Source organism: Oncorhynchus nerka, linkage group LG9a (genome assembly GCF_034236695.1).
Source record: "Oncorhynchus nerka isolate Pitt River linkage group LG9a, Oner_Uvic_2.0, whole genome shotgun sequence".
Lineage (NCBI taxonomy): Eukaryota > Metazoa > Chordata > Actinopteri > Salmoniformes > Salmonidae > Oncorhynchus > Oncorhynchus nerka.
The window spans coordinates 45425027-45528421 of record NC_088404.1 but is presented as its reverse complement, the minus strand read 5'-3'; the positions used below and the strand labels follow the sequence as shown (position 1 = coordinate 45528421).

Here is a 103395-nt window from a genome sequence, read left to right as displayed (position 1 = left end):
TGTTAGGAGTAATTATTTTGAGATTAATACAATACGTGAAATCTAATATCTGAGAAAATAGGGTAGAATAGTGCTTATATAAACAGTTTATCCCCTTTCCATTGCTGGCACAGATACAATCTACACTACATGACCAAAAGTATGTGGACACCTGCTCGTCAAACATCTCATTCCAAATTCATGGTCATTAATAGGGAGTTGGCCCCCCCTTTGCAGCTATAACAGCCTCCACTCTTCTGGGAAGGCTTTCCACAAGATGTTGGAACATTGCTGCGGGGACTTGCCACGAGAGCATTTGTGAGGTCGTGCACGGATGTTGGGCGATTAGGCTTGGCTCGCAGTTGGCGTTCCAATTCTTCCCAAAGGTGTTCAATGGGGTTGAGGTTAGGGCTCTGTGCAGTCCAGTCAAGTTCTTCTATGACGATCTCGCTTTGTGCACTGGGGCATTTTTTTATGCTGAAACAGGAAAGGGACTTCCCCAAGCTGTTGCCACGAAGATAGAAGCAATCGTCTAGAATGTCATCCATTGTATGCTGTAGCATTAAGATTTTCCTTCACTGGAAACTAAGGGGCCTAGCCTGAACCATGAAAAACAGCCCCAGACCATTATTCCTCCACCCAACTTTACAGTCGGCACTATGCATTCGGGCAGGTAAGTGTTCTCCTGGAATCCACCAAACTCAGATTCGTCTGTCGAACTGCCAGATGGTAAAGCGTGATTCATCACTCCAAGGAATGCGTTTCCACTGCTCCAGAGTCCAATGGCGGGGAGCTTTACACCACTCCAGCCAACGCTTGGCATTGCGTATCTTAGGCTTGTGTGCAGCTGCTTGCCTGTGGAAACCCATTTAATGAAGCTCCAGACGAACAGTTATTGTGCTGACGTTGCTTCTAGAGGCAGCATGAACTCAGTAGTGAGTGTTGCAACTGAGGACAGATGATTTCTGTGCTTCAGCGGTCCTGTTCTATGAGCTTGTGTGGCCAACCACTTCATGGGTGAGCCGTTTTCGCCCCTAGACATTTCCACTTCACATTAACAGCACTTACAGTTGACTGGGGCAGCTCTAGCAGGGTAGAAATTCGACGAACTGACTTGTTGGGAAGGTGGCATCCTATGACGGCGCCACGTTGAAAGTCACAGCTCTTCAGTAAGGCCATTCTACTGCCAATGTTTGTGTATGGAGATTACATGGCTGTGACCATTTTATACAACTGTCAGCCTCCGGTATGGCTGAAATAGCCAAATCCACTCATTTGAAGGGTTGTCCACGTGTGTGTGTGTGTATATATACAGTACCAGTCCATTTTGGACACACCTACTTATTCCAGGGTTTTTCTTTAGTTTTACTATATTGTAGAATAATAGTGAAGACGATCAATATTATGAAATAACACATGGAATCATGTAGTAACTAAAATTGTTAAACAAATCAAAATAAATGTTATATTTGAGATTCTTCAAAGTGGCCACCCTTTGCCTTGATGACAGCTTTGCACTCTTGGCATTCTCTAAACCAGCTTCATGAGGAAGTCACATGGAATGCATTTCAATTAACAGGTGTGCATTGTTAAAAGTTAATTTCCTTAATACATTTGAGACAATCAGTTGTGTTGTGACAAGGTAGGGGTGGTATACAGAAAATAGTCCTATTTGGTAAAATACCCATATTATGGAAAGAACAGCTCAAAAAAGCAAAGAGAAATGACAGTCCATCATTAAGGCAATAATGAACATTTCACGAACTTTGAATGTTTCTTCAAGTGGTCGCAAAAACCATCAAGTGCTATGATGAAATTGGCTTTCATGAGGATCGCCATAGGAAATGAAGACCCAAAGTTACCTCTGCTGCAGAGGATACATTCATTAGAGTTACCAGCCTCAGAAATTGCAGCCCAAATAAATGCTTCACGGAGTTCAAGAAAGAGACGCATGTCAACATCAACTGTTCAGAGGAGACTGCGTGAATATGGTCTTCATGTTAGAATTGTTGCAAGAAACCACTATTAAAGGACACCAATACGAAGAAGAGACTTGCTTGGGCCAAGAAACACGAGCAATTGACATCAGACCGGTGGAAGTCCTTTGGTCTGATGAGTCAAAATTTGAGATTTTTGGTTCCAACCGCCGTGTCTTTGTGAGACGCAGAGTAGGTGAACGAGGGATCTCTGCATGTGTGGTTCCCACCCTGAAGCATGGAGGAGGTGGTGTGATGGTGACAACGTCTGTGATTTATTTAGAATTCAAGGCACACTTAACCAGCATGGCTACTACAGCATTCTGCAGCGATACACAATCCCAGCTGGTTTGCGCTTAGTGGGACTATCATTTGTTTTTCAACGGGACAATGACCCAACACACCTCCATGTTGTGAAAGGGCAATTTGACCAAGAAGCGTGATGGAGGGCTGCATCAGATGACCTGGCCTCCACAATCACCCGACCTCAACCCAATTGAGACGGTTTGGGATGAGTTGACCCACAGAGTGAAGCTAAAGTAGCCAACATGTGCTCAGCATATGTGGGAACTCCTTCAAGACTGTTGGAAAAGTATTCCAGGTGAAGTTGGTTGAGAGAATGCCAAGTGTGCAAAGGGTGTCAACTTTGAAGAATTAAAAATACATTTTGATTTGTTGAACACTGACACAATACCTCATGACAAAGTGAACACTGCTTTTTCAAAATATTTGCAAATATTAAACTGAAATACCTTATTTATATATTCAGACCCTTTGCTATGAGACTCGAAATTGAGCACATATGCATCCTGTTTCCATCGATGATCCTTGTGATGTTTCTACAACTTGGAGTTCACCTGTGGTAAATTCAATTGATTGAATAGGATTTGGAAAGGCACACACTTGTATATAGAAGGTCCCATAGTTGACAGTGCATGTCAGAACAAAAGCCATGAGGTCGAAGGAATTGTCTGTAGAGCTCCAAGACAGGATTGTGTCGAGGCACAGAGCAGGATAAGGGTGCCAAAAAAATCTTTGCAGCATTGAAGGTCCCCAAGAACACAGTGGCCTCCATCATTCTTAAATGGAAGAAGTTTGGAACCACCAAGACTCTTCCTAGAGCTGGCCGCCCAGCCAAACTGAGTAATTGGGGGAGAAGGGCCTTGGTCAGGGAGGTGACCAAGAACCAGATGGTCACTCCGACAGAGCTCTGGAGTTCCTCTGTGGAGATGGGAGGACCTTCCAGAAGAACAACCATCTCTGCAGCACCACCAATCAGGTCCTTATGGTAGAGTAGTCAAACGGAAGCCACTCCTCAGTAAAAGGCACATGACAGCCTGCTTGGAATTTGCAAACAGGCACCTAAAGACTCTCAGACCATGAGAAAACAAGATCATCTGGTCTGGTGAAACCAAGATTGAACAATTTGGCCTGAATGCCAAGCGTCATGTCTGAAGGAAACCTGGCACCATCCCTGCGGTGAAGCATGGTGGTGGTAGCATCATGCTGTGGGGATGTTTTTCAGAAGCAGGGACTGGGAGACTAGTCAGGATCTAGGGAAATATTAACAGAGCAAAGTACAGTCGTGGCCAAAAGTTGAGAATGACACTAATTTTCACAATGTCTGCTGCCTCAGTTTGTATGATGCCAATTTGCATATACTCCAGAATGTTATGAAGAGTGAACAGATGAATTGCAATTAATTCATGCAAATGAACTGAATCCCCCCAAAAAACATTTCCACTGCATTTCAGCCCTGCCACAAAAGAACCAGCTGACATATCAGTGATTCTCTCTTGTTGACGAGGACAAGGCTGGAGATCACTCTGTCATGCTGATTGAGTTCGAATAACAGACTGGAAGCTTCAAGGAGGGTGGTGCTTGGAATCATTGTTCCTCTGTCAACTACGGTTACCTGCAAGGAAACACATGCCGTCATCATTGCTTTGCACAAAATGGGCTTCACAGGAAAGGATATTGCTACCAGTATGATTGCACCAAAATCAAACATTTATCGGATCATCAAGAACTTCAAGGAGAGCTGTTCAATTGTTGTGAAGGCTTCTGGGCGCCCAAGAAAGTCCAGCAAATGCCAGGACCGTCTCCTAAATTTGATTCAGCTGCAGGATCGGGGCACCACCAGTACAGAGCTTGCTCAGGAATGGCAGCAGGCAGGTGAGTGGATCTGCATGCACAGTGAGGCCAAGACTTTTGGAAGATGTCCTGGTGTCAAGAAGGGCAGCAAAGAAGCCACTTCTCATCAGGGACAGCCTGATATTCTGCAAAAGGTACAGGGATCGGACTGCCGAGGACTGGGGTAAAGTCATTTTCTCTGATGAATCCCCTTTCCGATTGTTTGGGGTATCCGGAAAAAAGCTTGTCCGGAGAAGTCAAGGTGAGCACTACCATCAGTCCTGTGTCATGCCAACAGTAAAGCATCCTGAGACCATTCATGTGTGGGGTTGCTTCTCAGCCAAGGGAGTGGGCTCACTCACAATTTTGCCTAAGAACACAGCCATGAGTAAAGAATGGTACCAACACATCTTCCAAGAGCAGCTTCTCCCAACCATCCAGGAACAGTTTGGTGACGAACAATGCCTTTTCCAGCATGATGGAGCACCTTGCCATAAGGCCAAAGTGATAACTAAGTGGCTCAGGGAACAGAACATTGATATTTTGGGTCCATCGACAGGAAACTCCCCAGACCTTAATCCCATTGAGAACTTGCGGTCAATCTTCAAGTGGCAGGTAGACAAACAAAACCCCACAAATTCTGACATACTCCAAGCATTGATAATGCAAGAATGGGCTGCCATCAGTCAGGATGTGGCCCAGAAGTTAATTGACAGCATGCCAGGTCAGATTGCAGATGTCTTGAAAAAGAAGGGTCAACACTGCAAATATTGACTCTTTGCATCAACTTCATGTACTTGTTAATAAAAGCCTTTGACACTTGTGAAATGCTTGTAATTATACTTCAGTATTCCATAGTAACATCTGACAAAAAATATCTAAAGACATTGAAGCAGCAAGCTTTGTGAAAATTAATGTGTGTCATTCAAAACTTTTGGCCACAACTGTACAGAGAGAGATCCTTGATGAAAACCTGCTCCAGAGCACTCAGGAACTCAGACTGGGGCAAAGGTTCACCGTCCAACAGGACAACGACCCTAAGCACACAGCTAAGAAAACATAGGAGTGGCTTCGGAAAAAGTTGGGACTTCAACCCGATCGAACGTCTCTGGAGACCTGAAAATGTGCAGCGATGCTCCCCATCCAACCTGACAAAGCTCGAGAGGATCTGCAGAGAAGAATGGGAGAAACTCCCCAAATACAGGTGTGCCCAGCTTGTAGTGTCATACCCATGAAGACTGAAGGCTGTAATCACTGCCAAAGGTGCTTCCAAGTACTGAGTAAAATGGTCTGAATACTTTCCAAATGCACTGTATGAAAATAATCAATGGTTGATGCATGACTGAAGCAATACCAAGAATATTCATTACACACGCATCATTTTGCAGTTAGAATGTTTGACTTGAGTGGTACTGTAACAGTTGTAAAATGGAACCCATTTACCACAAGACTTCAGACAGTTAACACTCACTAGATACGTGCAACTGGAAACCATTTTCTACAGGTTTTCACCTTGGGTTTGTACAGTTTAATGTTGTCAAGGGGGAGAAAACATGTGTATGGCACTAACAGAACATTATCTACCTTAATAAATTAAGTTAAAAACTATACCAAAGGTTTTCAAATCTTGCTCATGTTGAAAGTATACAAGAAACATTTACAAATAATAGCTGTGGCAAAATAATCCTTTGAATATTTAAAATTATTTTGATTCCTACCAAACAAGCATACTGATAAACATACCAACATGGGTTGCCGATTAGCATTGCATGGTAGCTGGAAATAAAATTATCGGATTTTGTGCAGAAGGAAAACCCTATCAAAATCACACCAAGTTTTCCAATTGGTATATTTCAGTTATCGTCTGTTTCTGTATACATTTTCTTTTTATAAAATATTTTATTCATACAATCATTTTAACTATAGCAACATTACTATTTAACTTGGAGTGGCAAAATATCAGACGGATCACCTCATAACAATAGTATATAAACAAATGCAAAAAAATAATAACTGTATCCATTAGAGTATCTCTTCATTCAGTTCCAACTTCCTGTTCAACTGTCTGTAATAGCCTAATATTAATATTGCTGGTCCTGATCTGGTGAAGTTAGTGCAGCAGCAGCTCTGACTCTGGACTTGCACTGCCCTCTACTGGTGGCCCAGGGAGAGAGCTGTGCGTGGCAGGAACAGGCTGGCAGGAACCACACATCACCCTGGGCCGTTCACAGCTGCCGCCGGTGAGGCCACGCTCTGCTCTGTTCTGTAGGCGGGCAGACAGAGGACACAGTGTAACATACTGGATGACACACACACTTCACAAGTGATAAGACATGCCAGACTGGAACCCCACAGCACAACCTCATTCTAGCTGACACTTACTTGGCTTCGTCCATTGCTGTTCCTTCTAGGGGACCATTAACAGAGTCACTGGGGACTTTTGATTTCTCATCTGAATGGTGTGCACTGTGGAAGGGAAGAAATAAAGATAGGACATCATGAGACAGAACCGGTACAACAGCATGTCTGAAAATAGCTCACTAGTAGGAGACAGTTCCAGTGAAGGTATAAGTTGACAACATGGAGCCAGACCCTGGTTTGGAACAGTTGCTGACAGGCTGGACAGATGCAGGGACCCTCTTCTCTGGTGTTCCACTCTCCCTCACCACGTACTTTGCAGATGCGTCCTCTGAGGTAGACAACTTCACATCCTCACTGCAGAGAAAAAGGGAACATTTACAGAGCTCTTGCCATTTCAAACATTCAAAATGACAATAGACAGAAACCCACCACTGTTTATAGACACAGAACGGAAAAGACTAGCGCATGCAGAATGGGAGAGACAGACAACATCAAAGCATTGGGCAAACGAGTGTGTCGAAATGCGTATGGCGGTTAAAAATGGATGCAAGGAACAAAATGGACAGCAAATGGACAGAAGCAGCAAGAGTCCATTTAGATTTTCTGACCATCCACTTACAGCAGTTTCCTCTTTTTAAGAGTGAGCTTGTTTCGAAGAGCAGAACACGAGGAGATGACAGTTTTGAAACTCACCGAAATGATTCAAAGTTCAGCCATTGGTCTTGATTTTTGTCATTAAAACCACCACGACTATGTCGTCATAATTACTAGGCAAAACTAACGCACTCCATGATATTTGGGTATTTTTACAGGTCTTATTCATTTTCTGTTTGAGGCGGCGGTTATGAGCGATTTATTTAACCTTTAAGCAGGCAAGTCAATTTAGAACACATTCTTATTTAAAATGACCTGGTAAAGTGAACTACATTTACAACTACCTAGATGGCATTTTGAAAGTCTGTTGGACTTGAGATTCAAGCTTAAAAACAAAGCTCACTGCTAGTAGAGCTGAATCTTGCGTGACAACAGGACTACTGCTAGTAGAGCTGAATCTTGCGTGACAACAGGACTACTGCTAGTAGAGCTGAGTTTTGCGTGAAAACAGGACTACTGCTAGGCTAAGATTCATCTCTCTCCAGTTTATTCCAGCCACCTCACAATGCCATGAGCTACAAACCAAAGCCAATGAGACACCAGCACAAGGAGGTGGTGGATACATTTTGAAGACTGCCTCCACCAATCCACACCCCCACCTGGACATCGACAGAAAGGAGAACAAGGCCAACTCAAATCCTGGGAGTGGCTAATCCCGAGGGCTGATGGCCAATTCACGACGAGCGACGACCAAATCAATACATCTGAGATATACATGCAAATGGAGATGGCAAAATAATTAATAAAAAAAACTCAGTGGCTGACATGAAAACAAGACACGGCAGATGTCTGCCCCCCGACTGGCTGTACATACCGATAAGATTTCAACACTCTGAAGCCACACGCACGCCAGAGAGAAAGAGGAAGCTCATGTTGTAAGTGTTGCAGTTAAAGTGAAGGACAGTTTCTCAAACAACACAGACAGCAATGTAGGTTTGGCAGGTTTGGTGATACATAAATGGTATATAGATATTTATACAAGTCTACTGGAGTGTCCCTGCCTTGCATGGATTTAAGTCACTCAGTGCAGGAGGGGGAAAACGTGGCAAGACACAGAGGTCAATTCCACATGCTCTGAGGTGAATGGCTGTGTTGTAAAGGAAGGATTGGTGACCAGAGGAACAGGGTATGGTGAGTCATCAAAAGCCTTACCTCTTGAAAATGGCAGTTTCAGTTTTGGCATCTACAGTAAGGCTAACTGTTTCCTTCATGGATCCATTGGTGACCGTCTCAGTGGTGACGGACTCCTCTGCATCCGAGCATCCGGCTTTCCCTCCAGGGGAGCTGGCTGGCTGGGCTGCCTCATCCCCTGGCCACTGGTCAGAATCTGCGACGTCACACAGGGACAGCATCATAACAGTGACCACAGAGTTAGCCTTAACACACTTATTCCTGAAAAGCTCAGTGGCAAACCTCACCTTCATGCTGCATTGGTGCGTTGACACCCAAGGGGTCTCCTGTCTCTATACAGGTCTCCATTGCTACTGGGGAATTGCTCCTCAAAGGATCTTTGGGTCTGGAAGAAAAGGTCTTGAATTTGTCCTCTTAAAATAGCCAATCTCAAATATTAGACATGGGAAGCCAGGGGAATGAACAGAACACCTGTCACCCACATCCTTATTCATACTACATGGAAGGATAACGCAATATGGAAATGTGTGGCAATAGTGTCACCTAAGGCCTTGGGAATGAGGGTGGTGTGATGATGAACCCTTACCTAACTGGTGAGAAGTTGCTAGAAAAGTCTGCCCAGCCCATGGCTTTGCCAGGGGAGGCGTTGGGGGAGCTCCAGCCAGCAGACTCTGGTATAACCGCAGGGGAGGAGGGGGAGGCTGGGGCAGCGGAGGCTGGGGCAGATTCACCCATCGCCGTAGAACTCCCGGTGTCCATGGGTATGTCGTCAAAGTTAGCTGTCCACAGAGGCCCTGAAACAACAGGGCAGCCGTCACAAAAAAGCAAGGCATCATCTCGAAAAGATCATACCAGACCCACCTACCCAACGAACCACTAACCCAACCCCGGTGCGCAAACCCGGAACAATCACTCACCAGTGTCCACCTCCATTCTGTCATCAGAGCTGGCGTTGTTGGGGTCAAAGGGATCACGTTTAACATCCTCCTCCTCAGAGTCTGTGCTCTCCTCACTATCTGTGCTGCCAGAGCTCCTAATGGGAGGCACAGAATGGACAAAAGTCAAGAAAATGTATCAAAATCACCCAAACTGGTGCTTTGAACCAGCCTCAGAAGATATGTTAGTCATTTAAAACATGTAATTTACATATCCGCCAAGAGGCGCTGCCGTACCGAGGACGTCTCTGAGCGTCTGGTGCGAAAGTAACATCTTTCTCGTCCCAGATGTCCTCCTCATCAGAGCCTGCATCTTCAAACTGCTGGATTTTCTCCTTACAGCAGGCCTCAAACAGAGCTATATTCGCCTGGAAGACAACACCAGTACCAGGGTAAAGCACATGATACACAAAAAGATATGCTGTGATGCCTCCATTTCCTCATTACTGTAAATGGAAAAGGGAAGAAAATATGTATGTGCATCATTTTCATAGGTAACAGAACTTCAGACGTCTAGAGTGCAGCATTAGCTAATATGTACCAATCCTTTTCAGGATGGTAAAACGTTTTCAGTGTAAACTTAAAAACGACTAAAACCAGATAAAGATTTCTGAAAAGATAATGGAGCAACTTTATATATATATTTTTTTATTATAAATCTGATTATCTTTGAGAACTAACAATTACCAAAATAAAAACTAGTCTGGGAGAATCTGAAATTCCAAAAATGTCATGTGTTTGAATCACTTAGACAGCATAAGAACAAGAAATAAGCCATAGCAAAATGTGTAGGCTTGCAGGAAATTAGCTTCAAAACAGACGTTCTGTCTGAGGCTGAAAAAAAATCCCAGGGTAAAGACTAACAGCATTATAAAAATTGTAAACTTTAAAACTTTGGGAGATAATTTTCCTCAAACTGCTACTTTATTATCTTACTCATTTCCACTAGAATTGAACAGATCTCCAGTACAAATGGAAGACAACATCGCATTCATTTTAACATCCTTTCACTACCTTTGAAATGCATTAAATTATATTAAAATACTTACACTTTCATTTGTATTCAAGGAAAAATTGATGTCTGATATTCTATCAAAGGGAATACTGAAATGTTAAAGAAAAGAGTTTAGTTTAGTTATATTAATTAGACAATGACTACAAACAATGACTAAACACAATGGCTTCAGGACGCCTACCTACAGAGGCCCATTAACAGGAAGAAGAATGTTATTGACATGAAAGCAGCTTTATGCAGAAACTCCAGCCAGCCATTCCCACCTGGTCATTCTACTCAGGGGCAGATCACTCACATAACAAGAGCCAGAGGCACAGAACAGGGTTGAAGTGCACTACTTATTCCAAACTAACTGAATTATGCAGGGTTTTTACTCTGCATAGAAAAGTCTTGGGCGGGTCGCCTAAGTGTTTTTCCTCGGGCCGCCCCAAAAAAAAATACATAGAAAGACGTTTCAGTGTAAACAAAATACTAAAACCAGATAAAGTATGTAGGAAAGATAACGGACCTATATATTTTTAAATTAGATTTTTGAAAACGATCAACCCCCTAAGTAAAAGCTAAACAGTCAGGGAGAATCAAAAATTCCCAAAATGATGATTGGTGATTTTAGAATATTCTGCTGCTTTCACACAGATATGGTATTTAAAATATATATGTTTTTTTATTTAACTAGACAAGTAATTGTATCCTAAACAATATTCAAAACAGATTTTTAAAAGTTGATTGATTTACCAAGATGAGTCCCCACACTTGTCTCAAAGCAGAGCGATTGTGCAGTCCCAATCAAAACAGTGCTGAAATTAGAATCGAGTAGGCTTTTGCTTCAAATTTATTACAAGAATTGGATGACTTTGGGACATTTCAGTAAGCAACAACTTGATACATGCCTTCAATTGCACGTACTTTAATCCAATAGTTTCATCATTCAGTGATATTTATTCCCACAGTAATTCTTCATGTATCCATCCGGTTATGTTTAAGAAAACAGTGTGTGTGGTGGGCTATGAGAAGATGTATAGTATAACTGGCTGTCTAGCAACCATCAAGAGTTTAAGAGTGTAGTGCGTGCCAAAGCCGCCTCAGCATTACGGCTACGTTTCATACTATGCCGTAGGCAGAACTTTACTGAAATGATTAGTAGATCGTTTGGCAGAAACATTTTTGGGCTTTGATACCGGCAATACCTTTCAGATATAAAGAAGAGGGGGTAAAAGTTGGCAGGATAAGGTTGGCGGAAAAACATCTTGGTAGAAAAGGGATATTTGACTCAGATAGCGTAAGGGATAGCAAAATGTGTAGAATTGCAGGAAGTGAGCTTTAAAACAGCTACATTGTCAATGTGGCCAACAGGTGGGCCTCTAAAATGTTTGGTCAAAGGCCACCACGCCCATACCAACCACAAGCCCCATTTTGAGCAAGAAAAAATAAAAATAAACTGTTTTGCAATTACCAATTACAATCTGGACTCTGGTCCAAGCAAAGCATCAGTCTTGATTGACAGTGACACAGGCAATCTACTTTAAATGGTAGAACTGTATAATATGAGCAACTTAAATGTAATAAGAATATTTGACATTCATGGGTTGCTGAATTCAGACTGGCATCCAATTAACCTACCACTTACTTTCCCCAGACTAGAGATATCATTATCCAGACAGTGGTATTTTATTTTCATATGTAAATGTTAATTGCAAACATGTATGTAACCTAAACCTTTGTACAGAGAAAGAAACTGATTCCCAGTCCTTTGTTAAGGAAGCAAAGAATGTATTAACAGAACACCAGTCTAGTCACCCCACACCCTTATTGGAATCCCCAAACCAGTAGAATAGCAGGTTATGAAGAAAACATGCAGGATCAGTACTCACTCCACGACATCATCCTGATCGGCAAACTCTTCGTCATTGAAGCCAAACTGCTCAATAAAATTGGACGTCATTTGTTGCATCTGATAATCAGAAAAGGCCTGGCAAACCCAGGACCAACGATAATGATATAGTCTTGGCACTACAAAAAACTTCAAATACTTCAATTCAAAACAATTGACTAATACTGTAGCTATAGGTTCATTGTTTAAAGATTAAGAGCACAAGCATACTTACAATTGGAAGACACATTTAATATTCACAAAATCAGTACTACTATTACTAGACAAGTATAATAATGTTAACAATTATTTTTTTTAAAGTATCAATATGGAGATTTTGCAGCATTTATATAGTCTCATCCAGTTACAGACTTACTTGTTGTAAAGAGGAATCCTGGTGGAATCCGCTGTCCTTGAAGTCTACCTCGTCATCACTGGATGAGTGAATATGGTGTGTGTTCACCTAGTGCACAGTGCAACCAACCTTATTACTAAGAGGACAACCACGAGACATCCTTCAAACAGCTTCGGCATTACTGGCACTTCACCTTTCAGTACGTCAGTTTAAATACTGTGTAACAGTGTACTCTGAAAACATATTTTGGCATTAAGTAACTGAGGTGTCTGTATCAGACTTACTAGGTCTACAGTGTTTCTCTTGTTTGTGTCAGCTAGCTGACCAGAAATGAAGGTCTCCCATCTCTCTCTGTCTTCTTCTGTGAGCTCTGAAATAACAAGATGAGTCTATTCCACCTCATTTCAGGATATAGAAAGGATTGTTTTTTTGCTCCAACAACCTCATTCCTTATGGGTGTGAAAGCCCACTCACCTGAGATGAGCTGCTGTATCTGTGCACCATTGGGGCCCTTGTCGCTGTTGTGCACTATTGAGTTGGCTATTCTGGTCAAGTGGCCCATGTAGCCCTGTCTACGTCCACCCTCAGCCCTGCAACAGGAAACACTTACTGAAGCCTACCGGCACATTGTGGTGACTTTTATGTGTGCCGTCGCAAGGGGAAAAACCAAAGAGCTCACAAGAGATTTAAAAACCCCAAATCTGCAGTGGTCTAGTAACAACTAGACACATATATCATTAATAATAACAGTACTTACTGCGCTTTCTCATTGGAGCTCCATGCATCAAGAATTCTCTGTATAAACTGGCACTTCTGAAACAGCTAAAACACAGCGCACAAAAAGAGTTGATTGACTTGTCTGACATGAGTACCATTCTAGATGTAAAGAAAAGGGTGATGAAGTCTCACATGATTGATGAGGTGGCTTTCTCTGACAGGCTCCTGATCACTGTTGATTTTGAGGTTTTCACTTTGGGCTGGGGGCATCGCTAGGATCATTGCAGTGCATATTTCAACTTGTAAATGCAGGAAGTTATTCCATATATATTTGAAGTACATGTCCTGAGAATAAACAGATTGTTTTTTTAAAAGCATACATTTATTTAATAAGAAAATGTTCCAAACCAAGTTGTTGAAGTGAGCATCATCCCTGTTGACCTTAGTTATGAGAAGGGGGTAGTAAAGGAACTAGTGTCATGAAAGACAGAAATCCCGGTGCATAGCAGTCTAAATCCAGATGCTGATTAAGACATGAACAACTAGTACTAAACACCATGTGTAAAATATAAAAGACAGGCAACTTACAAGTATGACACCTAGAGTGTTGAGGTTAATCAGCTCCATGTTGATGATATGAGTGTTGGTCTGCAGGAGGCTGGCCACTAGACGGACCACATTCAGCCGGGTGTTGCCCACTGGGGGGTCTAGCACTCCCCATGTGGTTTTCATGATATTCTTCTGCAAATATGGGGATGAAAGGAACAATCAGGCTCTCATTCAGTTGGTAACTCAAACACAACCGCCATTGGAGTGAACTTGTAAAGTCAATTTAGAGGAAAGACCACCCACTCTGAAGATAAAATGACTCAAAGTTAAACCAAGATTAAGATAGCAGTATCACAACAAAAACAGATAAATGTAGTAATAGTTTATTTAAAATATTGTGGTTGTCATATTTATTTCAAGTTAATAACAAAGAGAAAAACCTATACTTAGCTCACTGAAATATCTGCAATGTTTAGTGTGTGTGTAAGACGATAGGTACACTACATGACCAAAGGTATGTAGACATCTGCTCGATGAACTTCTCATTCCAAAATCATGAGAAATATGGAGTTGGTCCCCCCCCCTTTGCTGCTACAACATCCTCAACTCTTCTGGGAAGGCTTTCCACTAGATGTTGGAACATTGCTGCGGGGATTCCCCTCAGCCACAAGAGAATTTGTGAAGTCGGACACTTATCTTGGGCGATTAGGCCTGGCTAGCAGTCGGCGTTCCAATTCACCCCAAAGGTGTTTGATGAGGTTGAGGTCAGGGCTCTGTCCAGACCTGTCAAGTCCTTCCACACCAATCGACAAACAATGTCTGCATTAACCTTGCTTTGTGCACTGGGGTATTGTCGTGCTGAAACAGGAAAGGGCCTTCCCCAAAAGGTTGTCACAAAGTTGGAAGCACAGAATCGTCTAGAATGTCGTTGTAAACTGGAACTAAGGGGACTAGCCCGAACCATGAAAAACAGCCCCAGACGATTATTCTTCCTCCACCAAACTTTACAGTTGGCACTGTGCAGTCGGGCAGGTAGCATTCTCCTGGAATCCACCAAACCCAGATTCGTCCGTCAGACTGCCAGATGGTGAAGTGTGATTCGTCACTCCAGAGTCCAATGGCGGTGAGCTTCACACCACTCCAGCCGACGCTTAGCAGTGCGCATGGTGATATTAGGCTTGTGTGTGGATGCTCGGCCATCGAAACCCATTTCTTGAAGCTCCCGTCTAATAGTTATTGTGCTGACATTGACTCGGTAGTGAGTGTTGAAAATGAGGACAGACGAGTTTTACACGCTACGAGCTTCGGCACTTGGCGATCCCGTCCTGTGAGCTTGTGTGACCTACCACTTCGCGGCTAAGCCGTTGTTGCTCCTAGACGTTTCCACATATAGTTAATCGGGGCAGCTATAGCAGGGCATAAAAATGACTTGTTGGAAAGGTGGCATCCTATGACAGTGCCACGTTGAAAGTCAGAACTCTTCAGTAAGGCCATTCTGCTGCCAATGTTTGTCTGTGGAGATTCCATGGCGGTGTGCTCGATTTTACACACCTTTTAGCAACAGGTGTGGCTGCAACAGCCAAATCCACTAACTCGAAGGGATGTCCGCATACTTTTGTATATATAGTATATGTAAAGTACTGTATTACCTTTGGGGGTTCCAGCAGCAGTTGATGGAAGTCTTTGAGCCTAGGTCTGACAGCCTCCAGAATGCTCTGATTGACTGAGAAGGACGGGTGGCTCATACCAGGAGGACAGATTTCCAAATTGCCTTCGAACCTGCAAACGACAGAACCGTACATCAGAAAAAGTCTCCCAAAACAAATAAAACTTTCAAATGGGATATCGTTAACTTACGCTGGTCTTCGTGTCTCAAAGAGTGTCAGGAGAATCTGAATTACACTGACTATTGCAGAGTCATTTTTCTCTTTGTCAAATATGTTGGACAGCAACTGCTCCACAGTCTCTTGTCTGAGAGAAAGGAAGGGACATGTACAGTACCAATCAGAAGTTTGGACACACCTACTCATTCAAGGGTTTATCTTTATTTTGACTATTTTCTACATTGTAGAATAATAATGAAGACATCAAAACTATGAATCATGTAGTAAGCAAAAAGTGTTAAAACCAAATATATTTTTAAAGTAGCCACCCTTTGCTTTGACCGCTTTAAACTCTTGGCATTCTCTCAACCTGCGTCACCTGGAATGCTTTTCCAACAGTCTTGAAGGAGTTCTCACATATGCTGAGCACTCGTTGGCTGCTTTTCCTTCACTCTGCGGTCCAACTCATTACAAACCATCTCAATTTGGTTGAGGTCAGGTGATTGTGGAGGCCAGGTCATCTGATCCAGCACTCCACTCTCCTTAGTCAAATAGCCCTTACACAGCCTGGAGGTGTGTTGGGTCATTGTCCTGTTGAAAAACAAATGATAGTCCCACTAAGCGCAACCAGATGGGATTGTGTATCGCTGCAGAATGCTGTGTTATCCATGCTGGTTAAGTGTGCCTTGAATTCTAAATAAATCAGACAGTGTCACTAGCAAAGCACCCACCTCCTCCATGCTTCATGGTGGGACCACACATGCAGAGATCATCTGTTCACCTACTCCGCATCTCACAAAGACACGGTGGTTGCAACCAAAAAGCTTGAATTTGGACTTATCAGACCAAAGCACAGATTTACACCAGTCTAATATGTCCATTGATCGCGTTTCTTGGCCCAAGCAAGTCTCTTCTTCTTATTGGTGTCCTTTAGTAGTGGTATCTTTACAGAAATTCGACCACGAAGACCTGATTCTGAGTCTCCTCTGAACATTTGATGTTGAGATGTCTCTTACTTGAACACTGAAGCATTTCTTTGGGCTGCAATCTGAGGTATAGTTAACTCTAATGAACTTATCCTCTACAGCAGAGGTAACTCCGGGTCTTCCTTTCCTGTGCCGGTCTCCATGAGAGCCAGTTTCATCATAGCGCTTGATGGTTTTTGCGACTGCTCTTGAAGAAACTTTGAAAGTTTGTACATTTTCCAGATTGAGTGACCTTCAGGTCTTAAATTAATGATGGATTGTCATTTCTCTTTGCTTATTTTAGCTGTTCTTGCCATAATATGGACTTGGTCTTTTACCAAATAGGGCTATCCTTCTGTATTCCACCCCTACCATGTCACAACACAACCGATTGGCTCAAACGCATTAAGGAAAGAAATTACACAGATTAACTTAAGGCACACCTGTTAATTGAAATACATTCCAGGTGACTACCTCGTGAAGCTGGTTGAGAGAATGCCAAGAGTGTGCAAAGTTCTCATCAAGGTAAAGGGTGGCTACTTTGAAGAATATCAAATATATATTGATTTGTTTAACACTTTTTTTGGTTACTACATGATTCCATGCGTGTTATTTCATGGTTTTGATGTCTTCACTATTATTCTACAATGAAGAAAATAGTAAGAAATAAAGGAAAACCCTTGAATGAGTAGGTGTAAGTTAGTAATGACTTTGGCACAACAATAAAAGATGACAGTAAAATATGATGACAGTAATAATGAGTATTCCTCCTTGAAAAAACAAACAAACAGGTTGTAGAGACTTACTTTTCTAGTGTGGCCAGTAATGGGTCAGGCTCTGAGCAGCCCTGCACTTGGAACATCTGATCTCTGCTGAGGCGGATGATTTCACACAGAGACTGGGATGCGTTGGAGTGCCTCTAGATGATGAACAGAGAGACTTTAAGACACTGTAAGAGAGCAACAGAACACCAAACAAACTGCTGATGAAATGTGACTTACATCCTCATCCTGAGAAGGCTGGACCATATCAACAAGCCTCTGGATCACCTTCTCCTCGTTCAGCCACTGTGGGAGGAGAAGATAGAGGTCGGTAATTTAACACACAAAAAAAAGACCAAAATGCTCAAACGCGAAGTAAACCACATAACACTGACATTTAAGACATCTTGTCTGAGCTGCTGTGGTTCAACGCAGGTCAGCATTCTGAGCAGCAAGTCCATGATGGCGGAGGTCCCTATGTGTTTAATCATTAAGTCCACAAAGTCTTCCCTCTTCCGCAGAAACTCCACAATCTGCAAAAGATAGTTGAAGTTTAAGGATGTGTCAAAGGACAATCTTTTCTCCCAGAGCATTCATGAAACCCTGCAGGTCATACACTTTTTAAAACCCGTGTGGTTTATACAAGCGTTTTGCATTGATCTCACCTGTTCCGGTTTCCTACCGATGAGGATGCTCAGGACCTTGCTGAAGAAACTGGCCAGTAAAGGGTTGAGTGGAGATTCATTTTGCAAGAAGCCATAAAGTTTCATTAGTAAACGTTCATCTTCTCCCAGTTTGTCATTGATCTGTCCAACATCCGAGGTAAGGAGTTCACACGATATGTTGGGGTACCTTAAAATAGCATAGAAGTCCAACATTTAATGATCAATTAATACAGTACCACTACCACACAAAAGAGCACATCAAAGGTCCTATATAATTGAATGTCTAGCAAGTCATGTTTGCCCCCTTGAATTAAACAAATGCAAGGGAAACTGAAAGAAAACAAGAAATCTTTCTCAAAATTGGCATATATCCGTAAGTATATCCTGGCCTAGTGTGTGTGAATCCCACTTACTTGTACTTGATCGTCTCCTCCACATCATCACTTGGCTCCTGCGTGATGTAAGTTACCAGGTCCTCCATGTACTGAGGCCGTACCAGGAAGTCCACCAGCTTGTGGTTCTGGGCCTTGCACTCCTGCAGGACATCCTCCTCGTCCATCACCTCTGTCAGAGTCACATCTTCCTTCTCCAGGAGGGTGTCGATGTGGGACGTCGTGTGTAAATCAAACTTCCAAAACATGATGCTTCTACAAGGAAGGAAAACATTCATAAGACAATGGGAAAGCACTCACAGTGACACAAAGTACACAATGTGGGTTGAGATGAGGTGGTCAAACAGAAAGCAGGTGGTGGTCAAACAGACAGCTTCACAAATGTACCTGACTGGGATAGAGTCCAGAAGTTAAAAATAAAATAATGATAGTGCTCTTTGGGAGCTCTGGCCCATTACAGGCTCCACAGGCAGCAGTGACAAGACAGGCTTTTGACACATGCAGCAGAACGACCACCTCAACAGATCAACGCACACCTGAAACAAGCAAAAGATAAATTAGCATATTAATCATTGTAATGGAACAACATTTTCTTACTAACAGTAACATTTCTTACGTGAAGGTCACATGCTACTGAAACAAGTAGTAATATAAGTGTTGTTTTTTTGTCACATTACCTTCTAAATAATAAGTGTTAACCAGGTGAAAACAAATACTTAGTCTAGGTCATGAGACAAACTTTAAATATCTGGCAAAGAGCCGGTAAACCATAGCTTTTCCATCATAGGAAAATAGTTCACTTCCTTGTTGACATGTCAGCATCCCAACAACTCTCCCCAAAATCAGTCTAAACTTCAAAGCATTAAGACAAGCACTACTGGGCTAACCGCTCCACACTCAAATACTGGCAAGATCATTGCTAGTTCAGAACACTGTGCTTAGTCAAATCACCTTGTGCCACATCTTAAGTGGCAATATAGAACACTGTGTCAACAACTCACTCACCGTAGGAACAAAGCAGTGAAACATGTTCAGTGCACACACTAGGCATATGCCTCAAAAGATAAACAGAATTTCCCACTGTGTACACCTGGCCCTCAGGTAAAAGTCTAAGTATTTGCTAGGAATTCCCATCTTGTGGGGAAGCCTGGGAGAAATAGGGTTAAAGGTTACAGTGAAGTCATCTTGGCTTATGCTAAACCAGCACCTCAGACAAGTGAATGGCTGAGAAAAGAAAGTGTATTAATAGACTGAGCATCGGGGCTGTGCTGAGGGACCATTGACATTGGTCCCTGTCCAGGCACATTCTTTGATGAAAGTGTGCAACTCATTCATTGCTCTATAAAATACTACAATAAATTGAAGATGTCAAAATGAATGTCATGGAAAAACATTTAATTGTTGTCTGGCATTAAATTGTCTACCACAGGTGACCAAATAACAACAGGAAAAACTGTTTTATCACCACCCAAGAGCGCAACATTGGCCTGAACAAAGTCCCGTGTCACTAACAAAAAATAAGCACTTTCAGCTGCTGGTTTACATTGGTTATATGGTTATTTATATGGTTATGGCCTGGTGCTGAAGTGTTTGCTCTACCAGCTATGAGAAAGCTTATGAACACTTAATTCCATGATTTAAGGAATAGCCCCACCTGTCTCAATTGACAAAAATTTGACAAATGCTGAATAGCCAATCTCCAGTGGGTGAAGACAAAAACAATTTGTCAACTAAATCACAACCATACAACACAGTAATGCATGGTTGGTTACTCAAATATACACGTATGACTATTCCAATGACAGTGTAAAACTGAAACCCAGGGGTTGCCCAAGGTAACATTCTGTTTCATGTAAACTAAACCAGAATGTGTCATAACTTGATGTATTTTTGTATAGGCCTACCTTCTTTTAGTACACTATTGTTTGTCAAATGTAATGCACTGCCTTGGGAGCAAAGGGTTACATTGCCGTTTAGCCCCATTTACTGTTCAGTGTTGTTCTTACTGTATTAGCTAGCTAGACTACATACTTTTGTACGTTATCTAGCTAACGTAAGCTAAGTAACCAACAGTCATGTCTCAGGACAGACTGGGACTAACTAGCTAGCCAAGTTAGTTGTGGTTATAGGGGTCAGAAATCAAACTACCTAGCTAAATTCAACACTTAGCCTGACCCGGAGAATCCTGAAACTATACCAAAAAAACAAACAGCACCTTTTTCAGGACTCGGTCTTTCAAAGATAATTTGTAAAAATCCAAATAACTCCACAGGTCTTAATTGTAAAGGGTTTAAACACTTTTTCACATGCTTATTCAATTAACCATAAAAAAATGAATGAACATGTACCTGTGGAACGGTCATTAAGACACTAACAGCTTACAGAGGGTAGGCAATTAAGGTCACAGTTATGAAAACTTAGGACACTAAAGAGGCCTTTCTACCAACTCTGGAAAAACATCAAAAGAACAGTGTCCCAGGGTCCCTGCTCATCTGCGTGAACGTGCCTTAGGCATGAGGACTGCAGATGTGGCCAGGGCAATAAATTGCTATGTCTGTCCTGAGAAATGCCTAAGACAGAACTATACAGGGATACAGGATGGACAGCTGATCATCCTATCATCCTCGAAGTGGCAGACCACGTGTAACACCTGCACAGGATCAGTACATCCGAATATCACACCTGCGGGACAGGTACAGGATGGCAACAACAACTGCCCGAGTTACACCAGGAACGCACAATCCCTCCATCAGTGCTCAGACTGTCCGCAATAGGCTGAGAGGGGCTGGACTGAAGGCTTGTAGGCCTGTTGTAAGGCAGGTCCTCACCAGACATCACCGGCAACAAATTCGCCTATGGACACAAACCCACCGTCGCTGGATCAAACAGGATTGGCAAAAAGTGCTCTTCTCTGACGAGTTGCGGTTTTGTCTTGTGTTACACTGAGGCCTGTACTCTGGAGCGGGAATGATTTGGAGGTGGAGGGCCCGTCATGGTCAGGGGCGGTGTGTCACAGCATCATCGGACTGAGCTTGTTGTCATTGCAAGCAATCTCAACGCTATGCATTACAGGGAAGACATCCTCCTCCCTCATGTGGTACCCATCCTGCAGGCTTATCCTGACATGACAATGCCACCAGCCATATTGCTTGTCATGTGCATGATTTCCTGCAAGACAGGAATGTCAGTGTTCTACCATGGCCAACGATGAGCCCGGATCTCAATCCCATTGAGCATGTCTGGGACCTGTTGGAACGGAGGGTGAGGGCTAGTGCCATTCCCCCCAAAATGTCCGGGAACTTGCAGGTGCGTTGGTGGAAGAGTGGGGTAACATCTCACAGCAAGAACGGGTAAATATGGTGCAGTCCATGAGGAGGAGATGCACTTCAGTACTTAATGCAGCTGGTGGCCACACCAGATACTGTCTTACTTTTGATTTTGACCCCCCTTTGTTCAGGGACACATTATTCCATTTCTGTTCTTCACATGTCTGTGGAACTTGTTCAGTTTATGTCTCAGTTGTTGAATCTTATGTTTATACTAATATTGACACGTTAAGTTTGCTGAAAATAAACGCAGTTGACAGTGAGAGGACGTTTTTTTCTTTGCCGAGTTTAGCTAACTAACACAATAGACAGCTGCTTGATAGCTAGCTAGCTTCGCTGTGGATAACTAACTTAACGTTCGTTTACCAGATAGTTATCGAAGTAACGTAGTTACAGCTGACGTGGTTTTCACAAACTACTAACATTAACTATCTACTTTGACGTTACCCAAAATGCTAACGCTTCCTAGGTAGTCAACTAACGTTAGCGAACACAAAAATATTTGACTAACGTTAGCTAGTTCCCGTCAACAACTTGATGCCTCTAGATGGCTATCTGACGTTAACTGGCAAAAAAATACCGAAGCCAACATCTAACCGTATAACGTTAACATCAATATCCAAACGGTGGGCGCATGCTGGATAACGTCAGTTAGCATTTTCCAGTTAACCAACGCAGACAGGCCAAACCGTGTAGACAACACTAGTCTGAAATACGGCTAACTAACGTTATCTAGCAAGCAACATAGTGCATTTCAATGGACCCCAGTGCGGTGGCTTTTCACACACAATAAGACTAACGTATCGCAGCTATCTATCGAGTACAATATAACAAGACGATTCGTACTTATAAATACATCGGTGTAGCTAAGTTACCGGTAGCTAAAGATAAATGGGTAGTTAATGTTGCTCTAGCTAGCTAGCTCAGTAGCTGTTCCTGTCTCCTGAACTGCATGCACCAGCTAGCAAGTACGTACCAACAAACAACGGTAAATGGTGAGTCCCCGGCATGTAGCTTATTGGGCCATTAGCCTAAAGTGTCAACAACAACAACAAAAAAGCCACGAATCCTAAAAAGAAAAAAAAGTGTTTCCAACGGATTCTGACAGGCGAGAAAATGTAGCTAGACTGTCAGATGGCACTTTTCAAGATGGCGGCACCATCAATTCCAACGACCCTTCCCCCACCACCATAACCAGGCAGATAAGCAGGTTACCAGGTCTTCTGGTCGTCACTAGTTACCACAGCCGCAGAGACTTCATCACGGCTAAACCACGCCCGCTTCTACAATTGGTCTTCTTAAAATCTGATTTTAAATCTAACCTTAAGCATAGCCTTAACCACACGACTGACCTTAAATTAAGACCAAAAAGCAAATTTTTGTTTTAATTGGTGTGGCTGTGCTAGTGACAACAGTATTTTTGCCACAACTAAACTACCAGTCAATCAAACCAGACCGATTGAGCTCTATTGGCTAATTAATCACGCCAATCAGACTTCTTGCGAGCGCAGTCTTGTGATTTGGTACTGTACAAGTCATTAAATGGTCGGTGCTTGGGATGTCCCTATCCCATTGAACTTGAGAAGTAAAATGGTTCGGGTTTAGGGTAGGGACGTCCCATTGATTCCGGGTAGCACTGACCGTCATTAAACTGCGTCCACTCCACTCCATTGCGTAAAACGTAAAAAAACGTCGCGTCGAGAAACTCCCATTTTCCGCAGATAGAACAGGGTCAGTTACCATCGGTCTAAAATCCCTCCTCATGTCCATCACTGCGGCAGTCAGAGGACTGGTGGCATCAAATGCATGCCCTGAAAACATACTTTTCTATACATTTATGAGTTTAGGCAAATATGCGTTAGGGCAGCATGTGCACATCCATTCTTTTTTACTTTTATTTAACCAAGCAAGTCAGTTAAGAACAAATTCTTACTTTCAATGAGTGGGTTAACTGCCTTGTCCGGGGGCACAAGGACAGATTTTTACCTTGTCAGCTCTGGGATTTGATTTTACAACCTTTCGGTTACATGTCCAACGCTTTAACCACTAGGCTACCTGCCGCCCTAACTTTTGGAAAAATATGTTTTGTGTGAACTTAAGTATGTTCCCTCTAATTCTCCCATCTCTCTTTCTCCCCTCCCGGAGGACCTGAGCTCTAGGACAATGCCTCAAGACTACCTGGCCTGATGACTCCTTGCTGTCCCCATCCCCAGTCCACCTGGTCGTGCCGCTGATCCAGTTTTGCCTGTGGCTATGGTACCCTGACCTGTTCACCAGACGTGCTACCTTGTCCCGGACCTGCTATTTTCGACCCTCTCTTTCCCTCTCCCGCCCTCCCACCCCCTTTCTCTCTCTCTCTCTCTCTCTCTCTCTGTCTCTCTGTCTTGACCTCTGAATGCTCGGCTATGAAAAGCCAACTTACATAACTTCTGAGGTGCAAAGATGTTGCACTCTACAACCCTGTGATTATTATTTGACCATTCTGGTCATGAATGTTTGAACATCTTGAAGAACAATCTGGCCTTAATGGACATGTCCTCTTATAATCTCCACTGTGCACAGCCAGAAGAGGACTGGCCACCCCTCAGAGCCTGGGTCCCCTCTAGGTTTCTTCCTAGGTTCTGGCCTTTCTAGGGAGTTTTCCTAGCCACCGTGCTTTTACATCTGCATTGCTTGTTGTTTGGGGTTTTAGGCTGGGTTTCTGTATAAGCACTTTGTGACATCTGCTGATGTGAAAAGGGATTTATAAATACATTTGATTTGATGTTGTCCCCGTGGTTAAAGTGTGTGTGTCATGAGTATTCTGTTTTTTTGTTCTCTGAAATGTTTTTCTCTTATTGTGACATACCGACCTGTAACCTTAGGGACTGAAAATGGAAATGACCTTAATCTGGTGATGTATTGCAGGCCTTCAGTATGTTATGTTACAAATGCAGAGGGAGACATGAACAGAGTGCAGAGTAACGACTACCTATAGGTGTGATCATGTTTAAATCCTGCAGACACTGTGGACCTCCTTGGCCACCCGTCTCTTGCTGTTACTCCCTAAAACAGTGATTGGGTTATCATTGGTAACATCAGGGATAATGTAAAGGAGAAGTATACCTTTGTCATCATTGAGCAGAGATGGAAGACATCCAAATGAGCAAAACAAACAGTTTAGACCTGTCATTACATGCTTGTACTTGAGTAACTTCACCTGGAGACTTTAGCAGTTTCCCAATGTGCCCCTACCATTCACTGTTAGTAACGTCGAATGCCAGGCACCAAATGCTAAAGTCTTACATAGTTGTTTCTTCTCCTCAACCAACCTACTCAAAAGTTTCCCAGGAATCTTTCATGTATGCACAATTATTTCTGCAATGTAGAGCAAAATGAGAACGAACATAAAATATATTAAATAGCAACTTGTTTCCTCATATGAAGTTTCCTTCAGTTTTACATACCCAAGGGATGCGAGTTGAAGTTTTAAGGAGTTGTCCATATTCAAAATAACAGTCTATAATCCTTGTTAATATAGGGTCACAGAGTAGTTTACACAGGTTGTTATTGTGTTTATGAGGGTGACATAGCACACTGGCTCAGCAATGGAACACAGATATGGACATACTGTTATCTTATTTGAACTGCAGACTGATGTGTTATGCTGAAGAACTTTGTATGCAGCAGCAATTGCTCCACAGATGTGTTTCTTGGACAGTCAATAGAGTACACCTGCTGCATATTCTTCTTTCAGCCCTCACTCAAAATACTGTGCCATACCTATTCTTTAATTAGGGTAGATTAATATGATTTTTGGACACTGATGTTCACTTGTGAAAATGAGACAAATTAAGCATTTATTTACATGTAAAAAGGTTCTCCATATGGTGGCAGCATTTAGCTACAAGTCATTCAAATGTATTTTTTTTAAAGCCCTTTTTACATCATTAATTATCACAAAATAGCCATACAGATACCCAGCCTAAAACCCTAAAGAGCAAGCAATGCAGAAGCACAGCAGCTAGGAAAACCGCCCCAGGAAGGCAGGAACCTAGGAAGAAACCTAGAGGAACCAGGCTGACAGGTGGCCAGTCCTCTTCTGGCTGTGCTGAATAACCAATTCAGTAGCATCTCAACAGTAATGTGAACTCCATTTGGCTCACCAACATGGAAATTAATATCACATTTCATGTGACTATATAAAACAATGACACCACTAATTTAATAGATTAGGCACACAAGTATTCCTTAAAATATAACCTTTATTATATAAAAATGCTTTGGATACAAAAATGATCACAAGTGTAAATTACGCAAGGCATTAAAAACACAAAACAGAGTTTGTTCGGGGAGCATCTATATACTGGCACAATGAAATAGAGCTGAAGTTTTCCCTATCCAGCAACATGGCTTAAAATGGACAGGGCAGCATGTGGTGGTCTGGGGAACCTATACAACCTCTCTGGTAGAAGCCAGAGGTGTTCAACATAAAGATGGAGGCCTGACACTATATCATAGCACTAATGTTGAACATGATTTAATTTAACTTCTTATGTCAGCGCCATTGTTAATTGCTTATACACAAATATCCAAATGACAGAAAAAGCTTGGAAAGAAGCTTCAAAAGAGGTATGAATTTAATATACATTTCCCTCTGCACGTCCCACAGTCATTTTACATTCACATTTCATAACTGGTTGGATAGTTCATTTTTAAGTAAGTGCTCAATTTGGCAACTGACAGCTTGCTGAGCGTACACATAAACCTTCAAAACAGGACAATATAATAGAGCCATGATTTTACAGGTGCATGATATTCACCACTGATGAACATCAATCTATAGAATTCAATTGAATTAATTAAATGGTATGTGAGGATAGTAAAATTGTTTAGAGAAGAGGATGGAACAGCTTTTTTTTAAACTAAAAACTCAATTGACAAAAGCTGAAATACCAACCTTATTGGCATCTATTGTTTTATATATATATATATATATATATATTTTTTTAAAGGAATAGTCAGTCTAATATGTCATATGTAATTAGGGCACACTGACATGGCATATCAGTTTAATGATAAAGTGAAGAGATTCACGAGAGAGTTAAAAGGTTGTGTCTAGCCTTGTCATTTCTGGGTGACAACTGCATCAATGATGAAGCCGTTCTTATTTATTCTTATTTCATACAGACTCCTTCAAAACAATGAACACAATTTCACAAATGCACATGTGAATACTGTTCTACACACAAAAAAAATAATTTCAATGTTCCTAGACAAATAATTAAAAGTCAAATAGCTTCATGATCTATTGTCAGTCTTAATATTGTAATTGTTTGGTTGGGCGCTCTTTTAAAAAACATTTTTAAGTGTTTTTATAACTCAGTATATATGTACAGTAGCAGCAAACACACTTTTGGTATATTGTAAAATAAACATATGCTTGGGACAATTTCAAATCACAAATAAAATCATTAATAAGAACATATGGCTGTTATTATTTACTTAATTACAAATATTTACAATATAATTATTTATTAAATTTTTTATTTTGGCTGGCCACATTACCAGCTTAATATTTTTGAATAGAGTACTTCCTCAAACCAATATTGGTGTCCGCTTGTTAAAAATGTCACCGTAAATAGGTATCTGTTTGAGGTATTTAGCTGAAAAATCAAAGGCCAATAGAATGGAGTCAAATTGAAGGTATTCTCTAAATTAGGACGACACTCCATCTGAAACGAGGGTGGGAAACATGAAAGATAAAGTGATACATTTCACACTATACAACAATTTCACACTTGATCTGGCCCTATTCCATTCCATCCCCACTTTAACCCATGGCAATCAGTGGAAATGAATAAAATAGAATTCTCATTTGCTCATATTTAAAATTATTTACAGACATGGCTATTTCCCCGGGTGTCATGAAGAGTCAGTGCAGGGTGAGGGGGGCGGAGGACAGAGGTGAAAGTAACTGCGCTCTGTGGATGGAGAAGGGGGGCAGCTCTCCTCTGCTGATAGGTACTGGCTCCTGGGGGTGGGGGGAGGAGGGTAGGGGTCAGAGTCTGAGTTAAGGTCCATGTAGTACTTGTTGCTCTTCCAGCGACTTGTGGTGTAGTCGCTGTCACAGACGTCAGTGCTGCAGGGGGTGGTGGGGGGTGCCACGCCTCGCATAAGATAAGGCCTTTCAGGAGCAAGCATGGAGGAGAGAAGACAACATTGTTTTATTTTACAACAGGTGCCAATTTACAAAATTGACTGTAGCATAATGCAAAGAGAGAAACTGATCTCTTACCTGTACGACCTGGTGGTGGAGGGACTGTTAGAGGAGTAGAAGACATCTGCGTTATACAGGGAGCGATCCGTGGCTGGAGAGGGAGGAGGGTTGAGCATCTGCAAATACAGAGGATAAAATGCATATCTTTAGCCATTCTCCATTTGTAATTTAACGTTTACTTTTCTTCAGTATGGGAATTATGTATGAGAGCCAACTCTGAGAGGACAGATGAGGTGGGTCCCCTACGTGCAGGTAAAAGAGGGTGGAGAAGGTGGGTCCCCTACGTGCAGGTAAAAGAGGGTGGAGAAGGTGGGTCCCCTACGTGCAGGTAAAAGAGGGTGGAGAAGGTGGGTCCCCTACGTGCAGGTAAAAGAGGGTGGAGAAGGTGGGTCCCCTACGTGCAGGTAAAAGAGGGTGGAGAAGGTGGGTCCCCTACGTGCAGGTAAAAGAGGGTGGAGAAGGTGGGTACATACCTGTGGATAGAAGGCTCCCTTGGCGCTGGATGAGCTGCTGGAGGAGGCCCCTGTCACATGGTTCCTGTCGTAGAGCGGAGTTCCACTACTGCTGCTCCCCATCAGACTGACAGAACTCATGATAGACTTCCCACACGAGATACCTAAGAGAAACAACAAAACACAGTCTGTCAGAACAACTACCTGCTTCAGCACGTTAAAAACAACCCCGTCACAGTACAGGCGATCTCTATACACTCATTCAATTGACCTGCAATTTTCAGTGTTGTGTAATAGCTGACCTTCTTTACCGGTGAAGGTTCCATTCTGTGAGCTGCTAGGGGCGATGAAGTTGAGGGGTACGTGGGGAGTGCCACTGATGTACTCGTGGGGAAAGGCTCCGTTGGGACCTTTGTAACGGCGGCACACGACCCGCTGGCACAAAAAGTACATCCCTCCCATCACAAACACTGACAGGATGATGCCAATGACAGGGCCTATGGTGCTGGTGTGAGATGAGTGAATGTCGTTTGACGAGGGGGTGAGGAATTCTACAACAAACAGGCAAAGACATTACTATACATTTAACGGACCGCTGTCAATTCTGAGCAAAATTACACAAAATACAGGTATGTGTAAATTCTGAACGGACAATTCTAAACTCCCTTGATTTTCGCAACAGCGACAGTGAGTGAAGTTAAACGCACCACAGAAGAGCTCGTCAGAGTTGTCAGCACAGTCGCTGTAGGAGTCACACTGCTGTTTCTTCAGGATGCACTGGTTGTTGTTACAGCGGAACTGGTTGGGCAGGCAGATAGCTGAGGAGAGGAGAGCAGAGCAAAGTCCTCGTTTCAAGGTTTATCGTCACAATCCACACAAGGTCGCTGTTGCTCCCAGTCTAAATCCCAACCCCATTAGTCCATGTTCACTAAACTGGCCCAGTGTCAATATGTAGTACACAAAGTCTGAGTTGAGTGAGCGTACTGTCACAGTCCTGTTCATCGGAGTTGTCTGTGCAGTCTGCCTCTCCGTTACAGCGTAGCTGAGCATCCACACACTGGCCCTTGTCACACTGGAACTGGAAGGCCGAGCACACTGGGCACCTCTCCTCGTCACTGTTATCGTCACACTCGGCGAAGCCGTCACAGCGCCACGCCATGGGGATGCAGTCGATGTCGCCTGTGGCACAGGTGAACTGCTCTGTGGAACAGGTGGGCGGCTCTGAGGTGGTAGAGGAGCAGAGGACGTTTAGATTCACAGCAAAACGCCTGGTGGGGGAATAATGCACCTGATATGGTTCACTCAAAGCCTTATTGGATTTGTTAAAGCAGCAGCTGTGCTGTACCTCCACAGACGAGCAGGTTGGGCAGCAGGACCAGGTGCATGGGACAGGAGCAGCGAGGCGTCCCGTCTCCTTTGGCGATGCAGATGTGTGAGCAGCCTCCGTTGTCACGGGAACAGGGATGAGAAGCTTTGGAGGAGAGAAAGGAGAAGACTTGGACGGTTAGCTTTGGCCACTGGAGAGTGTAAACCGAACTCTGCTGTACAACATACAGCACTACATATGCAAAGGTACTGTTATAAACTGTGGCAATGGAAGTGACTAAACAAAGCCCTGTTGCCTTACCAAACTCGGCAGGGTCCATGTCTTCCACAGCGTGGATGCTGGTGAGGTAGGAGATGCGACCCTGGATGCGGGTCCTCTTCTCCCCCGTGAGCTTGTCCACACGCTCGATCATCTGCTGCTGTCTGTCGATCCAGTACAGGTGCTCTCCCAGCACCGTCAGACCCATGGGCTGCAGGATGTTAGAGTCCTGGAGGACGATCCGATTGGCTCCTGGGAGGAGGAAAAGAAATGACCTCATCAGAAGCAGGGTCGTATACACTATCCTAATCATCAAAGACTGTGCATTCTCTCAAACGTATTTACTTTCCAGACCCTTAGGTCTTACTCTAGAAGCTCTAACCTTTATCATACCAAATATAGGTAACTTCAGACGCCATCACTAAAACAAGTTTGTTTGAATAATATTCAATATCTCTGACCAAACATGGTCTGCCAAAGTAAAGATACACTCTTATATAACTCAACAGTCTTCGATGGTGCATAAATGGCCTGGATAAATCAGTCTGGGTGCCTGTTCCTATCCATTCCAGACTTCAGAGGCCAGGCAGAGGGAGTGAAGCTAAACATGTATGTGCACAGTCAGATAAAGGTGAGCTCATCAGCCAGACATCAAACCTTTCTCTCTGCACCAGGACCGGAAAGGATCACAAGGCCTTGGCTAGCAGCTGTCTGACAATGATAGAGCTTAACCAGACAACCTTGATGTCTCTGCTCGTGTGAGGGAGGGACTAGGAGGGACCAAGGATTACATTGAAAAAAGGCCCACATCCGTTCTGATTACCTACTATTTTCCTATGATCAAACTCAGCTCCCCCCTATTTGACCACAAACTGTGTTTGGACTGGAGGAACATTCCGTGTCATTTTCTGTAGTATTGCAGTGTACTTCAGTGACTATTGAGAATGAGAGCTGTAAATAAATACCGTCAAAGCAGATGAAAAGAAAGGGAACAATATATTTTCAGCTGAGTGTTTAGAAGTGCTGGTGCTCTGGATCTAGAATGGTTGTTGTTCTTTAGCCCTGGGACCCACCAGTGAGGTCACTGCTCTCGATGCGTTTCAGGTCAGCGTCCACCCAGAAGAGTTTCCCCAGCTTGTTGTCCAGCGCCAGGGCTACAGGCCGGATCAGACCCGTGGTGAACAGAGACTCCCGCTCCGTCCCGTCCAGAGACGCTCCCTCGATTTTAGCAGAGCGATCCTGCATGGTGGTGAAATACATGTACCTATAGGAGAGATGAGCCAGTCCAAGGTTAGAAAACTAAAACGACCAAAACAAAAGCATACTGCCAGACATTTTATCAGTTTCTAGCCTAACCCTAAACCCCCAACTGTGTACAGTACTTTAGATGTATGTTAATATACAGTATCTATCAACGTTATCACATCGGGGCGGCAAGTAGCCTAGTGGTTAGAGCGTTGGACTAGTAACCGAAAGGTTGCAAGATCAAATCCCCGTACTGACAAGGTAAAAAAATCTGTCATTCTGCCCCTGAACAAGGCAGTTATCCCACTGTTCCTAGGTCATCATTGAAAATTAGAATTTGTTCTTAAATGACTTGTCTAGTTAAATGTAAAATAAAAAAATTACAAAACAATTGAAATCAGCTAGAGATGATGGATAGTATAATACTATGGTATGTGTTTTGATGGGTGGGCAGGGCAGGGCTATTCAGTTAGGGCTGCTCAGGGCTGTTCAGTTAGCCCCCCTCTCCCTCTCTCTGAAAGCCTGGCGGAGTAGAAGCTATTGTCTGTCTGTGTGGGCCTTCCCTTGTTTGTTATGTCTCACGCCAGGTTCTATCAGCTCTGATAAGAACCTCCCTAACACTTGTTGGACTGAGAAGTCTTAGAGAAATAAACGCTATTGCTCAAACGCTCATCTGTTTGTAATTTGGTTCTGCTTCTTCAAGGGAAAAATGGTTAAATGGCAGTCTGTGAGCATAATCAATTGACTTAATAATCTAACACCAGAACGCTTCGAGTAAATCTGGAAGATGTCACTTCAAAAGGAAAGTGGAAGAAAAATTCATCCTGACAGATTCTCAACCTGCCTGTAGCCTTTACTGAGCAAAATATCTTCGATGTTTATCTACTGCTTTCCAGGCCCAAAGAGAGACATTTTAAAGTTGCATTTGATTCCCTAACATACAAACTAGAAGACCATGTCAAATTCTCAAAATTGTCAGCTGGTTGCCATAAGTTTTAAATGTGTTCCTTTCTGGCCATGCTCGTTGAGATAATAAACACGTCTCATGTTGATTCGTTTACTTCTTTGACTTTGGGTTACTCCTATGGAATAAGTCCCCTCTGTCACATCCAGGCCAAGCCACAAAGAGTCCAAAATAGAAGCTAACATGGAGGGCAGCCGCATGAACAATGGGCATCACAATTACAGTGTAGCTTGCCAGGGCCTGACCATACCACTGCTCCACTAGGCTAGAGGTGAGGAGAGAAGAGCACAATATACACAACCATCTGCTGCACACATGGTCCGACATCTCAGCCTCGTACTTACTTAGGGCTGTGGTTCCTTCCCTGCCCTATGGAAGGAAAATAAACAGAGCTCCACGGAGTGTCCAAGTCAAATTGTCACCACATCACTAAACACCTGATCACCCACTAATTACTCTGCTGCTTGGAGACGTGCCACACCCTGTCCCTGATATATTTTGGAAGTCCTGCCTGGCCTCTTTTCAAAAGCATTTCGAGTGAGTTCCCCCTGTTTTCCATTCCCAAGTTCACCACTTATGGGGTAGATTTCAAATAGAAACGTTGCCATCTCTAAACGCAGTTATTGAGTCAGTCTGCCTCCATCTTCACAGTTGCCTCAACCAGTGTGACAGTATGAAGAAGCAGTATTTTGTTTTATCCAGTCTCCACCATGATACCCTCCACTCTACTCCTCCGCCACGACTCCACCCTCCCCTCTCACCCTTTCTCTGCATTGACAACGATGGCTCTGGGTTTGTCGTGTTCGTCCCTCAGCACCACGCCCACGGCATCTCCGTCTAGGCGCTGGAGGTTGATGGTGTTGGTGGCCTCACAAGTCCAGTAGACAGTACGGCTGTAGGGGTCCAGGCTCAGGTCGTGGGGCTGCTTGTCAGGCTGCTGCTGGTGGGTGGAAGTGGTGGACACCACCACTGATGACTGGAACAGGAGAAAGGAGAAAGATACACATCAGAGAAAGGGGCCTACAACAGTTTCACACTGTCAAAGTTATTTCCAGTGTTCATGCAAATTCATGTGTGGCTGATGGCTGTACTGATGTCAATCAAATTAAGTGCTATAACTCAGTCATAGCATTGATACAGTAGCCTGCTCTGTGTCAACTGGGAGGTGAAAAGCATAGTGCCTGTTGGAAATCACATGACATAGTATCTTATAATGTGCTGTTGGTACAAGCAGGTTAACATTCTGGCCTGTGGTCCTGTTAATGCTCTCGCACCTGTGTGCCGTCGTCGCGGGCCCTCCTGATGTTCTGCCGTCCGTCCACCCAGTAGACCAGGTGGTCCAGGGGGTCATAGCTGATGGCCCGGACGGTGCGGAGGACGTGGATGGGCAGGATGATGTCGGGGCTCTGCTCCCCCAGAACCATGCGGCTGATGGAGGCCTTCTGGCTGAACAGGAGGAAGCTGGAGGGGGCTAGAGAGAGAGAGCCGGGGGGGGGCAGAGGTCAGCAGGAACAATCCAAACAAATCTCTTTCTCGTTCCCCCTTCTCCTACCAACCTCTCCATGACTGTAATCAGCTTACTAGAATGCAGTAATCAGTGATCCCCAGAGGCCAGGGAAGTATGCAACAGTAAGAAAGAAAAACAGACTCATGTAGAAAGACAGCCTTCATCCCCTGCCAAGTGCAGAGGAATGTTCGAGCTGGGATATGTGCACAGCAACCTCCTTTCTAACACTTGTGTCCACATCAGGCCTCAGTGAAAGTCTGAGGTTTGCTCATGGCATGATTCAGACAGACATGTGTTTGGGGTTTTGCATGGCCGAGGGCTGTAGACAGACATGCGTTTGATTTAGACAATACATCCATCTACAGCGGGCGGAGGGATCGAGGGCAATATCGGGATTTTTTTTAATTCAGTGGAGGACCACATTTTGGGGGGGGGGGGATTATTTGGTTGTCAAAAGCAATTTGCAAGCCAGAGAGGGCAGTTATTTGAAAAGGTATAGGTCCATTCTAATTTATACATATTTCGATCTTTTAGGAGCTTTAACCCAAAATAAATCACTCTCCTTCACAAACTATGACTGTTCAATACAACACTGAACAAAACTACATTTTGTTTATTAAACCAAAACAACCCCCAGCCAAGAGCCCACACACTCCCCGTTTCTCAACTCACAGCTGCAGTTCCTGCTGTTGGAATCCAGAGTGTAGTGGGAGGCACAGCGGCACTGGGCGCCGGCGGGCGACGCCAGGCACAGGTGGGCACAGTTGCCGTTGTTCTGGGAGCAGTCGTTGGCACCGTCCTGGCGGGAGGAGTGGAAGACCAGGATGTCCATGACGTACTCAAGGTGTCCCTGGACCATGGTGCGGTTGAGGCCGCTGCGCTTGTCGGCCCGCTCGATGCTGCGCAGTTTCCAGTCTGTCCAGTAGATATAATCCCGGTACTGGGTCAGACCAAACGGGTGGAGGAGGTCGTCAGCCACTATCTCCCTCTGCAGACCTGGGGGATATATATAATTATCAATGTGGACTAATGAAAATGTATGGGTGAGGGTACGGTTTTAAACCACAGCAATATGAAAGTAATATTGTACAGTAATATGAAAATAAGTATATCATCAATATACACCATGTATCATTAACGAAACAGCAGAGGGGGGTTGAAAAAGAGATGGACTATGATGAAACTGGCTCCCATGAGGGGCACCACAAAAAAGGAAGACCCAGAGTTACCTCTGCTGCAGGGGATAAGTTCATTAGAGTTAACTGCACCTCAGATTGCAGCCCAAATAAATGCATCACAGAGTTTAAGTAACAGAGACCTGGCCAAGGTGGTGCCAGAATAACAACCTTTCCCTCTAGCGTAACCAAGACTAAGGAGATGATTGTGGACTACAGGAAAAGGAACACCGAGCACGTCCCCATTCTCATCGACGGGGCTGTAGTGGAGCATGTTGAGAGCTTCAAATTCCTTGGTGTCCACATAACAACAAACTAGATTGGTCCAAACACACCAAGACAGTCGTGAAGAGGGCACGACAAAACCTATTCCCCCTCAGGAAACTAAAAAGACTTGGCATGGGTCCGGAGATCCTCAAAAGGTTCTACAGCTGCAACATCGAGAGCATCCTGACTGGTTGCATCACTGCCTGGTACGGCAATTGCTCGGCCTCCAACCGCAAGGCACTTCAGAGGGTAGTGCGGACGGCCCAGTACATCGCTGGGGCAAAGCTGCCTGCCTTCCTGGACCTCTACACCAGGCGGTGTCAGAGGAAGGCCCTGAAAATTGTCAAAGACACCAGCCACCCCAGTCAGACTGTTCCCTCTACTACCGCATGGCAAGCGGTACCGGAGTGCCAAGTCTAAGAGCCAGAAGAACAACCATCACTGCAGTACTCCACCAATAAGGTCTTTATGGTAGAGTGGCCAGACGGAAGCCACTCCTCAGTAAAACGCATGACAAGCCTGCTTGGAGTTTCCCAAATGGCACCCAAATACTCAAGAGCACGAGAAACAAGATTCTGGTCTGATGAAACCAATATTGAACTCATTAGCCTGAATGCCGAGCGTCAGGTCTGGAGGAAACCTGACAACATCCCTACGGTGAAGCATAGTGGTGGCAGCATCATGATGTGGGGATGTTTTTCAGCAGCAGGGAGTAGGAGACTAGTCTGTATCGAGGCAAAGATGAATGGAGCAAAGTACAGCGAGATCCTTGAAAACCTGTTCCAGAGCGCTCAGGACCTAAGACTGGGGCGAAGGTTCACCTTTCAACAGGACAATGGCCCTAAGCTCACAGCCAAGACAAAGCAGGAGTGGCTTTGGGACAAGTCTCAATGAGTGGCCCAGCCAGAGCCCAGACTTGAACCCGATCAAACATCTGTGGAGAGACCTGAAAATAGCTGTTCAGCAACGCTCCCCTCCAACCTGACAGAGCTTGAGAGGATCTGCATAGAAGAATGTGAGAAACTCCCCAAATACAGATGTGCCAAGCTTGTAGCGTCATACCCAAGAAGACCGCTGTAATCGCTGCCAAAGATGATTCAACAAAGATCAGAGGGTCTGAACACTTATGTAAATGTAACATTTAACTTTTTTTTCTTTCTAAAAAACGTTTTTTTGCTTTGTCATGGGGGTATTGTGTGTAGATTGATGGGGAAAAAACAATTTAATACATTTTTGAATAAGTCTAACGTAACAAAATGTGGGAAAAAAAGTCAAGGGGTCCGAATACTTTCCGAAGCCACTGTACAAGAGTAATTAGGGTTAAGTGCCTTGCTCAAGAGCACATCAGCGTATTTTTCTCCTAGTTGGCTCGGGGATTCAAATCAGCGCCCTTTCAGTTACTGGCCCAACGCTCTTCACCACTTGCCTACCTGCTGCCATTAGTGTTGGAAAGGAGATCGACGACAGTATGCGTTTACCTTGCATGTTGGTTGACTCTATCATGCAGGTGTCCAGGTCGGTCCAGTACAGTCTCTGGTCAATGTAGTCGATGGTGAGGCCATTTGCTCTGCCCACTTTGTCCACTAGGGTCACTATGTTGCTGCCGTCCATGTGGGCCCTGGCGATCCTGGGCTTGCCTCCCCACTCAGTCCAGTACATGTAACTGAGGAGAGAGGGACAAAGAACTGCGTTTTATAACCCCCCAAACACTTGTTGCCAGCCAAGACCATGTCTGCATTCTTAAACTAATTCAATAAGAACTAGTACATTTTAAAATGGCCACGGCCCCAAGTACGGGGACAATCACTGTGGAATAACTCAGTGCTGTATTTCAGAGAGGAAACAATGCCAATGGGTGAAGCTACGTGGTAAAAATGCATCAGAAACCACAGGAATGACTTCATACTGCAGAGTGACATGTAGAAGCCGTGGCAGGTTGGCACAAGAGTGTCGACAAACTCCTCACACGGAGGACTAGCCGCAGTGCTGTGCCACTGACGCAACCTCTCATTACACTCACTGCCTGAGAGGGAAAAGATCATTTGTGGGGATTCACCCAGCCAGACAGCTCTATCAGTACTGGTGAAGAGACAGTCTAGCCTGGCTTCAGAGCTTTGTACGGTTTTTCCCACTCCTATAGTCACGGTCACATGTTCGAAGTTGGCAAGACCGCACAAACAGATCAGCGACCAAGCTAAGGTCAGTCAGACATGAGTTGCGTCATGCAGATGGGACGAATCTCAGTCAGTCTTACCCGTTGGCGGGGTCGAGGGCCAGGGAGCGAGGGTTGTCCAGGTCCTTACACACCAGGACCTGCCGGTACTGTCCGTCCAGCCGGGCCACCTCGATGCGGTTGGTCCCGGTGTCGGCCCAGTACACGTTCCTGCCCATCCAGTCCACTGCCATGCCCTCTGGGTAGTCCAGGCCAAACTCTATCACATGCTCCACAGAGCTGCCGTTCATGAAGGCCCTGCTGATGGTCTGGGGAGGCAGAACAGGGGAGTAGAGTCAGACACTTGAACAGTCAGGCACAGAGCTCAATAGGAATTTTTAAAAGCCTGGAGCTTAAACAAATAAACACCTGGTGGCTAATTCAACCCAAAACAAACCCCCAAAATTATACATGGTAACTCAAATTAACAATGACTAGAATAGAATGACAGAAAAGCAGTCATCCTCACCTTGGTGCTGACGTCAGTCCAGTAGATCCTGTTCTCGGAGACGTCAAAGTCGAGGGCGGAGGCCTCCTTGACCCCGGTGAGGGGGATGGCCACGTCGTTAGAGTTTGTGCCGAGAGAGATGGAGCGGATGTCAGCCCGGTTGGTGAAGAGCAGGAAAGCCTCGGGCACCACGCACATCCTCATGTCACTGAGCAGCTCCAGGCCCATGGGACAGGCACAGCGCAGGCCCTGGGGCCGGTGGAAACACAGGTGGCTGCAGCCGCCGTTGTCTTCCGCACAGCCGTTCGTGCCTTTTGGAGAGAGAGAGAGAGACACTGTCAGTTTCTCTGCAGTAGACAGAATTCTGTTCTGTTCAAGTATGGACAGTTGTGGATATCCATACATGAAAATGAGAAAACATTTACATGAGTTTTCGTAATTATTGTATACTACTTCTACTAAAAAAGCTGTGTGCAGCCTCATGTCAAACATTAACATTCTGTCTCCTACCGGAGGTCTCTGTGACTCTGGTGGCCTTGAGACCCATAAGGTCAGGCAGCTGATCGATGATGATCTCTCGGATAGCGTCGGTCTTGTGGACCCTCTCGATGCTCCGTCGCTGCCAGTCCGTCCAGTAGATGTAGTCGCCCAGCAGCGTGAAGCCAAAGATGTGGGGAAGCTTGTCCTCCAGCAGGGTCACCCTGTTGGAGCCGTCCACGTCAATCACCTGAGGGAGAGCAAGGAGGAGCGGTAGCCTGTGCCATGTATGAAAATAAACAGTTTTATTTCAACACACCTGTGATTTGCTCAAGGGCAAAATGGTAGGAACTGGCAACTAATAGGCATCCTCAGTGTGCCAAGTATGAGCAACAGAGTTTTTGATTTATCCTCAGGCTCTTGTTCTGTTAGACACGCATCCACTCACACCCCATAGATGCTGTAGGCATCAATAAGAGTTATGCAATCTAGTACTTGATAACCTTGGGTAAATAAAAAAAAATAACAGGTGAGACCAGGTTTCTGACAACTGAATACATTGCACTGACAGTGAACCTCACATAATATTTGTTGAGTTCACCAAGTGAGTACTAATTTCAAGACGTTCTTGCTGGGTGTATTAAAGCCAAATCATGGAGACATTTCAAACCAAGAGAAGTCCAAACTGCAAACAGACAAACTATTGATTTTCATAGATTACCAATAGAATATCTCCATCTAGGAAAAACATTGTGGGAGACAGCACCAATAAATCGTTATTTGTATCACGTTTCAAAATGAATAAATGTGACAGTATGTGATTCCTGTCACAAGTGTTGCATTACAGAGGGGGAGGAAACTGAAGTACACGGATGTAAGGAGTGGTGCCAAAGCATGCTTCGCTCTTTTACAGTGCAGAAAGAGAGAACTGAAACCGAATGTTCCTTCCTGGGAAGTGAACTGTGCTTATTTCAGAAAAGACTGCAATTACACTCGACAAATCCTAGACTACCCGGCATTACCATTACACAAAACTGTGCCTCTGAAAATAGAGCCTTTTTTTTCTTTTTATTTTTCTCCGCAAACTGGTGTCAGCTCCAGGATATATTTCCGTCTGACCGAAAATTCTGGAGTGTGGCATCTTATGGCAGCCACTACTACGTGACTTGGTGAGCATATTCTGCTCCAGGAGAAACCAAACGCTACGCAGATCAGCTTGCATGGAGGTATCAGTGGGTTCACGTGGGTGTAATTCAGTCCATGCAACCAACCAACCCACCCCAGGTCTTCATTTTGGTGGGAGACAAACTGAAGTGGTTCAGACACGCAGTATCAAAAAAATGTTTTAAATGGCCTGCTCTGGATGAAAACAAGATGTTGTCCACAAGCACACAACCCTACAGGAATTGAGCACAAAAGGCACCAGTACACCTTTATGTCCTGTTCAAAGCAAGTATTTAACATAATGGCAACTTGTACTTCTAAGATCCTGTGCTCTTACAGATGACTTTGGATTGCTCGAGTTAAGGCAAACTTAGGCCCATTCAGCAGTTATCGGCTGACGTGTAGATTTGTATTTAGACATTCTGCCAGGTGACGGTCATAATAATGTAGAGTATTGTTTTACCGAGAAGGAGCTCTTAAAACAAAGACTTCCTGTACGATGTGGTTCCCATCTCAAGCCCTTCCTGTGTGGAGCAGAGCAGAGCGTGCAGACGGAGATTGGGTTAGGGCTAGGGATTGGGGCTGCTGCCCTGGAGGGGAGTCCACTTGATTCATTCCTGAAATTCAGTCCCTCACTTCCTACAGCTGGTGGAGCGACTGACTTCCTCCCTCTCCTAATATAAAGAAAAACTGGGTGCATTGCAGGCAGCACACTGAGGGGGACTGGCAGAAATTGCCACCACAGAGAAATGGTGTCGCTTTTGAGGAGGAAAAAAGGTGAGATGGAAGATCATCCGGTTCACTAAACTGCTCTGACCACATGGCTGACAAACTCATGGGGTGGATTGGGTTCACTTTACACCCAGCATTCTTTATTGGACATTTGTACCGTGTGACTAGGTTGTCCCCACCACGGTTTCAGTAAAAAGCTGAGCGATAAGGCTGGAGAAATGTTAAGTCAAATTCACAGACAGAGCTAGGGATGTAAAGAATGACATCAAAATGATAAATAATCATGTTGAGGCTATACAGTGTTTGTAAACAAACATTGGCGTAAAACAAGCTCATATTTTAAGTTCTGATGGGGTACTACAGTTAAGCTAAGATGAGGAATTTATATGTTATATTCTTCAAGAATCAATGGGTACATATCAATTTGTAAGTCCAAAAATGGATGTAGAAACTGCAGCTAGACCTTTTTTTAAAGGGGCAAAGCACAACTCAAGCCACCCAATAAAGAGTGCAAAGTCTTAAAGGGGAACTAGCAGAAAGTTATTTTTCACACCTCACTCCAACTCGTCTTTGAAGTTGAACAGTGTATTGAAGTGCAGTAACACTGTGGGGGAGAGGGTGGGTCATCTCTGGGGTGGGTCACGTGACGCTCAACAAACAGGTTTCTATAACAGCCACAGCTAGCAGAGATATAATACCTCAACTGAACTTCCCTGGAAGCTTCACACAACGTGTGTGGTATTCCAAGTTCCATGAATGTTATGATTCCCTGTTTGAGGGAGACAGATTGGAATGTAAATATTTGTTATTCTGTAGTTCGGCCTTACTAGTGCGTTATCTTGTCCCAATTAAAATATGGATGACCAGTTATGCTTTGGAAGCAGACTTTCGACTTTGGGTTCTAACAATCTGTACAGAACACTGGGAGTGTTGTTGAACACAGGATGGGGTTGATGTTTGTCTCATGGTTTCCTAGGAGTTTGGCATGAATTCTTTCCACTGGTGTAATTAGACATGTTATTGGATGGCATACCTTTCAAAACGTCTGTTTCCCCCCTTTGCTTTCAGTGGACAACAGGACATTGTTCAGGCGCTCACCCGCGTATACCACCAAAATCGCAGCAATGGAGGAAACCGCCACAACTCTGGGATGATTCCTCCCCTCTAACTTTTCCCTCCGCAGTCTAATCCAGGTAGGATTACTGCTCTGGAGTCATGTTCCTCCCCATCCTGACAATTCCACATAATCCTTTGATGCGCTGCAAGGCGAGCGGTGTAAGTGCGCAGCTTATCAATTTTTGGCCCTGGATTCCAGCGGCACGGCCACACTTTCTCCAGGTTAACTCCTTCTGGGGCCGGCCTGGGAGTGGAGGGGAGAAAGGAAGGAGTGGAGGGGGAGGCCCTAGACAGCAGGCTCGGGTAAACGCATGGCTGCCAGTGCATACTGGACCCTTTTGTGTTATTAAAAACGTGCCAGCTGCCTAGGTAAATTGGCCCAGAACAAACCTAAGCAGGCCTCTGAGGTCATTCAAACATATGCCACAGGGTGAAGAAAGTGTTGAAGGAATTGACCTCCCCTTTCCACCAAAAAGGAAAAATCTTGCAAACAAACAAAAATGGACTCAAAACACCCAAACACACATTCTTTTGCTAAACAAAAAAGGTAAAGAGTCGGCAATACAACAAGTAAGGTTTGTTAAATAAGTTGGATCTGGCTCATATTATGCTAGATCTAGAAATGTGGATTCCACAGGATTTAGGAGCAACAGAGAAAACACATTTTTGATGGCAATTCTATGAGCAAAAATCTTTTCCAACCCTTGGAAAAATTAAAACTATTTTATTGAGAGGAAAACAAAATATGAAAGTCTCATCAGCAAGTCAGAGAAAGTTACTTTTTATTTATTTAACTAGTCAAGTCATTTAAGAACAAATTCTTATTTACAATGCCGTCCTACCCTGGCCAAACTAACGCCGCTGGTCCAATTGTGCGCTGCCCTATGGGACTCCCATCCACAGCCGGTTGTGATACAGCCTAGGGTCTGTAGTGACGCCTCTAGCACTGAGATTCAGTGACTTAGACTACTGCGCCACTCGGCAGTCCCTGCTTGGGACTTCAATGCCAGCCGACTTTAAATATCCCATTTGTGCCTTAGTGTCACTGAGATGCCATACAAATTCTGTGGGCAGGGGCAGTGTGACAACGGGCCACATGGCCTCCAAAGACCAGTCTCTACTAGCGAGCCTAAAGCTGCTCTTGAGTATGACCGAGGCCTGACCAACACAGAACAGGCCATTTCACTCCCACATTACACTAGATTAACAAAATCAGGAGTGACACATTTATTTCTTACCACTTAGTCTCTGAATTACAAACCATCACTCCCTACAGACCCTGGCCCTTTAAAATGTCAAGCACTAGTTTATTCTAATTTAAATAATTAGGCTATAAAGCCAGCGTTCTGCAGAAGTTAGATAGATTTGTAGTAGTGGGAGCTGGGATGCGTTTTCCTGGGTTTGTTACCCATCATATTATTGGCTCAGCTTTGGGATCACCATCAAGATGCATAACCTTGTGGATTGCATTATATGGAGAAGTCTAGGAGAATTGCACAAATTCAAATCTCCACACGAGCGAGCTCCCCCCACACCACCTCTTACCTGCCAGATCTGACCAATTACCCCACTCCCGAATACAGCCCCCCCCCTCAGGCCGCTTCACACGAAACAACCTCCCTATTCACCATTGGCTTTGAAATATTATAGGGTTTCGCTTGAGGTTTGGCCAGTTCTTCTGAAGGCCCGACTCGGCAACAAATGATATTATCTTTTTATCTGCCGTTTTCTATGTAAGGCCAAGAACAGCGCTGCCTTAATTCAAACAGAATGTCCATACTGCTTTTCTTTCCCCCTCCTATTCTCCTTTATACCCCCCCCCCAGCTCCCTTTTCAAGCCTCTCACTCACCCTCCCTTATGAAGGTTGACCACCTCTACAGGAAATAAGCAGGAAAGGAGGAGAAATGCTATATTCTCAAATAACATTTTGAATTGTGTCACCCAATATACAACGTTATGCTTCTGTTTGAAGCCTTTAACAAAATTTGGTTTAATGGACTACTATTGGTCATATGATCAAATTCTTGTATAAGACTTAATCTGAACATTTTAATTTGCTTATACATGTTGACGTTTGGTCTGAAGACTATCTTAAAAACAAAAATGGTGGATCTGTGTTGGTGTCATGTTTACAAAATATCTAAATAGAAAAGTTAAATATCAATTCCGCAATTCAAATGTCTAATATCATAATTGGAACCGTCCTCTGGAACTCAACAGGAGTCTAATGTGATGCAGAACACAATTCAAATCAAATGTTATTTGTCACGACTCGTAAAGAACCGGTGTAGACTAACAGTGAAATGCTTATTTACGGCCCTTCCCAACAATGCAGAAAGAAAATAACGAGGAATAAATACACAATGACTAACGTGGCTAGACACACACGGGGTACCAGGGTCGATGTATCGAGTCGATGTGCAGGGGTACAAGGTAATGGAGGTAGATATAGGTATTGGTAAAGTAACTAGGCACCAGGATAGATAATAAAACGGTAGCGTAAGTGAAGAGTCAAAAAGTTGGTGCATAGAGGGTTCATGCAGATAGCACTAATAGTTAAAATAGCTGCTCGGACTGAGTGATAACCAAAACGGTTATTTTGGTTTTTAAACTAATTGATAGACTTCGGTTCAATGATTTAAATTCCATTTTCTGATTTTCTTTTTCTCCCTGTGAGCTCAATGCGCACATTGTACTGCATTTTCTCTAGAGATAATACATTGCACAGTTCGGGCATTTAAGGGGTTGTAGTTTCCAACAGGCCAATGTTCCACATGTTAACGTAAGAATTAAGTGATGCAGAAAATGTGATAATTAACTACAATGACCATATTCCATTGTGCAGCTACTTGGCCGGTCTTGGTTTCTTTCACGCCTCCTACTAAGAAGAATGCGCGATCAAGGGATACAGAAAGCAGTTGCTTTGCCAGGTATTCAGCAGTTATGAAAGTACGCGTTATGTACTTTGAAATACTACTTAGTTATCGTCAGACAGCAGTTCTATATAAATTATTAAACAATTAAGTCATTAAATAACACAACTGAAATATTTTATTAAAGGTAATGCGAATAACTGATTAATAAGGGATCAATAGTCATGGTCAAATCACTACCATTATGCGTTCAACCCACATGATGCATGTAATGTTAAAAATAAAGATTTTTTACTAATCAAACTTAAAACAGAGCGGGGTAACTTCGGTGGCTAGATTCTTTGACCATTTTTATGGCCTTCCTTTGACACCGCCTGGTATAGAGGTCCTGGATGACAGAGCTCGGCCCCAGTGATGTACTGGGCCGTACGCACTACCCTCTGTAGCGCCTTGCGGTCGGATGCCAAGCAGTTGCCATACCAGTCGGAAATTTGAGGAGCCGAGGGCCCATGCCAAATCTTTTCAGCCTACTGGGGGTCATGTTTTCTTCACTACTGTGAGCAACTTTAGGTTCACGACACACTCCACTACAGCCCTGTTGATGTGGATCGGGGCGTGCCCGGCACTTCGTTTCCTGTTGTCCCGTGATCAGCTCATTTGTCTTGCTGATGTGGAGGTTGTCGTTCTGGCACCACACTGTCAGATCACGGACCTCCTCTCTATATAGGCGGCATCGTCGGTGATCAGGCCTACCACGTGTGTCATCAGCAAACTTAAATTATGGTGTTGGAGTCGTGCGAGGTCACACACTCATGGGAACAGAGACTACAGGAGGGGACTAAGCATGCATCCCTGTGTTTAGGGTCAGCATGGCAGATGTCGTTGACTAGGCCAGATTTTCCAAAGGGGGGGCGGGCCTTGTTACGCATTTCTGTGTGTAGACTATTGCTGATCTACAGTTGTTGCACAGGTGACACGCTGGTGAAGACAGAGTTAAAAACGGATTTCAGTTTCCCTGCATTAAAATTGCAGGCCACTACGAGCGCCACCTCTGGATGAGAATTCTCTTGTTTGCTTATGGCCCTATACAGCTCGTTGAGTGTGGTCTTAGCGCTCGCGTCGGTCTGTGGTGGGAAATAGACTGCTACTAAAAATATAGATAAACTCTTGGTAAATAGTAAGGTCAGCAGCTTATGAGGTATTCCATCTCAGGCGACCAAAAACTTGAGACTTCGGTAAGATTAGTGATCGCGCAGCAGCAGCTGTTAACACACCCTCAGCGCAAACAGCTTTTCCACATAGTACAGTAACCGGAGAAGTTGAAATTGTGGATTATTGCATTTTATAAACGGACATTTTCTAGCAATCATTTGAGTATAAAGGTGTACCTTCAAAAAGGTAGATGGAGTTATTTCCTAGCTGAAGGAGACTCATTAGCGCCACAGGTTCAAGTTGATATATTGTGATAGAGTGCATTGCACAAAGTCCATATTTTCTTTATAGCAATAAACATTCTTGTTCCATATGGGCATACTCCAACACACACACCCAGACAGAGCAACAGAACCAGATAGGGTCTAGCTTTAGCTGAACTCTTGATCCATGGAACGTCATCTTCTCCTGATCCCTGCAACTCACCAGGAAATATGGGGAGCTGGTGTCTGGAGAGGATCACGGACAATAAATCTCACCCACCCGTCTATAAACATTGAAGTATTCTCCAACCAGGCCTGCCAACAGTAGGTCCAGTTAAGCCAAAAATAATTACATTTACATGGCGGAACGGCTTTCACACGCAAAGACAATCCTGCTGATCCAGTAAAACGCACGACTTGGGTAGTAACAAGAGCTTGGGGCTCATTTAGGCTGTTCATTCACAACTGTTAACCTCTTGAAGCTAGGGGGCACTATTTTTATGTTTGGACAAATAACATTCCCAAAGTAAACTGCCTATTTCTCATGACCAGATGCTAGAATATGCATATAATTGACAGATTAGGATAGAAAACAGTAAAGTTTCCAAAACTGTAAAAATATTGTCTGCGAGTATAACAGAACTGATATTGCAGGCGAAAACCTGAGGATAATCCAATCAGGAAGTGCCTCTTATTTTGAAATCTGTGTTCCTATGCGTGCCTGTCCTTCATTTAAAGGGATATCAACCAGATTCCTTTTTCTGTGGCTTCCTTAAGGTGTCAGTCTTTAGACAGTTTCAGGCTTTTATTTTGAAAAATGAGCGTGAAGGATCACATTGCATAAGTGGAGAGGTGGGGGCTCTGAGTTTGTGCGCAATTGAGTAAACCGGCCATTGTTTCTCCCGCTGTTATGGAAGAAGCTACACACTTGGTTGATATATTATCGAATATATATATTTTAAAAACTACCTGAGGAATGATTATAAAAAACGTTTGACATGTTTCTGTGGACATTATGAAAACTATTTGGAATTTCCGTCTGCGTTGTCGTGACCGCTCTTTCCTGTGGATTTCTGAACATAACGTGACAAACGTCGGCATTTGGGTATAAAAATAATCTTTACGGAACAAAAGGAACATTTGCTGTGTAACTGGGTGTCTGAGTGAAAACATCCAAAGATCAAAGGTAAACAGTTAATTTGATTGGTTTTCTGATTTGTGACCAAGCTTCCTGATGCTAAGTGTACATAATGCCATGCTAGGCTATCGATAAGCAATCCAAGCGTTTGTGTAAGTTCTCTGTGTAAAGCATAATTTCAAAATCTGAGACAGGGTGATTAACATAATAATTCTTACGTTAACATGTGGAACATTGGCCTGTTGGAAACTACAACCCCTTAATACATTGCACAGTTCGGGCATTTATCTCTAGAGAAAATGCAGTACAATGTGCGCATTGAGCTCACAGGGAGAAAAAGAAAATCAGAAAATGGAAATTAAATAATTGAACCGATGTCGATCAATTAGTTTAAAAACCAAAATAACCGTTTTGGTTAATCACTCAGTCCGAGCAGCTATTTTAACTATTAGTGCTATCTGCATGAACCCTCTATGCACCAACACAAGGCCAAGATGTGTTTCCAAATATTGCACTTGTGATTTCATGAATATGAATATTTTCTAGTAATAATATTTGACTGTTGCGCTATGCTATTCAGCGGTTGCAGACGGAAATTATCCCGCTACAGGGATTGGTAGCGTCAAGAAGTTAAAGCAAAGACTAGTGAACAAAACAGTATACAAAAACATTGCCTTTATCTACTACGTCAGTCAATCGTTGAGCCAACCTGCACACACGATGCAAAAGTGATGGGGGGATTTTTTTTAATACAAAAATCAACCCGCCAAGCACCATATTCAAGGACAAAGTAAACAAAAATGTACAGTGCCTTAAGTATTCACACCTGGACACATTGTGTGTTAATGCCTGCATTTAAAATTGATGAAATATATATATTTTTTTATGTCACTGTCCTACACACACACACACAACCTCATGTCAAAGTGGAATTATGTTTTTAGAAATGTTTACAAATTAATGAAACCTGAACAGCAGAAATGTCTTGAGTCAATTATTTAAACCCTTTGTTATGGCAAGCCTAAATAAGTTTAGGAATAAAAATGTGCTTAACGAGTCATAATAAGTTGCATGGGCTCATTCTGTGCAATAACAGTGTTGAACATGATTTTTGAATGACTACCCCACACATACAGATAATTGTATGGTCCCTTAGTCGAGCAGTGAATTTCAAACAGACTCAAACAAAGACCAGGGAGGTTTTCCAATAACTCAAAGGGAACATATTGGTAGATGGGTAAAAATAAAATTAAAAAGACATTGAATATCCTTTTGAGCATGGTGAAGTTATTAATTACACTGTGGATGGTGTATCAATACACCCAGTCACTACAAAGATACATGCGTCCATCCTAACGCCGTTGCCAGAGAGGAAGGAAACCACTCAGGGATTTCACCATGACGCCACTGGTGACAAACAGTTTAATGACTGAAATAAGAGAAAACTGAGGATGAGGCAACAGTTACTCCACAATACCAACCTAATTGACAAGAGTGAAAAGGAAGCCTGTACTGAATAAAAACAATCCAAAACACACATCCTGTTTACAAATGAGGCACTAAAGTAATACTGCAAAAAAATATGGCAAAGCAATTCACTTTTTGTCTTGAATACATAGTATTGATTTGCCCCAAACATAACGGAGTACCACTCTCCATATTTTCAAGCACAGTGGTGGCTGAATCATGTTATGGGTATTCTTGTAATCGTTAAGGACTGGGGAGTTTCAGGGTGAAAAATAAAACCGAATAGAGCTAAGCACAGGTAAAGCCCTAGAGGCAGGACAATAACTTAAAACAAGGCCAAATCTACATGAGTTGCTTACCAAGAAGACAGTGAATGTTCGAGTAGCAGAGTTAGTTTTGACTTAAATCTGCTTAAATCTATGGCAACACTTAAATGGTTGTCTAGCAATGATCAACAACCTATTTGACAGAGTATGAAGAATTTAGAATATATATATATATATATATATATTTTTTTAAATGAGCCCGAGGACCATGCCCCAGGACTACCTGACATGATGACTCCTCGCTGTCCCCAGTCCACCTGGCCATGCTGCTGCTCCAGTTTCAACTGTTCTGCCTTTCTATTTTTCAACCATGCTGGTCATTTATGAACATTTGAACATCTTGGCCACGTTCTGTTATAATCTCCACCCGGCACAGCCAGAAGAGGACTGGCCACCCCACATATGCTCTCTCTAATTCTCTTTCTTTCTCTCTCTCGGAGGACCTGAGCCCTAGGACCGTGCCCCAGGACTACCTGACATGATGACTCCTTGCTGTCCCCAGTCCACCTGGCCATGCTGCTGCTCCAGTTTCAACTGTTCTGCCTTATTATTATTCGACCATGCTGGTCATTTATGAACATTTGAACATCTTGGTCATGTTCTGTTATAATCTCCACCCGGCACAGCCAGAAGAGGACTGGCCACCCCACATAGCCTGGTTCCTCTCTAGGTTTCTTCCTAGGTTTTGGCCTTTCTAGGGAGTTTTTCCTAGCCACCGTGCTTCTACACCTGCATTGCTTGCTGTTTGGGGTTTTAGGCTGGGTTTCTGTACAGCACTTTGAGATATCAGCTGATGTACGAAGGGCTATATAAATAAATTTGATTTGATTTGATATTGTACAATCCAGGTATGCAAAGCTCAGACTCACCCAGAAGCACTCACAGCTGTAATCACTGCCTAAGTTGGTTCTAACATGTATTGACTCAGGGATGTGAATACTTACATAAAAACGCAATATTTCGTTCAATACATTTGCAAAAATGTATAAAAACAAGTTTTCGCTTTGTCATTTGGGGGCATTGTGTGTAGTAGATGTTTGAGAAAAAAAGAAAAAAAATCATTTTTGAATTCAGGCTGTAACAAAATGTGGAATAAGTCAGGCACTGTAAATGTAACTAGGAACTATAACAGGTGCTTCCGGTCTTCTCAACTGGGTTTAGAAAGGACGGTCTGAACAGGTTGGCTGTCTCAGCGATGTCTTTGAACGCCACGCAGGCCTATTTGCCTGTAAATTCCAACACAATGTGGTCTTTGGGATACATATGGGATGCATTGCGAACAGACAAGTCGACAGCTGCTGGCAACTCCTCACCGCAACACTGCTACGGAGAAGGGATAGACACAGCACAATCATGTTAATAAGCCACAAACATGGCCAGAACAGGAGCAGAGGAGCTCGCAGGCCCCCTGCCTGCTGACAGATGTGGGACAGCAGTGCACATCCCTCAGGAAATGAGACATTGTCGTGCAGCGCAGCGCTGGGACTAAGGCTGCTTCTCTGGCTGAATATTACTAGACCAGGCAGTCTCAGTGCTGGAGCTAGGGAGGAGAGCCAGACAGCACTCTGTAAAGGTTATTGTTAACCTTTGAAGACGCCGATCTCATCCTCCCCTCTAGCAGGGCTGTAACGTCAAAAAGAAAACAGACGTTCTTGTTGATTCAAGACACTCTCCAATTCATCATTCCCTTTCCTTTGTAATTTCCAAAGGTGCACCGCCACGAGCCATCAAGAAGATGAGCGGTTACCGGCGAAGTCTCCTGGAAAATTGCAAGACACCTAAACACTTAGGCTAATAGTTCTCTTCCTGGCAAAACATTTGATTAACTTAATGTATTGAAGAACCTGGAGTTTAATAGGTCTAGGTCTAACAGCTGTTTACCATCAGCCTGAGCAGACATCTTTAAAACAACTAACATTGATGAAGGAAAAAAGCGACACTTGCCACTAATGAGTCTTCGACACCTAGATGTGTTTTCGAATACAGCTTTGCCCATGATGTACGGCCCAAGTGAGTGAAAAGTTGGACGGCAGAGTACTGGCCGATGGGGGTGGAAAATATTACGAAACTCAGGTGTCTTTCATTCCCCTCAAATGTGTATCCTTCCTCAGAGCTTGGCACATCAAAGTTTAAAACATCACTGTAGAAGGCAACAGCAACAAACAGTTGTTACCAGGCAAGTAACTGATTGGCTAAGTTGAGATATAAAACGTAGCAGTGGAAACTAACCAGCCAACAAGGCCAGCACAACAAGCTTGTACAAAGACTCACTGGACACCTCTGAAAATGAGATGCATGGCATCATGCCCCTTTATAAAACCAGGGAGTTCCACAGTAAACGTGGATAACCTGCAAGAAGAGCAGAGCATTCAGCAGGCTTCATTCCAGAAAATTGTGACCGAATGAAAGCACAGAAATGGCAATGATGGCAGATGAATCCATAGCGGAATGGGAGTTTAACTTATTTCCTACAATTTGAGTTGTGACTCGAGGTGGTTTGATCTTACTGACTGTGAAGTTGGTTGGACAAGGATTATGAGAGCGAGTCTGTGTGATTCAACTCAGCTGTTAAGACTGATCGGCCACAAGGCTGTGTGTGCGGGGTTGTCTGTTGAGTGGCTGAGTTCTCTATGGCTTACTCTGCTGCTGTCCCCCCCACCGTCCTCCATGTGAAGAGGCTTGAACGGGTCACTTATACTGAGACTAAAGCTGTCATTAGCATGGCCAATGTTTTAGAAAGGGGCCCCTTGTTGGAAAATCCTCTGCAAATCAAGTTTCACGGCTCAAGACGGAAACAATGTGGCGAGGGCATCTGAGCGACGCTTCGGGGGAACATTAAAGAAAACATTATTGATCCCTTTCAGACGAGAGGGGTTTCAGCCAGCATCCATCAGCACCACGGCCTTCAGCTGGTCAGACTCAGATCCCAGGCCTAAATAAAGACCTTTTCACAGCAAGGCTTTTCATTGTGGTGGTGAAAACAGCCCTGGTTGCCACTACCTTGGCTGTAAATGTACCGAAAAAAAACTAAAGTAATCAGATGCACTTAAGGCTATTCATTGTCGTTTGTGCTCTTTCTCCACTTTTTATAGAAATAATAGACCACTTCACATAATGATTTATTTGACAAACAGGCAATTCAGCATTTATTTTGTTCATTTTGCCCAAGTTATTTTAATGAGATCCGTGGCTCAGCAGTAAGCCATATACCCAAAAAATAAAAAGTTATTCACACATGGGTTCAAAGTTGCCTCCACTCTTTTCTCACCAACACATAGATGGGTATTGGGTACAGCTGCTGAGATCACAGGAGGTCTTTGAGGTTCAGTTCTGAGAACCAACACCCAGTTCCCGAGAAGCTCATATTTTTCATTCCGCTCATATTTTTCTGGAGGAAATTCGATCACCATACCATTTACTTTCCTCTACCTCACAAAATGTACCATATGGAACCACACACTACACACATGGCAATGAAGAGTGACTAAACGCTCCACGGAAGGAGAATCTGCATAATTGTACAACAAAGCATGAGTTTCTGTATAGAGGACTAGCACATCAGTCAAATGAGTTATCCTCAGGATCTCACCAGTTATTGGGTGAACGAGGGGGTGCGGCAACATCAGAGGATTTCACAGGGGGGGTGGGGGCGAGGTTGCAGGGGGAGTCAGATTCCTCAAAGAGGCTAAAACACATGGCGAGAGACTGAAATAAAAGACCACAATTCCTTTACTGTTTAAGGAAAAACCTTCCAATCCGAGTGCCAATAACTTAGCCTTCTTTCAGACGTGCGGGTCCCGAGATGAAAGAGGACCTTCTTGGACTGTATTCAAAACAGAGCTTTCAACAGCACATTTAAAAGAAAAGGAGGCAGTGGACTCAGATCAACATTTCAAACTCCACTGTATCTCAGCAAAAGGCCTACTTGGTAGCTCGTCAGTAATGAAAAGCTTCGTCAAAAATATTAAAACTTTGTCCCTACTATTTTGTCTTAATAAATACTCTGATAATAATTAATCTAATAGTATTGCAACTTCACTTCAGAACACTGATATGGACAAAGGAAAACAAATGACTAATTTACTTAATTGAAAGTGCCGGACTTACTCGATTTGCTCAACAAGCAAGCAATGGAAAATGCCATCTAAAAATATTTCTCCATTTTGAATGAATGTGAAAAGGCACAACCTCTGAAGATGGCTTAGGGGACTTTCAAACCAGAACTCTTAAAAACACCAGAGTAAAAGTGGTATAATAGCATTAAACATCCCCAGAAACATCTGATAATATACATAGAGTCAGATCCACACTAGGGATGGGAGTTTGAAATAATTTTACTACTCGAATAGTATCAGTCATCTTTGGTCAGATATTCGAAATACATGTGTTTTTTTTAAACATACGTTTTTAACCAGAGCACTGCTGTGCGATTGGGAGGCTGGCACTATTGCTGCAGGTGCTGAGGTCATATGGGGCAGAGTGTGTAGCAAGCAGCGGATACAGTCACGGCTAGCTAACTTGAGGCAGCCACAAAGTTATTCATCATCCCATATAAGCTAGCTGCGCTTTCTCCTTGACCCCATTCAGATAAAATATCCTACCTGTTGGTTGCTCGTTGTAACCGACCGCTTTATTTCGCTAACTTCATTCCATTCAATCTTGCATTGAGTTAGCGAACTCGCACATCGAGCCTGTTTGCCACTTTGATTGGCCAACATAAACAGGCTACATATGTGAAGGCTAGTGGTTAGATACTAGTCTTTAAATGGGGCACACCGTGCATGGCATAAAAACTACACTGCTCAAAAAAATAAAAGGAACACTTAAACACCACAATGAAACTCCAAGTCAATCACACTTCTGTGAAATCAAACTGTCCACTTAGGAAGCAACACTGATTGACAATACATTTCACATGCTGTTGTGCAAATGGAATAGACAACAGGTTGAAATTATAGGCAATTAGCAAGACACCCCCAATAAAAGGAGTGGTTCTGCAGGTGGGGACCATAGACCACTTCTCAGTTCCTATGCTTCCTGGCTGATGTTTTGGTCACTTTTGAATGCTGCCGGTGCTTTCACTCTAGTGGTAGCATGAGACTGAGTCTACAACCCACACAAGTGGCTCAGGTAGTGCAGCTCATCCAGGATGGCACATCATTGCGAGCTGTGGCAAGAAGGTTTGCTGTGTCTGTCAGCGTAGTGTCCAGAGCATGGAGGCGCTACCAGGAGACAGGCCAGTACATCAGGAGACGTGGAGGCCGTAGGAGGGCAACAACCCAGCAGCAGGACCGCTACCTCTGCCTTTGTGCAAGGAAGAGCAGGAGGAGCACTGCCAGAGCCCTGTAAAATGACCTCCAGCAGGCCACAAATGTGCATGTGTCTGCTCAAACGGTCAGAAACAGACTCCATGAGGGTGGTATGAGGGCCCGACATCCACAGGTGAGGGTTGTGTTTACAAGCCCAACACCGTGCAGGACGTTTTTCATTTGCCAGAGAACACAAAGATTGGCATATTTGCCACTGGCGCACTGTGCTCTTCACAGATGAAAGAAAGTTCACAGAGAACGTTCTGCTGCCTGCAACATCCTCCTGCATGGCCGGTTTGGCGGTGGGTCAGTCATGGTGTGGGGTGGCATTTCTTTGGGGGGCCGCACAGCCCTCCATGTGCTCGCCAGAGGTAGCCTGACTGCCATTAGATACCGAGATGAGACCCTCAGACCCTTTGTGAGACCATATGCTGGTGCGGTTGGCCCTGGGTTCCTCCTAATGCAAGACAATGCTAGACCTCATGTGGCTGGAGTGTGTCAGTAGTTCCTGCAAGAGGAAAGCATTGATGCTATGGACTGGCCGGCCCGTTTCCCAGACCTGAATCCAATTGAGCACATCTGGGACATAATGTCTCGCTCCATCCATCAACGCCACGTTGCACCAGACTGTCCAGGAGTTGGCGGATGCTTTAGTCCAAGTCTGGGAAGAGATCCCTCAGGAGACCATCCGCCACCTCATCAGGAGCATGCCCAGGCGTTGTAGGGAGGTCATACAGGCACGTGGAGGCCACACACACTGAGCCTCATTTTGACTTGTTTTAAGGACATTACATCAAAGTTGGATCAGCCTGTAGTGTGGTTTTCCACTTTAATTTAGAGTGTGACTCCAAATCCAGACCTCCATGGGTTGATAAATTTGATTTCCATTGATAATTTTTGTGTGATTTTGCTGTCAGCACATTCAACTATGTAAAGAAAAAAGTATTTAATAAGAATATTTCATTCAGATCTAGGATGTGTTATTTTAGTGTTCCCTTTATTTTTTTGAGCAGTGTATATTGAAAAGTGTTTCATTAAATTAATAATTTGAAATGTCGTATCTGTGTATGTAACAATGTCATATGGATATTTTAATTTTCAAAAAAAAATTCCAGTGTTATGATACGTTTTTTCCCCTTGCAAAGAATGAATACTCACAAGTATTCAAATAATAACGTCAATTCATATCTTCAAATAACAGCGCACATCCCTAAGCCACACATGGCAATGCATGATAGCTATATGCAAAGTGTGAAGATGACAAACATTTAGGGAAGTGAAGAGCTATCCCCTCACACACTGAAAAATGTCTTCGGACCCAAAAGGCATTTCACAACGCAATAGAAAAGAAAGAAAATTCAGACAGGCCCAGTCACCAGCACAGAAAAAGAGTATGGGGGGCTAAAAAGCCTCCAGACCTCTATTTATAACCATTCAGCCAGTGAACTGACGCATTCCAAATGCCAGAAGGCACTTTTCAAAAACATTTAATTCAAGACCTAATGCTGTTGTCATCTAAAAAGAAAAAAAAGGTAGGCAGTAGCAACTAAATGCACCCTTCTTTAAGGAAAAGATAGTCTCGGAATTTCAAACAGCCATTACAAAAACACAAGGGAGCCCTCAAAACAAAAACGCTTAATTATGTTCAAAAACTTTAATGAGAAATGACTGATGTCTGAGCAGCGCCAGGATTTCTCCCCATTAGCACTTCAAGCAGTTCAGTCCCCTTCAGCAGCTAAGTGGGTCCGTGGAAGAATGGCCGGGGCCTCCATTAGGTGAAGCTGAAGAACCCTTGTGAAAAGAGCAGAACAGAACACACTTGTCAGCTGCTGGGAGCCTCTGGAAGCAGGGCTGCCACCAAAGTGGGCATCTGGTGCAGGAGTGGGGGCTGCTGAGAAGGACTCTACAAGGGCTGGCCCGCCACCATTCTATGCACCCATTGTAAGGTCCAGGGCAAGGGTCACGGCAGAAAACACGGGCTAGGGGCTTCCCTTGTCAGTCAGCACATTGGTCAGGCGTGCTGTGATGTGAGAAGAGGCAGTGCTGCCCAACCCCCTCTTTGAATCGCTCCACTACCCTTGTTTGGTTTCTCCTCCATCTGCTCTACACAGACAGAGAGAGAGTCAGGCAAGGAACTCTGGGCTGCTGGGTCCAGACTCCAGAGCAAATAAACAACTCTTCACCAGCCACAAAGTTATGGAATGTACGATTTCTGGAAACACTATTGTATGATGCCAATAGCAATTTTTTTTCACCTAAATTATCCGGTAATCACTAAAAGTATTCATCTGGAAATAAACCCAGCATATGATTCCCAGAACTGGTCACTCCCCACTCTCAGGACCTGCACACACAGATGGATTCAACATTTTGGACATCTCTTTCTGACAAAGGGCTCTTTCTACTTCTCCGTGTGCCCTGAATCCTTTGCTGTGGGGCTCGAGAGACGATGCAGTCACTCTTTCAGGAAAGCGTCGCCCCACGGCTCTGAGTTGACAACTGATTCAGACAGGAGAGAACATTTCTTCACTGTGCCCCTGGACAATAACCCAAAGGTTCGCTGGAGCCTGGTGCTAGCCAAATCCAGTGCCAGCCAAAGCCCCAGCGAGGGACAGATGCCTGGTTTAAGGCGAGGGGAAAGGGGAGACAGGGACATTACATGTTGACACGTCTGTGGCCTCTCATGGAGCTCAATATCTTAGTGGGAGCTCCCTATTCCCTGCTCATTCATCCCAGCCTGCATGCCCGACTCCGTTAATGATAATCAACACTGGCCACAAACAAGCCAGCTTCAGAGCATTCTAGCTAGGCAGGTAAAAATGATTTACAGTTTAACAAAGAGTTTTAGAGTGGATTTGTAAATGGATAGTCTTCCCCCTACCTCCCCCCTAAGGGTACTTTATGCTTTCTGAGACTGAACAATGCCCCTGCAGGGTGCCAGGCAACAGAGGCGAGCTAAAAAAAAAAGTGGTTAGGAAACTTCCCAGGGCTGATGAGGCCAGTCAGACAAACTGCTCCTAAACGAACAGAACCCCAAGTGAGTTCACTAACCACGGGTAAAGGCATAGTTATGATGAGCAGGGGAATAACTAACCAACAGGAGACACAGTCACAGGGAAAGAGAAGAGTGAGAAGGGGGAAGAAAACAAACTAATTCCCACCAAGTGCTGTGTTAAAGCTCATCTGGGAGGTGGCTCCAGCTCTTCCTGTGTTTACATATTATATGGAGCATGTGACTGGAGAAATATGGCCACCGTGGTATTCAACACCCTGGGACCTGTGCATGCAGGTAGACGATAAATCATAAAATACAGTCAGACCTTGAAGAAGACACACACACACACACAGCTCTTCCTCTAAAGATATGATCACCCGCAAGCTAACAAAGGAGCAGCCTAGCACAGTTTCTAGCCTCTCAAAATAATTCAGTCTTTCACATGTAAAATTACCCCCACTCCCCGATAAAATAACACAATATAAAGAGTGGGAAATTGGGTAATATCAGGGTTTCAAACAAATTGGCTTTGGACAGAGGCAAGCAGGAAATAAGTACAGGATAAAGTCCTAGCTGTTAGAATCCAAACAATATTAAACTGCAGTGTGTCTGACAGGAAATCTAGAGTTGCTTGTCCAGGTATTATAACAGCTCTGACATTCCTCTGTAGCTCACACAGGATCAACGGTCAGATTAGGGCTGTAACAGTCATGGAATATTAGATGACGGTAATTGGCCAGCCAAATGACCGCGTTAACCGCAATCATTTTTTAAAACCCATTTTCTCCTCTCCGCCACTTCTGACTGCATGTGCTGCCATAGAAATGAAAAAGACTGGCATCCCCATTCAAGTCAATGGTGGCATAATGGGTGGACTGATGGCCGTTGCAAGTGTACCCATAGGAGCAAGGCAATAAGTAAAATACTGTATGTGCTAAAATATGCGCCATGGTTTATTGATTCAACTCAACTGACATTACAAAAAATACATTCCATTGCATGAGCCACATCAGTTAACTTCTTATGGCTGAAATCCCGTTAACGGGATGGATATGACAACAGCCAGTGAAAGTGCAGGGCGCCAAATTCGAAACAGAAATCTCATAACTAAAAGTCCTCAAACATACAAGTATCTTATATCATTTTAAAGGCAATCTTGTTAATCCCACCAGTGTTCGATTTCAAAATAGGCTTTACAGCGAAAGCGCCAAACAATTATTTTAGGTCAGATCCAAGCCACAGAAAAACAGCAATTTTTCCAGCTAAAGAGAGGAGTCCCAAAAAGCAGAAAGAGATAAAATTCATCACTAACCTTTGATGATCGTCATCAGATGACACTTATAGAACTTCATGTTACACAATACATGTATTTATATAAAAAAATCTCAGTGTCACGTAGAGTAGGCCAGAAGGCTAAACTGGATAACCTAACCTCTATCAAAATAAAAAGATGGCGGAGCCGCAAAAGTTCTTCTGTGCAAAGGTGTTTATTTACAAGTGATTCCGGAACAAAAAACAACAGTACTGCCATCAACGTCTACCTTATGGGACAGCTTAAAAACAATGCTGCCCCATCCACAGCTCAATCCAAAAAATGCCTTCCCATGACTGAAAGAGAGGCTCCTTTTGTAGGGCTAGCCCCTCCCCTCAGAACAATTAACCCTGGTTAATTAATCAATTAACAATACAAACCTACATTTTCCATGAACTAAACATACTAAAGGATATACATTGAAACACAGTTTTAAACAATATCACAACATAACATTTTCAACATTACATCACTACTGACAATATCTTTCAATATGCCCATATGCATTAATGAGCCATTTGGGACAGGCACTATAAAGCCAACCCAATTCCCTTAGCTCGGGTCCTTTTCCAGCATACCCGGAAGCTACCGAGATGGAGAGAGAGGAACAGAACAAACAAACAATGCGCTCATCCACAACATTGATAAGTATAATAATTATTGTATCTCTCAAATATGAACATTGACAAGTGTGAAATGCATGCACCAAGACAGAAGTTAATTTGTGTGTCGACCCACATTGTTAACTTATCTTATAATGGCGCAGGGAGGAGTGATGAATATGCGTGTGCGTTAAAGAACCAAATGCTGCCCGCGGCCAGTGACGGACTTACGTTCAGTAGTTCCAAAAACATCCGGTGATTTTGCAGAGAGCCACATCAATTTACAGAAATACTCATTATAAATGTTGATAAAAGTAGTATTATGCATGGAACTTTAGATACACTTCTCCTTAATGCAACCGCTGTCAGATTTCAAAAAAGCTTTACGGAAAAACAAACCATGCAATAATCTGAGTACGGTGCTCAGAGAACAAATATATCCGCCATGTTGGAGTCAACAGAAATAACATTATATAAATATTACACTTACCTTTGATGATCTTCATCAGAATGCACTCCCAGGAATCCCAGTTCCACAATAAATGTTTGATTTGTTCGATAATGTCCATCATTTATGTCCAAATAGCTACTTTTGTTAGCGCGTTTGGTAAACAAATCAAAACTCACGACAAAATGTCAAAAAGTTCCATTACAGTCCGTAGAAACTTGTCAAATGATGTATGGAATCAATCTTTAGGATGCTAACATAAATCTTCAATAATATTCCACACGGAGAATTTCTTTATCTTCAGAAAAGCAAAGGAACGGGAGCTACCTCATGTGAAATGCGCGTGATCAGCGCGTGACTGCTGGCAGACCTCAGACTCATTCCCCTCTCATTCAGCCCCCCTTCATAGTACAAGCATCAAACAAGTTTCTAAAGACAGTTGACATCTAGTGGAAGCCTTAGGAAGTGCAACATGACCAATATCCCACTGTAACTTCAATAGAGGCTGAGTTGAAAATCAACCAACCTCAGATTTCCCACTTCCTGGTTGGATTTTTGCCTGGCATTCTGTTATACTCACAGACATTCAGTTTTAGAAACTTGTGTGTTTTCTATCCAAATATACTATAATAAATAATATGCATATATTAGCAACTGGGACTGAGGAGCAGGCAGTTTACTCTGGGCACCTTTCATCCAAGCTACTCAATACTGCCCCCCCAGCCATAAGAAGTTAACAATTTGAATGATCATTGTACATTAACATGGAATTGATTGTCACAATGACATGTACATTTGAAATCTTTTAAAAAAAGCAGTTATTGGCAGTTATTTTATTTCCATGACAAGTCTTCATCCATAACATGGTTATAGGGTAATTGTGTCAGCCATAGGTCAGATATATTCTCAGGTTTGGGCTTCCTCTCCTCATCCAAGAATGTGCTCCTGAAGCACTTCTCAACATCCACAGGCAACACAAACACCCCAGACAACCTCAAAATGAGGGGAGCGAATGAATGAGAACACAAGTCCCGAGGGAGACGTTGACTCAACTACTTCCACAATCAACAGCAGTAATGCATGGGAATATTGTAGTTACTTCATAGACAACTATTTGGTACATAAGAAACACCAAACTTACCTCAATTTTGTCCGTCTTGGCATCGCCCCAGTACAGCTTTCCTGCTTCATAGTCGATGGCTAAACCGTTTGGCCAACCCAGCGAGGTATTGAGCAGCACGATACGCTCAGTTCCATCCAGGTTAGCTCGCTCTATCTTGGGCTTCTCCCCCCAGTCTGTCCAGTACATGTAACTGTGGAGAGAGACGGGAACTAAATTCAAACTCAACTAGAAGCACAAGCATTTCGCTACACTCGCATTAACATCTGCTAACCAGGTGTATGTGACTAATAAAATTTGATTTATAGTGTAACTTGAAGTGAAATCATTCAACAGGTTTTGTAGAATACATATGGAATGAAAAAGGAATACATCATTTTTGTTGTTGCTGAAATGAGTTAAACTTGATTGCTGTGATCAAATAAGAAAACAAATATCTAAATCTATAAAACACACACATACCCATTGACAGGGTCCAGCACAATGGCCCTTGGTTCATCCAAGTTCTCTGAGATCAGAATACGCCGGGAGGTTCCGTTCAACCTGGTAACCTCAATACGGTCAGTGCCAGTATCTGTCCAGTACAGGTTCCGGGCCACCCAGTCCACCGCGATGCCATCTGGGTGGTTGATCTCCGTGGTGACCAGGGTCTGGGCCTCAGTGCCGTCGATACGTGAGCGGCGGATGGCTTTGACCTCGTCATCAGTCCAGTACACATATCCATCCACAGGGTCGTAGTCAATGGCGATGGCATGGCGGATGTCATCCACCTGAAGGACGATGTCGGTGAAGTCTGGGAGGTCCAGAGAGATCCTCCTCAGGTCAGTCCTCCGGGCCAGCAGCAGAACCTGCTCTGCACCTGGGGAGGTAGAAGTGGACATTAGTGGGGAGAGAGCATGCCAGTCAACTGGCATGTGACATAACAGAGCTCATTGGAGACTTATCTGGAGGTCCTACAAAGCCATACCTGACGAACAGAAATTAATATGTTTTAGTAAAGACGAACCTTCAGAGGACAATTTATAGTTGTAACTTAATTCTTGTATTGCATTTGTTTAAATTGGTTTTTAGTTGATGAATAGGCTATTTGTTCACTTTTATCCAAACAAAAAAAGAGAGAACAGGCTTTAGATTAGAAACAAATCCAAAAAACTAAATTATGCCTTTTAAATATCAGCCTATCAAAAAAACAGTTGTGTATAAATGTTTTCCTGAGGGGACACCTAGCTGCCACGGAGCCTGGTTTAAATAGCAGCTGCATTTGCTCACTAGAGCCACACTCTGCGGAGGCAATTAGGTCCAACTTTTTCCTTGCCTAATCTCACGTTTTAGCCATGTACGCTCCAGTGCTCCCAAGACCAGCTGCAGACTACCGACGCCCAATCAGAAGAGGGCATCAATCAAGGGTGACACCAATCAGTAATGACAGTGAAAAAACGGCTCTTCGTTTTCCATCAAGGGGAGAACGCCACGCCTTTGATTTAAATTCACTCCTCGGTCTGCTTCACATTTGACAAAGTGACAAGACTTCCCCTAAAACCACAAACGCCCTCAATTTAGCCACCCAAGCTAAACAAATGAGGAGCGTGGACACTAGCTCTCTTTAATCTTCACACAGCCACCCCCCCCCCTCCCCGTCCTGCTGCTTTCCCCCTAATCGGAGCTGATACAATGGGGTATTGTTTTACATTCTGTTTAGTTGTCAACACTGCTGGAGGTCGGCTTAATCCTATAGTCATTCTGAATACATCCATGTTCTATCAGGCCTGGATTACTAACCCCCCCACACACACACTATGGTTTTACTTACTTCTCTGGAATGAGGGCTAGAAGAATACAACTCATTGTTCCCTGGCCTGGGAATACACCGCCTCAATTTCAAATAGAGGATCTGCTGCATCCCTGGCCTGGGAGAGGAGTCTTTTTGAGGCAAAGAACAGGACTGGTGCACAGAGACAATGGTGTTTTCTGTCCACCAGAGAGGGGTGAGAACCAGGACGGCCAGGACTGAACTCGGATTTCAGAATCAGCACTGACCTTGGCTTGACGTCGAACTGTTTCATTCCAACAAGGAGGTATCCCAGGTCAAAACAGCCTCCAGCAACTAAACAAGCAAAGGGCTGTCACTCCTCAAACAAGGGTTGATGCCAAGAAATCCCCCAGAATTTTTTTTCTTCCCCTCTAGACAAGTATTTGTCACCTTTATGAGGGTTATGGGTGGGGTGGGTCTCCTTAGTCATGGGCAGGCAGGGAGAAATATCAGGCCCTCCAGAGAGACCAGAGGGAATGTAAACACCCTGGGGCAAGTCAAACAAACAGGTTTCATTTTGCAGGATGGGCCCGGGCTGTGTCCACTAAACACACAAACGGCGCAGTGACCTGATTAGGCCTGGCTTCCTACGTAATTGCTCTCTCTGCCCAGAAGTAAGGCGAGGAGATTGGAGTGGCAAGGGAAATGACCGCAGCAGCAACACAACGCATAAACAGGAGAGGTCCAACCTTCCTGAATTTCAGTCAGTCACATCTATGGCCTTTGGTAAACTCTGGAAAGTAGGGAATGTGGGGAGAGGAGGGGGTGGAGTAGTAGGCTTCTAGGCTAAATGTAGCTGTCTGTATGTGGGGGCAATAGAAATTAAGAGCAAACGGCAGGGTAAATTGTGCATTGAAGAGCTCGCCGTGTGTAGCAGCCATCTGTCAGAGATTAGGCCCTTTTAATGACTCTCTCGTTAGGCATTTTGATGTTTTGGTTGAGGAACAGGATGCCAATACACCCAATAAAATTATCTTAATTGAATAATTGTATTAAAAAAATGAAAATCTAACATTTTAACTGAATTTGATGCTTAATTACTGTACACGTCGTTATGAAATGAAAAATAGAGCTTGGCATATTTCCTAATCGGTTTAAAGAAATTGGGACAATATGACTTTTGGTTTGTGTGATTAAGGGCAGCGCTTGCAGTTGAATAGGCCTAACTCAAGAGTCCATAAATAAAATAACCTCAGGAATGTCAATAATGTCCCGTACACCAGATAGGAATGTCTCATGTGAAACCGCGACACATGTACAGTAGCATTAGGAGGACGTCGTCACTGAGGGGGAATTGTGTGGGCTTGATTCTCAAAATGGCACCCTATTCCCTCTAAAGTGCCCTACTTTTGACCAGAGCCCAAAATCAGTGCACCATATAGGGAAGTGTGCCATTTGAGATACACCCATTGTGTAGTCTTCTCAAAAAGGGGGCTCGCTACTGAGAAACCCATACCAGCTGAGGGTAGTGGCCACAGCGGCTAGTCTCTTACCTGGGCGGCAGGTCTTCCCATCCTCCTTGAGCTTAACGCCAGTGGGGCAGGCACAGCTGTAGAAAGGCTGCATGGGGGACAGCAGGCACAGGTGGGAGCAGCCTCCGTTGTCCACACTGCAGGGAGTTTGGACTGAGGGAGCAAAGAGCAAAGTCAGTAGAGAACACTGAAAGTCGGTGAAACTGTCCCTAAAACTGAAAGCCACACTGAGCGTCTTCCTTCGAGAGAACCATTCTGACAACATAACAATTGATGAAAAACTTGAAAACCGAAAAAACATTTTTCAAACTAAACCAACTGTGATATTTTTGTTCCACAATAAAAAAGGTCGCTGCTCAGACAATAGCTGTGCCACAAAGTTTGATGTCCTGTGGCGTGATTTTCCCTGTCTACTGGGTCACGCTCTGCCAATCTCAGCAGGGCACTACAGAGCTACAAAGCCCAAGCGGCTGGCACAGTGGACCAGCAAACACCAACCCTCCCCTTTCTCACAGCACTAACGGAGGATTACAACCAGGCCACAGTCAAAGGCCAAATTGCTCAAACTCCTCACACAAAGTCTAAGCCAACTCATTTTTGGATTGAATTTATGGCGGCTTGATATACAGGTTAGGGGATTTATTGGTGAATGTTTATCTAAATGTCCTACTTCCTAAATAGCAATGTCGTCCTCTCTAAAGTTTCTTATCTAAGCCTCCTACCTTTATATCACCTGCCCTCCCCAAACTCCTTGCGAGACGCAACCCACCATAATGGTGGTGTTCGTCATCATTCACTCTCCAAACACAGGGGTGCCAATGTTTACACACTGCCAAAGTCATCCATTTTTTCACTACCTCCCAACACACATAATCATAGACACACAGATGGGAATCATAACGCAGACAATCTGTTATGTTGTGCTCTCTAACATTAATTATGAGTACCATGGAGATATTCAAGAGGCACTACAGACTGTCTGTCTGGATCCAGCACTACTTACTGTCTGGCTGTCTATCTGGACCCAGCACTTGGATGTCCATGGGGGAGTAGATTCCACTGAGGATCTCCCTCCTCTTGTCTCCAGTGTGTTTGTTGCAGGCGTGGATGGAGCGGGTCTGCCAGTCTGTCCAGTACAGAGTCTCCTCTGACAGGGTGAGGGCAAACGGGTGGGTGAGGGTGCCCTCCACCACAGTCTCCCTGTGAATTCAAAACACCATTTATGGATCAGCACACCTTTTTAACCATCAGTACCAATCCATGCTTAGACGGTATATTTGTAAAGAGTAAAATTGGAAAGCAATGAAGAGGAGTATCAGTTGAGATGTTGAGTTGTGAGTCTAAATCGTTCTACAAGTGTGAATGTCATGACACCAAACAGCAGTAAATGGCAAAAACTAGGGCCTTCACAAAACCAGCAATACTTCTTCCATAGCAAAAATGAACCCGAAGCAGAAACCTGCTGCATGTAATAGTGTGCCATTGCTTGGAAAATAAACTGACACTGGATGACAATGTTTGTTTCCAATATTAGAGCCGTTTTCTTAAAGAAGTTCAGTGTTTTGTTACGATACTAACGAGTATTGCGAAACAGGTATCGTCCTGGCCATAGCAAAAACCCAGACTGTCTGAGTAGCAATAAATTCATACCAAAAATAACAAGTGGCAGTGGAAATGAGTTAACAACAAGTGAGAGCCCCCTGGTTGGGATTTCAGTCAGACCCTAAAGAGGACGCGTTGGAACACGTAGTGACGTCATGGAACAGTTCAGGAGCCGCACCAAGCCCTTTCCAAGGGAAAATTGAACAAATCAGCCTGTCAGACTTTAATGCAGCATCTGGTAAACTATTTAACAGGGGAACGGTAGCCACGGCCCTGTACTAACGGTCCTGATTCAGTGGGGAAGTCAGTCAGAGCAGTAGTCTATCAAAGCCAGAGCAGCACAGAGCACCGAGCGCAGCCTCATCCAGTAGGGCGCCCCTTCGCGCCGCCAGACGACGCACAGTCAGGCCAACAGCCAGTCAGCTCTGTGAGGACATAAATAAAATGCAGGATCAAAGCATGGCATGCCATTGCACAAGTGTTAAGAATCCTGATACAGAAAGCAGAATTCTGTTGAGGCCCTCATCAATCACCAGACTGTGGAGGGTTGGCTGGTAGGTAAATGGATTCCTTTTCAGAAGGGTAAGGTCGAGGAGGGCGACAGCATGTTTTCTCCAAAACTTTAATAGCGTGTGAAGAACGAGGGGTTGGGAGAGAAAATATATATATATAATTACACCAGATTTCACAGCTATTTCACATTCGACGTACTTGGAAGTTGGAACGTGTGCATGTTTGAAGCTGCCGTTGAAAACATACTACAAACTGCTCCATTAAATCAGACGTGTCAAGAATGTGTTGCACATGAAAGGCAAAAACGTCTCGCTTTTAGAGGTAAACGCTAACAGAAACTACTTCTGGGGTGAAGTTGACTTTCCTCTGTAAGAGTGCTTACGATAATTCTGAGTACCATTACTGGAGGCATGCAATTAGATTACAGTTGGCAAGAAACAGTTCCACCATGGTGCATCTTATCCTCAAGTTATAAATTACAACTTCATTTCAAATTGACAAAACACACTGGGCAATCTGGTCCTGAGGGAGTTAAACAAACGAGGGTATTGCAACTGCATTGATCTCGAGAAAACCGGCATCCACTCTCCACCCTGAAGAAAGCAGTCTTCTCACGAGAGAAGGGCTCTCTTTAGGGCTGGGCAATATGGCCAAAATGTTAGCACAACATGTTTCACATTTGACCGTATTTTGAGTTTTAATAATAAAAATACTAATTATGCTTTGATTAGTTCATGACCCTAGGGTGGCAACGCATAAATTATACATGATTTCAAAAATGGGGCTTTTGCCATTCTAATTGTTTTATAGTGTTCAATTTTCTGCATTTCCGTTATCATTTCCACACTGTGCCACACGATATGGGCAAAAAATACATACGCTTAGTTAATAGGTGAACTGTTGGAACCTTGGAAATATGATTATTAGCGCTGAGCGATTGACCAACATGTCATTTTTTTGTTATTAAACACCTAATTGACCAAAGTTGGTTCAATTACATGAATTACATTTAGTTTGTTTTTTTGGTGAGCCCAAGGCGCCGTCTCTCTAGAATTAAATCAAATCATTCACAAGAGAAATCATGTCAAGAACTGTGTTGGACGCTGGGCTGAACGGCGGTGTAGTCATCAAGCAAATATTCAACCTAGTTAAAAGCAAGAACAATGACCATAATCTATTGTGCCCGTTTTTATCCGTCTCTGACAGATGGATACACTTTTACTCCTGTTATGTTAGCACACAGACTGCATGAGAGGAACATACACAACGAGAAGGATAGAGACAGTTCGTGAAAGTATGCCTTATCTATTTTGAAGAACTATGATTTAGTCAGACAGCTCTGCAGCATGCTTCGTCAGGCTAGCCTAGCTAAACAGGATGACTAAATACAGTATGGGGAGCACAGAACATTGTCTGGCTGGCAGACTGCTACTGCCTGAGCAGAGATGACATGACTTCAAGAAATGAAAAATTAAGTAATCAATTAAAAACAAAGTAATATCCACAACGGAAATATTTTATTTCATAGTAATTTGCCATTTTTCTATTGATGTCTACCCAATGCAGACCTGAGAGACAATGCAATATTTTCAATGTTAACTACTTTTGGCATTGGAGTTCAATTAAAAAGTTCAAAAAATTTGAATGCGTGTAACCAAAAATTATGATAAAAAAAATTAAAAAATAAAACAAACCTCAATAAGCACTAACTGCTCAGCATGAATGATTATTCAAATTCTATACTTGGAATATAGTGGGCAGCACCTTGAATACATTGTTGTTTGACATGACAACGAAATAATAAGACTGGGAGGAATTATTCACAGGGTAGGTGCCAAAGTGTTGGTCAGTATTTCTAGGTGACCCAAATTAGATGTCATTTAACATGTTTTATTACCTCATATAACTAGCTAACATATTCATGCTTCGAAGATACCGTTGCACAAACATGATCGTCTAGGCCTACACGAGCACTGGCAACATGCTGTATTAAATAGCTACGTTTGCGCTGACTTAGGAAATTTAGCAAGCTAGCTATCCAGCTATATTAGCAGCTTACAATATTTATTTCAGCCACAACTTGCTAATACAAACCAGCAGATAGTTTGCAGAAAATAAACTAATAGTGTAATTAGAGAACTCTTGTGGAAAGCACCATGTCACCAACATCTCGTTGCCTCCATCTGACCATGCAGACTGCAGTGCCAGGTTAACAGCAAGAAAGTGCTCCGACTGTGGTTGAGTAGCTGCCCTCTCCTTGAGTGACAGTGGGCAGGGCTTGGTGTGGGAAGCAGCATGGAGCAGGAGCACAAAGACTTAAATAGCAAACGGAGTAAACTATAAAAACAGATATTACACGTGCTGGAGTTGAGCATCACATTTAACAAATCAAACAATGAAATACGGTTATAAAACTAAGTAAAAACCCAAACCGGTCCATCCATCAATACCGGTATATAGTAAAATACGGTATACCGCCCTCTCTTTATGAACACGGCCATTAAATCCAAGTTACACAAAGGAAAGTCAACCCATGCCCCGAGGGCCCCAATCACAACTATAATGCCAAGTCAGATAGGGTTTCAACAGTATGGCAGAGGTAATCTCCAGTTTAGAGAACCACAGAGGGAGGGGGTCACAACTGGGCCTACATGCAGAGCCAATGTTTGGATTGGGACCTCCAGAGTCAAATGTGTTTGGATTGGAGGTTTCAGCAGTCTCATCCTCTGAAATTAAGTTGAGTCCAGCGCTACGGTTCAGTCAGATCCCTGGCTGCTTTTGCACAAAGGGTGTACAAACTAATAATGAGAACAGACTGACCGTGAGGAGCCATCCAAGTTAGCTCTGTGGATGAAGCTCAGCTTGGCGTCGGCCCAGTACAGTTTCTGTTCGTCCAGGTCAATGGTGAGACCGTTCGGCCAATAGATGTCCACCTCCACGATGATCTTCCTGTTGCTGCCGTCCATCCCCGCCCTCTCGATGCGAGGCTCCTCCCCCCAGTCTGTCCAGTACATATAGCTGAGGAAGAAAATTAGAGTCAATAAGTAAACAGCACCCGAACACACCCAATGGTCCTTGACAAACACACCTCTTTCAACTCAATGAGGGCTTGATGAGTTGAATCAGGTGTGCTTGTCCAGGGTTTCAACAAGCACCCCCCAACAGTACACATCTTCATTGCACTTCCCACTGTATCATTTATGCTGCTGGTACTCTTGCTTTTCACAAGAGAGTAGTGCGTGTAGCTTGTTCCTGTTGTCGTGAAAGTCATCAAACCGGCACTAGGCTACAGTCGGAGCTAGAGCCTCCATGTGGCAAGTTATTATATATATCTAGGCAATTAATGGAAGACTGAATTAAAATGACAGAACTACAAGTTAATTGAGAAAGACAGGCTACAACACCAAGAGCCAACAAGGAGGCTGCTATGTCATCTGAATGGAGTTCTTTACTGTAGGATTCGGACAGGGAGAACGCACACAGTCGAAGTTATGAAGTCTCAATTAGCCTAGCTAACATTAACTAGCTTCTCTCGGTTTGATAAAGTCAAGACAGGTACTATGCAATGAAAACTAGCAATAAGTCGACTTGGTTGCCATCTCTGCGCCCCTCGTCACTTTAGAGCCGCTCGATCTAAAGAAAAAAAAATGACTTTTTTCTCCAACTAACACTACCGCATCGTTGTGTTAGGTATTTGTAAAAAAAAAAAAAAAAAAAAAAATTTAAAAAGCTTTATGATCAGGACTTGTTAGTGGTAGTTGTGTGAATAAAAATAATTTGAGTTAGGGATTTTTCTTAACGTTTAGGATCCCAATTTAGTTTACAACGTTCTCACCTTTAACACGCACACACATTCTCATGTCCTCTGATAACGCCTGATAGAAATCTTAAAACTTGGCAGATCTCCAAGTCGTAGTCTGCATGTTGTTCCCAGAATACCTGCAGTGGCTCTAATTTGCACTGCATTGAATGGAGGCTACATTAGGCATGTTACATTTATATTCATAGACCGCTGAGGTGGTGGATGGACAGGTTAGCCCACCAGCAAATATAAATTACCCTACGTACACTACATGGCCAAAAGTATATAGACACCTGCTCGTCAAATAGCTCATTCCAAAATCATGGGCATTAATATGGAGTTGGTCCCCCCTTTTGCTGCTATAACAGCTTCCACTCTTCTGGGAAGGCTTTCCACTAGATGTTGGAACATTGCTGCAGGGACTTGCATCCATTCAGCCACAAGGGTATTATTAGTGAGGTCAGACACTGATGTTGGGCGATTAGACCTGGCTCGCAGTCGGTGTTCTAATTTATCCCAAAGATGTTCGATGGGGTTGAGGTTAGGGGTCTGTGCAGGCCAGCTAAGTTCTTCCACACCTATCTCGACAAACCATTTCTGTATGGACCTTGCTCTGTGCACTGGGGCATTGTCATGCTAAAACAAGGTCCTTCCCCAAACTTGGAAGCACAGAATTGTTGAGAATGTAATTCTATGCTGTAGCATTAAGATTTCACTTCACTGGCACTAAGGGGCATAGCACAAACCATGAAAAACAGCCCCAGGCCATTATTCCTCCTCCACCAAACTTGACAGTTGGCACTATGCAGTCGGGCAGGTAGCATTCTTCTGGCATCCACCAACCCAGACTTATCTGTCAGACTGCCAGATGGTTAAGCGTGATTCATCACTCCAGCCGACGCGCATGGTGATCTTAGGCTTCTGGCGGCTGCTTGGCCATGGAAACCCTGCCGACGAACAGCTCGTGCTGACGAACAGCTCGTGCTGACGCTGCTTCCAGAGGCAGTTTGGAACTCTGTAGTGAGTGTTGCAACAGAGGACAGACAATTTTTACATGCATCAGCACTCTGCAGCCCCTTTCTGTGAGCTTGTGTGGCCTACCACTTTGCGGCTGAGCCATTGTTGTTCCTAGACGTTTCCACTTCACAATAACAGCACTTACAGTCGACTGGGGCAGAAACTACCAACTGACTTATTGGAAAGGTGGCATCCTATGACGCTGCCACGTTGAAAGTCACTGAGCTCTTCAGTATGGCCATTCTGCCACCTATGGAGTTTGCATGGCTGTGTGCTCAATTTTATACAACTGTCACTAACGGGTGTGGCAGAAAAAGCAGAAGCCACAAATATGAAGGGGTGTCCACATACTTTTGGCCGTGTAGCACATGTTAAAATGGACAGAATCAAAATGGTGTTAGAACTGAAAAACTGTTGTAAAATAACCTGGCACAAACGTGCAGAATTTTATGAACAATGTATGAGCTGCCTCCAGGTTTCCCGGTTGTCCTGGTCTATGGCTTACTCTGTTTTTCCATTTAACAAACTGGCTAGAGAAAGTATTGGGTGTGGTAGACTGTCTTACTACTACTCATAGGCTACTCACAATAAGAAGAAAGACACTCAGAGGTCAGTTTTGGGTCACTAACATCAGTGTTGTTCCAGTGTTGTACAAGGTCAGCTAGAAAGCAGATACACTGAGTATACAAAACATTAACTGCCGTTTCCATGACAGACTGACCAGGTGAAAGAAGGATTTTTAAGCCTCGAGACATGGATTGTGAATGTGTGCCACTCAAAGGATAAATGGGCAACACAGAATATTTAGGTGCCTTTGAACTGGGTATGATAGTATGTGTGTGCCAGGCGCACCGGTTTGTGTCAAACTGCAAAACTGCAGGGTTTTTCCCACACTCAACAGTTTAGTGTGTGAATCAAGAATGGTCCAAAGGTCCAGGAATGAGAGGGTCATAATGTTTGGTATACTTCTGTAACATTAGGGATAGCTCCATGTTCCCAGAGCCCCCCTGACGCGCATTAGTCAGGATGATGTGAATTCCTTAACTCTAGGCCCTGTGAGAGCAGAGCACCTTGTGGGTTTCAGTTGCATTCTAAACCCCCCCCAAAAATGGATATACTGTACGAGCAACTAACTCTCAGACATCATGTTCCAACAAGAGCCAATAAAAGCAAAGATCTTTTTTAAATTCCATGTCTTTTGATAGGAAAAGTCTGACTTGTAGATTTGTGCCAGAATGGATCGCCTACGTGTCAGGGACCCAGTAGCTGATTAGAATGTAACACTGTGCACCAACTGACACGGTGAACAGCCACAAAACAGCATTCCTTTGTCCAGCCGGGTAGAAAATACAATTAAGGCGTCAGGAAACGGGAGTTTGGAGAAGCCTGATTATTCATTCATTTAGCATGTGGTACGACAGCAAGCATGTCACCCACCATCGGAAACTCTTAAACCTAATGCCAGCAGGGAGACCAAGCGTGAACACCCCCCCCCCCCCCCTCCCCAGAGACCTAACATATTAGTTTGCCAATGGTGCCAAACTCAGCTAGCACATTTTTCACAATTAAGAGCTTCCCTGCTCCTATACCTCCATTAGAATGAAGTTATTGGTTGAACAAAGAGCATGAAGAACAATGGCTGTGCTGTCTAGGAATTAAACTCTTAGCCTCATGAGGGCAAAGCAAGGACAGAAGGGAAAAGCAACACATGTCAACTCGCATTTGAGACACATTCAAGACAGCCTATTATGCATAAATGGTTGTTAGGTATACGCATAATTGATAGTATTTGTGAAATAAAAAAGTTTCATCTAGAGTTGCTTCTAAACTAATAATCAACGTAATGAAATGAGTATCAACATGGGACATAAATGGCACCTCTAAATAATGATCTCATATTAGGTGATGTGGTTGAGAACGGCCTTCCACCCGACACCACCTCAGCTCATCACAGTAAGTAAATGTTGGCAAATCAAAATATATGTTAGCTTAAACACACAATCCACCAGCGCTAGCTGAACTAGGCTATAACTGGATCCTGGCCTACCAAGGACTGAACACCTTCCCTCTCTCCCGGGCCCCACTATTCCACCCCCCCAAAAAAAACACTACTGAGGGCGGCAGGAGCTATACTCAAAAGGAGAGATCTCAAAACAGAAAGACTGCAAGAACCTAAAAATGGCTAATGTATTGTGTTTTTGTGCTTCAAGATGAACAAATGTCTTTCAGAGAAAGAATTCAACAAACGAGTAACACAAATCTTACTTGGTTTATCGTACAGTATTTCACTTCTTTATACGGAGAGTTAAACTCTTGCCACCATAATCTGTTTTAGGTTTTTATATCGCTATGCTAAAGAGTTAAAAATATATTATTTTTAAAAAACAGGTTATTGGGGTTTAAAGTCCAAATGTTAATAAACCATACACATTCAAAAATAGCACCGACTTGCGCTAAATCCATCAACTAAAAAGGTATTCCTGCATTAATTTCCACTGACTGAGGTGGAATTTCACTGACTCAACAATGCTAACAACGGATACACAACCTTAGTCCCTGACATAGAATTAGAAACAGTGCCCTATGAGAGAAAAGGGGTCAACTCCAGAGGATCTACGCAACACAACAGGAAACAGACCCAACTGAAAAGGTTTTCCACCCTCGCTCTTCAACCAACGGATGCATGCATGAACCAGAAATACACATGAGGGAAGGGGAGGCTAGTGCGGATACATGACCCAGGAACCCACCCTGAACCATGTCCCAGTCAGGGGAGACAACGAGGTCAGGCCAGAGACTCACCGGTGGGCTGGGTTCAGGGCGATGGCCCGGGGCTGGTCCAGGTCTAACCAGAAGAGCACTTTCCGAGAGGTGCCATCCAGATTGGCCACTTCAATGCGGTTGGTCTCCGAGTCAGTCCAGTATAGTTTACGGCCCAACCAATCACAAGCCAGTCCGTCGGGGGAGTCGAGGCCCGACACGACAACAGTCTGCCCTGTGCCCATGGCCTCTTTCACAGCTGGAAACAAATGCCAATATTTCAGTGGGAACACTTAGGTCTACACTTATCAACATCCCTCCATTAATAGTGACATTCTTGTGCGATTAGCTAGATTTAGCTTAGGTTGTATCTTTTTTCCAGTTCATCTATGCTTTGCAGAATATATTAAATGTTTAATTATATTTGCAACCAACTTAAAAACAACACATATTTAACACACTTACAAATGGAAGCCAACACAACATAAGTCCCTAACTGGCATGCGGCGCTGTAACGCTTACAGTGGGTGGACCGATTGTAGTAGGTTTGCTTGATGGCCTCCTCGCTGACGTCGGTCCAGAAGATGAGTCCTTCAGAGTAGAGGAAGTCCACGGCAGCAGCATCCTCCAGATCACTGACCACCACCGCCGACTCCGGCCTCCCCACCTCCACCAGCCTCACATCCCGCCGGTTGGCAAACAGCAGCAAGGGAGATCCTGAGGAAAATGAAAAGAAATTTTTATTTTAATGTTTTATTTTATTTTAAATAAGGTACACAGCCATTATACCCTACTCTCATTTAGGTTGAAATGTGACGAAGAGAAGCCCATGACCTTTCATGTTAGTTATGTTTAGAATCAAGTTACATATTCCACAAGGAGAGTGAAAGCCAATAGCAAAAGCTGGATTGCATAATGTGCCACCCAGTAAGCAAGTGGTGACTCAGTGACTGCTGATTGGGATGGGGGCATTGGATGCATACACACAGACTGAGGTCATCACTGGCAGAAAGCACTGACAATGCTTGCGGAGAGGAGAGAGGTAGCCTAGTGGTTAGAGCATTGGGCCAGTAACAAAAAGGTTGCTGGATCAAATCCCAGCGATGACAAGGTAAAAATATGTTGTCCTGCCCTGAACAAGGCAGTTAACCCACTGTTCCCCGGTAGGCCGTCATTATAAATAAGAATTTGTTCTTAACTGAACTGCCTAGTTAAATAAAGGTTAAATTAAAAATAATAATAAAAAGATGCCACCGTCAGCAATGTTTTACATATAAAGTTGTCAAAACATGTTCCAACTTTCTCTTGTTTCACTTGTTTAACCTTCAGTCCAAACCTGTAGGCCTAACCGACTAATCATAGACCATGTTGGAGCTGTTGTGAAGCTGCTGTGGACATCAGCTTGTTGCTGCTAAGGAGAACTTCCTCCCCCTGAACAAGATTAAAACCCAGACTAACCACAATTTACTGCCCGTCTACACATCCTCAGAACACAACTCCTCATTATTGACTACAAAAGGGCTGTGAGGCAAATGAACTGAGATGAGCTACACATTTAAATGTGATGGGAGACCTCATACTTTAGTTTCTACCCCATCCTCCCTATATCTAGGCCTACATGTCCAACATAACCTTCCTTAGACCATGATTTTATGTGCACATGTTAGACAGTGAGAAATACAGAAGATGGCTATCACACTGGTACTAGTGGAGAAATAAAGATAGAGAAGAAGCTTTAAAGCCACAAGTCACAGCCTAATTCTCCCATAAGGCCACGTGAGTCTCTTTCCTTTCTCTGAATCACAAGGTTCATAGGTCAATAGAGTAGTGACCTGGAGAGGAACAGAACACTATCACTGCCTAAAGGTACGGAGAACTCGGCTACAAAAATGCCACAATCAGAGAAAGTCTCTAGAAACTAGGCCTAGTCAACATGTGGCATACAACAAGTAGACTATACTTATTATGAGATCGCAAGGATGTAGCTTGGAAGTAAGTGGCCGTGTGTATTGGACATTGGAGTGTTGAAAACAAATACGCCCCATTGGTAATCCAAAGGCATTCCTAAAAAGATAGCAGAATGTGGAGGCCCAGAGAGAGAGCACGAGAGGGACCACCGAAAGCCATCAGGGAGGATTCTTGACACCTCAGCCCCCAGTGGATACATAACAGTGGGGATTACAAAACTCAACAGCTGCACTTTTTATGAGATCTGAGCAGAGGCCTGTCCACTCCACATGCTGCAAAGCAGTCGCTCTAGGTCTCTGCCCCAAATGCACAATCCCAGGAGGCAGGGCCAGAAGCCAGTCTACCAAACAATGCCAGCTCTTTCCTAAACATCCATGACTGGCTCCCAGGCACGATCCTTCACTGACAAGAATGTGGTTCCTTATTTGCCTATCATCATGGTCAAGTGGCTCCAACAGTTGGATTATCAAGCCAGCTAATACAGACATAGAAATGAACAGCCTATAGGCCACATTTTCATTTGGGGCTGTAGCTATAAGGATATAGTTTAACAACCTTGAAAAATATCTTGCCGGTGAGGCAATCAGCAACTCTATACACTGGAAGTCTAGTTTATATCAAAATGGCTGACCCTAAACAAAAACACTATAGTGCTAGTCCCTGTTCAGGTCCATCTTCAAAGCTTATGTTTCTGTCCCCCCCTCGACAGTATTTCATTTTCTTTCTCAGCAACACTCAATGAAGAACTTTCCATCTGTATAAAACAGCAGGAGGAACCTGGAAACTTCCTTGAAAACGCACAATGAAAGCTCTGGCACTCAGGAGAAATGCACTCTCCGAAGATGGGCCCACCGTGAAGCGAGAAATTAAGAGACTGGGTATATAAAAATATAGGGTTCAGAAACATAAATGCACTATGCCTCACATGAATTTTACACTTAAAGCTTTAAAAAAGATGGCTCAAAGAGGGAGGAAAGTACAGCCTATCAGATAGGCTACTTACTACCTGAATAAGAAACTCAATTCTGCTCAAGGGCACACAGCTTGGGATACAATGCATACCAGTCTGCTCTGTTTTACTTTTACACAGGGTCCAAAAAACATAAACCTATTTCTTAGTAAGTCTAACTAAGTCAATAGCTGCCCTGCCATTTTTCTCTGCCAGTTCAAATGACTTATCAACATTGCATCATACCAGCTTTTCCAGTCAGTCATTTGAAAAGGGGGCGAGTTAGGAACACCTGGATCGTTTGTGGAAGAGGGAGCACAAAGGAACAGCTGAGGAGTCTGAGCTTGTCACCAGGATTAGCTGGCCCTCCACTGGGAGGAGAGACAGGGGGTGAAGGGAAGGGGGTGTCTACTCTACGAGCTTCAGAAGTGTCCTGAAAGGAAGGAAGGCAGAAAGCCTCCATTGCTCTAGCACTGTGCTCAGTTTGAGAAGTGATTCCCTCCCACTTATTTTCTTGTTCTGGTTGGGAGGAAGAACACCTCCCTGGCTCCAAAGCCTTATCAGAGTGCTGTGCTGTGTGTGGTGTCTTGAGGTTGTGAGGAAGAGTAGGTGTTAAGGAAAAGGGAGTGGGGGACCCATGGGGAATCTAGACTGCCTGTTACAGTGTACAGACTTCAGCTAAACGTCCTCTCCACATCCCCAGCTGAAATTAAACAAATAAGCTACTCATATTTCAAAAACTGATGTGCGAAAAAGATTAAATCTATAGACTACATTCTTCACCCATGGAATGGAATAACATTCACGCCTCAAGTCGTGCAAATCTTCCCATTCACTGCAAGGCTTTATTTTCACAGAAGAACAATTAGCCAAAACTGAGATCTATTGGAAAAATAGATCTGAAGGGATTGATTTATGATATGCAGTCACAAGAAAGCAACAGTTACTGAACATGGTCAAACTTGGTTTTTACATTTTAAACACTGAAGTGACTAAAGGGCTGAATCTTACCTTGGATGTATAATGTGAGTGTTATTTAAATGAATACAATCATACATAAAAATAATGATTTTATTTTTGATTGATACTAGTCAGAGGGCAATATAGGATTACAGTGCCTTCATAAAGTATTCACACCTCTTAGATTTAATTATCATCAACACAAAATACTATAATGTCAAAGTAGAAGACTCATGTTGCATTCATGTTGGAAAGCAGACAACCAGGTTTTCCTCTAGGAATTTGCCTGTGCTTAGCTCCATTCAGTCTCTTTTTATACAAATAAAAAACTCCCTAGTCATTGCCGATGAAGAGCAGATCCATAACATGATGCAGCCAACCCCATGCTTGAAAATATGAAGAGCTGTGTTCAATGTGTTGGATTTGCCCCAAACATAATGCTTTGCATTCAGGACAAAAGGTAATATCTTCGACACATTTTTTGCAGTATTACTTTAGTGCCTTATTGCAAAACAGGATGTATGTTTTGGAATATTTTTTATTCTGTACAGACTTCCTTTTCAGTCAGTCACTTAGTATAGTGAAGTAACTATAATGCTGTTGAATCCATCGTCAGTTCTCCTACCACAGCCATTAAATGTGTTTTAAAGTCACCATTGGCCTCATGGTGCAATCCCTGAGCAGCTTTCTTCCTCTCCGGCAACTGAAACAGGAAGGACGCCTGTATCTTTGTAGTGACTGCATCTATTGATACACCATCCAAAGTGTAATTAATAACTTCACCATGGTCAAAAGGATATTCAGTGTCTGCTTTATAAAAATACAAAAAACACTTTACCCAACTACCAATAGGTGCACTTCTTTGCGAGGCATTGTAAAACCACCCTGGACCAATAGGTGCACTTCTTTGCGAGGCATTGTAAAACCACCCTGGACCAATAGGTGCACTTCTTTGCGAGGCATTGTAAAACCACCCTGGACCAATAGGTGCACTTCTTTGCGAGGCATTGTAAAACCACCCTGGTTTTTGTGATTGAATCCGTGTTTGAAATTCACATCCCGGCTGAGGGACCTTCACAGATAATTGTATGTGTGGGGTAAAGAGATGAGGTAGTCATTCAAAAATCATGTTAAACACTATTATTGCACAGTGTCAGTCTATGCACCTTATTGTGACTTGTTAAGCACATTTTTACTCCAGAACGTATTTAGGCTTACCATTAGAAAAGGGATTGAATACTTTTGACTCAAGACATTCACGCTTTTAACTATAAACATACATCTCAAAACAAAATTCCACTTTGACATTGTGGGTTATTGTATGTAGACAAGTGGCACACAAGCTGAATTTAATACATGTTCAATTCAGGCTGTAAAACAACAAAATGTGGGAAAAGTCCAGGGTCTGAAGGCACTGTATATGATAACTTGCCCAAATCAATGCTGGGGGAAAGGATTTTAAGAATTAAGTGGGCATTAATCTGACATTTTCCATTTAAAAGAATGGCCATAAAACCCAAAAAATTCACTCTTTCTACTTCTTTCAAACTAATTGTGTACAATCATGCTAAACTGCATACAGAAATAATATATTGATTTATTTCTAGGCATATTGAATCTATATATAGTCCATTCAGCCCTAGTCAAACTATTGGAAACAGCTGGCTAATAACGTACACACAAATCAAGAACATCTTTAGAACTAAACCCACTTCTAGACTTTTAGAGATGTTTTGTGTGATTTCTAGTATTTACAAAAATATGTAAGTAAAATGGTCAAATGCATTTTGTTAGTGGTTTGACGATCCATCTTACAAAATATGTGTTTGCCTATTCAATGATTTTTTTGGGCACCTTCAGAAAAACTGTCTCACCCATCTCATTGGGTATTTGTGGTTAGCTACTTAAAAAAGTTTTGGGAAAAAAAAGAGAAACAACTTGTCCTTCACTTTCCCACAAACTTTCTCGCACTTACAAGCAGAAAATCAAGGACTCCCAAATGACACCCGACACCGGCGATCAATCGCAGTACATTGAGGCCTCGGAGTATAGGCTCTAAAATGAACTTTTGCAGTTCCCCTCAATAATTAAGTAAAGTTGCGCAGAATAAAATGTCTAATTTCATATTTTGGGTTTTGAACGTTTCACTATTGCTGATACATTGTGAAAGCAAGAGACAGTTTCGGCTTGAGTGAACTCCTGCGATTGTCTTGCCACACAGTCAGTATCCAACTTGGAAAGAAAAGACTCAAACGTATAATATTTAAAAGAAAATACACGCAAAGACATGCTAGAGTCTATTAAACTCTAAAATATTAAAATATAAACTTATGGCTACTATAACTACCGACCTCTAGCGAGATACATTCACATATCACGTAGCTATAGCCACATTGCTTCCCAGAACTTTGCAGAGTCCGAGCAGAAACACGCTACTTACCACGAACCAGAGAGAGCAAGCTGCTATAAAACAGTAATTCCACAAGGAGAACGTCCATTGCTAGTGGTCGTGGCTTTAATTCCATAACCCCGACTCCATTATTCGGGTTATTTGTGCAAAAGAAAGTTAAAAATCCGAGCTGGAGTCTTAATCGTTACTTTTTATATTCTTGTTGGAAAGCTACTCCAGTCTGCCTTAATAGGCAGAGGCACTGACGAGAATGGAAACGGAAATTAGATGACGTCACTAGACATACAGTTACTTTATGCAGAGAGGAAGAGGCAAAGCGAGAGGACTAACTGGGCACAATATCTATCTTCTCTAGCAGGTGGCGTTTTTTCCGCTCACCAAGCGAGGAGTTTTGGTATGGAGGTCAATGAATGCCGAATTTGGCTGACAAAAAAATGTAACGGCTTATTTGCAACGTGTGGCTTATTTGATCGAACATAAGTTTCGTAATGCGTAGTTTCTTACAATTGTACTGATATAAGTAGGACACTTGACATCCCGGCAACTTTGAGAAATAATACTTTATATCGGACTTGTGTCTGTTGTTCCACAAGCGTATCTGCCCTCTCATTGGCTAGAATGGTCCCACCTGATCTTGCCTCCCGACTGCCTTCCATTTTTGAAGACGTTTATTTTCATTGTTACAGTGTACACTGGAGTATCTGCTCCATGTAATGGATCATCTGTGATTTGTGCGAGGGGTGCCCAATTACATTCAGTTTTCTTGATCGGCAGGTCGGGAGCCGACCAGGAACATAATTATAAATAATGTGTACTGCATATTGACCGCAAGAAGCGCAAACAGATATAGTACAAAACATAATCATTTCAAATCTTGATTACATTTGGATGTGATCACATAATGCTACTCTATATATGCATGGGAATAATTGGGTACACATTTCCTACATTAAAACCACTTTGAGGTGATTTCCTGGTGATTTAACAGTCTTTGCAATGTAAAACTGGATTTTTTTTAAAGTCACCTGACAGCTCCAATAAATATACTTCCATAACAAGCTACGTTTCTATAAAGCGTCCGTCAAATATCTACTTCATATAAAGTAGCATACAAACGTAGCTTGTATTGAAACGATTGGTGTGTTTAGGCTTAGAATCAAAGATAATGTAATTTTTTATGTGACAGAATAATTTTGACCTGTAAAATATATTGTGTAGGCTACAGTGGATGTCAAAACATCAGTGACAAAGTGAGTCCATCTTGGTCCAGTGCAGGATGATTTATCTACATCTGCTCAAGAAAAGTAGGCTATAGAAGGGTATACACTTCCTTACAGAAAATGGCCAGTAGGCTATACTGCATCAGCACAGAGGATATTTGGCATGAATAACCCTTTACTATTAGATTAACCTATATTATCTATCTCTATCAGTCGCCAAATGCCCGTTGGACTTTGATTTGCTTAGCTGACACTGCACTTAGCCCATAATGTGTCTGAGGCCGCAGAATGTAAACAAGGCATTTTGAACAAGGCACACGCACTTGGTCACTACTAGGTTACTTCTACCCATGTTCTCCATATTATATATAATGCAATAACAGAAAAGTACTTTTATGAGAAACCATTTGCTCTTCGCTCTTTCACAAGACTCCAGGCACTGCAAACAGGATTAGGCCATAGACCTGGCAGAAAAAGCACTCCTCTGGTTGAATGCTAAGGTTCTCCAACTGGCCTGAACTCGAAAGAGGGAAAGTAGAAGCATATGTCCCTCTCAGTGCGTGTGAGTGAGGCAGGAAACCATTCCCAGCCCAGAGAAATATGCTGTAATGAAACCTGCCTTTACAGTCACCTGCACCATATAGCCTGTGGCATTCCCTTTGATCCACTGGGCCCTATCCACAAATAAAAGAATCAGCCTTTCCATTGGTCTTTGTTGCTTATAAATATTGGGTTTGCAGTAATATACCCACGCCTCAGTGTAACAAATACCCCTCACACAGTAATGAAGTCCATGAGGGACAGGCCCTCTCAAAACAAAAGGCTTATACAGGCATCATGTCAGTGAGCTTATCACTAAACCCCTAGCTACCAGCTTCTTACCAGGTATTCATATTGCAGACGCATGTACTGGAGGCTCTGATTTCCTGAGCTCTCTGATTTGACAGTTACAGCGCAATACTGAGAACAAAACACCCACAACTAGAGCAAATAGAACATTCCCAAACACCGAAGTAAACCAAATATATGCATATTGGCAGCAATATACTGGGGTATGGCAGATACTGTAGTAACCAATTGTTAGTTATTTTTCTACTAAAAGCAATGTTCTTTGGCAGTGATGTTGCATGAGGCAAAAAGGCTGTTTTATTGCCAAAATATTCTCAGAAATTGAGAAACTAGACCCTGTGTGGACCAGGACTTTCACTGGAAAACTGTGTGGGGAACGGGGATAAAGTCCACAGTAACAGTTGTTTGAACAAGAACTTCTAGAAAGCATTGGCATGAAGAGAGAAGTCAGCAGAGAAGCAAACGAGAAACATAACTTAACAACCTTTGGCACCTCAAGGCAGTTCTCTCCTAAATGTTACTCTAATGGAATCCATGTTCTCCCTTTTCAGCTTTTTCCCCCCTCAAAATAAATGCTGCCCTGGCGTGTGCTTTGTAAATGTGTCGGACCACCTCCACGCTCATTTTCATCTCTGCCAATTCATTCCTAGTCCAGACCTTCGCTACAAAAACACACATTACATGTGCATCATATTCCCAGGAAGCTATTACTGTTGTTACACCCCCAGCTGATTGATATGCCCTTCTAAAAACACATTGAATCTCTCCCTGAAACACAGCATATACACAGTCGTGCAGACATGTTAAGGGTCTTACAAGAGTTGAGAGAATCAAAGAATACTAAATCATCTCACTGAAGCGCTGGTTAATCCTTACATCACTTTTTTTGGGGGGGGGGGGGTTGAAAGAAAAATCCATTTCATTCTTAATTGTTTTCTTTACTGGAAATAACATCTCATAGCACATTAGTAAGATTTAAATTGGCACATAACAGGCCTTCAGACCCGTTTCCAACCTTGACAGAAGTTCCTCCACATTGGAAAGTCTCTCTTGGTTATCATATAACCGTTCCTTCTTCTTCGTCATGGAATGGAGTTCATAAATGGCTAGACAATTCCCTTGGCTTTAACGTTAATGTGCTTCAGTGCTACAATGATCATTTTGGCCTTCAATCTTAATCCAAGGACAGGAATGGTAAACAAAGGAAACATGCAAGTCGTGAACAAAGGAAAATAACATGAAGAAATGTACAAAAACGTACACAAAGCAATGGATACATACAAGTGAAAAATGTACAATAAATGAAATACCAGAGATGTAAATAAAGCTACACCAATAAACCTTTTCCACAGAACTCAGAATGATATTCACCATTTTTTTTTAAATTTAACAGTCTATGGCCATAATCCTATTGGTTTGAGGTGGAATACTAATCTGCATAGAAATGTAAGACATAGAAATATAGGACTAACAAACCAATGTGGTGATACAACAGCAGGGGCAACTTACATTTGAATAATCTCTGTATGCTGGAGTACCTTTAAGACAGAAATGTTACACAATACTAGGGCAAAGGCTGCTGCAACATTGACAATCTCTTAACTCATGTATGTTATTAACCCTTTCCGATAAAGAAAATGTAAAAATAGAAATAACCGAACCATGTTGAAATGTAAACACTCAACTATCACTTTTAAACGCCTGAATCAGAATACATTCCATTGATGAGATAGTCCACCTGGTTGTAGTCTTTCCTCCTGTAGCTCGTATAGGCCTGTGTGAGGAAGAGAACAACTGTAACTAGGAAGAAGAGGAGGCCAAACAAGAGAACAGCCAATAGAGCGCTTGTGTCCACCAACTGGCGAGTCAGAATCTCGCCGGCAACAACATCTATAATGGCTCTGTTGGTGTCTTCGTCCAGCCTTTTTGTGCTGACCTCAGCAGTGGCGGTTGAAGGAACCATGGCATTTCCGGAGGTAGCTTGAGAGCTGGGGGCCTCCGGAATGGTTGGTGACGGATTCTTCTCATCTGTAGGCGTGTCTGCGGTGGTGGTTGTTTTTGGAGTGGTAGTTGACGGTAATGCTGTTGTTTTTATTGTGGTGGCAGTTGTTGGTATTGTTGTTTTGGTGGTAGTTGGTTGTGTTGTGGTGGTATTGGTAGTAGATGACATTGCTGTTGTGGTGGTAGTAGTCATAGTGGTGGTTGCTGTGGTTTCTGATTCCGTTATTGTCATTATCTGTGTGATGGCTGGTGGAGTCATAACAGTAATAGATTCCAGCTTTACTGAAGTGGCTGTGGTTGTTACTGGACTTTGGACCTTTGACTTGTGGGATGTCTCAGATAGTGTAGTTGCTGTGTCATTCTTGAGAGCTGGCAAAGGTGCTGCATTCATGGTAGATGCAGTTAAGACATCAGGAGAGTCTCCAGCAGTTGGAGCCTGACCAGCATCGCTGTGCTGTGAGGTAGAGCCGGCCTCATTGAGGGCAGAGGTTTGTGTAGTTTGATTGGCATTATTGCCGACTGTCAATTTATGCGCAGTAGTGTTCTTATGTTGGCTTTCTGACGGAGTTACGGAACTTGAAGACTGAGTGACATGTATAGCGTCTCTCTTAAAAACACTGATGTCTGTTTCTGGGGGGCAGAAAAACAGATTTAAAATACTGTGACAAATGTAAAGGCATTACACGACATGCATTTCAATCACAAAATTGATGGTTAATTTACAACCCTTGGAAACCAAAAGATTCAGTAACTAGATTAATCAACAAAAAATATTAATATTGGTAATAAGAAGCTAATAAACATTCTCCACCCAAGCATTGTGTACACACCTTGTTCCCTTATCAGGTCAGCGACGGAGATACTGCTACAGTTGGTGCAATTTGGACATGTCAAGAAAAAGCAGGTGGACTTCTCTTTCCAAAAGACCGCATGATCACATGTCATATTGAGTGAGCCTGTGGAATAAAACACACAAAAAATGTAATTACATTCAGTCAAAATCATATCCAATATTAAGCCAGAAATTGTACCTGTCAAACGTTGACACACCTATGAGTTTGACTATTTTCTACATTGTAGAATAGTGAAGACACCAAAACTATGAAATAACACATATGGAATCATGTAGTGACCAAAAAAATAAAAAATAATAATAATAGTGCAAACCAGATGGGATGGTGTATCGCTGCAGAATGCTGTGGTAGCCATGCTGGTTAAGTGTGCCTTGAATTCTAAAAAAAAATCACTGACAGTGTCACCAGCAAAGCACCCCCCCACCTCCTCCATGCTTCACGGTGGGAGCGACACATGTGGAGATCATCCGTTCACCTACTCTGCGTCTCACGAAGACACAGCGGTTGGAACTAAATATCTCAAATTTGGACTCATCAGACCAAAGGACCGATTTCCACCAGTCTGAGGTCCATTGCCCGTGTTTCTTGGCCCAAACAAGTCTCTTCTTATTATTGGTGTCATTTAGTAGTGCTTTCTTTGCAGCAATTCTGCCATGAAGGCCTGATTCACGCAGTCTCCTCTGAACAGTTGATGTTGAGATGAGTCTGTAACTTGAACTCTGTGAAGCATTTATTTGGGCTGGAATTTCTGAGAATGGTATTTGAATTTATTATGGATCCCCATTAGTTCCTCCCAATGCAGCAGCTACTCTTCCTGGGGTACAGCAAAATTAAGGCAGTTTATACAATTTTAAAAACATTACAATACGTTCACAACACACTGTGTGCCCTCAGGCCCCTACTCCACCACATACAGTTGAAGTCGGAAGTTTACACCTTAGCCAAATACATTTAAACTCAGTTTAACAATTCCTGACACTTAATCCTAGTAAAAATTCCCTGTCTTAGGTCAGTTAGGATCACCCCTTTATTTTAAGAATGTGAAATGTCAGAATAATAGTAGAGAGAATGTTTATTTCAGCTTTTACTTCCATCATCACATTCCCAGTGGGTCAGAAGTTCACATACACTCAATTAGTATTTGGTAGCATTGCCTTTAAATTGTTTAACTTGGGTCAAACATTTTGGGTAGCCTTCCACAAGCTTCCCACAATAAGTTGGGTGAATGTTGGCCCATTCCTCCTAACAGAGCTGGTGTAACTGAGTCAGGTTTGTAGGCCTCTTTGCTCACACACACTTTCAGTTCTACCCACACATTTTCTATGGGATTGAGGTGAGGGCTTTGTGATGGCCACTCCAATACCTTGACTTTGTTGTCCTTCAGCCATTTTGCCACAACTTTGGAAGAATGCTTGGGGTCATTGTCCATTTGGAAGACCCATTTGCGACCAAGCTTTAACTTCCTGACTGATGTCTTGAAATTGCTTCAATATATCAACATCATTGTCCTTCCTCATGATGCCATCTATTTTGTCAAGTGCACCAGTCCCTCCTGCAGCAAAGCACCCCCACAACATGATGCTGCCACCCCTTGCTTCACGGATTGCAAGCCTCTCCCTTTTTCCTCCAAAAATAACAATGGTCATTATGGCCAAACATTTCAATTTTTGTTTCTTCAGAGCAGAGTGCATTTCTCCAATAAGTATGATCTTCGCCCCCATGTGCAGTTGCAAACTGTGGTCTGGCTTTTTTTAATGGCGGTTTTCGAGCAGTGGCTTCTTCCTTGCTGAGCAGCCTTTCGGGCTATGTCGATATAGGATTAGTTTTACTGTGAATATAGATACTTTTGTACTAATTTCCTCCAGCATCTTCACAAGGTCCTTTACTGTTGTTCTGGGATTGATTTGCACTTCTCACCAAAGTACGCTCATCTCTAGGAGACAGAATGAGTCTCCTTCCTGAGCGGTATGATGGCCGCCTGGTCCCATGGTGTTTATACTTGCGTACTATTGTTTGTACAGATGAACCTGGTACCGTCAGGCTTTTGGAAATTGCTCCTAAGGATGAACCAGACTAGTGAAGGTCAACAAAAATAATTCTGATGTCTTGGCTGATTTCTTTTGTGCCTCTCATAGTCTGTTCTGGACTTGGGGACTGTGAAGAGACCTCGTGACATGTCTTGTGGGGTGTGCAAGGGTGTCCGAGCAGTGAGCCAGTAGTTTAGACAGACAGCTCGGTGCATTCAACATGTCAATACCTCTCATAAATAAAAGTAGTGATGAAGTCAATCTCTCCTCGACTTTCAGCCAGGAGACATTGACATGCATATTATTAATATTAGCTCTCTGTGTACATCCAAGGGCCAGCCGTGCTGCCCTGTTCTGAGCCAATTGCAATTTTCTTAAGTCCTTTTTTGTGGCACCTGACCACACGACTGAACAGTAGTCAAGGTGTGACAAAACTAGGGCCTGTAGGACCTGCCTTGTTGATGTCGTTAAGAAGGCATAGCATTATTATTGACAAACTTGTCCCCATCTTTGCTACTACTGCATCAATATGCTTTGACCATGACAGTTTACAATCTAGGATTACTCCAAGCAGTTCAGTCATAAACTTGCTAAATTACCACATTATTTATTACAAGATTTAGTGAGTGTTTTGTTCCAAATAAAATGCTTTAAGTTTTAGAAATATTTAGGGCTAACCTATTCCTTGCTACCTACTCTGAAACTAACTGCAGCTCTTTGTTGAGTGTTGCAGTCATTTCAGTCACTGTAGTAGCTGACATGTATAGTGTTGAGTCATCCGCATATATAGACACTCTGGCTTTACTCAAAGTCAGTGGCATGTCATTAGTAAAAAAATAAAAAATAAAGTTTTTTAAAAAAGCAAGGGGCCTAAATAGCTACCCTGGGGAATTCCTGAATCTAACTGGAATATATTTGAGAGGCTTCCATTAAAGAACACCCTCTGTGTTCTGTTAGACAAGTAACTCTTTATCCACATCATAGCAGGGGGTGTAAAGTCATAACACATACGTCTTTTCAGCAGCAGACTATGATCGATAATGTCCAAAGCTGCACTGAAGTCTAACAAGACAGCCCCCCCATCATTTTATCATCAATTTCTCTCCTTCCATCAGTCATTTGTGTAAGTGCTGTGCTTGTTTAGTGTCCTCCCCTATAAGCATGCTGAAATTCTGTCGTCAATTTGTTTACTGTGAAACAGCATTGTATCTGGTTAAACAAGTTTTCCCAGAAGATAGTAAGGGTTGGTAACAGGCTGATCAGCTGGTCAGCTATTTGAGCCAGTAAAGGGGGCTTTACTATTCTTGGGTAGGGGAATTGCTTTTGCTTCCCTCCAGGCCCGAGGGCACATGCTCTATAGTAGGCTTAAAATGAAGATGTGGCAAATAGGAGGGGTAATATCATCCTCAGTAATTTTCCATCCAGATTGTCAGACCCCGGTGGCTTGTCATTGTTGATAGACAATTTTTTCTTCACCTCTTCCTCACTGACTTTACAAAATGCAAAAGTACATTTGTCATTCAGAATTTGGTCCGATATACTTGGATGTGTAATGTCAGCGTTTGTTGCTGCCATGTCATCCCTACGTTTGCTTACCTTGCCAATGAAAAAGTCATAAAAGTAGTTTGCAATATCAGTGGGCTTTGTGATGAATGAGCCATCTGATTCAATGAATGAAGGAGCCAAGTTAGCCCCCCCTCCCCCTAAATTTAATTGAAGGTGCCCCAAAGCTTTTACTATCATTCATTCTTTCATAATGTAGTTTCTTTATAAATGTAGTTTAGTCACATGGTTTCTCAATTTGCAGTACGTTTGCCAATCAGTTGGGCTGCCAGACTTAATTGCCATACCTTTTGCCTCATACCTCACAACCATACAATTTTTCAATTCCTCATCAATACAAGGGGATTTAACAGTTTTTACAGTAATTTTCTTAAATGGGTGCGTGCTAATTAGTAACTGGAATAAGTGGTTTCATAAGTGAGTCGTGTGCAGCGTCTGGTTGCTCCTCATCACACACCAGACCAGCAAATATTATTTACATCATCAACATATGAATCACTACAAAACTGGTAACTAATAAACTTATCCTCTGCAGCAGAGGTAACTCTGGGTCTTCCTTTCATGTGGCGGTTCTCATGAGAGCCAGTTTCATCATAGCGCTCGGTGGTTTTTGCTCCTGCAATTGAAGAAACGTTCAAAGTTCTTCAAATGTTCCGTATTGACTGACCATGTCTTAAAGTAATGATGGACTTGTCATTCCTCTTTGCTTATTTAAGTTGTTCTTGCCATAATATGGACTTGGTCTTTTACCAAATACAGCTATCTTTTGTATACCAACCCTACCTTGACAACACAACTGATTGGCTCAAACGCATTAAGGAAAGAAATTCCAAATGCATTCCAGGTGACTACCTCATGAAGCTGGTTGAGAGAATGCCAAGAGTGTGCAAAGCTGTCATCAAAGCAAAGACTGGTTACTTTGAAGAATCTCAATTATACTTTTTTGGTTACTACATGATTCCATTTGTATTATTTCATAGTTTTGATGTCTTCAGTATTATTCTACAATGTTGAAAATAGTCAATAAAGAAAAACCCTGGAATGAGTAAGCTTGTCTAAACTTTTGACTGGTACCGTATATTAACTCAAGACTGAAGAATGGAACATACCAAGAGCATAGTTATGCAGGCAACATAAATATAGCTGGTCAACAAATAACACTTCAGGAGTTATCCAAACATATCTCCCAAAAAGTTGCCGCAAAAACCCCTGGGAATTCTCTTAAAAATGTTCACCACAGGGACTAGGGTTGTCAGCGTGGAATGAAATAAGAGTAGTACTGAAAAATAGAGTAAAAACAGTCTCAGCAACCACCGTCCGTGTTTATCAGGAGATCTGGGATCCATTACAGAAACAGATGGGAGAAAAACAGGCCTGTTTACGCCTCCTTTGATCCCTTCCAAACTCGTGTGCTGGAGCTATCCTCTCAGTTACACACCTCTGCCTCAACATCCAGCCGTGCACGCCTGATGGCTCTCTTCCCACTGCAGAGCAGACCTACTGATGAGGATAACAGGTGGGGAAAAGCAGAAGAGCGGAGGCGGCCCTGGGCCTGCACCGAGGAGAGGAGCCGGCCCCACCGGGGAGTCAATGTGAGAGGAGGCAGAGCGAGTTGTGCGACCTTAAGTCTGTCTCCTCTCCTGCTTTATTTTAAAGCTGCTGCTAGGCGCCGAGGAATCAAAACTCCTTTGTGGTTAAAAACTTCAGGTGAAATGATGATCGAGCAAGAAGAGAGAGGAAAAAAAGTTTGTCCTAGAGAGCCATTCCTGGTCAGTGATGGCAAACTAACTGGAAGGCCAGATGCTTTGTGTTTTTAATGATTCCCCAGCTGTTCCAAATGGGACGGGAAAAGAGTGTGGAGAGTTGGAAGTTGAGGAAAGCAGGGAGAGGGGGTAAGAATATCAATGTTGCAGACGGCCCCTCACTCCCCTTCCTCTTAAGTTACTAGGGGGTCACCCTATGCTAGGGGCATGACGTGTCCCAAACATACAGGTCTCTAAGCTGGAATGCTAAATGATTATGTATTTATAGCTCTCTGTCATACCACACATTACATGCTTCCAGATGGTAATGGCGACCTTGTTTTCATGCCCTACTACTTTTCAAACCCACATTGCCTCTCGGAAACCCTGTCGCGTGTTTAGGGTGGATCATGTGGTGTAACTGGAAGAAGGCTGGGCCAGTTACAACTAACTCCTCCCATGGAGATAACTGCCTTTGGGTTATATGTAGCGATGCATTTGCTGCATATATCTGACCAGACTCAGGTAGTGCAGCAAAAAGTATTGTAAGATCTAATTTAAAGAACCTGTCATGACAAAGGCTGCGTTTACACAGGCAGCCCAATTCAGATCTTTTTTCCCCATTAATTGGTCTTTTGAACAATAAGATCCAAAAAATATCTGATTTAAAGAGATGTGATTGGGCAAAAGACAAATTAATGGAAAAAAATACATTGAATTTGGCTGTCTATGTAAATGCAGCCTTCACACTCATGGGGTAAGGCTCTCCAAAGCAGCGCCAAGCACATACACAACACAGCAAGGCCTAAGAATCTCTTTCATCTTAAATCTGAAACACATGGTTGCTTTGAAATTATATGTCCTTCAGTAGAAAGATGTGATTTGGGGGGGAAAAAAATAACATTATGGCTACTCCCATATCGGCAGTGTTCCTGCTTTATCCAAGAGGTAAGCTTTGAGATGTAGGTAGGTAGGTAGCATGCATGCAGCTTATCTTTTTCTAGAAGAGCTTCCTTCAGGTTATGAGTGACTAACGTTTATACGAGAAGTAGTAAGACAATGTATCAAACATTGGTGAGCTTTAGTGGACTGGTGTACATTCCACAACCAGAACATATTTGATATGTTTTCAGTCAAATAGAATTGGAGCAAAGATAAAGTATTTATGTGTGTTTTCACTTTTCACCTGTGGCAACACACCTGATTTGAGGATTTTCTGATTAAAAACTTACATGCTTCAGAGCAATGGGTTTGCTCTGTCATTGTCTGGCTGGCCACAATGCTGAACTGGCTGGCCACATGGGATGACAGACAAGGTAGCACCAGGAGCCCAAGGACAGGGGACAGGACGAGGAGAAGATGCAGGGTCATGGTGAAATGGTGGCACACACACTGGGCAGGGAGAGGAAGGTGGTGGACACGAGTCACAATGAAGGCAGGGGACACACCACCATCACAGCTCTAACATCTACAGGAGGGCACAGAAATGGAAAAAGGTCTTATTAAAGATATTTTCAGCCGTCATCATCCCATAGAATTGCATATAATTTACAGACATGTGTTTGCATTTTAATGTTGTACTTTTATCTTCCATAAAGCCATGGTTGATGGATCACTTCCATCTCAATTTTATTCAAGACACGCATTGCCATTAAAATAATGAATTGTGAAGTTTCACATTTGTAGCGAAAAAGACAAAAACATGTTTGATTCTGGCTCCAGGTAGCCAATGTCTGTGCAATGAGCTGTTTAGAGACCAATTGCAAGTTTGACTCATGAGCAGCATCTAGCGGGATTACTACAAAACAACTGTTTTAAAATTCTATCGCCTGTTACAAATTGATGATATAGTTCAAGTTTCATGAAACATCTGAGGATATGTATAATGATTTTTCGATCTAGCCTAGTTAACGAAGAATAGACAGAGGGATAGATGCTTGTAGCAGAACACATATTTCACCATTTTTATTTTATTTAACCTTTATTTTACTAGGCAAGTCAGTTAAGAACAAATTCTTATTTTCAATGACGGCCTAGGAACAGTGGGTTAACTGCCTGTTCAGGGGCAGAACGACAGATTTGTACCTTGTCAGCTCGGGGATTCGAACTTGCAACCTTTCGGTTACTAGTCCAAAGCTCTAACCACCAGGTTACCCTGCCGACCATTGTACTGGGCAGGGTAGTTATTTCTGATACCATCACAATTCTGATACCATAAATAGGCTATCATACACGTATATTTGGATACATCCATAACAATGAGCTAATGATGAAGGCGCGATTTCACCTGGCATAGAAAATGTGCTCACTCGTCAAGAAACTGTTGTTCAGAGGAGCTAGCTAACACAATCCCTTCAAACTGAAGCTGGAAAGACTGCAAACTACCTGCACTTCGTTTTGACTTATTTTCATTTCTTTGTATATATCCATTAAAATTATGCCAGTTGATTCATGATTGACTGGCTAAGAAACGCTGTCTGCTTGTCTGTCTCGATCATTACAGCAATACAAGGTTAATACAAATCTCCGCTGTTGAAAACTAAATGTTAGTCTAAAATAAAATGTGATAATGTCTAGATGCTTTTTATAGTGGAGATCAAGTTTATAAATTGCCTGGCTGGGCTGATGAGACAGTGGATTGGGCAGTGAGATGGAACAGTAAAATGGCACTTTAACTCACAGACTTAGCCGGAGGTAATTTGTGGTATAGACACCGGCTGGAATGCGGTGTTGTATAAAATTCAGTTGTTCAACAATTCCGTGGCCCTCACTGCGGTTTTAGAATTCCAGAATATTGTTAAATCCTTGAGGACACTCACTGTTTATAGAGTAAGATGACAGTTGACTATTCTGTATCATGTTATACAGTAGTAAGACAACCCAAATATCATACCATTGTCAAACACCCAGAAAAGGAACATGCATACATTCTACAAGAAACAAAATCTCTCACCATTGCTGTCCTCAAGATATAATGGTTACACCTTTTCAGACCTCTTGTTGGCTCTGCCCTAAATGTAAACACCACTTAGCTGAACAAATTGCCATAGTCCACTGCATGCGTGCCAACTTGGTGATCATGTGATGAACAGATTTCACTCCACTCTATTCTCCACCCAACTTTCATTGTACAAATGAACAGTTTACAGAGTAGTTAACTAGTTACATGTGTATGAAAAACACCAGGGACGTCTGGCTTTGTGTATTTATTACCAATGAGCATTGGCAATATGGTTAAACCTTAACGTCCCATCATCAAACCACACTAGCTAGCTATATGTGTTTTGTAGGAGATTTTCCAGTCATCTGATGATTCTCAGTACCTATACTGTTCTCTTTGAAGTATAAATAATACATTGATATAAGTTTAAATATTAGACATGTGTAAGCAGAATGAAGGCTGAAGTCCATGTGAGTGTACAAAGCTGGATCAACATCGAATTCACCATTGGACATGTACAAACAAAACGTAAGCAGAATCTGTGTAGATGAGGCAAGGTAAACTAACAAGACGTGACTGGTCTGGCCCATATCTGATCTGGTGAAGGCTACTGGACACACACATGAGTTAATCACACAGACAACATCAGCCTGAACTTGTAAAGACCTTTGGACAGGAACATTAGCTAAGGGGTATGCATGTCACACCCCCAATATAATCTATGCCCCAATATCTGAACCAATAAGAGAATGGAAACTAAGTAAGACAACATGATTCGTAAAGTGGAGTGACAATGTTATGAAAGGGTAAAACTGTATAAAAGCCCAGCACTAAGAATGAGGCCGTTTTTCCATGGAATTGCTCAGCTTCTGTTACTTTTGTAATAAAGTCTAATTGAATTTACAAGCTCCTGTATCTGAGAAGTATTTGATCTAATATTTTCTAGAACAGTTTCCTGAACACTCCACAAACATCTGTCTTCAGACCTCTTCCCCCAGTCATTTTGATAGCTGCTAACTTAGCTAGAAGCCAACAGTTATGGAGTTAGCTATGAGCTAGCTAACAACATTGTGCTTCCTACAATTAACTTAACATTTTGGCTGTAGCTACGTTACTGAAATTAAGAGACAGGTCCACTGTGTTGCAATTCTGGTTCATCACACTAGCCTGCTTGCTAAATCGACAGCTAGCTGTCCATGTGGCTGATTGTGTAGCTAACAGGCCAGCGTTTCTAGATCGGCAACAGTTTGCAAATCAGGATAGATACCATCAAATCCACCGTAGGTAGTCTAGCCACTACTCCCACTATTTGCTACCTAGTTTTAACGTAGTAGCTAGCGGCCATCTAGCTAACGTTAGCCAAAGACCAACTCACTCACCCAGGCAGGAGGAGGCTAAATGCACAACTTTTAGCCAACTTCCGTTCTTGTAGCTAACACCGTAGTAGTTAACGATCTACGTATGGGCTAAAAAGCTATGTCATGACACGCAGTCAAACACATCCTCCTTCCCAACACATACTATTAAGCTAGCCATTAACCTCATAGATGAGAACAATGATAAAGACATTTCACCGGATGTATAACTGTGAAGCATCCGCCTGGCGTCCCCTTACTACCAAATATGGCGGTGAGGGGAAGCCCAGTTGCCGGCAGTGGGAGAAGATGGAACGAGATGGAATTTTGGCCGACATTCTGCAAATGCTCTCATTGATGAAATATTTGATCACAATACAGTTTTATGTTCCCAAAACTAAAATCTATTGCGAACAGAGTGGACTAAGTTTGGTAGACTATACCCTTTGCCAAAGTTTCCAAAAAATGGCGTTGTTTAGTAGGAGTGCAAGGGCGAATTGACTTATTGCACACGCGCACTTCACGAATAGGCTTTCAATAACATAAATATGCCAATACATGTTCTACAGCGGGTTGGTCAAAACAAGCATTGCGATTGGTTGAGAAGCGTTCTAGGCCAAACTAAAAAAACAGTTTAGCATGATAAACCTGACTCAAAATAATCATCTTGAAATCATTAACTTGATCTCCACTGTAAAAAGTATCTAGACATTATTTCGCCTTGCTTCTAGCCTAACATTTTGTTTGCAACAACAGGGGTTTGTACAAATGTTGCTGTCTGTCTCTCGACTTTTGCAACATTGTTTCAATATTGAAATTCGATCTTGACTGTCTTAATGAAAATGAACGTGTCAGGAAGAGATTGACATATTTTATCATATTTTACCAGTCGAAATCATGGATCAGCATATTTTTTTATGGATATATATATATACAAGGAAATGTCAATAGAACAAAAGGTCAAACAAAATTAATGGCAGCTACTTTTCTGCTACATAACAAGATTCAACAACTGAGACATAAACTGAACAAGTTCCACAGATGTGACAAACAGAAATGTAATAATTTGTCACTGAACAAAGGGGGGGTGTGAGTTCTTGCTGTGAGATGTTACCCCACTCTTCCACCAACGCACCTGCAAGTTCTCGGACATTTCTGGGGAGAATGGCCCTAGCCCTCACCCTCTGATCCAACAAGTCCCAGACGTGCTCAATGGGATTGAGATCCGGGCTCTTCGCTGGCCATGGCAGAACACTGACATACCTGTCTTGCAGGAAATCACACAAAGAACAAGCAGTATGGCTGGTGGCATTGTCATGCTGGAGGGTCATGTCAGGATGAGCCTGCAGGAAGGGTAGCACATGAGGGAGGAGGATGTCTTCCCTGTAACGTGCAGCGTTAATATTGCCTGCAATGACAACAAGCTCAGTCCGGTGATGTTGTGACACACCACCCCAGACCATGACGGACCCTCCACCTCCAAATTGACCCTGTACAGGTCTCGGTGTAAGGCTCATTCTTTCAACGATAAACGTGAAACCCGACCATCACCCCTGGTGAGACAAAACCACGACTCGTCAGTGAAGAGCATTTTTTGTGAATTCCTGGTGTAACTCGGGCAGTTATTGTTGCCATCCTGTACCTGTCCCTCAGGTGTGATGTTCGGATGTACCGATCCCGTGCAGGTGTTGTTACACATGGTCTGCCACTGCGAGGACGATGGCAACAGCTCTCCGTCCTGTCTCCCTGTAGCGCTGTCTTAGGTATCTCACAGTACGGACATTGCAGGTTATTGCCCTGGCCACATCTGCAATCCTCATGCCTCCTTGCAGCATGCCTAAGGCACGTTCACGCAGATGAGCAGGGACCTTGGGCATCTTTCTTCTGGTGTTTTTCAGAGTCAGTAGAAAGGCCTCTTTAGTGTCCTAAGTTTTTATAACTGTGACGTTAATTGCCTACCATCTGTAAGCTGTGAGGGTCTTAACGACTGTTCCACAGGTGCATGTTTATTCATTTTTTATGGTTCATTGAACAAGCATGGGAAACAGTGTTTAAACCCTTTACAATGAAGATCTGTGAAGTTATTTGGATTTTTACAAATTATCTTTGAAAGACAGGGTCCTGAAAATGGGACATTCCTTTTTTTTGCTGAATTTATTTCCAGGTCTCTCCAGAGATGTTCGATCGGGTTCAAGTCTGGAATCTGGCTGGGCAACTCAAGGACATTCCGAGACGTGTCCCGAAGCCACTCCTAGGTTGTCTTGGCTGTGTGCTTAGGGTAGTTGTAATAATGGAAGGTGAACCTTCACACCAGTCTGAGGTCCTAAGCGCTCTGGAGTAGGTTTTCATCAAGGATCTTTCTATTCTTTGCTCCGTTCATCTTTCCCTCGATCCTCATTAGTCTCCCAGTCCCTGTCACTGAAAAACATCCCCACAACATGATGCTGCCACCACCATGATTCACCGTATGGATGGTACCAGGTCTCCTCCAGACATTACGCTTGGCATTCAGGCTAAAGATTTCAAGCTTGGTTTCATCAGACCAGAGAATCTTGTTTCTTATGGTCTGAGAGTCCTTTAGTTGCCTTTTGGCAAACTCCAAGCGAGCTGTCATGTGCCTTTTACTGAGGAGTAGTTATGTCTGGCCACTCTACCATAAAGGCCTGATTGGTAGAGTGCTGGAGAGATGGTTGTCCTTCTGGAAGGTTCTCCCATATCCACAGAGGATTGCTCAGTTTGGCCGGGCGGCCAGCTCTAGGATGAGTCTTGGTGGTTCCAAACTTTTGCCATTTAAGAATGATGGAGGCCACTGTGTTCTTGGCGACCTTCAATGCTGCAGAATTTTTTTGGTACCCTTCCCCAGATCTGTGCCTTGACACAATTCTGTCCCGGAGCTCTACAGACAATTCCTTTGACCTCATGGCTTTTTGCTCTGACATGCACGGTTAACTTTGGGATCTTACATAGACAGGTGTGTGCATTTCCAAATCATGTCCAATCAATTGAATTTACCACAGGTGGACTCCAATCAAGTTGCAGAGACATCACAAGGATGACCTATAGAAACAGGATACAACTTACCTCAATTTCGACACTCTTAGCAAAGAGTCTGAATACTTAAGTAAATAAGGTATTTCTGTTTTTATTTTTAATACATTTGCAAAAAATTCTAAAAACCTGTTTTCCCTTTGTCATTATGGGGTATTGTGTGTAGATTGATAATTTAAAAAATGGTATAAAGAAAACGGCTGCAATATAACAAAATGTGGAAAAAGTCAAGGGGTCTGAATACTTTCCCAATGAACTGTACAGTCCCGACACAAATCTAGGGTTGCTACCCAAGCCGGCTGGTCCTTCGTTCTATCGGTTCGGTTGCCATAGACGCAATCCAGTTGTTAAGACTTTTTGTTGTAAATCTATGGACTCGCGACCCAGTCGTTCATTGTAAATGTTCTGTTGCCATGATGGCTGGCAGTGTTCTTATCCCTTGATTGCTAGCTAGTGATTTTGGGGGGAATACATCCATAACAATGAGCTAATGATGTGCATTTTCGCCTGGCATCAAACATTTGTTCTCTCGCCATGCCACTGTTCAGAAGAGATAGGTAGCCAACTAGACAGCAAACACAATCACTTCAAATTGAAACTGGAATGAGAGCAAACTAGCTTTATGTTGTGTTTTTCTATTGACATTTCTTTGTACACTGAACAAAAATATATACACAACATGTAAACTGTTGGTCCCATGTTTCATGAGCTGAAATAAAAAATCCCAGAAATGTTCCATGCACACAAAAGGCTTGTGCACAAATTTGTTTACATTCCTGTTAGTGAGCATTTCTCCTTCGCCAAGATAATCCATTCACCTGACAGGTGTGGCATATCAAGAAGCTGATTAAACAGCATGAGGGCTCCCGAGTGGTGCAGCGGTCTAAGGCACCACATCTCAGTGCAAGAGGAGTCACTACAGTTCCTGGTTTGATTCCAGGCTGCATCACATCCGGCTGTGATTGGGAGTCCCATAGGGCGGTGCACAATTGGCCCAGCGTCGTCCGGGTTTGGCCGGGGTAGGCCGTCATTGTAAATAAGAATTTGTTCTTAACTGAGTTTTCTAGTTAAATAAAGGTTAAATGTAAAGCATTATACAGTTGAAGTCGGAAGTTTACATACACCTTAACCAAATACATTTAAAGAAATCAGCCAAGACCTCAGAAAAAAATGGTAGACCTCCACAAGTCTGGTTCATCTTTGGGAGGAATTTCCAAATGCCTGAAGGTACCATGTTCATCTGTACAAACAATAGTACGCAAGTATAAACACCATAGGACCACACAGCTGTCATACCGCTCAGGAAGGAGACGCGTTCTGTCTCCTAGAGATGAACGTACTTTGGTACGAAAAGTGCAAATCAATCCCAGAACAACAACAAAGGACCTTATGAAGATGCTGGAGCAAACAGGTACAAAAGTATCTATATCCACAGTAAAACAAGTCCTATATCGACATAACCTGAAAGGCTGCTCAGCAAGGAAGAAGCCACTGCCATAAAAATGCCAGATCGTACTTTTTGGACAAATGTCCTCTGGTCTGGTGAAACAAAAATATAACTGTTTGGCCATAATGACCATTGTTGTGTTTGGAAGAAAAAGGGGGAGGCTTGCAAACCAAAGAACACCATCCCAACCGTGACGCACGGGGGTGGCAGCATCATGTTGTGGGGGTGCTTTGCTGCAGGAGGGACTGGTGCAGTTCACAAAATAGATAGCATCACGAGGTAGGAAAATTATGTGGATATATTGAAGCAACATCTCAAGACATCAGTCACGAAGTTAAAGCTTGGTCGCAAACGGGTCTTCCAAATGGACAATGACCACAGGCATACTTCCAAAGTTGTGGTAAAATGGCTGAAGGACAACAAAGTCAAGGTATTAGAGTGGCCATCACAAAGCCCTGACCTAAATCCTATAGAAAATTTGTGGGCAGAACTGAAAAAGAGTGTGCGAGCAAGGAGTCCTAGAAACCTGACTCAGTTACAGCAGCTCTGTCAGGAGGAATGGGCCAAAATTCACCCAACTTATTGTGGGAAGCTTGTGGAAGGCTACCTGAAACATTTGACCCAAGTTAAACAATTTAAAGGCAATGCTACCAAATACTAATTGAGTGTATGTAAACTTCTGACCAACTGGGAATGTGGTGAAAGAAATCAAATCTGAAATAAATAATTCTCTCTACAATTATTCTGACATTTCACATTCTTAAAATAAAGTGGTGATCCTAATTGACCTAAGACAGGGCGTTTTTACTAGGATTAAATGTCAGGAATTGTGAAAAACTGAGTTTAAATTTATTTGGCTAAGGTGTATGTAAACTTCCGACTTCAACTGTACATTTTTTATTTTTTTATTTAACCTTTATTTAACCAGGTAGGCTAGTTAAGAACAAGTTCTCATTTGCAACTGTGACCTGGCCAAGATAAAGCAAAGCAGTTCGACACATACAACAACACAGAGTTACACATGGAATAAACAAACATACAATCAATAATACAGTAGAAAAATCTATATACAGCATTTGCAAATTAGGTAGGATAAGAGAGGTAAGGCAATAAATAGGCCATGGTGGAAAATTAATTACAATATAGCAATTAAACACTGGAATGGTAGGATGTGTAGAAGATGAATGTGCAAGTTGAGATACTGGGGTGCAAAGGAGCAAAATAAATAAATATAGTATGGGGATGAGGTAGGTTGGATGGGCTATTTACAGATGAGCTATGTACAGGTGCAGTGGTGAGCTGCTCTGACAGCTGGTGCTTAAAGCTAGTGAGGGAGGTAAGAGTCTCCAGCTTGAGAGATATTTGCAGTTCATTCCAATCATTGGCAGCAGAGAACTGGAAGGAGAGGCGGCCAAAGGAAGAATTGTCTTTGGGGGTGTCCAGTGATATATACCTGCTGGAGCGCGTGCTACGGGTGGGTGCTGCTATGGTGACCAGTGAGCTGAGATGAGGCGGGGCTTTACCTAGCAGAGACTTGTAGATGACCTGGAGCCAGTGGGTCTGGCGACGAGTATGAAGCGAGGGTCAGCCAACGAGATCATACAGGTCGCAGTGGTGGGTAGTATATGGGGCTTTGGTGACAACACGGATGACACTGTGATAGACTGCATCCAATTTGTTGAGTAGAGTGTTGGAGGCTATTTTGTAAATTACATCAAAGTCGAGGATCGGTAGGATGGTCGGTTTTACGAGGGTATGTTTGGCAGTATGAGTGAAGGATGCTTTGTTGCGAAATAGGATGCCGATTCTAGATGTAATTTTGGATTGGAGATGTTAAATGTGAGTCTGGAAGGAGAGTTTACAGTCTAACCAGACACCTAGGTATTTGTAGTTGTCCACATATTCTAGGTCAGAACCATCCAGAGAAGTGATGCTGGACGGGCGGGCAGGTACGGGCAGCGATCGGTTGAAGAGCATGCATTTAGTTTTACTTGCATTTAAGAGCAGTTGGAGGCCACGGAAGGAGAGTTGTATGGCATTGAAGCTCATCTGGAGGTTAGTTAACACAGTGTCCAACCAAGGGCCAGAAGTATACAGAATGGTGTCGTCTGCGTAGAGGTGGATCAAAGAATCACCAGCAGCGAGAGCTACATCATTGATGTATACAGAGAAGAGAGTTGGCCTGAGAAGTGAACCCTGTGGCACCCCCATAGAGACTGCCAGAGGTCCGGACAACAGGCCCTCCGATTTGACATACTGACCTCTATCGGAGAAGTAGTTGGTGAACCAAGCGAGGCAATCATTTGAGAAACCAAGGCTGTTGAGTCTACCAATAAGAATGTTGTGATTGACAGAGTCGAAAGCCATAGCCAAGTCGATGAATACGGCTGCACAGTAATGTCTCTTATCGATGGCGGTTATGATATCGTTTAGGACCTTGAGTGTGACTGAGGTGCACCCATGACCAGCTCTGAAACCAGATTGCATAGCGGAGAAGGTACGGTGAGATTCGAAATGGTCGGTAATCTGTTTGTTAACTTGGCTTTCAAAGACCTTAGAATGGCAGGGTAGAATAGATGTAGGTCTGTAGCAGTTTGGGTCTAGAGTGTCTCCCCATTTGAAGAGGGGGATGACCGCGGCAGCTTTCCAATCTATGGGAATCTCAGACGATACGAAAGAGAGGTTGAACAGGCTAGTAATAGGGTTGCAATAATTTCGGCAGATCATTTTAGAAAGAGAGGGTCCAAATTGTCTAGCCCGGCTGATTTGTAGGGGTCCAGATTTTGCAGCTATTTCAGAACATCAGCTATCTGGATTTGGGTGAAGGAGAAGTGGGGGAGGTTTGGGCGATTTGCTGTGGGGAGCGCAGGGCTGTTGACCGGGGTAGGGGTAGCCAGATGGAAAGCATGCCCAGCAGTAGAAAAATGCTTATTGAAATGATCAATTATTGTGGATTTATCGGTAGTAACAGTGTTCCAAACCTCAAGGGTATGCCAGAGTATGCTGCAAAATCAATAGAAGACATCATTTGTAACACTGGGTCATTGCAAAGCAATTGGTAGATGTCTGTCAAAAACTTGAATAATCAGAAAATAAACATTTTCTAGTTGAATTAAAGAAATTTGAACTAAACTTGGGATGGTGGACGTAACTCTGAGCTGAATGCTGAGAGCTTCCAACCAGAAAACAAACAAAGTGAAAATACTTCACACAGCCTAATCTGTTTGCAACAAAAATACGATTTTCAGCTACAATTTAGTTAAAAGAAAATGTTTAGTTTACTCAATGGCACTGATTGATAATTGATGACACATTATTGGGTTCTGTGCAGAAAGCTTCAACTCCCACCAGGTGGTGCAAAAGCCTTAAGAATGTGTAATGTCCAGCAGACAGAAATGTTACTCCTCTGACTCGGTTTCATTTGTAAAAGTGCAAATGAAATTAATTGGAGATGTCTTTACACAAATACTAAAGCTAGGCCTCACTACGTTAGGCAACTTGATGTTTTCTAACCTTCTGTTTCATTTTATTACAGTGTGATTTTACACAAGTGTAGTCTATTATTGTCATAATAAAGTCTAACCAATGTTTCATAAATAAAGTTCTGGCATACTGAAACAATTGTAAGAGTGATTTAAAAAAACACATTTCTACAGTTTTTCTAAAAATACCAAAAACACCAGTCAGTATCAAGGTGCTGCATTGGTTTAATTAAAAATGTAACTATTGTCTAACTGTATCAACTACAATTGTCTACTGGTGCCATTTTATAATAAATATTACTTGTAGATAACATTGCATTGATATTCATAGCTGTTCAATATACCCCCGATAGTCTGTCACCATTATGCAAAACAGGAGATGAACTTTCTGGAGAGACAGTTGATAAAGACTAAAAAATCTAACTGCCTGTAGCTCAGGACCTGAAGCAAGGATATGAATATTCTTGATACCATTTGAAAGGAAACACTTTGAAATTTGTGTAAATGTTAAATTAATGTAGGAGAGAACCGAACACATTAGATCTGGCAAAAGATAATGCAAAGAAAAAAAACATGCGTTTATTTTTTTTTCCATCATCTTTGAAATGCAAGAGAAAGGCCATAATGTTCTACTCCAGGTTAGGCGCAATTTAGATTTTGGCCACTATCAAGACTGCCCAAATGTGCCTAATTGGTTTATTAATACATTTCCAAGTTAACTGTCACTCTCCTCAAACAATAGCATGGTATTCTTTCACTGTAATAACTACTGTAAATTGGACAGTGCAGTTAGATTAACAATAATTTAAGTTTTCTGCCCATATCAGATATGTCTATGTCCTGGAAAATGGTCTTGTTATTTACAACCTCATGCTAATCACATTAGCCTATGTTAGCTCAACCGTCCCGCGGGGTGGACACCGATCCTGTAGAGGTTTTAATGTAGAAAGGTCATCTTCAAATGATGAATAACTCAATGAAGATTATAACCTACAGTGCCTTCAGAAAGTATTCACACCCCTTGACCTTTTCCACATTTTGTTGTGTTGCAGCCTGGACTTAAAATGGATTGAATTGAGTTTTTTCTTCACTGGCCTACAGACATTACCCCATAATGTCAAAGTGGAAAACTGTTTTTAGAAATGTTTACAAATTAATAAAAAATGAAAAGCTGAAATGTCTTGAAACAATACGTGTTCAAGCCCTTTGTTATGGCAAGACTAAATAAAGTTAAAGAGTAAACATTTGCTTAACAAGTCACATAATAAGCTGCATGGACTCACTCTTTGGATGGTGCATCAATACACCCCGTCACTACAAAGATACAGGCCTCCTTCCTAACTCAGTTGCCGGAGAGGAAGGAAACCGCTCAAGGATTTCACAATGC

The 103395-nt window shown here is 43.0% G+C and overlaps 3 protein-coding genes across 7 annotated transcripts; all 3 read right to left on the bottom strand.

Moving 5' to 3' along the window:
• Positions 1-5601: 5601 nt before the first annotated feature.
• On the bottom strand, positions 5602-22823 carry LOC115134405 (serine/threonine-protein phosphatase 6 regulatory subunit 3-like). Of its 3 annotated transcripts, none has more exons than XM_029668335.2 (25): positions 22584-22823; positions 18669-18817; positions 18303-18536; positions 17890-18076; positions 17620-17757; positions 17465-17530; positions 17270-17382; positions 15533-15646; positions 15325-15454; positions 13715-13867; positions 13319-13471; positions 13167-13231; positions 12884-12999; positions 12694-12779; positions 12431-12517; positions 12056-12153; positions 10219-10273; positions 9407-9537; positions 9152-9267; positions 8821-9028; positions 8522-8619; positions 8256-8430; positions 6681-6803; positions 6471-6554; positions 5602-6351 (listed from the first exon to the last, which is right to left on the bottom strand). In XM_029668335.2, the coding sequence occupies exons 3-25, from the start codon at positions 18527-18529 to the stop codon at positions 6300-6302; spliced, it is 2775 nt and encodes a 924-aa protein (XP_029524195.1). In that variant the 5' UTR covers positions 18530-18536; positions 18669-18817; positions 22584-22823; the 3' UTR covers positions 5602-6299. The 3 variants fall into 3 exon arrangements, with proteins under 3 accessions (XP_029524195.1, XP_029524196.1, XP_029524198.1); XM_029668336.2 differs by having other exon boundaries at positions 12056-12135; XM_029668338.2 differs by having other exon boundaries at positions 12056-12102.
• Positions 22824-25833: 3010 nt separating this feature from the next.
• Positions 25834-79737, bottom strand: lrp5 (low density lipoprotein receptor-related protein 5). Its single transcript, XM_029668334.2, has 24 exons — positions 79510-79737; positions 73715-73909; positions 73235-73451; positions 68434-68631; positions 64502-64698; positions 63520-63651; positions 60679-61075; positions 60238-60409; positions 38232-38448; positions 37743-38032; positions 37316-37542; positions 36540-36724; positions 34292-34615; positions 33387-33583; positions 32874-33088; positions 30977-31167; positions 29946-30155; positions 29664-29789; positions 29303-29539; positions 29026-29136; positions 28621-28869; positions 28340-28482; positions 27885-27982; positions 25834-27773 (listed from the first exon to the last, which is right to left on the bottom strand). Exons 1-24 carry the CDS (start codon positions 79592-79594, stop codon positions 27512-27514), a joined length of 4875 nt encoding a protein of 1624 aa, XP_029524194.1. The 5' UTR covers positions 79595-79737; the 3' UTR covers positions 25834-27511.
• Positions 79738-82465: 2728 nt separating this feature from the next.
• On the bottom strand, positions 82466-94234 carry wu:fa25f02 (uncharacterized protein C11orf24). 3 transcript variants are annotated; one of them, XM_029668333.2, is made up of 5 exons: positions 94056-94234; positions 90968-91203; positions 84380-84505; positions 83485-84179; positions 82466-83322 (listed from the first exon to the last, which is right to left on the bottom strand). In XM_029668333.2, exons 2-5 carry the CDS (start codon positions 91104-91106, stop codon positions 83242-83244), a joined length of 1041 nt encoding a protein of 346 aa, XP_029524193.2. In that variant the 5' UTR covers positions 91107-91203; positions 94056-94234; the 3' UTR covers positions 82466-83241. The 3 variants fall into 3 exon arrangements, with proteins under 3 accessions (XP_029524193.2, XP_029524191.2, XP_029524192.2); XM_029668331.2 differs by having other exon boundaries at positions 82466-84179; positions 94056-94233; XM_029668332.2 differs by lacking the exon at positions 94056-94234 and adding an exon at positions 92689-92712 and having other exon boundaries at positions 82466-84179.
• Between the last annotated feature and the right edge of the window lie 9161 nt (positions 94235-103395).

Excerpts from the sequence above, each read along its gene's own strand:
- LOC115134405 (XM_029668335.2), bottom strand. The coding sequence starts at position 18,529 with ATGTTTTGGAAGTTTGATTTACACACGACGTCCCACATCGACACCCTC. Across the intron at positions 12,780-12,883 it reads GATACAGCAGCTCATCTCAG|AGCTCACAGAAGAAGACAGA; the intron begins GTGAGTGGGCTT and ends TTGTTATTTCAG. Across the intron at positions 10,274-12,055 it reads GATCAGGATGATGTCGTGGA|TATTCCCTTTGATAGAATAT; the intron begins GTGAGTACTGAT and ends TTAACATTTCAG.
- wu:fa25f02 (XM_029668331.2), bottom strand. The coding sequence starts at position 91,106 with ATGACCCTGCATCTTCTCCTCGTCCTGTCCCCTGTCCTTGGGCTCCTG. Across the intron at positions 84,506-90,967 it reads AACCCATTGCTCTGAAGCAT|GCTCACTCAATATGACATGT; the intron begins GTAAGTTTTTAA and ends TTTATTCCACAG. Across the intron at positions 84,180-84,379 it reads TGACCTGATAAGGGAACAAG|AAACAGACATCAGTGTTTTT; the intron begins GTGTGTACACAA and ends TCTGCCCCCCAG.
- lrp5 (XM_029668334.2), bottom strand. The coding sequence starts at position 79,594 with ATGGAATTAAAGCCACGACCACTAGCAATGGACGTTCTCCTTGTGGAA. Across the intron at positions 61,076-63,519 it reads TGGGAAGACCTGCCGCCCAG|GTGCAGAGCAGGTTCTGCTG; the intron begins GTAAGAGACTAG and ends CTACCTCCCCAG. Across the intron at positions 60,410-60,678 it reads GTGCTGGACCCTGTCAATGG|TTACATGTACTGGACAGACT; the intron begins GTATGTGTGTGT and ends CTCTCTCCACAG.